The 139064-nt window shown below is 39.4% G+C and overlaps 3 protein-coding genes across 6 annotated transcripts; all 3 read left to right on the top strand.

Moving 5' to 3' along the window:
- Positions 1-46035: 46035 nt before the first annotated feature.
- Positions 46036-54406, top strand: LOC134002120 (serine/threonine-protein kinase H1-like). The gene is made up of 4 exons (XM_062441401.1): positions 46036-46316; positions 47147-47592; positions 47641-47867; positions 54014-54406. The coding sequence occupies exons 1-4, from the start codon at positions 46036-46038 to the stop codon at positions 54404-54406; spliced, it is 1347 nt and encodes a 448-aa protein (XP_062297385.1).
- A 4513-nt stretch (positions 54407-58919) lies between these two features.
- Positions 58920-67362, top strand: LOC134002121 (integrin beta-1-A-like). The gene is made up of 14 exons (XM_062441402.1): positions 58920-58970; positions 59743-59965; positions 60522-60692; positions 61020-61264; positions 61670-61825; positions 63475-63570; positions 64362-64451; positions 64555-64695; positions 64854-65059; positions 65159-65400; positions 65512-65734; positions 66048-66283; positions 66725-66891; positions 67297-67362. The coding sequence occupies exons 3-14, from the start codon at positions 60590-60592 to the stop codon at positions 67360-67362; spliced, it is 1971 nt and encodes a 656-aa protein (XP_062297386.1). The 5' UTR covers positions 58920-58970; positions 59743-59965; positions 60522-60589.
- A 1614-nt stretch (positions 67363-68976) lies between these two features.
- Positions 68977-102908, top strand: LOC134002187 (enhancer of polycomb homolog 1-like). 4 transcript variants are annotated; one of them, XM_062441481.1, is made up of 15 exons: positions 68977-69258; positions 70003-70123; positions 82063-82222; positions 84608-84753; positions 84925-85131; positions 85361-85509; positions 87202-87355; positions 88688-88846; positions 89077-89166; positions 89388-89536; positions 91380-91801; positions 98258-98394; positions 98872-99013; positions 99817-100234; positions 101301-102908. In XM_062441481.1, the coding sequence occupies exons 3-15, from the start codon at positions 82123-82125 to the stop codon at positions 101371-101373; spliced, it is 2346 nt and encodes a 781-aa protein (XP_062297465.1). In that variant the 5' UTR covers positions 68977-69258; positions 70003-70123; positions 82063-82122; the 3' UTR covers positions 101374-102908. The 4 variants fall into 4 exon arrangements, with proteins under 4 accessions (XP_062297465.1, XP_062297463.1, XP_062297464.1 ...); XM_062441479.1 differs by lacking the exons at positions 68977-69258; positions 70003-70123 and adding an exon at positions 73636-74040; XM_062441480.1 differs by lacking the exons at positions 68977-69258; positions 70003-70123 and adding an exon at positions 73636-74040 and having other exon boundaries at positions 98258-98379.
- The last annotated feature ends 36156 nt before the right edge of the window (positions 102909-139064 follow it).

The raw sequence follows: 139064 nt of genomic DNA on the forward strand, positions 1-139064 counted from the left end.
ATTTTATAGAGCAATGTATTCAGTAAGTTAAATCATTTTTAATGCATAATGTTAGATTTTCCTGTAATTGTGTAAAGCCACAATAAATAAAGAAGTATTTCATAGATACAAGCGTGTTACCATTATTTCTAATCTTTTGGCTCCCTTTAGCCAGTTTAGTGTGCCTGAAAATCATTTTCCACACTTGCAAAATAATTAACACCGTTATTAGAATACAGCATTCTAAAGCACTGCCAATCATCTCCCCTGTTTCACTGCAATCAGCTTGTGTGTTTTGATAAATGAAGTGCAACTCTCAAAATAATAACGTGTAATGACTGCTATGGTCACCGTGATCAAGGAACCCTCTGAAAGTTAATGACGTTTTTTTTTTTTTTTCTACATCCATTGACAAGTAATTTTAGCTCTTTTAAGAAAAAAAAGAAGTTTAAGACTATACACTGAAGTGGAATATTTTTGCAGTGGACAAGGTGCTGGTGCTGTGCTTAATGTTGCCCCTAAACACAAAGACATGTGACCCTTTCTACACAGTGGCTTTCTTTGCCAGAGGGGTAAGCCCACAACAAATGTCAGCGCAGACATGTCGCAGGTTGGCAAGTTGTTACAGGCGCTTGATTATGTTTGGGGATAACATCTCATTCTGCATTAGAACCTGAGGTCAGAGCAGGACCCAAACACAACAAAACACACCAAAAAAAATTCCATTACAGAACAGTGTATAAATCAATTCTGCGTAAAACAACATGCACATTACGTAACAGCACACTGTGCTGTGGTGATATGCGCTGAAATGGATAGTGACTGTCATAAACAAAAACCTCAGGAGGAAACATGACATCCATCACAGACTGAGTATGCGGTCTGAGATGCAAGACTGAATGTCTCCACGTTCCCACTGCAGGAAAAGACAAAAAAAAAACTATTCCCAAAAGAGGAACTTGTAAAGACCGCTGCCGGTGCTGCGACAAGAAAAAAACAGGGGACCCATTAGGGGCGTTGGAAAAGAGAATCATGTCTGTTTCTGAAGAGGGACAGGACTCCCAGGAACTGTGACACAAACACTATTCGGGAAATCAGAGGGGCCTGGCTCACACAGTGTGAGAAAACAGTTGTGACTGGAAGACGGCTATTGAATAAAAGCCCAATCACCAACACTGAGCCAGTAAATATCCGAGATAGCCACGGTCTTAATGAGTGGATAAACACAATGTTTGAACAAATACCCTATAATGTTACTGAATAACGCTTGCTGTCTCTCCGCTGTGATGTTTTTTCAAACACAACTGATACTTTAGGTTAGAGTATGTTTACACTGAAGCTAAAAGTGTCACGATGTTACTTTGTTTTATATTTCAGAAACACTGCATGTGATCCAAAGTTAGACCCACATTATGTGCTTCTAAATCCTCAAGTCAGCCTTTAATTGAAAAGACATTGATCAAAGGGTGGAACATTATAACATCATTTTGAGTAGTTGTACTTTACTTATTTCTACCTCACTACAAATTAGAGGGGAATATTGTACTTTGTCTTTATTAAACACATGTGGCAGCTATTACAAGTTCTAGTGTTTTGCAGATTATGATTTTACTTACAGTATTTAACATATAATCAGCTTGCAAAATTAACACATTTTTATGAGCATCATTTCCAATAGAACTACACTATCATACCATTTTGACCATGTTAGTCACTTAATCGATTATGTAACTGGCAAAGTTAACGTGATATCACCCTTAATGCCCAATTCATTTCACCGCATTCAGCAGTGAACTCAATATTTTTGATAAAAATGTAAATACGTAGATTGAATGTTGCATATTTAATATACACAGTACAGTACACAAAGTTGTGTGTAGTAATGAAGGAATGTGTGAGGAATGAATCAGAAATGAACTGATAATTGATGAATCACTATATTCTACTATAAGTACTACCTGAATAACTCAGAATCAAGGATTACATAGCAGATAATGAAACAGTACAAGAGAAAAGACTGTAAAATAATATATTGATGGTACCATTAAGTAATGATTAGTTCATGAATATCTTTGAACCAACATAATGACCACTTTCTTCAAAAGCTGTTTATGATTCATTTTGAATTGGCCACTGAGTGGAACAAAAATCAATAACTCTAGAAACGTATTAACTGCTAATAACTTAAACATTAGTTACTATTTCTGTGCACCTGCAGGTAAATGCATCACACTCAGAAGTTACTAAGTAATCTTCATACTTATCTTGCTATTACTGACCCTTTTGTGGCCCCTCAAGTAGTGCATCTTGCTGAGTAGTAACACTTCATGAATACCATACTATTAGTGCCCTTTTTTGTAATGCTGTAATGTCATGATCCATAAATGTTACAGTATGCTTTATCACTGCATAGGAGGTACATTACAGAATGTGTGCTCACGTTGCAGTAATAAACACAAATTTAACGTGCTATGTTTAGCACGTTGTGTTTCATGTCACAAAGAGGATGTTGCAGCTTTCCCTCCCATCCCAGTTTCTGAGGCTGCTTTGTGTGTATTTCTTTTGAAGAGCAAGCAGACGAATGAGAGCTGAACAGCCAGCATGTTTTGACAGAATAAGTTAAAGTGAAGTAGGAGTTAAGAATAGTGAAGAACTCTCCTTTTGAGCGATAAAGCAATCCACAACCTGCCAATTCTTATTGTCTAAAAATCATTGTCACATCATCACATGCTACATTTGACACATGGTGAAAATAACTCATGTATTATATCCTGTGTTAATACTGGCAGATAAAGTAACTTTCACTTAAATAGGTACTTATTTAAAGCTGGAGTGTGGGACTTTTATATCTCCCTTCTGGGAGTGAGAGTAATTACAAAAACACTGTCGACATGTGCATACGTCATAAGCTCCGCTGCAGCCTACTCTGTCACTACTGTTGCAGCTGCAAAATGGTGGATAAATTGTTTTAAGCATCTCCCAATCCCTGTGAAATGACTCGTTTAACTAGCGGAATTTGATCCATTTGGTGTGCTAACATTTGGAAAGTCTAGAGCTGCACGATTAAATGATTCTATACCAACTCAAATTAGCAGAGAAATAGCTGGAAGTTAGTTGGCTCAGCCAGCAAAAGTCTGGATACATGCATTTATCAAGCCAGTGCAGGAAAGTCAAACTCAACACCAGATTAAAAACTAGTATACTGTGATCTGGTGGTATAGCTTTATCACCATGGTGTGAACCCCTTAATGCAAGGGCTTTAATGTAACGGACGTTAATTTATATGTGAAAGTTCCACACTGCAGCTTTAAATCATTTTGAGGTGGAGGAGTTTTTTTTCATTTTACATTTAAAAAAAATCATTACTGCATTTATCTGACAGCTACTCTTACTTTGCAGATTAAAATTTCTTGTGTAACAGCAAGTGTGTTTTAATAATAGCCACATGTCCTGAATTTTTAATTGAAATGATACGAGCATCAACCACTAATACAAACACGCCTTTAGTGGCTACAAAAACTAGTGCAACAAAAGAAGAGCAGCTGTTGTATCTGTAATCCTAAACAAACCTTGAACTAACAGGATTCAACATTGCACACTGTTCTTATGAAGAGGACAAAAGAAGACAGTCAATAATGTCCAATTCAGTGCCTTCTGTATTACCTGACATGCATGTTTGCACTGACTTTTGAATTATATATTACATCCAGTTTATGCATATATCATTTCTGGTGATACCCTTTGAATTAAATCCTAAGCAAGAACGGTGGATACTGCCATTAACATTGAAAACTATTATATGAAGACTCAGTTGCAGGTGAAAAATGCCGGCCATAGATATAATCCGAAATGGGTTTTGATATAATGAAAATTTAAACTTTAAAACTTTAACTATAATTATATATGCAGCTTATTATATTTGTAATTGAGTACTTTTACACTATGGAATTGCTAATTTTACTTTGCACTCATAAGTAATGATTTGAATAGTACACCACTGATTGATCCGAGCAGCACCTTTAGTATGCAATGAGCATCTTCTCTTACTGTCCACATGCAAGTCTTGTGCAGCAGTGAAACCCAGCTTCCACAAACATGGAGTAAGACTTTCTGTAAAAGCTGTGAGGCTGAAGCACACTGCTCCTCTTTTAAAACTCAAAATGTCATGTCTGATGCAGGATAGTGCATGCATTGCAATCTCTCACTTAAAAGCAATCTGTCTGTGAACACGCAGTCTCACCCTGTCTCCTCTTCTCTTTTTCTTTCACCTTATCCTGGTGTGCTTCCCTCATCTCTCTTTCACCATCTCGCCTTCTCCTCTCTCTCTATCTCCCTCCTCCTGCCTTCTATTGCCTCGCCTCCCGTTTTCACCATCTCACCTCTCTCCTCCTCCTCCCCCTGCACACAGCGTCTCAGTCTCATCTCATTTGCTCCCCCCTCAGGCTTTCTGATACACAGCATCCACAGAGAGGCTGAAGGGAGGCGGCAGGGAGCTGATGAAACTCGCAGCTCTGTGTGAACACACCTCTCCTTTCTTGGAAGTCAGCTAACATCTGTGCTCATGAATCACTGAATTATTACAGTATGTGGGAGTGTATGTGAATCCATTTTGGTATGTGCTGTATATAAGAGCACTGAAGCATGTTTTTATCTGTTTCTATCTCACTTTCATATTAATCATTTGGACATACTGTATGATGTGAGGTGTTGTGAGAGCTTGATTCTTGCAGCAGGGGTCACAGGTTTCATTTCCGCATCGTAAAGTGAATCACGGCTGAATGATTCGAGCAACAAACCTTGCACTAATTGAATATGATATTTGATAATTGTTTTAACAAGGTAGGCCTTGGAGGAAAACACTTTCTGAGATACTTGTTAATTGAAAAAATTTCATAAAATGAAAATACTCATATACAACATTCCAAGGCACTCCCCACAGGAAAAATCACTGCACTGGTTGTTTGTTTAAATACTTAAAATGATGCTTTTTACCTCTCAGAGAAATCTTTGAGCCGATCTTGTGACTGTTATGTCAGAAACAAAGGCAGAAGATTGTGATGTTATTATGACAATGTAAATGATTAGTAAGGAAGTCTGATTCGTTAGGTCAACACATTAGACCATGCTGATGTGCATGTTCCCAAAAATTTAACTGCACATCAGGGCCAAAGCTGCCACGTGGAAACAATATAAACTCTTTTCAGCATGGGCTACCTACTGTCTGTTATCTTCAACAAGCTTCTGATGATGAATTTATCATATAATTTGCACATGGATATTCCAGCCACTCGAAACTTTCAAACCAAAATGAGCATCATATCAAATGCCTACTACCATTATTAGAAGACCTTCATGATGGAAAGTCCATAATACATTGGCAATTTCACGAATGAGGGTTGAAAATGGTAAGTAAAGTACTCAAAGTGACTGAATGAAAGTTCATAATTTGCTTGCAAAATCATTGCTGATATATGACCACAATATATGATTACACAAAATAATATTACACCTGGCACTGACATCTAAATCATTAAAATTCAGGGTTTATTACCTAGTTAAATATGTTTTGGCATCCAAAGTCCTAACAAAAATATCTGCCTCTAGCTGCTGCATGATTGACTTTCTTCGTTAGCTAGTTGCTAACCTTGACTGCTGTTTGGTGCTCGGCAGTAAGTGTACAGTAGGTTTATCACAGATTGATATCTGAAAAACTTTCCCTTGAAATATGGTCAACTTGAGCTTTGAGACTGAACCATTCAGGGAATACTGAAACTACTGAAAAACTAAAGTACTGAAACATTTGAAACAGTTAAGCAAAAAAGTTGACTTGATCTTGGTAACAAGTCTCTGTGGGTGCGACACTTAAGAGTGACCCCTTTTTGTGGTCATTTGATCACTTGTAACAAACATTGATCCCTTTAATTATTATTTTTACTATGGTACATGGTTATAACAAATGGAGTCATCACTTCTTTAATGATGCATAGCAGCAAAAGAACGGACACTTTTAAGCTCTAAGCTTTCCTCAGTGTCGCTGGTACATCGTGCCACCTACCATTAGTAAAAGACTTGAATACTTCTGCTACCACTGAAAAATGTTTCCTAGATGTTGTTCATTGTAAATCAAGGCATTTGCTTGACAAGAGGAGACTGATCCTTTTGCATACACACATATTGATTTTTTTGAAAGTCCTGTAACACAATCGATGTGCCAACAACAATGTCCAACAGTTTGCGCTCTATTTCTATATAGCAATAAACTCATGATATGCTATGGCCTGCAGCAATGTTCATTAACAACGCCTGAAAGCCAAAGAAATCTTACACTATTCAAATGACTTTTGAAGCACGACTGTTGTCCTTGAATACTAATGGCGATTTTCCAGAATGAGCAAACCAGGGAGGGTGAAATCAGTAAGTTGCTCACTCCTCCGAGGATCTCCTCAGGGCACAATATGTCTTAGTCCTGTCAGCCAGTGACCTTTGTGTATCCCTTCCTGATTTCTGAGTTTGTAGAGCTGTGCTGTGTGTCACACTCTGCTGAAAAAGGGCAATACTCTCCATGTTAAAGAGACACTGGTGACAGCGTGAATCACATGGGGATCGCTGGTGTATTTTTTATGGCATGAGAAAAACTGGAAGGCATGATTTAGAATGGGCACGTCCTTGTATGTTCATGAAATTCTGTCACGCAAGAGTTTTTTTTAGCACGCTGTGCTCAACTAACCCTACTATTTGATGAACAGTGGGGGCAAAGCGTTGCAAAGCTGCATGTTAACCTCTGCCATTTATGAAACTGTATGTCAGACTCCATAACAGCGTGGCTGTGACTGGTTTATTAAGGTGCATTAATCTTTCGCTCTGGCACATTCACAGTGGAGGTCAAATATCATGATCCTGACCTTGGCCAACCTGCCTCATCAATCACAATCTGATGAGACAGAAATGATGTCACATAGAGCTTGCTGGCCAATCTACATATCAATCATGGCACACACAAGGCTGAAGTGACCCCTGATAGCTGATGTCATTGATCACACTCAATAGTAATGCAACACACACTGAGATTCAGTTGAATATGGAAAACAAACCTGAAACAAACACGCTGTGAAACAGCCACGCCATGTAACTGTTCAGTAACACAAATTGTCACATCTTGGGAAACCACAGAGCATGGTGTAGATGATATTTTTTGCAAGCTGGTGTGAAAACTGTCATGCGAATATGAAGACAACAAGATGAATTCGGCACGAGCCCCGAAAACAATGATCAGGCCCCAGACTTGTCAGGACCCAGAGAAGTTGTGCTTGCTTTTCCAGCAGACTTTCTCTACGAAATCAATAGTTTCATGGCCATTGGAGTGTAACTTTCCTCTTCTCTCTGCTCTTTCTTTTTTTGTTGGATTGAGATCGCTATTGTATGAAATGGTGCACTCTCCTGTGACTTTGCCTGACATTCATAGCGGGGTTTTTTTCTCCTTCTTCTTTTCTTTTTTTTTCTCCGGAAGCTGTTTTGTTCTTTTCCCATCTGGCTTCATTTCATCATTCGTTTAGCCATGACTGGCGCACATCCACTGAAGCAGAGGCATGTCACACATTCCCAGACCTGTGCCCAGAGGATGATATGATAGAAATGATCAGCTGCAGCGTTTCCACACATCTGGCAGCCCTTCATTTTGTGCCTGTCTTGTCTTCAGGCATATATAAAGCAGAGAGCCTCCAAGCAGGAGCACTTTCCTGTGTGTGAATATCCACAAACACTGACACTTGCACACAAGCATATATGCCTTGAAGATATGCACAGTCATATACAAGCAGCACGCATTAGCACGTTCTGTATCAGTGTAAGCTTGTGCATACACATACATATTAACCAACAACAGCATGGGCGCAAGTGTCATGCCTTTAAATGCAAGGTATTACTCCCGGTGTGTGATATCAGCTAATGCCCTGCGGCTATGAGACAAGTAGGGTCTAAAAAACTAATATTTGAACGGGTAGTTATCTTTATAAGGTCTTCTGGCTTTATGAAGTTGTAAACTCTGGACTTCACTGAGCGAGGACAGTATGGAAGTCAAGATAAGAGGAAAAAGGCCCGACTCGACTTTAAGCGTCAAGCTGTTTATTCAAAGCACAAAAAGGCAGAACCAAGAAAAGGATGAGATTGTATCCGCTCACCCGAGAGCACTTCAAAGAGGTTATATGGTGTATGAGAGTATATGCTGCTGTGTATCACTTTGCTGATTTATAGCTCAGATCTGTAATGTTATTATAAGTCTATTGTTATTATGTTAATCTTTTAATTAAAGTTATTACATTTTTGATTATCATATATCCATGGAGTGTGGTGAAACAACAGTGCATTTATTGTGGCTGCAGATGTTTTTCATGCTTTGCTAAGAGAAAATCTGGTTTGGCAGCTCATGCCTGTCTGATTGACAATGACAGCACTGTCTGGCTTTGTCAAATAATATATTCATGTTCACATAACATGGTTACAGTTTCACAGCACGGCAACAACAGCGAGGTGAAATCTACACATACACAAATATTTATTTGAAATCAAGAAATCACCAGTGATGATTGATAATGATTTTAATTATGCAGCCCAGACATCAATGGAGAGAATAGACAGGAGTCCAGGATGTCTTGCATTGAAAAGGTTTATTTACTTGGCCAAGGAGAAATGAGCGAATGATCAGTACACGTTATGTTCTGATGCTCCCTTCATATTCTGAAGTTTCTGTCCTCCGGGGATAGACTTTAAACCACACAGATAATGCCCAAGGTTGAGCCATGCCCAAATATGGGCAGACCAACACATCTACAATATACAGAATGTAGTCTACTGGTCTAAAGACAAAACATTGCTTAGACCTCACTCAGGACCTTTGTCCTACATTTAACACTATATCAAACCTCTGACTCCAGTTACCTTTACCCCATTCAGGGAAAACAGTCAAAGACATATCTGACCTCGGCTGCTATAGCAACACTATCAGAATGCCTCCTGTTTTCCCCAAAAGGAGCAGACTCACTGCTCACCACTATCTCAAGGGTAGACAGTGTCTAAACCCAATATTTTGGTGTGGCCTTGCTATGACCGCAAAGCCTAGTTTGACCCAGTGCATATTAGTTATGGAAAATTCCCTAACAATGATAAACAGGACTGAAGGTAGCTTGGTTGTTTCTACTCTTTTTCTTCTCACAATTAAATTATTTTTGCATAACCTAAAACCTCTCTGCTTGCGTTTGAGTATCATAACACTTAAAAAAAAAAATGTTAAAAAAGGATTCTAAATGGTTGCACCATTGAAGTTATACCGACTGAGCTTTGATTGCCTTCAGCTTCAAAACAAAGAGGAAGAAAAACAAAATCACACAGTGAAGCCTCCTTCAGTCCAAGTGAACAAGTTTTTAATTCACCAAGTCTGGCAAACAGTCTGTCTTTTCAGTTGAGTTTCGATCGAAGGTTAATGAGGACAATAATCCTGCACATTTGATTTCTTCTTCCCCTCTGTTGTAGAGGAGAGCAAGTGAAAGAGAGCATTTGCTTAGGTGCAGAACAATAAGGGGATAAATGATTTGTGGAGAAGATGATTTACTGACAAGCATCACTCTTTGCAGGACATCCTACTGCTATATGACCCTTCCCCCTTCCCCTCACATACCAATACTTCTGCATCTTCTCAAAAATCCCAGTATCTGCAAGTTGTATCCTATCTGTGTGTCTACTTTTGGACAAATCACATGTCATCACCTTGATCCCTGTTCCTCATCCAAAAATGACAATGCACACGACAGCAAAACTGGTATGTTCACATTAAACAGAAATAACTGTTAGTATGAACAACATGGGTGAAGACAATCAGGACCACTTCGACCTAATCTGGGAGAGGTTTGTCTAAAAATGTTGGTGAAATTAATTCTGTCTCAACCAGAGTGTGGACCAAGACACCTTCAACCAAGTCCATGTAAACATTGTGGAGATTGACTGAGATTGGTTCCATTGGTACTGTGGCGTAGTTCAATAAGTAATACAATCTGCTTTCCAGCAGGAAGAAAATACAAGTTTTTTCATTCATGATAACATCATCAGTGACATTCTTGCTTTGAAGGCAAGAAAACAGGAGAAATAAAATGCTATCTTAATTGTGTGAGCAGTCTTTAAAGCTTGACTTGATGTCACTTTTTAAAAACTATAAAGGTAACGGATGTTTTTACTTATTGTTTTTAGTATGTACACATACAGGTGGTAATAGTCATTTCAATTCTTGGCAATTCATTTTTAAACATTGCAAATGCACAAAAAATAATTTCTTCTTGTGTCAGTATCAACAATTATTCACATGCCTGTAAAGGTCCAAAATTGTGAAAAACTGAAGAACTTTATTGGTGCTCACATATACCCAATGGAAATATTTACTTAAATAAATTGGGCACACTTGGAACATGGGATCCTGTTCTCTTCATACATCCATGATTTGAACAACAATAAGCACTCTGGTCTGGATAGAATAAATGAACCCAATTTAAAAATGGCTTCACAGAAGAAGTAAGAAAGTAATCACCGGGAAGTGTGTGGAATCACAATACTGCTGCGATGCCTTTCACCAAACATGTTGACAAAAAGGGGGGGGGGGGGGGGGGGGGCGCTATGATTGCCACTTGAGCTGTGTTTTTCTTGATAGCAACAATACCCTAGTAGATTGCTCTGATACATCTCCTACATTTCAATGTCTTGAGTTACTAACTGCACTTGCAAAGTTCTATTTGAAATGGATTAGGCTCAATTTTCTGTGGGAGCTGCCACTTCTGTTTATTGTCAGGAATTCTCACAGATTGTATAAATTTACAGTTGATAACAAGAACGTCTTTAGAATAAATGCAGAGACAATGTTATGTATTGTTGGCTGCTTAAATAAAGTCTTGTTTACCTTTACAGAGCTCTCATAATTATGCGGATGGAACATTTTTATTGTTTGCTTTCTTGCATGGCATTTACGAGACATTCGTTTTAAATGAAAACATGATACAGATCAGTAGATTCAGTACTGCTTATTCATTCCCTCTCTCTCCCTCTTGCATACAGTCATATACATTTGCAGCAGAAACTTCTTAAAAATACAAGAAACACTAATTTTGCATGCATGAAGCTGTGGTGGAAATGACTGTTGACCAAGAAAGAGATGTCACCATGCCCCATGATGCATAGAATATGGAGTTGGTGTTTGTTTGCTGTAAATGTCAGCGACTGGTATGTTTAGTTAATCCATCTCCCACACAGTAAAACTATCCCTGTAGCCTGTAACCATTCTTTTGGGGGGTTTAAGCAAATATTTTCAAAGTGAAATGGTGAGTTGTAACCAAAACAACATGGGGCATTACTGACTGCAGCTACTCTGGAAAAATTTGGACAGATGTTTCTTTGTTGTTTTGAATTTGTTTTAGCAAATCTAATTTATTTTTTCTGAATACTTGTTTTTGTTTTTATCTGCTCATACAAAGAACAGAACAGTTGATGACTGTATAAAACTTCTTTGTTTTGGGAAATATTCATAAATCAAGTACAACAAACAATGTTCAGTAAACTGACTTTTTTCATATGATTTTATTTTATTTTCCTTTCCAAAACAATTTTGGCAACAGAAGAGTACAAAAAACTGCTAATATATTATATATTATAAAAATATATATTTTTCTAATTAAATTATTGTTAAATATAAATATACTTTCATTACTACATGTTGAAATTCTAGAGTCATTGTTCAAATGCAGAAAGTTTTCATTTGGAAAACAATATTGCACAGGCCTTAAAATCTAGCTCAAATCTGACCTGGCAAGATTCATTTCAATTTTCTGTTTTCTCCAAAACTTGACTGCAAGCCTAAAACCAATATTTTAATGTCAAAACTTTTCATTATAATAAGTGTATCATTGTCATTTAAATGAAATGAGTACTTTTTTTATTACCCTAGTATTGTCAAGCATGTCAGATCCTATCATGCTGCTGTCAGGATACAGACTTCTACAAGATTATGAGCACAATGTTTTGTGTCCTTGTGTAGCCTAAGGAGCTACTGGGAGAAGCTTTAGGGCAGGACAGTTCAATACGGTTGTAGCACATTTATTCAAAAGTATTGAGTAAATGCAGCCTTCTTTTAAACTAATTTGAACACCAAAACTGGTATGTCGTGTACTGTCTTCTGTATCACATTGGTCTCATGTTTCTGCCATGGTTCCTAAAAAACTTTTGGGAGGAGGGAACACAATTCATACTACAAGTTTTCACCTCTTTGAATAACACAATTTCATCAGCAGTATCCTTTTAAAGAAGGACCATTCTTCCCAGACACACACTAATTGCCCAACTGCAGCACCTTTGTGTTGAACACTTTTAACCATCCGAGTAAAGATTAATTAATTATCAATTAAGAAGTTGCTGGAGTTGCTGTGCAGTTCATCAATGGTGCTGACTGAGAAAAAAATCCATTATAGAGCCAATAAGTGTTTGTGATGTTCAGTATTGCCTATATTAAAAATAAACACATTTCTACTGAGGTAATAACCTCAGTAGAAACCCACAGTGAAAAACCATTTATATTTATAATATAATTAGAATAAATGTTCTTACTAAAAAACTATTCTGTACATTCTTAGAAATCATCCACCCTGCAGCGACCAAATAGACATTTGGTATATCTCTGACTCATAAATACTGATATAAGTATCCTTGTCATAATGGAGAATATTATAGGACCGGATTATGAAGTGATTTGTTTAACACAGCATTGCAGCAAAAATAAATCACCACTCTTCACTCATTAACACTGACAGATCATTGTTGCAGCAGCGCACAAACGTGTCCCTTGGTGCCATGGGATGAAAGATGAGCCTTTGGCTTTGAACTTGAACTGTTCTTGCCCTTTTTCCTGGTCTCTCAGATCGTCATTTGAGAATACCGCTAAATTGCAGCGCTTTTTATTGAATTTAATGTGATGGATTTGAAGTGTGTTTAAGCAAGTCTGAGGGTGTGTGTGACCTTGTTCACATCGGCCGTACATCAGCTCAATCTCTCAGACTGGGTGTTATGTGTGTGGTAAAGATTATCGATTTGTGAAATCATTCTAGGCATGCATTATTGATATGGTGTTGAACTGCATATGAAGTCCATGGACATGACACTAACCTCTCCCTCACTGCTGAGATGCGTGGGGACAGTTACAGTCTGCCTGTGTTGTTATTTACGGCTGAGTCGAGCTTAAAAGAACACCTTGAACAACTTACTTGACTGTTCCTAATCTGATTTCCAGTCTGCCCAGGTTTTTTCACACTTTCCTTCTCAAGCAAATGGTGTAGAACAGACCTTTCTCACAGCAGACCTTTTGTGTTGTCATAGCAGTAAAAGCACAGGTGTTGCTAATTACATTAACGATGACTGCATTACACTTGTGTGTCTCAGTAAGTTATACAAAGGAGCCAGCAAGCACATTACCAGGGCCCTGAATCTGGTAGGTAATGCAGCTTTTATTAAAGTTATCAGTTAGTCCTGTATTATACATACCTCCCTTGACCCCAGTGTTACAGAGCCATGCAAACTGTTTTGGTATTATCTGCTGAGGCTTTGAGGTATCTGTCTCTCATATTTTGCCATCTGAATACAAATGAAGCGAATTCATTTTTCTTTTCAATACACAAAGTTCTAAAAATTGAAATGTCCTGAACAGTTTTCACTGGAACGTCTCTCTAGCAAAGAAATGTGTTAGTCCCATACTTGCTGCTACTGTAGGTATAAGTGAGAAATGTGTTTTTTTGTGATTTTTGATTCAGTTTTCATTATAGGGTAACTAATATTCTGAAAATGTATAAAAAAATTACAAAACAAAATGTTTTTTTATAATATAACAAACGTGGCTCCTTCACTGCCAGCCAGCTGCTAACATTGGCGCTGGCAGGTAGCTCACTATAGGCTCATCTGCTTTTTCTTTGCTGAAAACAGCTGCCTGCTGTTCTGGGAAACAGGTTTGATGGAGCAAAACAGTAACTGTAAACAACCAATCAAATATTCTAAAAAAGTCAGAGGAATGCACAACTTAAGATAAAAATTAAGCTCTCTCCTCAATATCTCTATCTTAATTTTTTTCCAACTACAATTTTTTTACGGTCTCTGAAGTCATGTCCATTTGTGCTCCGCAGTTGAAGACATAACGCAAGTTTGGAGTCAATGTCTTTCTTGTTCTGTGGATGTCACTGCCATCAGGTTTTCCTGAGGTTTGAGTTATTTTTTGAGTTCAGCAACAAATAAAAAGTGACCTTCCCTGCTTGCATGAAATGAATGCCAAGGTGCATTAATCATCCCAACGCATAGACAAAATGTCAATTGCAAGATGCAGAGTGATCAGAGGGAGACCACGGTGTTCTTCGGAAAGATAGCTCCCTCTGAAGAAAATCATCTGACGATGGCAATATTCCTTGATCAGTGACTCCCTACCAGCCTCACCAGGCGATCTCAGCTTCTTTAATTTATCTAATGGCGTCAGCGAGGTTTGTTTTTCATCAGATATACTGTGGTTTTATCCTCACATTGTCACGGAGTGCGGAGCAGGTGTACCCAAAAGCAGACACTGCAGGCAAAGTCTTGAAACTACAGGAACTTTAATAGCCAAAACAGGAGAAACTCAACAGAAAAACAAACGCCGAAAGAACACTGGCAAAATACAACGGGCGAATGAGCAGCAAAAACACACAGTGCAAAACAACACAGAGACTCAAGTTACAACAGGATGTGACACACATGTACTGTTGTTTCCCAAAAACTGTCAAATGTACATAGCCAGTAGGTAGGTATAGGTAGGTGATGGGTATATAGGGATTGCCAGGGTTAAGGTTAGGGTTCGTTTGAAAGGTCACAGGTTATATTTCATTAAAAAAAACTGTCTTGATTTGAGGATCCTTGAAACTTGAACCTTGATTTTCCTTATTTATGAATCATAAAGCTTCACACTATTATCATGCACTGTATGGAGCCCCAGAACAAACATGGAGAAAATAGACTAGATATACTAGAAAAAGAACCTTCTTTTTGAGAAAATAACCTTGCCTCAAGGTTCTACTTCCTACTTAGCTCTTTGCAAGGCTTTGGCTTGCATCTTATGGTATTTTCAAAAATGGTTTAAGTTTTCTTAGTTGTATTTGAAATGTCATCATACTGGATATAAATCCTCAGTCACAAGATTACTTCCACATTCTGTTGTAAATTGTAAAACTCTTAGTTTTCAAGGAATCACACCAAACTAAAACTGTTAACCTCAAAGTGGTCATTTGATCACCAAAGGTAGTAGCATCATCCTCTGAGGGCCATAAATGTCCAAAATTTGCAGAATTGTGTGTCTCCAACAGTTGCAGAGAAATGTCTGTGCCTCCCAAAGTGGTGGGCGATTTAACATACCAGACCAACATTGCCATAGAGCCATGCCAATAGGCCTTTTGGTTTTCTCCTTTCTATATTTTCCTCCATATCGCCATAGATGATGAGTTGCATTCCTAAAACTCAGCAGTACAATTATTTGTGTACCTTTTCCAAGGTAAAACCAAAACTTCAATATACTTCTGTGTCAAATTTTCGATTTTCTTTGCACTCTTTTAGGGAAAACTTCCCAAAGTTGGATTTTGGACCTGCTCATCCATAAGAGGCAATACTTAATGCAAGCTACAGGTACTTTCAGGAGGTGAATGGTGATAGAGATGGACAATAATACATGTTGTCAGTAACAATAATACTAAATTTCTACAACAGTAAAACCGCTGGAACATCCTTACTGGCCAATAATGTCATCTGTGCCCTGATAAGCATTTTGTTGAGAACATGAAGCAGGTGTTAAGAAATGAAAAGGTGCAACAGAGGATCAAATGTTTGATAGAGTTGGGAATATACAACACAGCAGAACAGTGCAGGGAAAGATTAAAATATATAAACAAGATGATAGCACACAGTAGAGCAGCCCATAAAACAACCAATTATCCAAACCACTAGATGCTATTTGTGGCCTTGTATTTTCTGAAGCGTCCAGTTTTAGAAAATACAATGGAAATACAAAGAAGAACCTACAATCAAAGCCTTACAAGGTCTTAAATGTTGTTACGTTTTTGTAAAAGCAAGCTGTTCATTTGATTTTGCATTTTCATTTAAAACTGCTGTCAGAAAAGTCCAATTTTGTTCTGCTCCCAGCTGTCCAGAGAATGATCTTCCACTGCAAAAGAAAGACTCCTTTTCCAACCACAGTGCACTAATTTAGTTGGACAGAGTAATATTGAAAAAGGAATTGTCCAAACTGTTTACTAATGCATCACAGCTGCAGGATAGGGACCCTCTTCTCGAGTTGTTCACTGCTGCCATTAAGCTCTGTGTAAATTACCATCTTAGTATATAATTGTTTAACCAAGATTGATGTCTAAATCTACCTGGCAGTGGCACGAAACACTCTCCCAAATGGAGTCGTTCTCACTCATCCATGTTCGACCTCGCCTTTTTCCACCCTAAAAAAACAAACCAAAAAAACAAAGCTTAAATGTAGCATCTGGACACAGAGACAGTTTGGCAGTTTTACTGTGAGGTGGTAAGTGGTGACTTTAATGAAGATGCATCACGCCTGTTGCAGATTTATCTCCTATCGTATGGCCTAGCAGATGCTAATGTAGTGTACAACCTACACAGCAGAAGCCCCTCATTTCTGCACACCGCTGCATCCTCATCAAGGCTAATACACTGTAGATCTAAGCAGCAGGTCTGTTAGTACCCCTCCAGGCCCTCACTGGGAGTTCACTGTAGACACAGGATTACAACCAAGAAAGACTGTGTGTGTGTGTGTGTGTGTGTGTGTGTGTGTGTGTGTGTGTGTGTGTGTGTGTGTGTGTGTGTGTGTGTGTGTGTGTGTGTGTGTGTGTGTGTGTGTGTGTGTGTGTGTGCGTGCGTGCGTGTGCGTGCGTGTGTGTGTGTGAGTGTGTGAGTGCATGCGTGCGTGCGTGCGTGCGTGTGTGTGTGTGGATGTGTGTGCATGTTGTCTTATCTGGCGGCGCTTCAACAGCAGATGGTTCATTTTTTATAAATATTAAAGTACTTCAATCACCTTATCATGCTCAGTGTTTTTCAGAATTAATCGACAGAATGTTTTCACCAGTGACTAAAAGCAGAGAGGAGTGTTTCCTGGGAACATATAGATGTTAGGTTGACGTGCCTACAAGGACACTTTAAACAATAAAATCGATCTAGTCATACATTAAATCTGATCGTTTAACCTCCAACAACGGTTTCACCTCATGTATGTAGTCATTGAGACATACGCATTGCTCTCAGCAGTGGACCAGTGAGCTGATGTTGCAGTATTTATTCCAATTTTAATTGAGTTTTAAGAAAACACAAGGGGCTTATCATTTTTAAAAAATAGTTAAAATGTTGGCATACATGCAGTATCCTGGCATAATATGACATTGACACACTCTGAAACAGTATGAATATTATATAAAACAATGTGGATGCAAAATATGACTATATAGAGCCACCATTGTTTTAAAACCTTACTGTGGATTTTTACATTGCTGGAAATACATATTATTGCAGCTACCAGTTTTGTAAAGTACTGTGTATACAATTTTGATGTATTTGTACTTAAGTGAAGTGCCATTTTGCTTTGGTAAACTCCCATAGCACCACAGTAAAATGTGCTTCATTTCTAACTGAGAGAAGCGAGTGACATCCGTCCTCATAGGATAACATGCATTAAACACATGGCCCATGTTCAATTCATTCCTGAGTCAGTCAGCAATCAGCAATTCCAACAAGTTTACAGGAGCTCCAAGACCCTCAAAAGCCTGATTGTATCCCACGCCTGATTTCAGTGCTAATTCAAGCCTCACACCCAATATCATTTGCCAGTAATGCGAAGGTAAAGCAGTGGCAATCTCAAAGGGATCCTTCAGTCCTCACTTCCATATGCTCTGCTTTGAGCCAATTTATATTTAGTGTTCTCTTTAACCTCTGTGTTATCTGAAATTCACAGGCATGAAGGACAGAGGATGAAACGAAATGTTTATTGAGTTGTAAATATTGTAAATGGAATCATGATGTTGCGCCCCCTCCTTGCGAGGTGTTTCCAATTATGGAAGGGTAATAAGACTCCTTTGTCAGGTCAAATCCAGCACGTCTAGCTGTATGATTGCTGCAGTGCAAAGTAAAAGACTGGAGTAAGTGCTGTGCTCAGGAGATGCGGTGCAGTCGCTGCGAGGAATTGTCCAGCTATCTGTTCTCCTGAGTATGCCAACAAAGCCAGTCCTTTTGAGAAAATATGCTTGTTACAGCCAAAACAGGTCATTAAGTCTTTATTAGAAGTATCCTTGTGATGTCCTCATTTGTCTCACTGGTCATTATAGTTGATTTCAGACTCAATGTAATTGCTTTCCATCCTGTTAAGTACTGTTAATATTTACAATGAGACTGTGTTTTGCACACACTTGAGTAGCTTTATGACAAGGACAGAATGCACAGGTAAATACCAGAGATCATGCACTGATATGCATTTAATTACTGATGCATGTTTGCTTGTGCATGTGTGTGGAAGTTCACATGTTGACTGACTGATGTGCGTGTGTGTTTGAGCCTGTGTACTGATGCAAGGAGAGTGGGGATGTTTGCGCGAGCGAATACACATGCAAACATTTATGAGTTTGTGTAAGAATGAGTTAGACCAGATATAACACGCTGCTCTGCAGAGGTGAATGGAGCACATCTGTTGAAACAAAACGCTTGAATTAAAGGATGCACCCACATTACTTCATAAACATGCCACTTTTAATCTCAAGAAAAAAAAGGGGATGCATGATCCTTTTAAAATTCATTCATTAACATTTTGCCTCAGTGTAATCAATGTTATAAATGTACCATTTTATAAGCAAGTTAAATCAATACTGAGAGAAGAAAAAAAATGTTTACAAAGCACCACAATGATTTTAGATTTTTCTAATTAAGCACTCATCTCTGGGATACACACAAGCAGACTTTCTACCGGTCCCTTACTGGAATTGAACCAGGTGCGCCACCATTATGAGGCATGTGCGGTATCAATTACCAAGGTTTTATGATGTATTATTATTGAAGATGTATTATTATTGCATTGAATGGTTTCTTTTACTTTTGTATGTATGAATACTCCTTGTGCAAAAAGAAAATATATTTAAAAACTCAAGGAACAACTTGTAATTTTTCGTGCCACTGGTACTCCATACTACATGAACTCACCAAGGTTGGATGAAGCAAGTCACCAGCAGATAGAATAGGATAAATGATCAACATTGATATAACACCATACACCATACTGTGTGATTTGTCAAAAATATGTGTCTGTCATTGTAAAATCTTGTCTGTCAGCATTAAAAACACGCTGCATTTTTGGCATCTGATAAACCTTTTAACAAGCTGCAACTCAACTTGATGTATGGTGTTTCATTGTCTCACTTGTACCAACATGCCCCCACTAATGCAGCCCCTTTGTGTTTTAACATAGGGCTGATTTTGGTCTGAATGTAGTATTTAGGCCGAACGGATATGTCATTCACTGCTGATTGGTTAGTAAAAATATACTCATAAGTACTGTAATATTTAGAGCTGTCTAACATAACAAACTAACAAATGGGACTACGTTTGTAACATTATCCAGAATCTCATGATTTGTTATTAAGTAACACTGAATTTTGAAATGGGATTACAGAAATGGAAAAAAGACATATTTCCTGGAACAACTGGCCTTTGATTTAATAATTAGACTTTCACACAAATTGTGTTTTTTTGTGAAAGTGTTTGGAATTTAACCGTGCCTTCACGAATCAAAATCGATTCATAAAATCATTTGTAGGTACCTGTAATGCTCAGGGGGAAAAAAGGGAAATTTATATCATCTCACCAAAGAGTTCAGCTAAGATAAAACCTTTTATATAATGTGCCACACAGTTCAAGTTCTGCCAGCTGAAACCTTGTGAAGCGCACAACTGCTGCAGTTGTATGATTGAAACTGCTGACAAAAAGAAATGTTCACAAAAAGCGTCTGTGTGTGAAATAAAGGCCTATAGCTGTGCCTAATGGCTGGATCAGGAACGTAAAGATAATATTGTGTAGGAGTAACACTACTTTAGAAATTAAATCTGTCACTCACTGATTAGAAATTAAATCTGTCACTCATTGATAAGGGCAGAACCTCCCTTAGAAGAAAAACAAATACGGCTAATTAGTCTTATAACTGTAAGTTCTCACTTATAAATGCAGAGATGTATTTATAGCTAAGCGTATAAAGAATACATGATGAAGAAAACAACCAAGCAAATGAAAAAAGAGATTTAAATGATGATAAATGAGTAACTGTGTTGGCGATAGTGATAGAAGCCATCAACTTCTATAAGACAATAAATTTGACACAATCATGTCGGGTTTTCACCTATTTTTTCTGTGGTTCTCAGCAAAAATTGACAGTGAATATTATCTGTTAATAGTCATATTTACAAATTACCTGCCACATTATATCTTTCCCTACAGTTTCAATGTCTATATCTGTGAGATATGTCACAGACAGTAAATGTCACCACTGTGGATCAGCCGGTGTGATGCAGGGCAGGGCAGGGAGCCTCTCTGGTGGGGAACTCCAGCACTGAGACTCAGTGACACACAGAGCTTTTTTTTTTGTACTCCTTGCTTTCGGGAACGGAAACGGGACTCCTGCCTGTTGTTTTACCTGCTTCCAGATGGAGATTTGATGCTGTTTTCTGTGTGTTGGGCTCGTTTGAGGAACGGGGTTTCGTCTGGAGAGATTTTATTCACTTCAAGCAGTGACAGCAAGGGTTTAACTCATCGAATAATCAATATAACCAATAAAAAACCTGTCTTGTGCGAGGATTGTATGTGGCTGACACAAAGTAGCCCGAACCAGCCCCATATCTGTCAGAAAAAGAAAGTCTTTATTTTTCACAATTGACCACATGCTGTTTAACCTTATTCTGTCTAAACTAAATATAAATGAAATGTATAATGAAATGATGAATTCTATGTAGAAAGATAGAGCTGGGAGCAGCAGCATCACAGCTTCAACACTACCTATACTGCAAGCATGTGAGCCGCAGCAGTTCAGACACACACACACATACACACACACACACACACACACACACACTGAGGCAGAAGTATCCAGTGTGGACCAAGCGTTAGATTTATGACAGCAAAACCCAGAGTGAGTGTCTCTCCATGTTACTGTGTATTTCTCTAGACTTGTATTCTTCAGTTCATATGACCCAAGGGTCATTAGTTGTTTTCACATCCTGTTGTGAGTTTTACTTATCATGTCAGCAATGTTCTCTCAGGAGATTGAAAACACCAGTGTTTAGTCTGGCTAGCCTCAATTCTGTCACCCCACTGGGAGAGATGAGAGGGATTGTGTGGAAAAACACTCTTTCTTAGGAATTAAAGAAAGGTTGTGCTCAGAAAAATTCTGCTGTCATCCCACAGCTAACTGGCAGAGTGTCAAGAAACGGCCCCATACGTGAATAGCTGGGGGCATGGGTCAACTGGATGGCAGCATCTAGCAGCCATCAGTAGCATTTCACTTTAAGGTACTTCTGCTGTGGCTTCAGATTCAAGCCATGGTATTTGCTGCTTGGTTGTGCCATTGATTTTGAATAGTACATTCCCTGATGTAGCTATAGCACCACAGACCCCACAAAACACAGCTGTAAACTGTGTTGTATTGTGTCGGGTTGACCTCCAAACCATCTGCAATGAGCTGGGAGGAAATTTGAGGATTTATTGGCCACAGAGTTGATCTCAAGAGTTCTGCTATTCTGTACAAGATTCAAATATGGGAACAATCCACTGAGCATGAGCCCTGCATATACAATATGTGTAATTTAATACAAGGGAATGACTCACCATCTTTTGATATTCCTGTTTTTTTAGATAGAAAAAGAAGCATGACTCTGCATCATCATGGCCTATTTCTCTCCTCAGATCTGTTTGTGACTCTATTTTTTGATTTTGAGTCACACCTAATACTTATTAGTAATCCATCAAATAGCTATTATGTGAAAGGCAACATCAGGACCCATAATATGGGAATCTGTTGATATACATCAACCCTTGTGCCCCACATTTTACTCACTAGTTATATTTACATTAATGTTTTGTCCTCTCACTGACAATAAATATTCTTTTCTCTGAGGGAAAATCCCCCTGGGTGTTCACAGCACCAAACTCATCCACAGCAAAAAGGTCCCAGACAGTATGAGATCATCAGTTGAAAGACACTGTCTTCTATTTTTGTCAGAGAAAAGTAGACATTTTAACTCTCTCTGCCTTGCAGTGAGTGAGGGGGGTCAGGAGACACTGAGCTATACTTAGTGAAAGATGTATGAGCATTGCTCAGCAGACAAGAGCCTCAGGGAAAGAAATGTAAAGTGGGAGGAAAATCATTAGCTTTGTTTGCATGTTCTCTCTCAATTACGTGTCTCCCAAGTCTGGCAGAGCAGTGAGGAAAGGAGAAGATCCGCAGCATGGATAACAATTTATCACTTGCTTTTGGATCACGGATGCGGCTTCAAAATGTGGCTTCAAAAAGCCTTCTCGGCTGTAGCTGCCTAAATTACAACTCTCTGCTCAGTCCCTGCCCGGGCCCAATCACAAAGCCACATTTCATGGTGAGGGGGATGTGGATGCCTCCGCATTGTGACAAAACTATTGCTCATTCCACCTCTCAATATTTATCATAGTACAATTTCCCCCCACCGCTTCGCTCTCGAGGGCAAGATTTATGACACGCTCACCCTCAGCCTCATCAGAACGACGACGCGTTCATCACAGGGACTTTTCACAGGCATCGGTTTTGTTTAATCCAAAAGCGGGAGAGGAAGAAGAAGAAGAAGGGTGGCAGACAGAGAGGTGGAGATAGATGGAAACGGGGAGAACTAACTGGAGAGAGTGAAGCGGACTAACGGAAAGAGAGAAAGAAGCCGGCATCCACTTATCTATACATCAAAGAGGTGACACTGCCTTGCAAATTTGCTAAAGCTCATTTGTAATGTTTTCCGCTTGTCACTGGCCTTAATGCGCACAGCTCATGGGAGTCGCAGCCTGCCACATGATCAATGGGAAGAGAGGGAAGTTACATCTCACCATTAAACGCTTTTGACTCGCAATATGCAAAGCGCGGCCGCTATGACTGATGCTTTTTTGCACAGGCTGGGGAGAAGTTGTCAGACAGATTATAAATTGCACTTTTGGTGCACAACCGAAGGCGCGCTCCCCTGCATGTAAAGGCAAAGGCTTTGTTGAGCACTCTTTCAAAGTCACCCTCGGCCTCTAAAGCCTGTGAAGCAGTCTGTGCATGAGGGCCCGCTGCTGGGACTCAGGCCAGCCATAATGGGAGAGGAATCAGAGCTTGTTATCTATCTACTTTGCTTCACACACCCATTAATGATTTTGCCGTGATTATGAACTGTCTTAAGGGTCAAGAAGTTCCTCCTTTAAATCATTGCCTAATTGGCTGTGCTTGTCGCTTATGGATTAAGAATAAAGACATCATTTTGTACTTCCAGGAGTCCTAAAGTACTTTTTTTTATCTAACTTTTTCTTTCATTCAGTTCTTTGTCATTGTATACAAACTCTTGTAAACTCCACTGAGGTTAGCTTGCCTCCTCCTGAGGGTGGCCAAATCAAGTCAAACAGAGTTAACATGCCATTCATCATAATTATTGTACACTTATTGAATCTTTCTGGGAATTCTCTTGAAAGACACGCCATACTGGGACATTATTAAAAACAGTTCAATCCACAAGGTAATTAAAGCATATCAAAGCATCATCAGTTACATATGTGTCGCAATATACTCTTGGCTTCTAACTGAACACCATTAAAAAATCCTCGAACATCTTCTGCTAGCCTATGAGACGTATTCGACAGCCAGTTGAATTTAGCAGACTCTCGTGAAAAGAAAAGGTCTTTAATTTGTGGCGTGCGGGGGTTTAGGGATAAGTTTGAAATAACCAGATTATCGGTGGGCTGTCAAGGCGAGAAAGAGAACCAGATCTCATTAAAGGTACATTTAGACACGGAGGATTCCAACAAGTGTCATGACAGAAGCTTAGTCTTCCTACTCCTCCACAAGTTTGTTATAAGTATCTCCAAAAAAGAGGAATCATCATTTGAAATACCTGAGGACACTCAGCCGGGAAGAGGAATCCAGTCATCAGTCAGTGAGAGAAAATTGCAAACTGGCACTCTGCTTCACCATTAGCAGTGCATTAAGAGCACCTGTCAGCTCTTGGGTCTAATTCACTCATCCAAATTATAACCTGCCAGAATAAAACAAACCTGTGAAAAGCTGTGTTTTTGCTGAGCTGTGTGGTTCAGCTCTGACTTGTGCTGCTGGATTAGCAGAAGTAGGTGTCATATAAACGTAACACAGATAATACTTTTGGGGTTGGCTTCATTATAGGTAAAATATATTCATTGTTATAAAACTTTCTCCCTAGCACAACAAATCCAAACACAACAGAGCCCTGGAGAAAATTTTAGCTCAATTTAGCCCGATATTTCCTCCTGTCTCAAACATTTCACAGAATATATCCATTCAATTTCCTCGAGCCTGTGAAATCCATTTACTTTGGAGCAACCGCCTCACCCTCACCCGCACTGGAATGGCAATAATGACATAAATGACCCCACAAATGAATGGAAATCTCACCGCTGTATATCAATTCTGCTACTTAAGAGGAAGTTTGGGGATTTTAAAGCGGGTCTGGTTCCTGCAGTGGTGGATTTACGAATGCGTATGGTTGCCGAGACTCCCCCAGGAGCACACTGAGAAATACTTGGTTAAGCTTTTCATTGATCTTAGAAGAAAGGTATTCCCAGTCTTGTACTTCTTCCTGTGCAGGCGAGCCTTTTAGAGGAAGACCTCTCAGCATACACAGTCACTACGGATACACATCACATATCCATTCACCCACGCAGTCAACGGCAGATACAAGCACTAAAGCACCCACACATACACACTTCCACAAGGACGTGCAGACATATAGCACACCCCATAGATTCACACACGTTCGTGGTGATGGTACAGAACATGAACATTTAAGTCCATTCCATTCAACCAGTACTTGGCAGTGACTTTTCAGACCTGCTCAGTGTCAGATCAGCCTTTGTAAAGCAGAGAGAAATGTCATAAAGATAAATTCATAAATCCATACCGGGACATTTTCAAACAGAATGAAGTCGTTCTGTGTGCATTTAATGTATTCAATTGTCTGTGATATCTCTCCACCAAGATCTTGCTACACTGTCTGTTCCTTAATTTCCTTCCAATGTCTTTTTCTGACATAGATCTAGAGAAGTCATGGCTTCAAAAGAGCAACATATAATAGATTTTCACATATTGTTTGTTTACATACTTACAGTTGACCTTCTTACACTGTATAATTTATGATAAAATAGAAGATAAACAACAAATGATGCTGTTGTTTATCAGCTCAAAGAATGTATGACTATAATAAGCTAGCCCTGCCTGTATTTACTGATGCCTCTCAAGCTTTCCATTCTCAGTCACCTACTGTATGCAGCTTACAATGATAACTATGGTAAATTGACTCATCAGATTTTTTTGTAATTAAAGAAACTGGTTCTCAATTTCAGTTTCTAGACAGCGAGTTGATTGGCTTTTTAAGTTTTTCAGCTGAATCATTTAAAAATGACTATTCTGTAAATGGGGCTTTACATAAAAAATGATGGCTACATACTGTACATAATACTGTGCTAAAAACCTACAGCTAAAGCTGCATGTCAGAGGCAAACAGTCAGCATCCTTATCATAGTATTTTAAGGAAATGTGTAAAAATCTGATTATCTTGGTGTGGCTTGGCTTGCATGCTTTATATATTCAGTTTGTTTTCACTTCCAACTAAAAACAAAAGGAGAAGGTATTGAGGATGAGTTTTGCAAATGTAATGCTGTCTCAGGTTATGTTGGCTAGTGTTGCTGCAGGCTAAACTATATTAAGCTACACACTTACATGTTTGTGCTTGTGTTTTTGGTGTTGGAAAAACGAGATGAAACAAAAAAACCTCCAAGCTCTGTAAATACTGAGTATCAATCTTATTGTCGTGCCTCGTTAGAGTTGTTAATGCCACATTCATGTCTGGGTTATCATAATTATAAGTTTCTACATAAATAATGTTCAGGTTAACCTCAAAATCATAATTACAACTGTAATAACGTCCTTTTTTGTTTGTGGTAAACTCTGCTATGTCTGGGCATAATAATGCAGAAGTAACTGAAAATCAAGCAAACATTGATGCTTCATATCAGCCAAAGTTCATCATTCATTGTAATTAACCACATTTCATGGCTATAATGTAATATCCTTCCCATACATCCAACATAGCATGAATGTGGCATAAGCATTGATTGGACAATTGCTGTTTGGGGGAGGGGTTGGGTTAACAGTCAATTACATGTCTTTTAAACTAAACTTGTTTGTGTGGTGATACATGCAAAACAGACTTATACACACAGAATCACTAATGCAGGCTCCCCACACCATACTGCAGCCCAGACAGATTGGACTGTTTATACAGTTCTAAGGGGTAAGAATTGTATTTTCAGCTGTTCCAAGCTGTGGCTGAATCATTGGGTTATTACTCCATACAGAGAATACTGTTATCTCACCATGTAACCATTAATTAATTGATGATAATCAGTAAAGAGAATTAGCGTAGCCTTCCCTTTGACTTAATTAATTACCTGACCTTTGAGCCCTGGGGGAAACACCCAAGCTGTAGTCAAAGCTTTACATAAATAAACGTTGTCCTCAGCTGAAGTGCTGCCATCAAACTATGGCTGTGTAGAAATTCTGTGTTTTGACAGAGAGAGGAAGGGCATGAGAGAGAGCTGGTGCGTAGAAGCAGTAATCACCATCTCCCATTAGAACGCGTTGCTTGTTAAGCCATACAGCGAACATGTACAGTATGCGAATTGAAGTCATCAGAGCTGTGGTAAGTAATTGTACTAATTATAAAGTGCAGATGGGACATGTTGTTGCAGATCCACAGATTAAGGATACATTGAGGATTGAGGGCAAGATATTAGCTGCAAATTTCCATTCATTTGCAGTTACAACCACATGTTTCAGCAACTTTTAACGAATGAGAAATACATTAATCAACACTTAGAATGCCCTTATAGATGTTAACAACTACATCATAGTGTGTTGTAACCATTTACACATGTTAATATACTGCTTATGAATGCTAAATGCTGTCATTACCAGTGGCGGCCGGTCAATGCGGGGCGCTGGGGCGCCGCCCCCATCAAATATCTGGCCAAAATCTACTTAAACATATTAAACATAAATGAATTAGAAAATGCTAAATAATTATGAAATAAATAGTATTTGTTAGCAAGATGGCCCTGTTAGCCTCTAAGCACCTGTCATCATTCATTATAAATCGATTCCAAATGGTATTTTATTAATTTCTATATGTACTTCCTGTATGTGGGGCGCCGGACTAATGGAAGTCAATGCAAGCCCTCAAACTTTTGACAAGCACATGACCTGAGGCTGCTCTCTCATTGGCCTGCGTCACGTTTCCCACGGGGCGCAGCTCAGTGCGCCCCGGACACGCCCACTTTTATTGGCAGCGAATTGTTGTTGTTTCATGTTTTTTAATCTACTGTGATTGGACAGTTCCGGCTGTCATTCACGCCTTCCCGTCAGCTGCTGTCACCCAAACTCCTGCTGACGGTAGGTTCAGGAGATGACGTTAAAGTGGAGCCGCGGAAATTAAAGAAGATTATTTTGTAATTTCTCTACAAAAACCTAATTTCACAAGACTTTAACTAGAAGAGAGAAAGAGGATAAAGCAGCAGCAGGTGATGGAGGAGCTGAGAGTTTCTCCTGCTGCTGTAATGATAAACGGAGCTGGCTAGCTGGATGCAGTGTGAGTTATTCCTTTTATTGCTTAATCTGTTTGCTGTTTCAAAGTGTCAGCACCGAAGCGTTGTGGACAATGACAGGGGAACGAGACCTAAAACATCTCTCTGAAAAAAATCAAACAGAAAGCTGCAGCCATCGAGACAATAGCATGGAGCTAAGTTGTTTTTAGCAGACTTAGCATTGCTGAGCTCTTTCTGCAGCTGTTTCACCACATCTGGCCAAATGTAGACCTCCGCTATGCCAAGCTCCAGAAGAGGAACATAGATTCAGTCAGTGGCTGCATCCAGCAGCTCCAACAGGACATATAAAAGATCAGGTAGTAGCTGCATTGCTGTTATTAATATTGTAAAGTGTTAAAAAAAATACTTTATAAAAGACATATCTATGAAGTGTAAAAAACTAAAATGCATAAATGCAGGATAAGAAATGATGAAAGTAATTTTGACTATTACAGTTGATTTGGGTACATTTCATTATTAAAATAAGTTAAATAAATTATGCCTAATCACAGCAGTGTATAGTGCTTAATGCGCCATCTATTGTCATCTTTAGGTATTGCAACAACTAACAGATTACAGTGAAATCAGGACTGAAGACACAATAACTAAAATATAGGTGGTGTCTCTTTTTAAGCATATTACGTTATTCGTAACTCTGCTTTAACTGATGGTATCTTTAGGTGATGTGAGTGAAATGGGCATTTTATCATGTCTGGTTATAATTTTTTATTCCTCTCTCTGTGGGTCTGAGATACTATACTGGGACAAACCAGGGGACATTATAGTGTGTTGTGTTGTTTTTAGATTAGTTTTTCTTTCTTATTTATATTTTTTTGCTGCGGTATGAAGTGGTGCTACGGCTTATTTGACACTAACCCTAGGACCACCAACCATCAAACTGCGCCCCCCCAAACATTTTTGTCACCAGCCGCCACTGGTCATTACCCAAATTAACATTTATTTTGGTTTTGTTACCGAGGTAAAATTCAAGTTTTTCCAGAAGAAAAATTTAAGATAAGCCCAGCAAGTAGTATGTTGGTCTGGTCAAGTACAGAAAAGTACATTTGATCAGTGGCTGATCCAATTGCCTTCAACAATCGTAATTTGGGTATTTTGTCCTACTAATGGAAAATATGAAGCCTTAATTGCCAGACCACAATGGGAAATGTCTGGGCTAGAAATACCAAACAAAACAAATGTAAGCTTGCACCACTGTTTTGGGTTTTTTGGGTCATGTACTGCTTAGATTTTTAGATCGTTTTGCTAATAAACCCCCCGCCAACAACCATACATGCCCCTCATCAGCACAACCTTCTATCTCTCTTATGTGTCTCAGCTCTGTGGCGTTCCTCAGCCTTCTATTAGTGTCATCACGCTCTATTGAGCTGCACTTGTCATACTGATACCAACCTAATCAAGACTAATGAATTCATTTAACTGATGATAATAATGTTATTAAAATGCAAATTGTTAATTTCTTTTAATTGCTCTACATCACATGTAATCAATCACAACAACTCATAGTGTAGCCGCAAATCTTTTTGCTTCTTCCCCACTCTGCTCACAACATTTCTAAAAGATTTCCATTTCCCCTTTTCTTATGAAGAGTTAGGTCGTGTTGGTTAGTTCTGTCATGGTCTGGTTAAAGATGTGATTGTGTGTCATATCATTTATTCTATATCTTCTTGTTTGTTTCTGCTCTGGTGATTGTGAATCGGCTGCTGACTGTAAGGCTGTAATTGGAAAATGCATGACTGATTTGCTAAGATGGAGCAAACACTAAGGATAGCATTTTTTATCAGCATTCACTCTTGTTTCCAGCTTCATACTGCCAAAAAGAACTAATTACTAATTACTAACACTACTAATGTTACATGGTACATAAGGGAGCACACTAAATCCAGCCAGGTCTGGAGTTCACACAGAAACCAGTAAAGCAGTTCATGGGAATTATCACCAATGCTTGTTAAGCACGACTTAATTAATCATGTTAATCAGTCTGCATGTGAACTGTTTGGTAAGTACTGATTTTTGAATATAAATGTTTCTACAAAGCAGAGCTGCTCTAAAGGCAAAATATAAACTCAATGAATAAAATATCCAAATAGGAAACACCTGCATTTCACAATGATTGACAATATTGTTTTTCTCCACAGAGCTGCTCTTAATTTATGGTGTACTGCTTTCTTTGCATGTGAGCATAGGTACACAATTCAGCAGTAAGCCAAACTCCATTATATAGCATCTGAGCTCCTGGTGGTTTATTATGTGGCATCCATATATACAGTATGAATAGGAGAGAAACTGAAAACGTAAATAGTAAAACAATAAGCAAGATGCATAATCAAATTATATGCTACTGTATGAACTCCACATTGCTACTATGCATCCGTAGTATAATGCTTCAAGTGTGCACTATAGAAGCTATAGGATATGCTACTGCTAGGGCAGAGAAATACAGAGCTAGAACCTATTAACAACCTTAAAAGCTTCTCTGACTATATGATATATAATAATAGTCCATAAGAACAATAAATGACAATGACATATTAGCATTTTGTAGATACTTATTACAGGCTATCCTATGGTTCAGGTGCAGTAGACATGGCATAAACTAACACGTTGCTATGATACAGAAATTAGGCTTTATAAAATGTACTTCATAAAATACTGTTCAGATATTGTTCTATGTTCTGTGCTAAACTGATTCTTACAGACGATGCTTTTGAAGGCATAAACAAAAGGACTGATTGCCACAGATGGTTATTGACACCATTCAGCAAAAATTAGGCTGACTACTGAAAACTAAAATGGCCAATTTCCTGTTCTGGGTACTAAAGTAAAACAACTAAAAGAAAAGAAAAGGCCCAGGACTAGGCACTAATTCACCAAACTTGAAGCCAGAACAAAACAAAAACAAAACATAACATAAGGTGTATTTTTAAATAGCAGATAATCTGCTTTAAGTGAGTCTATGTGACTTTTGCGACACCATGACCACAATTGACAAAATCTACCTAAATCAAGCTATACATTAGCCACTATGCACCACTGGTCATATCAGAAGAAGTAAAATTGGAACAGCAAAACCCCTGAGTGTTTTGAAATGACCAAGACTGTGTTTTATTGCTTACAGGCTCCATTGTTTTAATCATAGGGGGAAAAGAGAGGCTCACTTTAATTAAGCAAGGTAAAAATACTCTGTTGGAACTTCTGTCTTCATAAATGTGTTTAACTAAAAGTACAGAAATGTATGTAACATAACATTTAAGCTATTCTAAACAATGAATACTTATGAATATATTTCTAATCATTTGTATCATTATTATTGATGTATTCTGATGTTTAATAATGTTAAATGTTTGATTTTTAATATTGCGGGTGGTAGCAGTGTCACTTTAACTGCTCAATACAGTTTTATCAGTAACACTGCATATTTTATGGGTGGCTCTGAAATGTAGTGGAATAGCAATGTAAACTAGTGTCACAGCCGGCTCTAGACTGTGGCAATGAAAAGGGGAGTCACACGGGTAATAAATGAAAAAGTAAATTTAATCAAATACAAAGTAATCAAAGTTAACGAAAATTGACAGATGAGTAGGATGTGTCTATAAAATCAGTCATGTAGGGAGTGGATGAGTGTAGGTGTAGTGTGTGGGTGTTGTATGGTGGACCAAAGTAAAACAACCAAAAAGACAGTGCAGGAGCGTGCCAGGGAGAAGAGAGAGATCTGAACTGGTAGCTTCTGGTTTTATAGATGGAGCACACCAGGCCCAGGTGTGTCCCATCATTATCATTATCAAAATTGCGAGCAGACAAAGCAGCAAAGAATAAAATAATTACAGTTTTTGAGCATTAACTATAGGGACTTCATATATTGATAATATGTAACATATCTTGTAAATATCCTCAAAAACATCATTAATCTATGTATACTTTTGCCCTAGGGTTCATAATCTTACTCTCCAGAGTATGACTGCATCTGAAAACTATTTTCACTTTTCAACACTGTTCAGTGTACCATTTCCTTTAGGTCTTTGTGTTTTTAATGCACAGTATGTCAGTGCTCTCAAAAGAAAAATGGCCACAACCAAAAAATCAATCAACAAACACAATGTGGTGTGTGTTTAATCCCGTGGGTTTATGACCTTCACACCCTGGAATTTCAATTTATCTCTAAAATATTTTTTGCACTCCATCTTCCAGTGTTATTTTACTATTTTCTAAGTGTCAATCCCTGGAAATTCATCCAATTTTTACAATAGATATTAGTTTGGGTCTTATAAGACCCAAAATATATACATAAATAAATTGTATTATATCACTAGTAACACTCAAATCACATGTGAAATTTAGGTTTAAAATGAAAAAAGTGTGACTTGTGAAGATTCCCATGTTTGTCATATGTACAGTTATCGCATCTGCTGTATGTATTGTCTGTAATAAAGGTATGGCTTTGGGTCACTTTGGTAAGTTTGTGAGATATTTGTTATGTAAGTATAAGCATTGATTTGTTGATTTGAAAGTCAGTGGACATCTATGTTGGTAAAATCTGTTTTAAATGTATGTTACGCAGCCAAACACGTTCGCAGAAATATATTTAATACACTAGTGAAGATGTAAAAGTTCTACAAATGAAACAACAAAATATGTAATTTATCTCAAAAATGACACATTAATCGATCTAACACCACTATCTATAGGATCATTTGTCAGTGACTTGCAAAACCATTAAAAAAAACATTTTTCAGTCTCACATTGCTATGGTTAGGGTTTGGTTAAATTTAGACGCAAAAAGAATGTTGTTAGGGTTAGGGAAAGACTGTGGCTTGGGTCATACATACATCCACGAATATAATCCTCAACATCAGATCATCATCATCATCTTAGTCGGTACAAAAGACTCCCTGAATTTCTCTGTGGATTACCTGCCCATCAAAAGCCTGTCATTAAAACAGCTCTTAAGCTTGCTAAAACATTGGATGACTGTTATTTTGCATACTATTCTTCAGCTTCCTACCTATTCTTTGTTCCATGATTATCTCTAGTGAGTCAAGGGTCAAGCCATTTCATCACTTCAAGATCTATTATATATTTAAACATTGGATAACGCTCGTCTGCTAATTACTTGCCATTCTGTATGCTAAAGTGATTTCAGAGTGGTTTTTTTTTCATGAGACACCAAGATTGACTTGGTGATTATTCTTGTATCAGTTCTTCAGTTTGTGATGTAAGCTGAACTTCATAAAGTCAATGTACAGTAGCTGTTTAAGGGAGAAAATTACATAGTAAGAATACAGTCATTTAAAGCCATTTGCTTCTGATCAATTGTAGAAAATGAGAACCTTTACATTGACATCTTCCACTTGATACATTTTGACAAACTATCACAACAATACTCAGGGTATAAAAATACTTAATTTCAATATGAAAAACTGCCCTTGGGTTGAAATCATTTTAACCATTTTCTGTTCTTTTTTTTCTTCTTTGAATGAAGCAGAACACTTATAATATTGCAACAATGGAATATCTGTAACACCTCACTTATCTTTGTATTCAGGCAATGTTTTCACTCGTTTAAAAGAAAAATAAGACCACAGTATTGGTCAGACTGAGATAGAGTGAGGATTGCTCTGCCATTGTTTTGTGTCTTTAACCTGGAGCTGTAGCAGAAGATGATCCTCCGTCTATGTCATGATTTCCCCCATGGTCCTGTCACTGTGAAAGGTTAGTGTGCAGCCTTTGACTCATGGAACCGTGGATCAAATGAATTGTGCAATGGGTTTGGAAAGGTTATGGCCTAGGCAGCAGATGAACGGTTGGATCTGTGTGTATACTGTATGTGTGGGTGATTGTGTTAATGTGTGTTAGTGTTTTATGCCTCAGTCTACTTTTTGAGGTTTCAGTTTACTCTATGCATGTGTGAATGTGTATAACTCATGTTGTGGAGATATCTCTAGATGTGGGTATTACTGACAATGATTGACTGAAAAAGGCTGGCACTGGACATTAAACTTTAATTTAATCATGGTGTCTGGGGGTTTGTAGAATCACCCAATAGCAATTGATCTTTTTAATCCCCATTATACACAACTTTAAGATCTTTTAGGGTGGTTGGTTTTTTAGAGACTGAGCATGTGTGTACACGTGTGTTTTTGCCTCCACACATCACATCCAGTGAAATTGGCTTGACTCCATTCATCTGTCTGTCTGTCAATCAAACCTGCCACACATCCTAATGATCAGAGTCTGAAGGAAAAATGGACAAAGGCAACTGCTAATTCCTCTGGTAACTCCAGAAGCTCCCAATTAGGGCTTCTTTGCACGTCAATCAAAATAATTATCAATCAGTGGACCAGAATTATGGCTAAACCAGATTAAATTCTCTTTATTTCTGACAATTAAAACTGTCTTGCACAGGACAAATAGTCAAGGATGTGACAGCTGCATTCTGGAAGCATTTAAGGCTACATTATATGAAAGGTAGATGTTTGCTGGCTGATATTTGCCATCATTTATATATTGTTGACTGTAACTATAATAAAGGCAATTAAAAGCTTTTACTTTTTAGTATATATTTTGTCATTCCTTCCCAACATTTTATCTTTAAACTTTAAACTTTTAGTTACTTCTTCAGCAGACTTCACTTCCTACTAAATCAACCAGAATAAATACAGACTGCCATTGCAACCCACATCATGGATGGTGGAGGGATTATACAATGCTTTCAAATGCTCCTGGTATACTTCAGGTTTATTCAGATTCTGTATTTTTGAAGGTATTGAAAATCATACCTTCAGGATTTCTATACCCTGGTACATCTAAAATCTGTCACACCACCCAAGCCTAGGTGATAGGTGTGAAAAGTCATGGCTAATTCATGGCTATGGCAACAGATCACTTGCTGATGTAGTTACACTTGGGATGAATACAGATTATTATTACATGTGTGTTTTGCAGAGTCAGATGCATTTACACAATTTCAAGATTATGGCCTTCTAGCAATAAGGCATGTTGGATCAGCTTTCTATCCCAGATTACTTCTTCGCTGAATTTACAATTAACCAAAAAAGTGGTTAAGTGTAAATGAAATCTTTCACATTGTTTCACCTGCAAATCCCCAAATCAGTGCTTGCTTAAAGGGATGGGGGTATACCTTTTAACTCTATAGGCAACAGTTCACCCCTAGCAGTACCGAGCTGTAATATCTCTCTTCAGCCTTCAGTCCACTCCAGCACTCCCTAACCTAAAAAAAGTGTGTCTTGATTGCAAAATACCTACTTTGGCCGCTATGAGGATCTCATTCCCTGTTGGAGCAGTTGAGTGGCTGTCCATAAAATGATGAATCCTAACATTAGGTGGAACTGTACTCACACTCTTATTACTTTTCTTCACATTAGACACACACACACACATGAATCCAAGCAGCTTGCATGCAGTGTCACTCCATCAAGATAGATGTTTCCTCTAGACTCCATATTGACAACTCATGCTCACCGAGTGGGCGGAAATGATTTCACTTGATAATAACTCGCCTTACTGCATTAGTCCATTTTTTTCCCCCAGAGGCTTATATTCCACGGTAGAGTTGCTGGGAAATGATAAGACCGTGGAGCGATAACGGCTTTCAGTACGGCGTGTTATAGCACCTGGGAGGGCGTTCGTTACTGTGATTATGGGTTTGACAGTAATGCTGAGGGGTGAGAGGGACAGCAAAGTATTGTCAGTAATACCAAAGTCCCATTATCACAGTTAACGTTTCTGCATGCTTCAGCTAAATCACTGTGCATCATCACATGGCAAAGTTGTTCATACCTTGTTCTGAGGAAGTCAAACTTGAAAGAAAGAGGAGGAAACAGGAGGCTTGTACAAGCTCCTGTAAAACATAGCAGTTGTTGTTGTCTTGTTTTTTTTTCTTTCAGTTTCCCTTCTTCACAATTTATGAGACTGATGAAGTGACAAATAAAGTCCACCAACAAGTCCAAATTTAGATTTAGACCTACTTTTGTTGTTTGACAAGTTAGTCCTCAGTGGCAAAACTCCTGCAGCTGCTTTGTTTGAATCCCAGTCGTGTTTTTGTTCCATTTCTTCCTGATGTATAACCTTGAAATGTGATGCACTGGATTATACAGTACTGCCTAACCAAGCGCTTGATTTTTTGCTTCAGATTTGATTAAAATCTCTCAATAGCTGTCAGCTTTTAAACAAAATTCCCATGGTTTTGGCCATCATTACTATCAATTTTGATAATATTATACACAACAACTGTTATTTTTGATCCTTGCATCATTGGTTTAAACAGTTTTAAACTGGAGACCATCAGGGCAAGTGACATGCATGTGTGTTTGTGTATGTTTGTGATCCTTTATAGCCAGATAATGCCAACTCACAACCCCTCAACACAAGCTGCAAGTGTCTATGAGCAATTTGACCAAAGACTAATGTTATCTTCTTAAAGTAGTTTTTAGAAGCCTAAAGATGTAAAACTCCCTGGAGCGTGAAGTGAAAAATTCTATAAACTCTTTTTCTTCTTTCTGCTCTTATTAATCGTGTCATGACCCCTCAAGTTTATCTGTCAACTCCTTGACAGATAAACTTTCATCTTATAGTAATTATAATAACTGAATTACTCAATTTGTGGGCTAAAGAAATAGTATTAGTTAAATGATCCCGATTAAGACTATACTAAGTTATAAAGCTTATTTAACAGTGTGTCAATTTCCTTACTGCTAAAATTCATCTTCTTGCTGCCTGTTTCTGCTTCCTAGAATCTCTCCATTTCCTAGACATGTGCCAGAGTACTTGCACACAGTACAACACCTGCCCATATAGTGTTTAGGGTGCGTTACCTAAGCTAATAACAAACTATCAGCCACGCGCCTCCAATGTGAGATCAAGTGGGATTCATCATTCAGCACACATGGGTAAGAGCAGATGTGGTTGGTTAAGGACATTTGGTGTATCTGGAGTTGACTTATCTTATTTTTTTCTCTTAACAGAAATGTTTTCTACTTTTTTTTCACTAGATGAGCAACCATACAGAAACTCCAGCCCATCCCATTACACCAAAAACTCATAGGCACTACATCTTGGGGGTACTTTACAGAGTACTATCACATTTTCCTCTACTGAAAGAGCACCTATGAGTGCACGTCATTCCAGACTGTCACATATAGAGGAACTCTATAGGGCACTTCATCCTGATTTACCCATAACTACGACAGCGATTACAGAACTTTGGTATGTTTTCTCTTTTGTGTGGACACATCAGAGGGCATTTTATCATGTTTGCTCTACTCTAGGGGAATGTCAAATTAAGACAGCAAACATTTCTGCAAAATATAATGAACAAATATTTTTCACTGGTGTTCATTTTTTGTGTTTAAACATGTCTGAGAAAATGTACCAACAATGGGGATGGGTAAAATATGAAAATAAAGAGTTTAAAAAGAAAAGGAACATCCTGAGGGGTTTCATGACTTTTGTACAGATCTTGAAATGTAGTTGTACTGTCTGAAAAGTTTTCCTCTAAGTAATAAAATAGAATAAAACAAGTGAAAACACGAACAATTACTGAATAGCTCCCCTGTTGAGGTTGGCATAGCAACAATAAAGCACAGCACTCTGTGCTCTTTACAGGAGTCATCAGCACAGCTGGGATGCATCTTTGATCAATCTGACAGTGTGCCTTAAAGGAAAGTTGCTGGCGAGTGTGTTTGTGATGAGCAATCCTAGCTTTTCTGACAATGCACCTATAAATGAGACACATGTGCACACACTCTCACATGTATTCACCACGTCATTGCTGCTGCTCGAAATTTGTTATAAAAGCAACAGATTTTCAGCCTTATAGTGACCTGAATCCTGTTTGTGTTATTCTGAGGCATTTATATGAAAATTAATGCCTGGTTGATTAAACTAGAATGCAGTGTCCAATAACAGTGTCTAAAAACCACAGCCAGTACAATAAAGGGACGAGAAAACCTTTCTGCACTCGCAATATAATTATAGCCACTTGCATATTTCTGTCTGTCATTTAAAAATGAGTGTCTGGGAGTAGGATAATGGGAATAATCCTGCTGCCCATTTTCAAATTAAATTTTGGTGTTCGTGGTGAGAGGAGTGTGTGTGCTCATCTCTTGGAAGCAAATCCTCTGTTTGAATAACTTCCCTCAAGGCCTGATGGATGTGATACAGATATTAGATTTCCATCACTTCAAACTCAGAAGTTTCCGCCAGTGGGTGACTAAATAATTGAAAACTTCTCCCATAAAATGCAATATATCTGCTTGAGAAAAATGTTTCCTCCGCAAATGTATCAGTCAATATTTCAAAAGTGAAGATGAGTCTATCCCCAGCAGCATAACTAGTCTGTAGGCAAAAAGCCTTAAAATGACTCACTTTTGCAACAGCATTTATTTTCTGAATGGGCTTGTCAGATTTCTTGAAATATCTGCCACATTTGTACACATGATAATAACGTTTTTATATCATCATTATAATTTAAAAATGGATTGGTTAACTTCATATGCTAAATATTCTTTTGTAAAATGTCATTAATCAAACAGAATTTCATAAAATATAATGTTGAAAATATCTATATATATATATATATATATATATTTATACCTTTTTACAGCCATGTTACCTACAAAGAGGGAACATATGAATTCATCACATGTTCAACAGCTTTTCAAATGTGATGAGCTGCTTACAAAACGATCTCATAACAAGGCCCTTAGCTGTTCTGGGGCTTTTGATCAAATCACATGATCTTCAACAGTTCAAGTTTTCCCAAAAGTTGTGAAATTGTTAAAAAATAAATCTGAGTGTTTGAAAGACTTACACTCCATGTTGTCCATGATAAGAGTGTGTGATATGATTGATTGAAATGATTGAAAGCTTCAGAATAGCTCCTAAATGGATCTCACAGTGAGATTGTTTTCTCAACTGAAATCTGGCTTTTGGCTGTTTAATGTGTGAAACATCATCTTTCACTAATGAAATTCGCTATTTACAGTATAAATTGATATAGCTTAACAAATGGACACTTATTGTATTGGATGGTTTTTGTCTGTTGAAGGGTTTTGACATTTGGTCCTTGGAACCAGGTAATTTTAAAGGTCAAGTCTGATGGTTAGAAATTGTAGCTGAGAGGAAACACCAGCTGTTCACCTGTGAGCTTTTGGGGGTACATTTTCTTTCAGAGGTGAGGTCATACATTTGGGAGGATATGTCTAAAATGTCAAATAGCTTGTGTTTTACTACTCCCATGCAGAGAAATGTGGGGTTGTGTGTCTATTTGGTCTTCCAGATGATGGCAAAGTTTAGCAAAACATTTTTGCAAGAATATTAGTTTAAAGCACAATTACCCACAGAATTAATTATCTCAGTTATTCATATTTTTAATTTAAGGGGTGAATGAAGCATCATGTCCTGAGCGATTACTCAGGACATGGCTTGCTAAATGTGTTTCCAAGGCACAGCACAGTGGCTCCTCTTCAGAAGCAGAGTTATTAAACGACCCTCCCTCAGTTGTTTTCTTTCTGCTGAAGAGTAATTAGCAGAGCTGTTCATTAATTACACATGTGAGTCCACGGCTAGACATCAGAGTGCTGCTCGGGCAGGTGACTATATCTGTCAGCTAAATCCAATTTTGCCAACTTGCGCAACGTTCATGATTTGTTCAATCAAGACGTCACAGACAATTTGTCTGCCATGCCTCGTCCCTCGGCCACCTCAGAGCTCTTCACAGAAAAGAAAATTAGAGTATCCGTCAGCCGTCCCTAAGGGTCCTGCCTTCGGGAGATGTAACATCCTCCCCCTCTGTTGACAGACCTGGCGCCTGCCTCACTTGTCACTGTAATTAGTTTTGTTTTCGCTACCATTGTGCTCAGCAGCTCTGCTTTATTGCTGCATAACTATGTGCAGTCGGGGCTCATTCCACAGCGTTGTATTAAAGGAGGCTTGGTTTGCCCTGACATGAAAAAAAAAAAAGTATTCTCTTCAAGCATTGATTTCTCCTGCTCTCAACAGCTTGTAATAAGCAAACATACTTCTTGTGTCCAGATCCCCACTTATTTGTCTGCACAACAACAATTACAGGCCAGTGTTCCATTGATGGATGGTGGATTGCTTTAATTAATCAGCAGGATAATGCTACGTGTGGGATCAGTGCGGATGAAAGAGGTCATGAGGGGGCTTGGCCCATCATGGATGGGAGAGTAAATCTCAGTGATTGATCAACAGCAACAGTATTATTTTATCAGCATGCATGGTCACTCTGGAAGTACTTATCTGGTGTGCACAGGAGTTTGGAGCGTGGATCAAGACCAAAAACAGGGTCATTAAAATTTCTAATTATACCTGCTACACAGGTGTGTTTGAAAGATATCAAGACAATCATCTGCATGCTGTCATACTTCCAGGTAATGTTACATTAAAGTTTATGCAGTCATCTTGATATATAATGTGACTGAGCTACTTTAGGTTTTGCGTTGAAGGTGTGAAAATATTTGACAGAACTTTCTTGAAAAATTTAAGGCCAGTTCAAGATGAACAACGAGCCAGCTCTTTTTAGAGTGACAAATAATTTATTGTTGTCATTAAAGTGCATTCAGACTGAACGCTAAGTGAATTTTGGAGGCATTTAAAGTAATAGCATATAAAGTCAGTGCAAATGGATGCAAACAGATGTGTATTCACCCTGGGTGGTGTGAAATGAGGCAGAGACTCTGATTTTTGGGATCAGTCTAAATAAACACACACACACACACACACACACACACAGACACACACACACACACACACACACACACACACACACACACACACACAGGCACTCTATACACACGATTGGTGCAGTTGCAAATAAAAAAGACAGCAGACCCAGAGCAGCAATAAAATTCACACATATAATGTAAGACAAAATCTGCTTGTGCACAGTCTGAAAACACTTTGACAAAATTGATATTTTGGAAATCATGATCAGTAACTCTGCTGCCTATGTGGATGGTTGTTGTCTTTGGCATTCATAATAATATTTTGCAGTGATTTACCACTTAGACATGTTAGTTTCAGTTAGGTTAGTGAGATGATTTTTCTTCTACATCACATCTTCTATTGGATACCACAAGGCTCTATTTAAGGTCCTATTGCAGTCTCTCTAGTCTCTCTCTCTCTCTCTCTGCACATTAGGGGTATAATAAGAAAACCAGAAGGCTGGTGGTTCAATCTTCGGCTCCTCCAAGATACCAAACCCTAAAATGCTCCAAATTGTGAGTGTGAACGGGTGAGCATAGAAACACTGTGGGGCACCAGTGTATGAATGTGTGTGTGAATAGGTGAATGTTGGCATTGATTGTAAAGCACTTGAGTGCTAGTTAAATATAGGAAAGTACTATACATTCAGTCCATTTGCCATTTACCATATGCTATGCTGATTGAAAATCCCCCTGAGGCAGATTTGTGATTGATGATATTGGACTATATAATTAAAAATTGAAATTAACATTAGACCATTTTCATTCAAGGAAAATAATATATCATAATATCATAATATATAAAAATAGATTTAACGTTTCCTTAGCAATATTATAATTCTTCCAAAACCTCTAAAGTTCATCATAATACAACAGAACACATATTACTGTTCTTTTAATCTTTCATTTGCACTGTATGTTATTTTAATAATTTTAATGTAAATCATTATTCTATGCTGCATTTCCATATTTGATGCTCTATTTTAGCCTAGCTTTTTGTTTTCTTTTTCTTGTTCTATTTTTCTGTACTTTCTTTAATTGTTCATTATAATTAGGTTCTCTTTTTTTTTTTTTTTTTTTTTAACTGTTCAATTGTACTTTTTTTCTTTTAATTAGGGCCCGAGCAATTCACAAGGCCCTATTGTATCTGTGGGAAAAGCTCGCCCTCCATCCTCACCTGCATACCCACACTCAAGCACTCCTTCCTGTTATACACTCCCTGCCACATACCCCCCAAACCTTTCACGCCCCTGGGACCCTATCCTCCGCCTCTGCCTTTTCTCTTTCATGCTACTGGTACAATGGAGCCTCCGTTATACCTGACGTGGCATTACGGAGAATTTTGGTGATTCGGGGCGGGGTAGCAAGGGCCCGGTCATCTTTGCTTGCAGCTTTAATTATAATTGGGGGGGGGGGGGTTTTATTGTATGTTTTTATGCTTCCAATTCGTACTGTTAAATCATCTGATATTGTGTTTTATGTAAAGCACATTGAATTGCCCCTGTGTATGAAATGCGATATATAAATAAAGCTGCCTTGCCTTGACTTAAAGGTTCAGCACATATACTCATGGCTAAAACAAGTGGACACCCAAGCATTACACCCATATTTAATTGTCACTTCATTCCAAAAGCATGGGGATTAATACACTGTTATAACAGGCCACACTCTTCTGGGGAGATTTGATTTTAGGACCTGACTGCAGGTACTTACAGCCATTCAGCCACAAGAGCATTAGTGAGGGTGGCCACTGATGTTGGAAGATAAAGTCAGGCTGGCAGTTGGTGTTCTAGTCCATCCCAAAGCTGTTGGATGGGGTTAAGTTTAGAGCTGAATGGAAGCCAATCAACTTGTTCCACTCCTAAATGAGAAAACCATTTGTTTATGGGCCTGGTTCTGTGCACATGTGCATCATCATGTTTAAACAGGGCCTTTCCCAAACTGTGGCCATCAAAGTTGCTGAGGCTGATCCATTGAAACAGTCCCAGACCAAGTGCACAAGGAATGTAAAGGACAAGAGCATCCACATACTTTGTGTATTTAATGAATATTAGTCTAGGCTGCAGTAAGAAAGCAAGTAAGTAATTCTTGATGAATTATGTATCCTCTTTGCGGTACAGCTTTTTTATTTGAATTATGCTGCTCCCAATCATCCCTGCTCGTTGTGATGTTAATGTTAAGTGCACACCAGAAATAGACTCCATTCTGTCTCGCCTACCTGAAGCTTACATTTTCAAAGTTCAAGTGTTCATTGAAACGTTTTTCTTTTTTTAAGCCCAACTCTTTTTTTGTTCTTTTTTTTTAACTTTCAACCTAGAAACAACACCTCTTTTGCAGCCTTTCACACTGCAGTGCTTGTGAGTCACTTCAATCCACAGCTTTTAGTTTGCTCTAGCGTCAGTCCACTCCTCTCACACACAGGTATCACATCCTCTGACTACAATAACAACAGTAATGAACTGGCTGGCAAGTGGCAGCTGCGCTCTGACCGCTACTCTGGCCTAAACTGATTCACAGCAGCCCATAATGGCTTTACTCCCAAGGCCCCAGCCTTACCAATAGCACACACATGTTGCAGGTTCATTTATAACTGAGGACAGCCTTTTAGTAATCAGATAGTGGTTCGATAAACGCTGAACTGCTGACTCCCTTGAGGAAGGCTTCTGAAGGGCGATTTACCACCTCAGTGCTGATGTGACGTCTATCCTCTGTTGGCTCTGTGTGTCTGTGTATGGAAGGGATGTGGGGGTTCTCTGTCTCGCTCTTTCTGTGTATATGTGGGGGAGTGTGTGTGCGCAGTCCTTTGAGAGGAGATAGACAGTGTGTGACAGCAGAACAGAATGATAGGCCCAGCATCCCCATTGGCTCCTCTAGAAAAAGAAGGAAAAAAATGCAGCAGACAAGCAACTGATGATGCAGCCTGCTTCTCTGCTCAGTGACAACACAATTTACACCTTTGAAAAGACTCAGAAATGTATAATAGAATCTATGACATTTTCATATAAATAAACATTTACAACAATGGCTATAACACAATAGCGATTAAACCCCTGCTCATTTCATGAAAGCTTTTCCATTTGCTGCTTCTAAGTGTCTGGTGGGCCCTTTGTGTAAATAATCGTGCTGGCAAAACAGGAAATGGTGCATTTTTCTCACGTGTCAACACCTGCACAAGAAAATAAGAAAATAAGTAAGCATGAGCAGAATGCTACCACTTTAAAAGCACCACCTACAGAAATGTCAAACTTAAAAACAGAACATTAAGAAACAATAGGTTTGATTGACAAGTGTGATGCATTAACAAAACAACAACAACAAGATCTTGGATTAAAAGATGTCACCAAAATAAATAAAATAAATAAACATACAAACTGTTATCCTTTAAAAACATCCTAAATTATGTTTCCTATAGATAACATTTGTCAAATAGTATACCTGGTTTTGGAAGTGGGCTCTGCAAATTTTCCTAGATATAAAAACATGCAGCACAATTTATTCATAAACATGAACTCATTATACAAAACTCATATAACCACATTATTTCAGTACTTCTCAAGTGAAAAAGAATAATTTAAACTCAGTGTACAGCCCAGCACTTGTTGTAAAAAGGTGCTTCTTCCCTCTTTTTGATCCCTTCCTTCCTCTGTGTAGCCTGGTATGAATAAATATGTACATGTTTTCACCGGCGCCTTCAGTTTCTGCAAGGTTTAGCTCTTTTAAACAATGTACGGGGCTGTGGCAGGCAGGGGAAGCAGGTTGTATGTCGTTTTTTTTACCTTCCCATTTCTATTCTCTGAAGATTATGGATACATGATGACAGCAGCATAACATAGGGCAGAAAATAGAAAAGGTAGCTTAGCTGTAGTCACAGGCTTTTTACAGGCACACTGTATGACATATTGTGCTCAACAACACAATGAATATACTCTCAGCATTAGTTCTTGACCATTTTATGCTGTTATTGAGATACAATCTGCTGTCTGTAAATACAACATAGAAAAAAGCCTAACATTTCACAATATGGTATTCACCATTTCATCTTCATGTACATAAATCTATTATAATCTGTATTATAACTAGTGCATATGTGAACTGAGGTTTTTATAAGGATCACTTCTTCCTGCTAACAGTGTCAGTTTGAATGGATGGATTTCTTGCTTTGTTTGTACTTAAAAAGAAAAACAATGTGGGGTGTTTGGAGCTCCAAGATCATTTGGTCTCGCTTAGGGGGGTAAATCAGTTAAAAATGTAATACCAATCGATTTGACTTGAAGAGACATCGAGTTATTTTGTGCTATGTGCTGTTCTGTTGATATTGGTGAAAGAAATATTAAAATCACAGTAAATATAGCAATTCCACAATGTAAAAACATACTGTAATACTACAACAACACTGTAAAGCTTAAACCTGCAATAACTGAATCTTTGGGCACTTGGGAGCAGCAGAAACAAGGGGTATATATATAAACATCTATTTCTACCACATTTGGAGTTGTGTTCGGGTCCACCTGATCAATGTAAGTCAATTTTCCCATCCTAAATTTGCTGCAACTGAAAACAAGTTGTTGAGAGCGACGAGAGAGAGAGAGAATGAATCAAATCTGTGAAATATGTAACATTGTGGGCCAGAAAACATTTAAACAGCTCCTATAGAGCAAAGGGGAACTTGGGTTGGTTAATAATTATCTGTCGGTTTGTAAGTAGTCATGTGATCTGTTGTTGATATAAAAATGTTGATACAGCCACTTTAATCTCCAAAGCAACAATTAACTGTCTAATCCATGTAGCTCAGTTATATGAGTATAATATTTCCATACAAATTAAGTGGCAGATCAGTATCTCACCCTGTAGTCTGAAGTGTATGAAAATGTTTGTACTACCATCTTTACAGAATGTAGAGCCTCCAAACATTGAGGTTGGTTTTTACCAATTAAATTAATGTATCCCCTATAATAAAAAAAAAAAACTAATCATTCTGTTATATGTGGTTTTATATATTTAACAATTTTATCTGTGATTTCCTTTTGGAAACCCCCGGTTTGCAATCACTGTGATCGACTGTATGAGGAGGGACAATAGCTTCAAACCACTTTCTGTTTACGCGACACTTTTATCACATGAGTGAGTGAGAGGGTGAACTCACACACCTGCCACCTCCAACTTGCTGGCTGGGTGGAGCTTACTATTACTGTTAACACACCGAAAGCAACACCTGCCATCTGTGCTTACCTGCATGCTCCAGCAGAAACAAGCTATTGCCACTGGCTGGTTACACTGAGTGATGGGCTGCGGGACCAGCAAGGTGCAGCCTAAGGCATCCAAGAAGGGCTATGTAAGTGTGGTGCAATCTCTTGTGGCTTTCAGCAGAGCACGTGATGATGATGGTGGTGATAATGGTAAGCCGAAGAAGCGTATGGAGAAGCAGAGGGGTCAGTGGTTTTCCACAAGCAGTAAAAATCTTCCACCAACGTCAAACGGCCAACAGCAGATGCTCAGAGATGGACGACAGAGGGATAAAGTTGCCAAGTATAAGGACAAGTTTGACCCACGGGTGACAGCAAGGTAAATATTAACAGTAAAGATTCAAAGGCAATGTCAATACACTTTTTTGCACAGCCCTTTTCTGAAATAATCTAGTGATATTACATTTCTGCATCTGACTGCATGGCTTATATCTTAACACCAATATTTACCTACCACCTGCCACCATGTTGATCAAATCATACTTCATATCAGCGAAGCAGCATACCTGCCTGTCTTTCCAATTTCAAGTAATTTACTGTGTTAAAAAAGAGAGCAAAAGAAATCTGACCAATTTGACCTCATGTGGTGAGCAGCCTTTTTTTTGCACTTATTCACACAACAAGGTGAAATGGCTTATTAAGAGTCTTCACTGTGTTCATGGGAGCCTTTTAATGTAACAAGCTTTCTCCTTCTACTCAGCCCACCACCACCAACCTTCATGTGATACAATTTATTAGTGCATAGCAGTAACACACTCATTTAAGAGGAGTAGGACTTGTAATACCTGAGAACTCTCTTCCTGTACTTGTCAGATGAAAGCTTATAAACAATTAAAGAAAGAAAGGTGACATCACCCCTCCACATGTGATTAGTCATAGCATACATGAAGTATTGTCTTGTTTAAATGGTTTGCTTATTTTGAACTTGAAACTTCAACATCATTAGTGATCTACATCAGAATCATTTTATTCAGCAACTGCTTCATACAAAGAAAAGATGAATTTCCTTGATCAGCTTTGCTGCAGCGTACAGATCTCATTCCATACATCACTGCTGCAGCTGCAGTAAGAGACACTGAGTGCTTTGCAACAGTGTATCATGAGATAGTTATGTTGTAATGAGTCATCATTCCCCTTCTGTCCTGTCAGATATGACATCAAGGCTCTGATCGGTCGTGGAAGCTTCAGTCGTGTTGTACGTGTGGAGCACAGGGCGTCTCGCCAGCCCTTCGCCATAAAAATGATGGAGGTAGAGGCCCCAGAGGGCCATGAGGTGTGCGCCTCTGAGCTGGCGGTGCTGCCGCGGGTGAGCCATGCGAATGTGATTCAGTTAATCGAGGTGTTTCAGTTTCCACAGCGGGTCTACATGGTGCTGGAGCTGGCTACAGGAGGGGAACTGTTGGAACGTGTCGTTAGCAAAGGACACTTCACAGAGCGGGATGCCACCCAGGCCCTCCGGATGGTGCTGGCTGGGGTGGGATACCTCCACATGCTGGGTATCACCCACAGAGACTTGAAGCCTGAGAATCTTCTCTACTACCACCCTGGGGCTGACTCCAGGCTGCTGGTGACTGACTTTGGACTGGCAACCTTTGGTGTCACAGGGTCAGAGGTTTCAGGCGCTGACAGAAGTAATGGAGGAGATGGGACTGGGGCAGACCATACATGGTCCTTGAGAACAACCTGTGGAACCCCTGAGTACATGGCCCCTGAAATGTTGCTGATGAGACCCTATTCCTGTGCAGTAGACATGTGGGCGCTGGGGGTGATCGCCTACATCATGCTGAGTGGATCTATGCCCTTTGAGGACGACAGTCGAGTGCGGCTCTACAGATCCATTCTTAGAGGAAAATACAGCTTCCATGGAGATGTAAGTTTTCTTAGCTTTTCATTGTAGATTTGAGTTTAGTTAAGTACATCAAGTATTTATTTGAAGCATATATAGTAGTGGACAGTGCAAGTGTGCTAACTTGCAACCTTTTTGCTGGGAGGAAACACAAAAAGTCAAGTGAAAAAGTTATAAATTGTCCCTTTCTTATTGCTCTCAAATTTAGCCCAAAAACATGCAATTCTTTAACTGACTGTTGGTTAACTCAATGGATGAGCGCATTCCAGAGTATCTCTGCCTACAAAAAAACAGTTTCAATTAAAAGTTCAGTTTTGACACATGGCTCTTTTCCAACAACACATTATGGTTTGGTTTGGTTTTGTTAAGTATGATGTGCAGGCTTTGCAATTATCCAACCCTGACAAAATATTTGTAAACAATGCCCCAGAATAATTCACATCTTACTGATTAAACTATTAGAACTACTAGAAATATCAGCGTTTAAGTGTAAATAGAAAAATCTCAACTGAGCATGTTCCAGCGCAGGTGTTTTAACAAAATGATTTTTTCCTTGTTTTCTTCCTATGCAACATTGTAATGAACATGAATGGATATGCAAAAGTTTGTTTTGGTGCCTGGAGTTTCTGCCTGCTTTAGCTCTATGAGGATACATAAAATACAGATGCATGTTTTTTTTCCCACTTTCCTCATTCATACGACTGAAGTGGGTATTTTTAACAGCCTATTCTATCGAGCTCAGTGGTGAGTTAGAGCTTGTTCTTTCACGCTGATTACACCCAAGGCTGGATTATTCACTGGGCTTTAAGCCTGGCCTGATTCTCAGGGATGCAGTCTGACATTTTAGTCTGGCATACAAGAGGCTCCCTTACATAGGCCCTGGACTATTATCCCTGTGTTTACCGCTGCACTGACCACCAACTGAACAATAGTGCAAAATCCTTCTAGAGTTTATGCAAGGGCTTATTTCACGTTTTCATGGTGGCTTTTGACACAGCTCATATGTAGGACACAGTGGTGGAGGAAAATCCTCAGGAAAATCATATTTTATAGGACCGTATGTTATTCCAGTGAGATGCAGTAAAAACTTCAATCCGTAAGTTCATACAAGGATAATATGAAGACATCATACATGGCTGAGTGGCAGTCCAGGGCTTGATGGATCGGTCATCAATTACATTTCTAAGTTGACAAGATGTTTACACACATACACACACTCACTGTGATTATACTGCTGTTATGTGTGATGAAGATTCACGAGTACAGCCTGAGTAATTCCCTTCATATTAAATCTGTCTTGAAGAGTTTCGTGAAATGAGCTGTCCACCAATTGAACAGAGGGACAAGTAGACCAGCGAAAAGTAGACCCACATCTTGAAGCACTCAAGATGTCTAGTAATGGAGTAATAGATAATCAATGTCATTACAAATGGGCAAGATATGATTTCATCAGAAGATTATGGTCATGTGCCATGTCAGCCTTTCAAATTATTAAGAACATAATAATCAAATGGATAATAAAAGACTGCTGTAATAATACTAATAATTTTTATTCATTATTTCATATATTTTTTTATTTTTTGTGATTATTGTAGCCATTATCTAAACTGTTCAGAGTCACTGAGTTTCCATTTTTCTTGTACCTTGTTCTAAGTTAAAGGCTTACTGAGTAATCTGGATAACTTAACCGAGCCGCCTCAAGTCTGGAACAAGGACTGATGTAAAAAAAGATTTAGCCTGAAAAGTTATCAGTATAACTCAGTAAATCTTTCTTTTGAAAAATACAAAGTCCTTGCAGAAGAGTCTAGCCAGCTGCTCGATTCAAACCAAGGACCCTTTTGCTTTAAGATAACAGTGCTAACCACTAAGCCACTCTGCCGCCAAACATAAGCACAAAATATAACTTGAATTTAGTGACACTTCACACTCTGTGCCTTCAAAAAGGCAGAAATGCAGGAAATGAATGCAGTTTGGCACAACAAGGGCCTATAAATGATAATAGCTTTGGTAAATGGAATAGTAAGTGGGAAAGCAATTGGTAAATCAGGATGCAAATTGAAAAAAGTAATACCCCTCGTAATTTCCTTTTGAAAAACTGTAAAGCTGGATTGTTAAATTCCTTTAAAAAAGCTGCTATTTATTTTGGTTAACTATCAATCTGCTAATCCCTTTTCTAATTACATCCATGTATTAACAAGTGTAATTTATTCATTTAAAGTCTAACACTAACCTGTTATGTGCTAACAAATTGCTTTTTAAACATATGACTCTAGGTTCTTCTATAGGTTGTACAGAAATGTATAATGTATTATTCATTAATAGCAGAATCAGGATATTGTCGCTAGATTATTTGGAATAAGTATTCAACAAAGCAGGATTCACTTTAAGTATTGACATGTTTATAGATGGACATATAAAAATTTAAAAAATTACTGTGCTTCTCTACAGTGCAAATTAATACACAAGGGCTGCAATTACAGACATTCTTCTTTCAAAAACAGTAACCCTTTGTATTTATTGAAGCTGAATAGGGACATGTAGTAAATGTGAGTGTGTGTGTGTGCTTGTGTGTGTGTGTGGGCTAACACGGAGGTGAGACTCACTCACTAATGCAAATGGCCCCCGGCACCTGCCCATAAACTTGGTCTCTCTGTCTCCCACCTGCATCCCCCAGCCCCCACAGCACCACACACACAGAAACACACACACACACACACACACACACACACACACACACACACATTTCCCCCACTGGAGCAACAGCCACTGGCCTTAAGACCTGTAGTGCAGGCTCACACTGATGCGTTGGCTCAACAGTGGGAGGGAGAAGTGGAGCAGAGGGGGTTGCAGAGGAGGGAGGGAGGGAAAAACAGGAGGGGACAGAGGACAAGCAGGGCAGAGGAAGAATAGGTGTAGCCTCCGGGGGGGTTTGCACCTTATCACCCAATCCATTTACCGCACATCGGACAAAATCTGGGTATCTCATCTGAAGTGTGTGTGTGTGTGTGTGTGTGTGTGTGTGTGTGTGTGTGTGTGTGTGTGTGTGTGTGTGTGTGTGTGTGTGTGTGTGTGTGTGTGTGTGTGTACATGAATGTGTGCTTATGTCATGGCAGGCTTTTGTATGTAAAGCATAAAGCTTTGCATTAGCCTTGTAACCTCCTCTGCATTCTGCAGCTGTGTTATTGAAGCCACAGTTTTCTGACCCAACCCAAACATCTGCATCTCTCAGCAGAAGCAGGGCAGTCTGGGTAACGGTTAGCCCAGTCTGCCCCCTAGTGAGCACCAATGTGAACAAACCCAGACTCCACTTGGCCACAGTGTATTGTACATGACAGGCCAATCTCTCTTGCATCCGGGTATTGATATTTTGATTACTGTGGTTAGCTGCAACGTTTACTTGAATTAACAACAAGCCACCTTTCCCATTTGGACTCATTATGATGAGGCATATTTTAAATGTGGCTTTGCTACTGAGGAAATGCCGGCAGGTGAATCAGATTTGAGTGAATTGTAAAGCAGGGGATTCTCATGTGGAGTTGATCATTACTCAAAAGTGTATTATCCTCGTGATCACATTAGTTTAATCCAACCTTCTAGCGTTTTCTTCATTTGTTGCAATCATGGATTTGTCAGGTAAAGATGTAGCACACACCGCAAACACTGTCAGAGGAGATCCTCATTCACTCTAACAAGATGTTGCTCAATAAGCCAAGCCCTGTAGGTTTCTTCACTGCTTATGCCATATCCACACTCCACTCGCACCCCCTCCCACCCCCCACCACTTCTCTTCGGCTCTGCTCAACAGTGATGTATAACACCAGCTCTCGCCCCTTTCCAGCAAACACAATAAAGCCTTTGTGTATTTTGACGTGAAAAATGGTCAAAGTAAGGGGGAGAGATAAACTTCCTGCAGGTGGCTCGGTTCCAAGAAGACAACACAGTTACGTCTTTTCTTCTTTAGGTGAACCGTTTTGATAGCCAGACCAGTCTCTTTAACCTTCGTACAAATAACACCATCATAAACTTTCAAATTGTGTGCAGTGTGTACACCAAAGTCCAATTAGGTGTGCAAGTGATATGCCAATCCTTTCTAGAGAAGTCATGATAATATAATGCAACTTTATTAATATTAACTTCATTTTATATGGCTTATTAGGAGGAGGCTGGTCGCATCAGGCATTTTAAACAGAGATTTTTAGTGTCACGTTTTAGTGTCACCAAACCCTGATCTTTCCCTAACCTCAACCAGGGTTAGGGTTCTGCCTAAATCGAAGCAAAAGCCTTCAATGACACATGAAAAAGTTAAAAAATGACACATTGTCATATCACCTGCAATGCAAAATCTTTGGGGTGTGCAGTGCATGCAGTTTGAAAGCGTAAAGTATTTGTACACAGATTGTGAGACCATGTTGTGATAGCAAGAGGGAGGCAAACTTTTGCTCCCTCTCAGCTGGGGCTTCAGATTTATTTTTTTTCTGCATCTTTCCTAGCTAGTATAGACTTCACTGTGTATCCTGCATAACAAGCATGCTCTAAGCTTATGTGTTCCCCTCATTCCAGATCAAGGATACAAGGCATCTGATAGCCATGACTGCTATCAAATGTGTATTTCATGGTGCTGCAATAGAGAGCCTCATTGAATCACCACTAGTGCTATAGATGAAGAAGAAAGTTGTGGAAGCTCAATCAAACACTTTCTCTCTTTCCCAGGGAAACCAAGTGTCACTCTGCCTGCCTCTCAGGTGTGAAATAACACAGTGAGAAGAAAGTTTGAATGAGAAGCATTTTTGTGACTAGTACGGCGGTGGCAACGGCTCTGCACTCTGCGCTGTGCTCATACACACACACACACACACACACACACACACTTGTCTCCACTCAGTGCACTGTGAGAATAAGCGAGTCCTTGCTTCTTTGAATTCCTCTCACCGGCAACAGTCTCACGATTGTCAATTTCATGCTTGATTAATTGTCATTACTCGGCGAGAGACAAAAAAGGAGAGAGAAATGCATTTCGGGATTAAAATGGAGAGCGAGACCTCCCTAAAGAGCGAGATCTGTGCGAGGTTGAGCGGAGAATGAGAGAATTTTGCACACACAGATTTTACTGTATTTAGCTTCTATTCTCCCCAGCCAGACATGGTTGAGAAATATTTTAGCTAATTGGTGAGTGACTGTGGAAATGTTTTTTGCATCTTAAAGATGAGATGAGAGAGATAGAGATGATTAAGGACGCAGTTTTCTGAATTATGTTTATTGTTAACTGACTTCATTTAAACAATCCCAACTAAACACTGGAGGACATGTTTACTTTTTGACACTGTTAAAGGTTATTGTGTTATTGTCACAATATCCATACTAGCCCGTGTTTCATAAGGAATTATCACAACATGCATCATAGCTCAACCAGTTGTCTTGGTCATCTTTTTAATCCGATGCCATATCAATCTAATTCAATGTCTGTATTAGTAATATTTTAATTAAGATTAAGCCCAAAGGTCATCCATTTCCTGAGGCAGGTCTCCACAGTGTTGTCTGCATAACGGAGAACCAAAGCCATGATGAATTATTTAATGATTCTGGATTATGATAATGATTCAGATGTTTTCTCTCTCACTGGAAATATGGCATGATTGTGCAGGATTTCAAAGTACTCTTGAATGTCAGCTTGGGTCATGACAAGAGGAATGATTTGCTATTTGAATTAACAAAAAGCAACAAATCCCAATGAGGCTCATCTGTGATGCTTTTTTTGTGAAGCTAATGCAAGCTAAGAATAAACATGCACCCAAATCCCACACATACGGCAGGGCCGTCCTACCTCCCAGGCTTTATATTCATTCAGCCAAGAATGCTGCCTTCCTTTGCCCAGTGACATTTAGCTTTCCTTTGAGTTTAGTTCTGCTTGTTAGGCCTGCAGAGCACAGGGATCATAGTTTTATTGCTTTGTTAGAATGAAATCTTGCATCCTGCTTTGAAAAGGCTTTGAATCTGTGCAGGCGGCTCTTCTAGATACCCAGCTGGTGCTTTTAGAGGAATTTTGGTTCAACAGTGTCTGTGTGTGTGTGTGTCATGAAGGTGTGAGTAGGCTGAATTGAAAACCTCTGGAGTGAGTGCTTTTATATTCTCATTGATAGCAGTTACCTTGCTCTGCTTCTTCTTTTTCACAGCCATGGCCTTCTGTGTCCAACCTGGCCAAGGACTTCATTCAGCGCCTGCTGGCATTAGACCCGGCCATCCGTCTGACCGCTGACCAAGCCATCCATCACCCCTGGGTGGTCACCATGGCAGCCAGCTCTTCGATGAGGAACCTCCATCGATCCATCTCCCAGAACCTCAGGCAGCGGGCATCACGCAGCTCCTCCCGGTGCCCAAGCAGCACAGCAAGCTCCAGTGATGCCAACGGCCTGGGAAGGCTAATGTCACTGGAAAAAAACCAAGAGCAACAGAAGCAGCCACAGAGCACAACATCTGGACTGACTCAGCCACAGAGAGCAATACAACATCCAGCCAAAGGGCTCCTGGATCATCAACACCATCCAGCTAGAGCATCAGATTCATGAGAAGGCTAATGAAGGGATGGAACCATCTGCCTGAACTCAATCAGCTTTGCAGTCATAAACCTCAGAGCTGAAAACAGGGATCCAAAGTGTCTGAGACAGGTGTTGTGACAAAAAAAGTTTCCTCCACTGTGGACTTCAGTCAGGTTTCTCTACTAGACTAATCACCCCAGCTTTCCTGAAGGCTGACTTCCATCCTCCATTAGTGTCTTGTGGTCAGGTTAAGTTAGTGAATATCCTTCAGTTTTTAGGTCCAGGCCTATATTGAGACAGAGTTGTCCACCAGCGCAAGGTCTCGGGCCCCTGGTTATTCACACAGCTCTGACTAATGGGTTCAGTGTTTCAGATCATTATGAGTCACCACATTACCTGCCTGTGAGGAGGTTCATTCCAAAAAAGAGAAATTCATCATTTGAAAAATGGGAATTCATCTTAGCAGGGTATGTAAAGTAGAAGAAAACTCGCTCCTTCCACTCTGATCTTTTTCATTTTTAAAAATAGAATTTGAACTCCCCTCCACCAAACAGCAAAAGATTTACATTTTTTTTACATTTTGAGGCAGAAAGAGGCAATAACGCTCCAGTCTTTCCTTTTGTTGTCACTCCTCCTACATGCCAGCACCCACAGTCCTGTGGAGCCACTGAAAGAAGAATCCAGATATTTGTTGACAGGCCTCTATCAAGTTAAAATGAAGCTCACAATTTAAGGAGCTCTCTGCTCTCCCCCAAACATTATATAAGCCGTAAACAACAGCAAACAACATTTCGAAATATCCTGTTTTTCCAGTGAGAAGATTTAAATTAAAATGGTAATAGAAGTGTGCGACGGGAGGGGTATAAAAGTTCTGAGAGTGCATTAAAAAGCAAGTCAGATGTTAAACATAATTATCAATGAAGCTCATTCTTGTTTAGCAATACCATACATACTATATTGCTGATTGTATCCCTCTTTGTTTTAATAATCAATGATTCATGATTGTTGTTGCAGATGACAAGTCTTGTATTGTTTTTACATACACAGAATCTGGATGCAAGATATTATATTTCATCAAGAAGACACACGGTATATAAAAAGCCCATCTTATGGAAAAAATGACTTGGAGCAGTGTTCTTTTGTTACATAAGACCATTATAAACTACCTTCTTTTCTAGGAGGACCAATAATGTATACATATTTTGTGTGTGATCACATATCTAATAAGAGAAGGCACTAGTTGTATGTTTTTAAAAAAGTGAGATGAAAAACAATTTTGTGCAATTTTGGGCCTCATGCTTCAACAACAGTCTTTCAAGCCAAAGATATAACCAAGTTTTTTAGATTTATTACTCTTTTCTTGGTGATTTTTTTTCCCCCAAGAGGCTATCTTCATTATTCTTTTGTGTTTTTATCAAATGAAATGTAGGACAGATGCTGTAATTAAAATGGGTTAACAGACTGTCAAAGTGTATGCTTGATTTTGGAAGCTCAAGGTCCACTTTGTAGCTTTTCTTAAGCTTTCAATCACCATCTCTTCGTGTTCATCTGTGGACAACCGCAACATTCAGTTCAAAATTCAGGAAAAGGTTATGGACATGTTTGATCTTGGAAATAGCAGACAGGCAAAAGTATCTGAACTCAAGATCTACATACAATTTTGCTGCCCCAGGGAATGTCAACACCTTGTCATAGTCTTCATCAATTTAATGTAGTTAATAAACTGTAAAATGCTTGACTTTGGAAACTCTACTTGCTTTCAACCTTTTCTCACAGTCTTAATCTGCAGATGATTGCAAAATGATATTAAAAATTAAGGGAATGCTTGCTTGCTGGTAAAATAAATCAGATTCTGTTTAGAGTTTAGCTGGTTACCATTACACCACTAAAACTTTAATTCATAGACACAGTCAGGCTCTATGTGGTGCATTAGTGAATTGTGAATATGGATGATATCATTTGGAGGTGGCTCAAACATTTGTTCTCCAGCAGGGAGCATTGGGGAGTTGATAATGCCTCTTAATGGTTGTTCATCCTCAGTGTCCTGAGATCAATGTCTCTTTGGGAGGGAGACTAAAACTGCTAGTGTTTTTTTGAATATAATGTGTCAGCAAGTAAGTACAGAGCACAACATACTGACAGTAGGATGTTTGTGCATGGGCATTGAGGTAATCTCCTTAAATTGCTGGAGCAAACAGTGCGTGGTCTTCTTTCTTTATGCACTGATGAAAGCTCCTTATTCTGCTGTAAAATGAGTCACAGTAACTTGTTTTTGGATGTGCCTATGAGAAAACTTTTCCTATTGTTATTGAATTGTGTGCATTGTGTTGTGCAATTGAGTCTATATCTGGTCTTATCAAATTATGTTTGACTGTACGGTTGAGGGAGACGTGATTTGTTATGCATTTTTATTTTAAACTCTGTCTGCAAACAAAATTCCACCCGCAGACTGATAAAGAATTGAATTAAATCAAATAGAAGTCAGCAATAATGGAAAGTGTTCCCTTTTTTTCTTCCCTTAACTATTATGATTCAGTTCTCATCGCCATTATCTCTCAAACTGGAATAACAAACCAACTGTCGCTCCGATGTATTGTCCATCTCATTTCTGCACACTAACTAATTCCATTGTCTTTTTGCTGTTACATTGGGTTTGGAGAAGGCAGTGAAAGCTGCTTGATGTTGAGGAAATTCACTGCATATTTACTTCCACTCTTTATTAGAGTGCTGCTGATAATCCTCCTATTATTTTAGTGTGTGATGCTATGTGATCATTCTGTAGTTTCTGTCCACACAGCCATGGGAGCCGACTCCTCTGTGGGATAAAACTTCAATCCCACCAGTTGGATGCAAATAAATCTGCCATTAGCAGTGGATCAGCTTTCATATTATTTATTTGACTCCTCTGCCTAGAGCAGGAGGACATTGGCTCGGACCACGGAGGTTTAAAGGCTCTGTTCTTGCTAGAGGGGGAGACTCCAAAGCCTCTGCATAGCTTGGGTGGATTTTGAGCAAGGAACATGTTCTCAAAACTCATTTAGCTTGTGTGGCAGTCAGGTCAATATCTCTCTGTATGGGCTTTAGTCTCATATAGTGGTCTGCAAGGCCAAACAATTGAGAAAGCAGAGCATAGCAAAGAATATAGGCGATAGCATTTGCTCTCTAACACCAGCTGTGTGCTATATGGGGAAAAGTATGTCAGAAACTGTCTTTTTCTTTTCATCAGCTGCTCTCAGCAGAAAACCAAGGATTTATTCTCTTTTTCTTTGGCCTTACTTGAAGAGATCATTTGCTGCTCAGGACCCTGGAACATAAGCTGGCAGATCCACTTGTGGCTGCTATAAGAAGGAGGATAACAGAGGGAGGGAGCGCAGGAGAAGAGTACCCCAGCTCATGTCCTGCACAGGGTGGGTGTAGGAAACCATCTGGTCCCTCCCTCAGAGGGAAGACACCCGTTTCCCCCTTTATGTTTACTTCACATGGTGGAATCGTTCAAGGTAAGTGCCTCTTCATTTATTTTTTTAGATTATTTTTATGGCATTTTGCTTTTATTTGACAGCCAATGGAGAGACACAGTGAGGTAAAGATAGGGGTATGACATGCAACAAGGGTGCCTCAACCAGGAGGCGAGCCGTGGATGTTATTTGGGTATGCGCCTTAACCATTAGACCACCAGGGCACCCAGTAAGTGCCTCTTATTTCTATTGTATAAACCAAATACCCAGTAGATCAAATATTGGGGTCTTCTGTGAGTAGCTCGGTGTAGAGATTATTTTCCTCAAACAACAATTACACCTCCACTCCACCTTAATGATTTGAGAGGAAAGAATGGTCTACATTTTTAGTCGGTAAATTGCTTTCCTACGTCCTTTTTTTCCAGATGAGCCTGCTATTTGCTGTTGTCCTCTTATTGTGCTGCAGATACTGCGCCACAGGAACACAAGGTGGGTCAATACAACTCTCATTGAGGATGCAATGAAAGTAAACTGTCTCATTATTCTTTCTACTCAGAAATTCTCATTTAGATTGTGGCCTGGATCCCACCAGTTGTTTGCCTCACAAAATTTGCACCTGTCATATCCTGGGGGTGCAGCAGGTCCGTTTTAAATGCGATGTACAATCAGGCACAATGCGACATTTAGTCACTTCTGTGAGGCATTTTTAGCAGACTGCCATGTAGATAGCGTGAAACAGGGTGAATTTAAATTATAATCTAAAGGAATAGTGTGACATTTTGGGATGTGATTTGACATTTTCGTATATGTGCTTAATTGCTGAGATTCAGAATCTTTCATTCAGTATCTGTTAAATGTGAAGCTATACAGGCAGAGTAGCTTAGGAAAAAGACATAATTGACATAACACATAAGTGGCCAACGGAACCTTTACAGACCAAACCAGAATGTGAAGAAAGTGAAGAAAAGCACATGAACAAATATGGTATGGTGCATTTAAACAGTGGAAAAGTATATATTTTTTTGTTGGTTTTTGTTCCATCTACAGCCTATTCAGATCACGAATGCCAAAGTCAGGGGGTCAGGAGCTGTGGAGAGTGTCTGGCAGCAGGGCCACACTGTGCTTGGTGTATTGAGGAGGTGAGTGGCCTTCGAAACACTCTCATGTAACCCGATGTACTGTTTGCGACAATGAAGAGTTCACTTCTCAGTGCATGGTTCAGTTTTTTATTAGAATGAACTAAATGCTGTTTTGGAGGTTTCTCTACTATAACAACAATAACATTGTGGACATTTTCAAGTATACTATATAAAGGCATTAAGCATCCCGTAATCATCAGTACTCTATTTTATCATATCATAAGAAATGACTGACAATTCCAAACTAAGAGTGGTGCCATTTAGTTAGGAAAAAAATACCTAAAACCTGGAAAACCTCATCCTTGTTTTGCGAGTAACATATGTTCAAGTCCATAATTATGTTGCTATTTACATGCTGAGTTTGAACAGCAATATGACTCCAATGTTGTCCCAACACAAATACCATCAAAGAATGTGTTGAAATGGGCTATTATATATAAGAATGTTGAATGTTTGTGTCATTTTTAATTACATTTATTTGCATAATGAAAGATGTAGCCGTGTTTTCAACACATGGTGAGAGCAAACCTACACACAAATACACACACAAGCTGCTTTTCATTATCACATTCACACACTCTCTACATCACTGTCATTAACTGCATCACTGATATTTCTTCATGCAAATTACTGTTTTTTACTGTAGCGGAATATATAGGAGGTGTCATTTAGCCTTAGCTGTCCTAGTATATTAGATTATTTTAGAATTTGAGATATTCAAGGCAAAGAGTTTATTTGTAAGGGTGTGAACTAAACCTTAACCGGTGTCAAGAATTTTCTAGAAGTGGGTCAGCACGTTTGGGAGCGCTGCGACACAGCCAGGGCACTGCTGAAGAGGGGTTGTCCTCTTCATCGCCTGGAGGACCCCAGAGGTTCCACTGTCCTTCTGAAAAACCAAAAGATCACCTTCCACCCTAATGAACAAAGACACCAACAGCAGTACCAACATGTCACCCAACTCCAGCCTCAGACTGTCCTGCTGCACCTCAGGCCAGGTGGGTGTCTATGTATACTATCACTGTTACCAAAAGACATAAGTAAAACATAAGTCACCTTGTTTTGACCCAAGGAGATGTCCTCCATATTCAGATCTGTCAGTAGATAAGAACATTTGGATTTGAAAACCAATGACTGTAGTTATCCTTCAAACTAATTCACAATACTCACAATACTTTTCAGAAATGGTCATTTCCAAGCACTCAGATTGTTCTTCCCCAGGAATTCCAACGTTTTGTTATCACCATTTTTTGACAAGATTACCTCCAGACCCCTGTGAGGTGGATGACGCTTTTCTTCCAGTTAAAACAGACAAAGTTTGTAGAGTTGTTCTCAATGGCTCGAGGAGAAAAAGCTTAGGCAGCAGGCTTAGTGGGAAACAGGGTCTTGATTTAGATTATAAAGTAGCCCTACTTGTGTATAGAACATACACAGTCATCATAAAATGGATTTTATTTCAATGTGGCCTCTGTAGTTGGAGCTGTCAAATGTGGAAAAATAAGCTACATCTGGACCCTAATTTTAATAACTGGTATTGTAATATTGTCTTTGTAGGAGAACACCAGACCTTTGAGGTTAAGTTCAAACGTGTAGAGGATTACCCCATAGACCTGTACTACCTGATGGACCTCTCCTTCTCCATGGAGGATGACCTACCCAACGTCAAGAAGTTGGGGGCAGACCTCATGGAAGAGATGAGGAATACAACCAGTGACTTCAGAATGGGTCTGTGGGCCTATGTTTCCATTTTCTCCTCACCTGACATGTAGGCTTACATTATTTCTCTTAAATGTTTACACCTGTACACTCCTCTTATGGAATGCCCTTGTGTCACATTCACACAGTAACACACCTAGGAGTTGCCCGGTACAATCATAATCTTATCAGTGGCCACTGAGCAGCACCATTGGAGCGACTGGGGATTAAGTGCTTTACTCAAGGACAATGCTGTGCATTAGTTATTCACATTCCACCCTTCCACCCAGTCACAAATTTCTCACAAAATCCCCTCTCAAAACACTACTTCTTACTCATTCCAATTCACTCCAAAAGGCTTTGGTGCATTTGTGGACAAGACAGTGATGCCGTACATCAGCACTGCGGAGGACATGCTCAGGAATCCCTGTAAGAGGACTGAGCCCTGGCCCTGTGCTCCTCCCTTCAACTACCACCACATCCTGAGCCTCACCACCAACGGATCCCTGTTCACAGAGCTGGTCGGGGAGCAGCGGATCTCTGGCAACCTGGACTCACCAGAGGGGGGTCTGGATGCCCTGATGCAGGCTGCGATGTGTGAGGTAATGTGTGGATGCCCAGCAGGGAGCAGGACTGCATTACAGAGATTGTTGTTTTCGTTTAGGTGGGCGTAGTGTGGAGGACGTGGAAAGACTGAAGACAATAGATGAAGGGGGTATTTCAGAATACTAAACATCCTTGGGGAAACTGCACGTCTGTTTACGGTGTAGTTTACCCTCATTATGAATCCTCAAATATGAGAATTTTACTTTAATAATTTCATAATGACAAGTATTAGATTTAAGCCCTAAAGAGCATGAAGGCTTGAAGTATTACTCATCCACATTCATTTGATTACATACAAAGGCAGAAAGGTAATTTTTTCTCCAAAGCCTGTCAGAAACATTTATGTCAGTCACGGTGTTTTATTTGCTGCCAATTGAGTGTTTCATGTTCTTCACTTCCAGGAAGAGATCGGCTGGAGGAATGTGACGCGTCTGCTGGTGTTCTCCACAGATGCTGGCTTCCACTTTGCTGGGGATGGCAAACTGGGTGGCATTGTACTTCCAAATGATGGAAAGTGTCACTTGTATAAAAATGTGTACACCGGAGGAAATTCACAGGTTTAGTATAAAACTTGATTTTCTTTTTAAACCTCCTTTCAGCAATATTTTTTCATATTAACACTGAATTAAAAGGTTACATGTAAAGTGGAAAAAAAACACAGAGCCATTTATATATAAATGTATTCCTTCTTTTATCCATTTAACAAAATAAGTCAAAGCTCTAAAAAGCTACATACTGTCAGAAAACAGTCAAATAAGGCTGTAGTAAGAACATAGAAAAGATACAGACTAACAGTCAAAATTATTATTTAAATCAGGCAATATCTACTTAAAGGATGAATTCGCAAAGCTAGACAGGCATTTGATACCAACTTTTAACAATTTTGGTAGCAGAATTAGGTTTTCAGTGTAGTACTAAATACCACGTATTGAGGTTTGAGATTCAATATCTTGGTCTGTTTAGCTTCTTGTTCTGGTTTTATGGCAGATTTATTGTGTGGTTCAGTGTCTCAGCACTCTTATCGACCCTATTTCGAGCCACAGCAGGCAACTGTTATCAACACAAAAGCGGTTAACAGCTAACTTGAGAAGTTTAAGACCACGATATTTGTGCCAGAGATAAAAGGAGCTTTATCTAAATAAATATTGGGATTGCATTCACCAGGTGGAGAGAAACACAATTCACACAGGATGCTAATGTTGCTCTGTGTGTACTGGCTTTGTGAGCATGTCATTCTTTGATATAACAACATCATGAGGTCATCAGCTGTTGTTTTTCAGCTTCTTTTGGAATTATCTTCCCCCAAGGGGCCAAAAATTGATTAATGCAGCTTTAAGAAAAGGGGTATCATGTACTTATAGTTGCAGAGAAAGACCAAAGCATGAGCTCAGCTGAACAAGCCATCACAACTATATGTGTATTTTCACTCTTTTTATAGTATGCTTTTGTGGTCCAGAGGAGCATACAATGTTTATCCTATGGACCAGATATTGCAGCGCGTGCTAAATTGATTCCAGTCTGCAATCCTAGCAGTGAAATAGAGGTCCAGGCTGCTGCAGACAGAAGTCAAAGACAGTGATTTAAAGGTCAGAATCAACAGCACAGTTCCCTGGGTAAAGAAGATGCTGACAGGCACACCCTGATGGGAAACAGCTGGAGTGTTTGTGGAGTAATCCAAACCAAAGCTTTCATCTCTTAATCTCACTGTGTTTGTGTATAGATGGCTGGGAAGGTGTGTTGTTGTGTGGGTGCTTGGATGTATTCGCGCCTATTGGTCTGCTTGTGAGTGTATACCTTTGCCCCTGTGTATTAAACATCCATATAGATCTCCCATTAGGTTCATGAGAATGCTGTGTTTCTTGACCTCATTCCAGTCCAGGCAGTTGACAGGTGAAGTGAATATTGATACATTATTAATCTTTTTTCTGTCCGGATAAATGGCCACCCAAGGCAGAAAATGGATGTGCAAGATGCGGGTGTCGCTCCTCTCTGAATGGTACTTATTTATCTATTTGGAGGAAATGGAAAGTCTGTCAGGGAGAGTGAATATAATGAGCGATAGAAAGAGTTGTTAGATGGGAGGTAAAGGGGGAGGACAGCGATAAAGGGAAGAGGGAGAGCGTGCTTAACTACTGATTACACATATATATTCTGGCCTGAGTGTTATGCATTGCATTTTGCATCTGCCCTGACTCCCTTCTGCCAGGATTATCCCTCTGTGTCTCACGTCGCCGAAACACTAAGACAGAAGAACATCCAGATCATCTTTGCTGTCACTGAAGACGTCGCACACTTGTACGAGGTATAGAAGAGGCATCTACATTCATGCAATTATTTATCAACTTTCTTGTATAAATGCACACTTTGTTGCTGTGAAGAACTACTCCGGGTAAGTGGGTGGAGGTATGTCATTACCGCCGTGAGCAGGCACAATTATGCCTTTTAACCACTTTCCGTCATCCTGTCCCCCCTGATTATATGTGAGATAATAATGTGTAAAACCTTTCATTCAAAAACTTTTCATGGATTTCCCGCTATATAATGCTCTGAGAGAAAATACAGTTCCAAAAAACTCATAATGGCTGGGCCACATGTTAAAGGATAAAGCTGGTGATATTCTATACTTTTGTGATTGTCAACAATAAACAACCTAAATGTTTGTTTCTCAATTCTTTCCGACACCCCCAGATCCAAAAAATGTTTTCAACATTACCGTTACTGGTTTTGTAATATAACAGCCCTCGAGCTGAACAATGCAACAATGTGCATAATTCAGTCATATAGATGTCCGATCAGCCCACAAAATCTGGTTTTGGCTGCACAGTTTTTTTAATGATTAATTCAATGTAGTTTTTTGTTGTCGAAGGAAAAATAGAGAATATTAACAGATTGATCCATTTACATCTATCCAGTCAAGGTAAAAACAAGTGGTAATATCCAAGGTATTTTAGTCTCCCAAAGCTGATAAGATAACAAAACTTATCTGGCCTTGAAATTGTGTTCAGTTTGTAGAGTAGCAAAGCTCATCAGTTGGTGGATTGTCAATGAGCATATTCATTCATTTATGTTGAGGATGTTGTTGCTTTGCTGCAGGGCCTAAGAAGCATCTTCCCAAAATGTGCAGTTGGAACACTTTCCAACAACTCCCACAACATCCTGCAGATAATAGTCGAAGCGTATAATGTAAGTAAAGCAGAAACTCCCTTCATACAAAGTTCATTAGCCTCTTGTGTAGCCAACTGACACCTCCTCATCTTTAAGAGGTTAACTGGTATATTGACTGCAGGCACTGACCTCTGAGGTTGTTATGGAGAACAGCAAGCTGCCGCCGGGCTATCACATTTCTTACACTTCACACTGTAAGGACCACAAGCAGAGGCGAGGGGAGCAGGGGAGGAGGTGCTCCAACATCCTCGTCGGAGATGAGGTGTGTAGCCATGTGTCTGGCTCTGTGTGTGGTAAATTGTGTAAGTACTGCTGTTAGCATGTGGCCATTCGCAGTTGAAGCGACAGTAATGCTAATTATGATTACCTCATTAGTGAAGCATTATAATCGTGCTCAAGGAATTCTCCCCTCCCCTCTAGGTGAGCTTTGATGTAAGCATTACAGCACCTCTGTGCGTGACTGCTTCACAAAGACCATCCCGTGTTATTATTAAGCCCCAAGGCTATAGTGAAGAAGTTGAGGTCCTGCTGAGCCCCATATGTAACTGCTCATGTCAAAAGGATGTAGTCCCACACAGTGCTTCATGTAGCCATGGAAACGGCACTCTGGAGTGTGGCGCGTGCAGGTAGGTGAAGTACAGCTTGATAGCATCAATTTTGCTAACAAGTCTAATTTCAGGTGATTCAGGAAGGAATAAAGCTACAAATATTTGTTTCTATTACAGATGTAAAGAGGGGAGAGTTGGAACATGGTGCGAGTGTGATCAAGCAAAGTCGGGCAAGGTGCTTGACTCATACCATTGTCGACATGATAATGCATCAGAAGTGTGCAGCGGACAAGGAGAGTGTGTTTGTGGGAAGTGTGTTTGCCGTAAGAGCAGCAAAAAGCCCAACCATACCTACTATGGGCAGTTCTGTGAATGCAATGATTTCAGTTGTGATCAGTACCGAGGACGGCAGTGTGGAGGTATTGGAAACATACAGACTCTACCACTGTAGAGTAATATCTATCACATATTACAAGACTTTAATATTTCACCTCATAACAGAACACTTATTACTTGTTTTACCATTCCAGGGCAGGGCCGGTGTGTCTGCGGGGTGTGCAAATGTTTTCCAGGATTTAGTGGTCGAGCATGCGAGTGCCCTCTCAGCATGGAGTCTTGTCTGTCACAGAATGGAAAGGTTTGTGCGGGCAGAGGGGTCTGCCACTGTGGCACATGCAGTTGCCACGACAACCGCTTCCAAGGTCCGACTTGTGAGCTTTGCCCCTCTTGCCCCAGCATCTGCACCTTGCACAGGTACTATAACTTTTCTAGTTCAAATCATTTAATTAAACATTGAAATGAAATATGGAGTTTTTGGGGTATTTCACAGGTTTCTTCAAAAGCTAATATTATTCAAACTGAAGCAGACATATTGCAGGTGAAATAATGTGCTGAATTGAAATAGGACATAAAGCATACATATCTATACATGTATGTGGTGAATGTAACAACTGTTATCCAAGACCTACACCACTCTGATATAGCCACCATCACCTGGAAGCACTCTGTATTTCAGTTTTGGATGATACTGATGTTTTGACTCAGTTTTAATGATTGTTTTCCACAGACAATGCATCTTCTGCAGGGCCTTCTCACTGGGTTTAAATCCAAGGGAGTGTGAGATTAATTGCGCTGATCTAAACTTCACTCTGGTAAGGCAGGCTGGTGTCTTGTCAACAGAATCCCCCTCTCCAGGTCTTCACAGGTGTATGGAAATGGATCCAGAGGGCTGCAGAGTCCACTTCCTGCTGAGGACTGGACTAAAAGAAGACTCTGTCCACTTTCATGTAGCTGTTAAAAGAGGTAGACCAAATCTCTCTCTTTCTTTCTGCACCAGTATATTTCATGATAAATCAATTGAATACATTTAGTCTGTTAAAGTAGCAATATGAAACCTATTAAAACTACAACTGTGGTTTGCATAAGTAAATGTATGAAGTTAGATAAAGTGTGTGAGTGTGAGATCTTTTGCCTCTAAATTGTACATGTTTTTTGCAAGTGATTACTGACTGATTGGGTTGATAATGATGAGTGAATAATGTATAGTTCACCAAAAATCAGGGGATCCATTAATGTCACATTAGGCAAGTGTATCATAATCCATTCGTTTCCTAAAAGTTTTTTTCTGCTGCTTTGCACTAACCACCATGAGACTGAACAAATGTGTTAATAACACCTCAGATATTTTTGAATAACTATTGTGTTCTTTCTAATAAAGAACAATGGTCCTCTCTGTCTTTTAAGAATGCCCATCAGGTCCTAACGTGATCCTGATTACCGCAGTGCTATCAGCCTCTGTTGTGGTGCTGGGTGTGGCTCTGTTGCTGCTATGGAAACTACTCACCAGCATCCATGACCGCAGGGAGTTTGCCCGCTTCCAGAAGGAGCTGGAGCAGAGACGCTGGAACAGGGTGAGCCCGTACAAACCTGTCAGTGCCTGTCACTCAAAGGCTGAACAATAATAATCAACAATAATGCAGGAATTTGTCTTAGTGACATTGATGCAGGGGTAGTTTGACCAGCACAGTACAACAACAGCATTCTGGTTAATGTGGTACAGAGGCGACAAAAAAACTGTGAGAGGAAAATGTGTGCAACATACAGTGATCACATTTTTAATATTGCTCTCTAAAAACACACATGCACCATTGTTTACATATCATAACAATTGTTAAATGACAACATTGCAATAGAAATTGACAAGAAATCATGCGCTTGATCAGTAATGCCCACTCAGTTTACCAGAAGTAATGTAACACAAAATGAATGTCTAAGAATAACCATGTACGATGATGCTTGTTTCCACCCTGTTGCAGAGGGACAACCCCATCTACAGGAGTGCCATCACGACGACTGTCAACCCAAAATATAAAGAGCAGTGATAGCAGCTACGGAAAGAGATCTACTTTTCAATCAGGATCCCTGTGGTGCAGCACAATGAAACAACATCCTTCATCTGAACTGTTGTCAGCAGTTGGTCCAACCTGTTTGGTAGCGGAGGGAAACAGATGTTGATGTCTGACTTACTCTCCTTTGATCTCAATATGCAACTCCGGACTGCCAGTCTCCAACCCTTCCCTTCACTGCATGCTCTGCACGCACACAAATTCAAACAGCATCAACCACTTAAACTGCTTCTTACTCAGGGTTAGTTGTCTGTGGGATACTTGCAAAGTTAATGGCTTCTCATTAATAAAATCCTAAAAAGATAATTACATATAGTGTAATATTTTGTATGGCATAAGGAAAATCTCATATATATATATATATATGGTGATGGTTGGCTCAGCTGTGTAACTTGGGTCCCAGTGGGCAAGAGATAGTGAGATGAGCATTCTGCATCCTGCATTGTAATGCCATCGGAAACACGTCTTTACATGGGTCTCCACTGCCCTCTAGATGAGAAAAGAAGAAAGTGTCATCCTGCTGGAAATGATGAGGCAATCTCACACTCATTTACAGTTCACCCTAGTCATAAAATGTGCTATTTTTGACACAAGAAACACACACTCTTGATGCTTTTGTATTCTTGTAGGCACCTGTGAATTCATCACACAGAACACTGCAGATGTGACACTGCACAACTTTTAAAAGAGTAGCAAGTGTACGTGCCAGACACTTTGCCAGTGCACTGGGCTGAATCATGTAAGCGGAGGAAAACAATGGGATGTTCATATCTAAATGGATATTAGAGGGTTTTTTTCCCCTGCCTACAGATGGCTGCTGATGACCTTGCTGGGAGAGTTGAGCAAAGTAATATTAATCATAGTGATGCCTCCTCCACTCCCAGAGTCACTAGACAGGCGTGCATGCAGCTTTAACAGCCAGTGGGAGGTGGTGGTGGATTATCAGAGAAAATGACTCCATATGCTTCCACTATGCAGCATTCTCTTTCATCTGTGTCTGATCACCAAAAAAAAAAAAATGCGGTGCAAATATTACAGCATCAGAGGAAGCAGCAGAGGCAGCCCTGCCCTGCGACAAGACTCATATGAAGGGGCAGGGAGGGATAGGCGGTGGAAGGAGGTGACCAGCCCTGGAGACAGTTACATAACAAATACTGCAACCATTTTTTTGGGGAAAACAAAAAAACAAAACAAACAAAAAAAAGCTAAAAAACCCTGTAGCAATATTTTGAAATAAATAAAAAAACATATTTGAAATAAATGAGTGACACTTTCTGTGTGGCTGCTTTTTTAAAATGTGTATTTAAAGATTTAAATGTGAAGTCTTACCTCTTTTAATTATTTAAATGGATACATTGCTATAAAGGTGATGTTGTTGCTATTATTATTATTATTATTAGTATTATTATTATTATTATTTTTATTATTATTGTTGTTAGTATGGGGTGGGAGGGGGGACCAATGAGCTCATCCTCCCCGAGCTCGCCACAGGTGATTGGTGGCATTCACCCTCCAATCACAATTCGCCTGCAAAGTGGCTCGGTGGTCAGTTTGGATCTTTTTCTTTTTTTCTTTTCTTTTTCTTGTCGAAGTAACCTTAACGAACTATATATGGGGAAGTTTACCATGAGAGAGAGAAAGACAGAGAGAGGAAATCACTTTCTTGACACACATAGCTTTTTTTTCTATTCCAGCGATCTTAGTTAACCACACTTTCATAAAAAAACTAAAACACTGAAAATCATTTTTTCCCCCTCTGAGGCGTCCTGAAGGGAGCTAGCCGCCGTTAGCATTTAGGGCTAGCATGACAACCAGAACAACCACCACCATCATCATCTTCATCATCCTCCCCTGTGGCTTGGCTAGCAGCAGGTAAGTTACAACTCAAGCTCCAGCTAGTTTTATCCGTGTTGTCAACGTGGCAGTCGAAATAGACGACTTATCTAGTCAAGACAAGTTAGTTGCCAGTGGAAATTAAAGTGTTGGCAGTCTTGTTAGCAGGCTGGTAAATGGCGCAGGGTCAGGGTAACTGAGCTAAGCTAGCGTTAGCAGCCTTTTTCCAGCTAGCCTCGGTGTCGCTGAACACACAGCTGTCTCTTATAAAAATACCCGTTAAAAGCCGCTTTGCAATGCATGCTTCGTGGCGGTGCATGCATGTCGTCCACATTTGCTAAGACGATTTATGACACTGCTTTTTTTTTTTTCTTGTCGTGTCTTTCTCTCTATTTTACCCCCTTCTTACTCTTAACACATATGGGGGGTTTCACTAATGTGCAACACAACTTGCTCTACATTATTAAAACCCAATCCGCTGCTGATATAAAGCCATGCTGTCATTGAAGTAGAAAAAAAAAGAGAGAGCCATTGTGAACTTAAGAAATGCTAGTGTGGGTGTGTTGTCAAGTCCTGCTCCAAATCTTCTCCCTGGTGATAACACCAATGTAAGATTGTTACTGTAATTAATCCCCAGTAGAGAATAAAAACACTGTGACAGTAATGCTGAGTTATGGCGCATCTCTGGGACTAATAAATAATATTAACTGTGTATTTTTGAATAGATTAGACCTCATTAGTAATGTGTTTTATATTTGTCTGTCTTGCCACTCTGTTTCACAGGCCTCCAGTATGGTCTACAGATGTGAGCTTATTGCTCCCAAATGGATGATGATTATCATGTCAGCCTCCTACATCTGGATCATTCCCTCATGCCCACAAGGATTTACACCCACCCCTACAGGTGATTTGCATTTCTTATCATTCTATTTAAGATAAGATATGACTTTATTGATCCTAAGAGAGAAAATGTGCATGTCACAGCAGTGCAGGAGGCAAGGTAAGGGATGAGATATAGGAGTAATAAACATGACAAAATAAAAAAGTCAAGTAAATAGAAATCAAACTATATATATTATAAACATTACAATATTTAGGTTATATACATGACCTGACTTTTGGATTGTAAAGAAAGAAAAGGTTGGGCAAAATATGCACAAAATTAATGGTTGTAGCTGTAGCTATAGATATATATGTATATGTTACATAGGTGAAGTAGTGGAGACAAAATAAATGAAATATGTGATATACAATATATATGAATGTTGCCTACAGAAGTTTAGACACACTCCCCCATTCAGTTGAATGAGAACGTGTGTCCAAACCTCCTATTGATATCATACATATATACATATACATACATACACATATAGATATGTGTATACATGTTTACATATGGAGGTGTTTGGGGTGAGATAGAGATGGTGCTTGTGGACCTTAACAGCTGTTTTATCCTGTTGTCACAGTTGTTGTTGTACAGTTAGATATGACCTGAATATATATATTATTGTTTGCATATGTTGTGGCCCTTTTACATCACAGTGTAAAAGAAAAAGTATCGAAGATCCGGGTTGTTGAAACTACCTACTCTCAGAAAAATGTCTGCACACCCATTTCTTATTTCTTAACATTGCATATGCTGATAATTGGTATTCACACAATTCATGTGATGTTAAACATTTGTTTTGTAATGCCAACATGTACACACAGATGTGTTGTAATGAGGATTATATCTGATGAGTTTGTCTGTCCAGACATAAGTGCCTGAGCTCTTTTAAATCATGCACAAAATATTATGTGTAGTGTGTATTTCAAACAGTTGAAAGTGGATGATTAGTGGTAAAGCTTGAGAAAGCAGAATTTATACTTGAAACATCTATAATGAGTCCTGCTCTTATTCTGCAGAAGATGAAGTTTGTCTTGATTGAGGCTTTATAGAGGTCCAATATTGATTTGTGTGCAGTATTCATAACAAGTCCTATCTATTGTGCTTTAAACTTTTACAGTCAAACCAATGAGCATGTAACTGTAATATTCAAGTAACAATTATTGCAATTGTGCAGTGTGTACATCTCCATGTGTGGGGGCCTGTGCTGATGTCAGGGTTACTGCATGTACCATATGATGAATTACCAAAGTATCGGGCACATCTCTTTATGCAGACTACTTATTTGTCAAATCAAACATAAAAAATCAAGTATGATTAAGATGTCCTGCAGGTGTTGACCTAAATATTAAGAATGGACAAACTTTTAATTTTAGTTAAATCCAAATGTGATCTGATCATTTGTGCTGAACATACCGCTTCCAGCTTTTTCGATATAGAAAACCTTGAAAATTGGTGACTACAGGGTTTGAAGGTAAATAAAAATGGTCTGATTCAAATAATCAGCCAGATAGTGACAATTTTGGGGGGGGAAATATGCCACAATTATGACAGACGACAAAAGGAGAAAAGCAAGATATGCTCCATATGAAAGAGGATGAATACAGATAACAGCTCAGTAAACAGTGACGTGAAGAAGGACCTCCCAAGATGCACAGTTTGCCGACCTTTTAAAGCTTTTGGGCAACAGTCATAAAACTCTGCGCTTACAAGAAGACAAAGCCTTACCTGAACTACCAAAATGACACTTGACAAATTAAAAAATGTTGCCTGTTTCAGTTATTATTGATTATTGTCTATTGTAATATGTTGATAGCAGGACTAGATATTGGCAAGGCACGATGAATCCATGGATGTGACAGGCTTGTTGTGTTAGAGACACTATATAATGACCCTTAATTGCAGTTATTACATTATAGCATTATATACATATACTCCTCTGTAGTAGAATTGGGTCAAGGTGTACCCAAAATATGAATCTTTCCTTGGCATTGGCATTTACTGCACACTCCCAGTTCATTATATTAGCAAGGTGTTTCTGCTATTGTGTCCACCACTGACTGAATGTTAGTGTTTAAACATTTATATAGTTTCATCTGTCTCTGTTATCTGATTTGAGCTTAGCTTCAGCAGCACTTGTAGTATAGAACATCTTTATTAATAGACCAACATTTTTCAGGGGTTTTGGTCTATTAATAAAGTTGTGCTATACTATAAGTGCTGCTACAGCTTTGACTGTTTTTGCACTTTTTATTTTCTTCTCCATGCACCTTGGAAGTAAGTGAACCTCCCCCCTGTGTCCTTAAACAATAGTCAGGTGCCCAAATGAACACTGAAATAGGTTTTTCTTGTCATAATTATTCTACTTGTTCATATTGGCTATTAGAAGATCCCTTCATAATGCAATATAACTAATGGTGGACAAAATCATCCACAAGCCTCCCTCTGTGCAAAAATGTATTTAAAAGTTAACCTGAAGCTTGTATGAAGCTTCACTGTCCAAATGAGTCAAATCAAGTAGATTTCTTTAAACATTACAGTCTTTTCACTACCGAAGTCTCTCTTTTTATTACTGTTCCTCCACTACAACTCAACAGGGGAAAAGTTTCTGCTAAAACAAAAAAAAAAAGACTGGAAATGTTGAAACCTCATTTAAACTTCAGATAAACTTTTAAATGCACTGTTTGTCATGCAAAATGAATGTGTGGACACACTGGATTTAGGCTCTCATTGCTTACATTTAGTCAGTTTGCAAAATGTTTCAATGCACTTTACAACAATAAAATAGTATTAAAAGAATTGAGGAGACACATTTTAATAGCCAGTATGAACAGGAATAATTACTACAGCAAAGAAAATTATGTGTGTTCATATGGACATCTGGCTGTTGTTTTAATATGTTTTTAAAAAACAAAACAAAAAACTCTGAACCTTTTCCTTTAACATAAAAAAAGCAAAAGCCGGTCACTTGTGATAAAAGTTGGGAATATTGGTGTGTGTGTGTCTTTGTACCACAGGGTGGCGACATTTACAAAACAATCGAGTTTAATTGGCAGAACCGGCCGTATTTGGTTTCTCATTAATTTTAATTCACGACATAAGTTTTGAAAAATGTGTGCTTTCTTGTTAAGTAAAAAAAAACAACACAACTCACGTAGTCTACGTATAAATGGTGATTTGTCGTAGTGCTTTATCCATAAATAAATATATTTTTTAAATAAATCTGTGGTGAGACACACGGGCGTTCAGATTTGGGTTTTCATTTCTCACTTCCAGCATAAATATATTTTTGCACGTCAGCATCAGCCCGGTGTATTACAGGACGAGAACATCCCAAACCTGGGAAGTTCACATCCCCTTCATCAGCATCCAGCATCTCGCCTCCTCCCTCCCTCCACCTCTCCCTCCTCCCCTCCCTCCTACCCCAAGGGTCTCGCGAGCGCGCACGCGTGCGAAACTGCGTGGGAATGGCTGTTTGTGTGATCGAGGGGGTTGGGCCGCGCGGAGAGAGCGGAGAGCTGCATGAGTTTGTAATGTCCGCCATGTTGGCCATGGCGTATTGAACCGGGGAGGAACAGCGGAGCCTAACAAAAAAGAGACCGACAGAGAGCGACTGAGACCCGGGCCTGCCCGGCTCTGTTCGCGCTGATACGGACCTAAGCCTGCACTCAACCGACCGGCTGACTCTCAGAGACCGTCACAGATTTATCCATGAGAACTAGAGGCAGACCTGCTGTTATTCCGAGCAGATAGATTTATGCTGCATCTTTTCATATTAAAAAATGAGTAAATTGTCGTTTCGGGCACGGGCGCTGGATGCTAGTAAGCCTCTACCCGTCTTCCGCTGCGAGGATTTGCCTGACCTGCATGAATATGCCTCTATCAACCGGGCAGTGCCGCAGATGCCAACTGGGATGGAAAAAGAGGAGGAATCGGTATGTTTTTTTAATTTCTTGCCGACCTGTGGTGGATCACTTTGGCTGTGTTTTCGTATCGACGGGCGCCACTATGTTGCCTGCGCAAGCTTGTGCAAAATGGCCGCCATATCTACTCCTTCGTGCACACGACGGATCTCGATGAATACTACATTTAACAACCCAACTCTAACGCGAGTGTTATTATAAGGGGGTTAGGGTTTGATATTTGATTCGTTAGCCGTGTTGTGTCCATTTGTTTCACTTGAAATTGCACCCGAAAGCACAAAGAAGTCACGTGACTGCTATCTGCTCCACCATTTTGTTGACTTTCTCTTTGGAGAAGGCGAGCGGGGATAGGCCTTGGACGTGGTGCACTTTGCGTGAACAGATGCCAGGGGGAGACACTGAGCCTCAGCACGGTTTTGACAGCTAGGTGTTGCGTGTTGACAGCTCCGGCTCCTGCCATGTGTGCTGCAGACTGGCTGCACTTGTGTCTGGAAAATATCCTGCAGATCCTCCTGACCTCTATTTAGTAATACACATGATCGGCATTGCGATTATAATGTTCACTCAGAGCTGGCTTAATTCATGTTTAAAGCATGTTTCCTGGTTTTGTTCGACTGGATACACCATAATGAGATTTTAGGTTGTTGTAGCCTTACTTAAAGTGTGTGCATTTATTAATGGAAATTGACAAGAGCCAATAAATTGCCATAGTAATGTCTGAAGCAAAAATTGTGTGCATTTTTACAAATGTAGGTGTCCTGCTGTTGCAGTGTGGGTTGTGTAAAGAGTTGTGGTTTTAACAGTTCCCATTTAATAAAACCTTGAATAGTTGTAGTTTCACTGTAATGAGAAGTTTTTTAATATTTAGTGAGGTTGCTTTGTGGCTCAGGCTTCAGTTAACTCTCAATGCTTGTGTTGTCACGGTCAGCTGTTTTTGGGATAATGTTGATATTATATCCTCTACCGGGTGAGATTTGCTCTTATTTAAAAATTAATAGTATGTGGAATTTACGCTACTTACTCCCACTCGGTTTAGTCCTGTTTTATAATTGTATGACAGGGCAATTTTAATAACAATGGAATGATTTGCATTGCGTCTGTAGACTGATTATGCAAAGCCAAATTATAATGCAATTGAACCACAGCTTGTCAGGTTGGATATTTCTTAGATTGCTATAAATTCACAGCATAAGTCAAACAGGGTCACTCTCTTCAGTTCACTTTCTCCTGCTGACCACACTAGTAATTAGACTTTCCAACTAATCCTCCACATATATTCTTTTCATCTGAACTACTTGTAGATTTTCTAGATTGTTGTGAAATGTGTGTAATTATTGTCAGCGGATAGCTAGTTATTATGGCTAAGTTGAACTTAGCATGTGTATTTTTGGGGTTAATGGGTATTGTTTATTTCCCCTTCCTGGCCGCGCTCTGCTGAACTCATCACAGTCACCTCATCAGCAGGAGAGCCCCTCTGTGTTGCCGAGATGCCTCAGCAGACAAACACAAGGAAAGCACAGACAGGGGTCCCGCAAAGTCAGCAGAAACCCTACCCCTCTGTCTGACGGCCATCCCCCACCTACTGTACACATACACACAGCGGCATTACATAACAGAGTGACAGAAGAGATAAAGAGGACAGTTTCACTACAAGGCTGTGCATGGCTTAGCTCTCTGACCCACATCCTGTCCAGCAACAATGCACTATTGCAGTGCCAAGCTGACTGAGTGACCACATGCTGGCCTGAGAATGATGTCAATTAAAGAAGCGAGTGAGCACGCTCAGATCTTGATGAAGTGCCAGTATCGATGGATAGGAAGATGTGTTTTATTTGTAACACACCGTTTTAACAACCAGTTTTTCTGTCTTTGGTTGTAGGGTAGCTGAATCTAAAGCTTACAGACTTTCTCTTTTTGCTCATTTAAATCACCACAATAAGTGCTTTCATATGTTTGCTTCATCAGTATTCATGGTGTCAAACTTCACACATTATAAACCATCAGTAGTTGCAATGCAAGTGCAAATATGGTGCCTCATTCACTAATAGCCTGTGTCCCACACAGCATAAAACCATTAACCTGCTGTGCTTCACTGTGGCCTTTTAACAGAAATTACATGGATACACACTCTGGTTTTAAGGCTCTTTATTTCTTTGCTCTGAAGCAGTTTTATAGATGCAGTATGCTGTAGAGCAAGTACATTGTGTGCATTGTTGTGACAGTTTGTCAGTAGGAACATTTTGTTCTCTTTTAATGTCACATTTGTACTGATTGTTAAATATGTAAAGATTCAGCAAGACAGAATAAACATAGCAGGAATCACAGCAGTCTGTTAAACTGTGATACTTGACTTGAGTACACAAGGAGAAACAGTTGAGTTATCTTATGAATACTTCTTGTAAAAGTATTACAAATTCTGTAATTCAGAGAAGAGAGTCAGAAACAAATGATTCCTCAGATGAGATGCATACACACATTCAAGGCAATGTGAAAGTTTTGACTGGTACTGTACATAAAAGTCAAATTTGTTTTGCTAGAAGTAAAAAAAGGGCGTCTTGAAATTGTAAAATCATCTTCAAAAGAAATACGAACGTCCTCATAGTCAAATTCAAAGAACTTGTTACAATGACCACACCAGCTTTGAATTAAAGTAACACGTGTTTGTATCACTCTTAGTCACCAACAGCAGTGTGTGGTGTAAAGATGCCATTTAGGTTTTTTGTGGTTGTTTAATAAGGGCAACATTGACGCTCCTATCAGTTACAGATAGCGTAAACCATGAATCACATCCGCTGTCTGACTTTATTTATTTATTTAAAGAAGTAAAAGAATGTATTTGTAGCCCTGTCTTGTTTTTTTTTTTTTTTGGTTGCTTGTTTGTCTTGGTATGCATCTCAGTTTTTTTGTTGATTTTAAAAGAGGGCGTAAGCTTTGTTTCGCTGAGCAGATCGCCTTCCTCGAGACTTCCTCACCTTCCACCGGTCGGCATGAGCCGTGAACACGTGCTGGAGGCCACACTTCAGTTGCCATGGCAACTTTTATTGGAGTCATCTATTTTTCTCGGGAACATTTAATGGAAGGAACGCGTGGTGCTGTGAAAAATAGATTTTCATTTGTCTCTCCTTTTTATCTGCGTCTGTGGCCATGACACAAAGCAGCGCTGCCACTCTGAAGTATCTGCGTCCCCAGAACAGTGAGTGTGTAAAGACAACGAGGGGGTTGGAGGTTTATTGGTGGCGTCAGAGATACAGAAATGTGACGAATCGCTCTGTAACTGGGGGGTTTCAGCATCTAATCTCATTTAAAAAAAACAAATATTAGTTTATATCCTTTGCAAGAATGAGAATTAACAAAACTCAGTGTTTCAACATAGAAAAATTAAGCTTTTCTAACGACAGTCATACAATAAGTGACATTTCAACTTCAGCTTTGATTAAGACAGACATGTGAGAGAGGTCCTAGGTTAACCGAGTTCAGTCACTCCTGTGTGCCATTCACAGAAGCCCTTTATCCCCACTCGCCCAATTCCTCAGCAGAGGAAATCCCAGGCTGTGAATCGTGGTTGTGAGGATCACAGCTGCGAAAGATCAGGATATCTTTAGGTCAGATGCAGCTCATGGGTAGCCTGCTGCAATCTGCCAAGTTGATATCCTTTACAGAAGTGTGCAAAGGCAGGTCTGGGGCCAGGCTCAGGTTTAATTGGTTCTTTATGTCTGCTCTTTGCACAGGTTTCTTGACTCACAAAGCTCAGGGTTCACAAACATGTCAGACAGCGGGTTCACAGAGAGCCTGTATCGCAGGTTACACAAGAGGACAAACCCTTACATCTTGTTGGTTAAGCATCGGTTCATAGAGTTTAGATAAGGTCACGTCACATTGGCTGACCACTCTTTGATGAAGCAGATAACCTTGTTTGCCGGCCTCTGTCATCAGACTGCTGTAACACACGTTTACACCAAGCGGCTGATGCTGAGTAATGATGCCCACACACAACATTTATGAATGTTTGGAGGAAACATATTTGACAGTTGACTTCAAGAATATTCTGTCATGGGTTCTTGGTTTGGTTTCCAGTGGTCGTGCTAGGTTGACTGTTGTGGTCGGTATCCGGGGGGTCAGCAAGTTGGGGTGGGGGTGGGGAACTTGATTCTTAGATGCATCACGATGTGGATGTGGGCGATTCTGCATCAATTCAGACAAGTCAAAAACATTTATTTTCTAAGAGTGAGTTAATAAAATGATGTTGACAGAAAGAAACAAGGCAGAATTCAACTCTAGACACACTAGAGTTCATCTTAAAAGGCAGCATTTTATTTTTTTAATTTAATGTCTAAATAATTACCTTTTGTGAGTTGACTGCAAACCTTCTACACGGTTTCTCATATTTTAACATCAGTGGAGCGGTGCAGTGAACTCCAGCAGTAACAAATGAGACCAACTGACCAACACACTGCAGCGTTAAACAACTTTAACCAACTCTGAGGTGAAGCAAAATAAACTCAGTGCCTCAGTTTGTCTCACCTCAGCAATCCTGCACCAGCTCAGCGTGTTGGACAGTGATGGCTTTTGCCTGGAGCTAACGGTGCAGCAGAGAGGCTGCTCTCTCCACTGCTGGAGACATGACGTTAATAACGACACAGTGGAGCACTCTGCTTCCCCCTTAATTTGTTAGTCTCATACAGACAGGAGACTGTAGGATGCTCCCAAATTAATTCATTCAAATGCAGTTAACTTTTTAAGATTAAAAGGTTGTGGAGTATTTATCTTACATGCCAGTTATGAGTAATTGTGTATTTCAGTGGAGTGTGCGAGGGGAAATTATTAGTCGTCCATTGATATTAATGATCGTCACGACAGAAGGGAAAACACAGCTATGTACAGTAGTTTTTGCTTTTAATAATTGCTTAAGGCCGGCTTTGTGTGCCAAATAACTTAACTAATTTGGTATGTTCTCAAATAGCTGTCAAGCCGCTATTAAATAAAGAGCTGAGGGAAATACAACTATGCTTTGCAACTAAACAGGGTGTCCACATTTTATTTAATTATTTATTTGTAATAAAATATTTGGCGTGATCGCTTGAAGGAAATGACTCATGTTTGACTCAATATACTGTAGACACGTGTACCATATGTGTTTTTTAAGGATATCTAAACAGTGCTGCTAAACTGTAGGAGCAGCTAAAACTCTTCTAGGTTCGTGGTACCGTTTTTTGTAAATCTACCAGTCCTCTTGGTAGGTGAATGAACATTTTAATTTCAGATACTGTTAGTATGTAAACTGTAGGATCATATTTAACAGTTGTCTAAGTGCAGCTAGTAGGCAGTGAACAAGGCTTGAACAAGTTTGGCTGGACAGTCTGCACGCTGCAGCAGTCTTAGCCAAATGCACCACTTTGTTTTGTTCCTAAACCTGCGATTTGCCTGTGTGAACATGCCAAATTCATTTTTGTTGCGACTAAGATGCCAGCTTAAGTTCATGGCAAATTACTTGTGATTTAAGAATAAATGTCAATTTGTTTGTGGTACGTGTGCGTTTACATCCCAAACAAATTTAGGGCTTCAGTGGCAGTTGGAGAAACAGCACGTTGGCTGTGTCCTGAATCAATTTGGACGAACACTTTAACTTGTGTCTCATGACTAACGCTAGTTGTATTCACAATGGTCCAGTTGACAGAATAAGCTGTTTTTTCTTTTGAGTGTTGATTGTAGAGAAAGTGTACAATACTGGGCTTGTTGATAAGCTTTACAAGGGGCAGATGGTTCAGATCTGGACACATGCTGCGTCCTTTCATGCCAGCTCACAGCTCTGATATGCTTCTTTTGTTACTCAGCGCAAAACTCCCCTTGGCTTTCGATTGCACTTAAGGGCCCTAACTATTTAAAAAACTCCCACGCAAATGTTGAAGTGTGTAAAATGTAATCGTTTTCTTATAATGGAAGTGAGCTGTGCACAGATAGGGTTTCGGGGACGGTCATATTTGCCAACTACAATTAGTATGTCACTGAACGCTGTCCCATATCTCAAAATCCAGCAAAGAAAAAAAAAGTGTGAAGCCTTGTTAAATTACTTGTTAGAGCTAGATGGGCCTGTCAGTTTTGTCCATCTGTTGCATCAGTTGCTGAGAAAGGTCCTTTAAAGATTATACTACAGAGTGAGCATATTCTTTACAAGGCCTGAATAAAAGTAGGTGTATGCTTTAATTCTGTAGCCATTTAGTAATAAAGATGCTCCTGAAGTCTAATCAGTAATTTATTATTTAGGCCTGTTTTAACCCTTACTATACTGTTCATATTCTGACTCCTAATTAGTCTCTACGCCAATTCGCATTAATAAATTCCATCAGTCATTAAGAAATGTTTAATTAATCCTCCTGTTTGGTTAATCTTATGGGGAAAAAAAGAGATTCGTAATCACTATTTCATGATCCAGGAGAATATTTTATTGAATATGATGAATATATAACATGTTTGAATACTGATTTTTGATTTTTTTTTTTTAATAAACACAGGTCAAATTTTGTACATTTGCATATATCGAATGTTGTGTACTGTGGGTCACATTAGGAGAAGTGTATATAGGGTGTTTCTACAGCTCTCAAATGTAAAAATTTGTCAAATTAGACCCTGAACAGTACGTAAGGGTTAAACAATAGGTGTCTATTGTAGATAGAGATTCATGTTGATGTGGGCTTCTGCTCAGTTGCACAGTAGGAAAATGTTACTGTTCTTTTTTTTTTTTTTTAGGTGTCTGTTTCAGGTTACATAATGTAAAAACATTCTGTGCTTGCCGCTGAGTTCAAGAGTCAAACTGTCTGACTCATTTGCCAAACGTCCCTGCTTGCTTGTGCTGGCAGGTTAGTTGAAGCAACAGATTGGCTGCTGGAGAAACTCGCAGGTATTTTGTTTACGACTCCGCCGGCTCAAAATGTTACACAGCAATTTTTGTAAACTTTGGAAACTGGAACTTCTGACTAACTTGGTGACTTTCCTCTTACTGAGAATTGCAGCAGATGAAAACAATGAGTCACTGTTGGTGTGATAGTAGCGTTAGCTGCGCAGGGTTTAAAATAAATTGTGTTTTTGCCAGAAAGCTAACTGTGAATCTGACCTCCTTTTGTACTTGCAGAGGATTGACACACTAATACAGCCGCAGATAGTCTTTGTATCTTGAAGAAAGGACCTTATTCATCACCTTTTTTTAAAGCCCTACAACATCCTACTACTGATGACTCATTTCTCTCTGAGATATAGCGTTAGTAACTGTGATGGCACCTGTATATAGACATGTTCTGCCTCCTTACACAAGCTTAAAGAAGTGATTGGAGATCAGGTTGAATATCAGAGCGAAGGAGCGCTTAAATGACATGTAGAAAGATAATCAACAAAAGGAACTGAAACAGATTTAGGAAGATATTTGGCAGTGCTACCCTGTTTTGAAATACTTTGTTCTTGGACAGCTGCCATCACATTATGCACTCATTTGCATGGGCAGTCTATAATTCCCCCTTGCAAACTTTATGAATAATACTGAGTTGTTAAAAAACATATTTTATGTTTCTTAAACAACATTTTAAAAATGTGTGCCCCTTCTGTATCTCCTTGTGCTGATAATCTGCACAGTCATATAAGAGTTTGGTATTTGCAATCTGAGATGATGCCTCAACATCCTGTGATACAAACCACTAATTAACCCACAAGTCCTGTTAAATCCTGTACCCTAAAGCTGTTATCTGGGGTGGCTGGTAGATTTGGGGATGTGGTTCCTATGCAGAGTGAATCAGTGTTTTTTCACCAGCTAAAATGTATTGTGCATTTTTTATACACCAGTATATGCAAAATGATGTCATATACTGTTAAGAAGTAGTATTAGGTCTGTTTATTGCTCATTTTGCCCTGCCTAAGTATGTCTCTGTAAAGAATTCAATGAACCCAACACATTGTTTTCCTGAAAAAAAAGATGTGAATCTTTGCACTCATCCTTTAACACCAGATAGTCTGTTCTGAACAGCTGTTTCTTGTCTGTCTCTCTTCCAGGAGCACCATCTCCAGCGGGCCATCTCGGCGCAGCAGGTATATGGCGAGAAGCGGGACAACATGGTTATCCCCGTCCCCGAGGCAGAGTGCAACATCACGCACTACGAGTCCCTCTACCCCGGGGAGTTCAAGATGCCAAAGCAGCTTATTCACATACAGCGTGAGTAGCAACGCCGCTTGCAACAGGATTACCCTCTTAGCTTTGGTAGTGGTCTGTGAGCACGTGGTGATGTTGTTGCCATTTAGATTCACCAGATGTGTCTGATGGTTTCTGGCGTTACGTGTTTCAGTTCAGTTTTTAAAGGAGCATTTAGCTTTCATTGAATATGTTGAGTCAATCCACTTGCTCCTAATTAAGCATGTGTCATTTCTTCTAAAAAATTCAATAGATTTTTCATGTGAGAACACTATCACTATCCTGTGCAGCGGTACTGTTGTGCATGTGCAGAGCCCACGTTGCCAGCACACCAGCAGCGAAATAACTTAAAGGTACTTAAAACATTTTCCAGATAGCTTTCATCATGTCCGTTGAGCCGTGTGTGATAATTTACAAGAGCTTTTGACACCAGAAGGACTCTCGAGGCCCAGATAGCTGTAATTGTAATAAATGTCAAAGAATGAAGTGTCTCAGCACAGGTGGGGAGGTTTGAGAAGAATATCTGAAGTTATTTGACCAAAGACTATGCATTTTCACATTGTTTTAGACCTTACAGTATTTATTAACATAGGTTGCAGTTTTTCACAGCATACTCAGACATTAGCAAGATGAAAAGTGAAACAAATGTGCACGCTGATGAAGTAAACACTATTTCATAGTGTAATCCTAATTAAGATTAGAATCGATCTTTATTTTAAATTTAACTAAATATTGTTTCCAGCAGCAACAGTAATGTTTACGACTGCAAAGTCACTCCGCTCTCTGCTGCTGGTGTGTTTCACTGCCTGCAGATGCGGCTGGTAGAGGAAGGGAGGTGTTACCATCTCAGCCTGCAGCTAAGCTTACAAGAGTTTGCCAAATTTTAAGATAACAGAGGGCAGAGGCTGCAGCAGTGACACCAATTCCCATTAGCTCAGCAACTAGCTCCAGTCAGCTGCTTGAAGCGGAGAAAGTGTGTGTGTGGTTTGCATTTGTTGTGAATATGTACTATGTGAAAGTGCAGTTGTAGCGTTCACCATTTAGCAGTGGTGCTGGTGAAAGTATGTCGAGGAAACACTGCAGTAGTAGATGTAAAATTTCAAAGATGTCCGGAATGAAATCATTTGAGCAGTCTGAAAACAAACTGCATTGGTGTACACTGCATTTAATTCACTGTATTTGAATTAACAGCATGTAAACATGAAGGACCACTTATTAGATATTGTTCATATCTGACAGTTAAATGTGGAGCAGTCAAGTGAGAATGCTGCATAACTTCCCAAATGCTTCAGGTTTGACAGTTTAATGTGTTGATTACAGTGGGACTCTGACAGCGACAGGGCCAGTAAACATACTTTTCTTTTACCCACTGGTTGCAGTAGCTGATGGATTATAACAGACAGCAAGTGTTTAACAGACTAATACGTCGTCTGGAGCATCTCCAGGACATGGCTGGAGACTGTGGCCAGTTTGACTGTTTGTGCACAAATCTTAAATGGCTGGTAAAGTTCCCAGCCTGGATACTGGTGTTTGTCCTGAAACACTGTTTTTATTGAGTTGGTGAAGGCACCAAACCAAACACAAGCACAGTGCTTTGTCATGATGAACTCTTGTTGTCTGAATTAATAGACTGTTTTTTCTTTTAAAGGACTCAGTCACTGTGACGTCACCTGTTTTGTTTTTGCCGTTTTGAAGATGTAACATCACCCTTTTTTTTGGATTTGACCATCACAAGCTTTGGTTTTAGGTGCCAGAAGTGACCATATTTGGACGACAGTTGACCCTAGTGCTAGTTGCATTTAGTCAAAAGTTAACTATTATAATGCTAATTTCCACTAGTGAAAAACAGGCTTAAAGCAATTAAAACAAAATGTACAGATTGAAACAACTGAACAGCAGACTCTTAAGGATTCTCTAAGTACAACCCAACACTTAACAAGACTTATTTTTTCTTTTTAGGTGACCAAAATGTTACAATTAGCTTTCATGAACTGATGGTTATTTGACTTAGCTTATAATGTACTGCTGCTAAATTAAAATGACTGTATTTAGTAAAATGTTTATTTTAAATCATGACATGGCATTATTCTGCTTTGATAGATTACATTTACTTTCAATACACATTTTCATTTAAATGACCTATTCTGTCTGACATATCTAGTCAAACACACCTGACAGATTTTCAGAAAACTTGTGAAAATGTAGTTTTTTTTGTGTTTGAGTAATGAAAGATGTCTAATAAGCTGAAATATGTAATTATTTCTTGATAAGTCATCAAGTTCACACACAGCACAGCCTGCTTTAGTAGTGTTTACAGTCATCTTATCTGAAGCTCTGACAGTCCTCTTGCTTTTGAATTGCTGTAGACTGTGTCAGACACTCAGTAATCACCTCTTCTTCCTCTCATAGCTTTCAGTTTGGATACGGAGCAGCCAGACTACGACCTAGATTCAGGGGATGAGACGTTTGTGAATAAGCTGAAGAAGAAAATGGAAATTACCGCCCTGCAGTTTGAAGAAATGATTGACCGTCTGGAGAAAGGCAGTGGACAGCAGGTATTTGTCACCCTGCATGGGGGAAAGCACCGGTTTGCATGCTATTTACCCAAACACATCTCTGCCTTTGCCTTCCACAGAATAAATAAGCAGACTGAGTCAGTATTGTCCTTGTACTGAAAAGCTTCTTGCTGTATGATATGACTTGGTCCACCTGTGTTGTCTCTGCAGCTCGTCAGTCTTCAGGAGGCCAAACTGTTGCTGAAAGAGGATGATGAACTGATCAAGGAGGTGTTTGACTACTGGAGCCGCAAGAGAAAAACCTGCAAGGGTGGCTCCCTCATCCCCAACGTCAAGCAGGAGAAGAGGGACGGCTCCAGCACAAGTGACCCCTATGTGGCCTTCCGCAGACGGACGGAGAAGATGCAGACCAGAAAGGTAGAAGGATGCAGCAAATGAAAGCTAAAAGTATAGAAGAAGTCGAGCTATACAAGATATTTACATGTATTTACAACTACTTCTCAGCAGCCTGATTTGTTTGACAAGTATTAGTAGTATAAGAATTTACATAAATGCTTCAGTAACTTTATGTTTGGAAAAGTTTGGATACAAAGAGGGAACATCAACACCTTTTTGTATGACTGAATTATCACCAATTCATTCCCAGAACCGAAAGAATGATGAAGCGTCGTATGAGAAGATGCTGAAGCTACGCAGGGACCTGAGCCGAGCCGTCACCATCCTGGAGATGATCAAGAGGAGGGAGAAAAGCAAGCGTGAACTGCTGCACCTCACACTGGAGATTGTCGAGAAGCGGTGAGAAAGACCAGTGTGTGAAATTGGGCCCCAGACACCATTCAAAATCCCACAAAGAGTTTGGCAGCGGCTGTTAAGGTTGTCTGCACTGCATCAACTACCTTGTTAGGCAACTAGCTGCTATTAGGGAAGCTTTTTCATAGGGATTTAGGATGCAGATGTAAGATAAACGCAGGCTTCTCTTGTCTGTTAAGGTGACAATTATTTTTTTTGGGAGATAATATTTTGTTGCTGTGCCCTCGTTCTGTCTCTCTGGGAGTGTTTTGGGAATAGTTTCTGCTGAGGTTAGAAAACAGTAAACATTAAGCTCCTACAAGCTGTGGTGTCAGAGCTTCACTGCATGGATGACTTGTGTTGTTAACCTACATGTTCATTTAGGCCTTTGTTTCCTCATCAAGATAAAATCCCAAGTAAATATGACACTCGCCTGCAAGATTGATTGTACAAAAGAATCAACGACAGGTTTTCTGCAGTCAGGCTTTGCTGCTCGTGTTAATTGGGGTTACAGTTATGGACACTTGTTTTGCATGCATTATCAATTTAAAGTTTCATCCTATTTATTCAGTAGTGTCAAGAGCAAATTAGCTCACTGACTTCTCAGTGGCTGCTAGAGTCCTTTCCCCAGTCTTGGAGGTAGTACAGTAGACTGTATTTGTATTATTTAGTTTTTTTAATTTCTTTTCCAAGCTCCACTGAATTGTTATATTTGTTTTTTGACATCCGAACAGGATGAATTTCTTCTGAAAGTAGCTGTCAGTGTGAGCTTAAATTGGACCCTTCTGCTTGAAGTTCTTTTGTATTGTAGTGACATTTCAATTTCCTCTTGTTATCCTGGCCTGGTTTCTGCCTGTGCATCATTGCCAGTGTTTGCTCCCAGATTGGACCACTCTATTCTCAGCAGATAGCTGCTCCAGCCCACTTCATAATATTATGCTGCTGCAGAGTGACCCAGGTGTGCCACATGGTTTGTGTAGTCTGTCAGTAGTGTGGCTGTTCTGTTATGTGGTGGCCATGGCTGCATGGTATTGACCACATTGCTGAATATTAGATTGTATATCACAATACAGCATTCACAAGCATCTTTTTATGTCCCACTTCAGTGAATGTTATACTTGCGTGTTGCTTAAAAGAAGAAGAGATTTAGAAATGAAAGCTGCAGCTTTTTATGGATTAATCTCTTGGCTGCTTGTTTAATTAATCGGTTAATTGTTTAGTACTAAAGTGCCAGAAATAATGGCAAAAGACATCACAATTTACCAGTCCTAATTGTCTTTTTCATATTGTTCGTTTTATCTATTCAACTGTCGAAATTAAAGTAATCAGTTAACAATTACAGTCAATTAAGAAACACAATCAAATCTTCCTTTTGTACTTGATAAATAACTTCAGTAAACCTCATTAGCCAAGTTAGAAGTTTGGGATCAGCATCAAAACCCCAAACAGCCCCCCTGGATAAATCAATTAAAGCCTGTTGCGATTCAGATATTAGCATGTCACTGCAATTTTCACAGATTTTTGGGGGGCCGGGGGTGTTTTAGCACTATATAGCACTTGTTCCTATGGGTTTTTTTTCTTGTATTCAGCTTTAGTGACATTACTGGGGCCCATTGCAATTATTCTTTGCATTTGACCATAAAAGTATACTCCCTTCAATGGTCACTGACTCAACCTCTACCTTACACTCTCTCTCAGGAATGCAATGCCAGACTTTGGCAGTGAGGTGATGGCAGAGGCTCTGGCACAGAGGGCTCTGGCAAAGCCCGTCTACACCATCCCCATCATTCCCCTGTCGAGCACTAACCAGTACAGACATCAGGACCACTTGGACATGAAGGACTACAAGAAAGTAAGGCCATATACAGTGTGTGTGTGTGCTGGAACATAATGTCTGCAGAAATATGGGGAATATATTATTGAGGAGCTTTATAGACCTTAAGGCCTGTATATACTCGTAAGTGGACATGCACATGCTCAGCTTTTGCAACCATGGACACATAGTGGTTCTGTTCATATTATTTCTGGAGTCTGTTTGGAGGACGCGTGCCCAGTAGATTGGCATCAACAGGAAGACGTATAGATAGTATGTTGACCAGGAAAGCATAGTTTCACCTTTACATTGAATGCTCATAATCAAATAAGACTGTCATTTTCATAATTGAAAAGGTGCATCATTTTAAATGGCCACTAGCATTTAGATTCATTACCAAACAGGGACGACTTTATTGATTTTTGATAAGGAAGAAAATGTACAATGCATTTTTTTGCATCAAGGAAATCCTCCAAAATGGAAAGAAAAACATATTGCGTTCATACTGTGAAAGATATGAATAAACTTGCATCATAATAATTAATTTGTATTTTCCAATTAACACAAAGGTCTATCAGGCTCTTGTATAGCCCTCAGCTAAAAGACTGACAGTTGTGTATTAATATTCATGCTTGGTAATCAGTTATGTCTTTGAAGGAGGAAGGGTACATAGGTTATGTGCCTTTAAACCCAAAACATTTAATATAAAGCTGAGCTACCATATGCTTTGACAATAATGCACTTCATTACACAGCAGTATTGTGAACTCTGTGTCACCTCTTCCCATTATAACTCAATTATCTCCAGTGTCCAACAACTGTCCCCCCCTCCCCCCCCCCCTGCAGGGAGGCAACTATTCCCCCCTTCTTTTGCTCTTCCTTTTCACTTCACCAGCTGGTTGACTTCTCCCTTTTGTTATGCAGGCGCTCATTTTTGGTTTAACTGTGCCCTTTCGTCCCTCATTTCTTCCACTGATTTGATGCTTCACCGTAGAGTCCTCTGCCTCTCTGTTTGCTTTGTCCCCTGTGTCTAAGACCTGAATAGGATTTGACTAACCCTAGTAGAATTGGAGTCTGTTCAGTCAGGGAGGGGTCGTCCCACTGGGGAAGTTGGGGTGAACGGGCGCGGGGTGGATTTGGGGGGGTGGGTGGGCAGCCGCCATCTGGCTAGGCAGCGGCATCTGGCACGTGTTGCCATCTGCATATCAATGCCTCTTTTCCTCACTGTTGTTTCTGCACACACTCTACATCCGTGCACAGACCACCAACACTAGACTACCACAAACAGGACTGGGCATGTTTTTCATGTTGAAAATGCCTTGTTGATCACACAGACTGCTGTATAAACACTTTTGCCCTTCCCTCCTCTCAGCCGGAGAAGACGGAGGCCGTACGAACCAAAAGGAAATACGAAAAGAAACCCAAGATCCCTCCTCTGTCAGTGCCCCAACATTCAGGGCCCTCTGTGTTCAATCCCAAGGACCTCAACCAGTATGATTTCCCCAGCTCAGATGAAGAACCTTTCTCACAGGTAACATAATTTGGTTTCAGATGAATGTGAATTACATTTTTATTGTTTTGACATTTTTGGATCCAGTACAATTTTGATTTGAAGGCTACAATTAAAAATAGACAATTACTGAGTTTGAAAGCCAACCAGACAGATGGCTTGGCTAGTAACACTGATTACGGAAGGTGGATAAAGATATGTGGTGTCAATGACTAAGCTCTTAATTTACTAGGGTTGTTTTTACTGTATAGATCCATTCAGGTTCCTCAGACGCAGAAGAGGAGAATGACCCAGATGGCTGCTTTGCGTTCAGAAGGAAGGCCGGCTGTCAGTACTACGCTGTGAGTGCCCTCCTGTGACTCGTGTGTTTCTATTTTTAGTGCCAGCAGCAGGCTGGCCAATCTTGCCACCCTGGCTGTTAGTCTTCCACACTCTGCTGGACAGAACAATGCAATAAGGAAGACTTTCCTTTTCTTTTTCCAATGTCATTCTTTGCTCTAAATTTGAATATCTGTTCTCTGTCTCCATCTCTGATTCTTCATCTCCTCCTCATCTTCTCCAGCCTTGTCCAGACCAGAGTGGCAACTGGCCCTGGGTAAGCCCGTCGGAGGGTGGGCTCGGCAACCCACGCTTCCGCTACTGTCTGACCTCGCTGAACATACCACGGCGCTGCATAGGTTTGGCACGACGTCGTGTGGGCAGAGGGGGCAGGTGAGTTCAATATCACTCTTTGGGTATTTCGCTTTAATTGTGGCTCAGATTTGATAAGTGATGCTCGGTTTCCTCTGTAGGTACAAAGGCAAAATGAATTGTTTCCAGTTGTTGAAAATGTTTACTTTTGTCTGACTTCATAAATGACTACATTTGTCCTTGCTTCTGATATTTGATATAAAGATTAAGTGTGGCGTGTCCAATATTTTGTCCAGCTACTAGACTCACAGGTCAGTCTCTAAATACTTTGCTCATTGAGACTGAGGACAATCTCCCAGGTTTCGTTGTTAAAACTAGGTGGAAACAATTAGAGAGTTTTAAAGAACCTGCTTTGCAGAACCAATCCAAAGCCTTTAGGGCGGACCTTCATATTAGGGCGATGACATTCAGTTCACTGCAGGAGCATCAGGGGGGGTATCATTTCTGATAAGACATGTCCCTGCCAAAAATCAATGAGCATCTGTTTGTTATTGGCTGTTCTTGCCACCGTTCAAACAATACCATGCATTTAGAAATCCTCAGACTCGGTAGGCGGAGATCTCTGATTCTCTGGTATCACAAGACTACCCAGCTACTATCTGTATGTATCATATTCAAGATATAACAACATGTATGAATTCAGTCAAGAAAATTAAGTTGGGGAAAATGTACGTATTTGAAGTTAAATGTGTGTAGGAATGCTGCCAGTACCAATACTGAGCAGGGGAAATTCAGCCAAGTGTTAGCTGGAGCTGCTGAGGTTGTTTACCGTACCAGCTCTTTGGCAGGTTACCAAGCCATCATTTGGCGGGCACATTCTACCATCAATATCACGCTGGCTGGTAAAAATGTTGAACATGACAATCTCATTTTGGGATTCACCTGCCACAGTAGCCTGCAGACAAATCAGAAAACTTTGCCTCCGCTGAGTTTTAGAACTGCAACATGTCCTGCAGCTTTGTCTGATATCTCCTCAGTAATTACACAGACGATTGAGTAAAGCATGCTGACTCGAGGGGTTAGCCAGCAGCTACCTCACTGCCAAGTATTGTTGAGGACAACAACTTGGTCAGGCAGCATCTCTTTCACAGACACACATGAGATAAGCAATGTTCTCTTTCTGTGTCTGCAATCAACCTTATCAGCTGCCCTGAGGGAGACTGAAGGGGAGCAGTTGATGTCTGTATTAAAATGTCAACTTCATAAAATGATATTTACTTAAGATAGCAGTACATAATCATGTTAGAAAACATGGAGCTTTGTGTGTTTGTTTAGGCGCACTAGCAATGTACCTCCAGGTCTGTATATGTGTCTTTCTGTGTAACCCTCTAAGTGAAGTTGAGGATTGCATTGCTTTCAAAGTTTGTACAGACATACATGGGTGTAGTCTATTGACATCTCAGCCAGTGTCACCTAAAACTGTTGCTGTACAGAAGACAACACCTCACTCATTTACATACCAGCATGGCACAAGCATGAGGCCACACTTAAATTCTTTGCCCCCACTAGTTGTAAGATGTGTAGAGGAGCAAAAATGTAAAAATTGTCTCATTATAGCTTCACGAGGCTGCAGCGTGGCTATAAACTTTGAATCTTGTTCCATTACATAAGTATTCTGTCGTGTACTCATGGTGGAATTACATTTTGGTACTGGCAAGTTGGACGTTGTAATTACATGAATGGTATGCAAGGAAAAAGCCACACTAGTGCAACACTCTAGCGATACATAAAGAAATGCTGATCTTGTAATGTCTTGGTGATGGCAGGAGCATGTCTTTTTGAGTTGTGCTTCTTTTCTTTCTTTTTTTGACAGCTCAGTGTTTGGGGATTTATTTGTAATGATGTTTTTTTGGTTGTATTTCAGGATCTTGTTGGATAGAGCGCACACAGACCTAGACAGCATGTGCCAGAGCCTGGACTCTGACCCGGAGCCCGAACCACTCGCCGAACCACTTCCAAGCTCTCCGCTCCGCAACTCCAACGCCAGTACCTCAGAAACCAATACCTCGGACCCGACCAGCTCCTCCCACTTCCCTTCCTCTTCATCACCCCTGTCGTCATCATCGCCAACACCCATGGACCTCAGCCAGATTCTTTTGAACATTAAAACTAGCCGTTGGAGGCACTTCAGACCACGGACGCTATCCCATCACCCCTTGGGTGGAGGAGATTTGTCTCGCAGAGGATTTAAGGATTTTAGCCGGACAGTGTCAGGACTAACCCGGACCCTGTCTGGAGGAGCCAGCTCCCAGAACCGCACCGGTCCAGCCCCTGCCCCTGTCAATGGTAAGTCAAAGCTTTCCTCAGCCAATGTTTTCTTTGGAATATTCAGAAATGTTGTTCAGCTAAATGCATGTAGTCTGAACACTAAGTGGATCAGTTTATTTTGTTGCCTTCTCATGTTGCAAGCGAAGGTTTCTCAGACTCCTACGGGGCCCATTTTCTACAGTTTTGATAAGCTGTCATTATGTAAGGTTAGTGATTCTGGCAGTAATTTCTTGGAATAAATATAGCAAAGCCTGATGGCCCTGTCTGCACGCTGTGCTGTAATTAAGGAAGTCACTGCATTCAGCCTGAGCATCAGTCAGAAATACAGTTTGCCCTCAGTACACTTCTTTTAGCATCTGCTGCTGAGATTTCAACACCCATCCTCTAGAAACCTGGGGACTTTTTTGTGTGCAAGTGTCTTGGCCACTGAATATGACTCTGGAACCAGTTGATCTCATTAATTTCTTGTTTGATATAATTGAGATATTGGTGCTTTCAGAGTTTGCACGGTAGGGCTACACGAGATTGGAAAAAAATTGATATCTGATTTGATGAAAAAATACAGGACATTTCACCACATACATGCTTTGTGTTGTTCGTGTACAGATATACAATTAACAATCATAATTTTAATCATTTGGGTATTTTAAAAGTCTTGTAATAAAACAAAACCGACTTCCTTCTTCTAAAGCACTTGGTTTAGCCCTCCAAAACTCAAAACTGAACTTGGACTCCTTCACTCTCGGTTTTAACTTATGTGACTCTGATGGACAAGTAGTGAGAGAAACGGTGGAAAAACAACACACATTTCTTATTAAACTTTAGAATTGGACTTGTGTGTTGCAATTGTGTTGAATACATGTAATCTACCATTGTTAAGAGATGTTCAAATGTATGCTTAATATGCGTAGCAGAGGATAAAGAGGCCTCCAGGTGCGGCCGAGGATGGTGAAACTCTCAAACTCAAGCAATAAACACATTTATCTATATGCTGGCAAAATGTAAATACGGATAGATGTGGAATTTTGTGAAGTTTTTGTGAAGTGTTTTGTGTGTGTGTGTGTTAAGTGTATCTTACATCAGGGCACTGTCCAGCCCTCTGACAGCAACTGTTTAACGTTTAACCAGCACTGGGGAAGAGGTGACAGTTATCAGGGAATACACACACTCAATAGCCGCCTCGTGTAACTGAACGCCTGCCTCTCACTAGCATCCATGCAACTTTATCTGTGACTGTAGCTGCGTAGCGTGTGTGTTTACAGACAGGTGATCTGCCGACTCTGCATGATGAGCAATCAGCTCGTTATGAGCTTTTGAAGAAGAAGCTGCACCGATTCAGTTTATCAAGCAACCCAAACAGGCAGCACTCATTTTTTAGGTTGTAGTAGGCAACTGGTTGGGCCTGATTTGGATTTTTGCATCCCAGTAGTACATTGAAAACTGATCAAGCTCTGTGCATCCAAGAAACTTTAAATCTGACTAAATTGTGTAATATCAAGCTGGACTTTCCTTGTAGATTAGTCATGGAAAGTGAAAACCTTTTAGTTTCAAGCACCAAAAAAAAGTGGTTGCATGACTCATTTGAGTTCACACATCCTTTAATATGATTATTGCACATGCACCCTTGACAATACCAGTGTTTAAACAATATATTGAGCAGCCCTCACACACGGGTCATCTTTGTAGCATGTGATGTATTTTTTAAATTATTTAATTGGCACTGTATTCATACTTTTGTCATCTTATACCCTTTAACTCAGTTATTGCTGCTAATATTGGCTGAGGTTAGGATTAGGAAACTAAAGCATCCTGACCAATAACTCTGAGGCTCTAATGGTTAAAACTAAGATTTGGGATGTGTGCATATGCATAAAATCTTCTTTCCTTGTGTGTGTATATATGTACACTTTATGGACATTCAATTGTGATTCAGTTTAGTTAGAATAACCAGACCAGAATGTCCAATATTGTTCAATTTTAGTGTATAAAAATCAAATACTTGATCCTGCTCACTGATGTGCATCATAATCCACCAGAGCCTAATATAACCATTAATAGTAAAGGGATAATTAACTCTATTAAAATGCTAAAGCAGAATCTTTACTACTTTTCTGTTGTCACATGATATATATATATATATATGGGTCAATGACGTGATGCAACCCAGTGTCAATTGATGTAACCAGTATTTTTTAATAAAAATCTAATTATATACAGGAAAATAAATGTAACCTAAAATGTGGAATAAATATAATCCACTTAAGCAACGCAACACTATTGTTTGTTAAAGAAATCGGTGGTTACGCTGTTTGACATTTTCAGGCGCATTCAGTAGTTCACTTATTTTAAATACTTTTTATACTCTATACTTTTAATACTTTTTAAATAGAAAAAAACCCCAAAAGTACACTTTAGCAAACCTGATGCTGCTTCTAAAACTATTCTTTAAGATATTTTTGAATTGCTCATCTTGATAACCCTCACTGACATATGTGCATCCCAATAAAGGTAAAATAATTACAGGCAGCCTTTGACATTGAAAATGTCATCATGTAGTTACTTTAGAGCTCGGACAGATGGTCTTACAGGGAAGGCTGCCTAGTTTGACCATTAGGGGATCCTCTCTGTCAGATTTAAGTCTTTTATCTCAGTACAACAAACAAACTGGAGACTTACCCTTGTGTTATGCATAGGAAACCGGTAGGAGGGGGGAGTGAAATTGAAAAATGTCTCCATGCATCAAATTATATGTGGTGCTATTGTTTCATTGATTATATATATTTTTTGTGCACTGTGAATATTCAGTAGTGAGAAAAAGGTGGTGGAGGCTCACTGCTGCACATTTTGATGAGGCACCTCCAAAAACGGTAGATTGCTGCTGCTCCCATGCAACCGGTAAATCGCATGAACTCTGTGCTTTCAAGACCCTCTTTCCATATCGCACATTGATTTGTGCTCCCCTGGCTCAGAGTCAATTAGAAATGGTCGGGGTATAAATAGATCTGAAGGATGCGTGAGTGTCTGGTGACTGTGTAGACGGGAACTTGGGGTGAATATTTGAACCACATTTCGTTGAGCTCAGGGAAAAACGGGAACATCAATCAAACTACATGAGATAGGATTTGAAGAGAAACTAAGCAAGTTTAGGGAAACTGTTTTTTTATTATGTTGTGGTTTCTTTAGTTGTCCTGTAGTCAGCAAATCTGTATTTCCCACATAGGCAGAGGGACGCCCAGTGTGACAAAAATGAATTTGATCATATCCTGAATTAAAAAAATACATTTATACAAGCTGTTTTTTTGGCTCTTGTTTTTAAATACACATGAAGGGATATTTTTTTGTTTCATATTGTGGTAGTTTCTGTTAACTGCTGTGAAAAACCCATTTTATTCAACACTGGTAAATCTTTAAAAAAGCAATTGTGGCTGGAAGAAATCATACAGTTTAGAAATTGGTGTTTGTGTGTGTGTGGGGAGGAAGTGGAAAATTATGTGTATTTTCTAATCTTTTTTGATCAATGCCCTTTTTTATTTAGAGAAATAATAGTTACCGCCCCGAGGGTTCTTTCAGTAATTAAAGTAAAATGAGTTTGGAAAATATATATAATTTGATGTAGGAAAGAAATGCCCACAGCGGAGAGTCGTGAGTAGGTGTTGCTTTGGTTTTTAAGAGGTTGCTTTGTTTTGTTTCCACTTAATCATGTTGAGATTTAGGATTGCAGCATCTTCCGCTCTTTCCCCCTGTGTAACATTAGTGATGTTACAGCAGGTGGATTCGAGATAACATTGAAGAATTGCATCAGCTCTTGAATATATACTTTTTTTTAAACAATACAGAATTTATTCTTTTATCAAGTAATCTGAAGAGATACTGATTATACCAGCTTGAATAAAATAATGAACCAAGCAGCATTAGCTAATACACTTTTAATGAGATAAATAAAAAATGACAGCTAACTAGAAATGCATTGCCTTAGCACAGTAATATATGGAGATATGAATCTGTAATAATTTAATTATTATGGCCGAAGCTGTAACTGGCTTTCTATTTAAGATGTAATGAAACTAGATGGAGCTTTTTTTGGGTTATGTCAATTTTGGCTTCTTTTCATGACTTCTTGCACAGAGGATTAGAAATGGTGGAGGGGAAAAATTAACCACTTGTTATAATAAAATCACATCCATGTGACGATATTGGATATGTTCCTTTCTTTGTTGTTCGGTTCTGGCTCTGCTCTCGACCCATCATACAGTCTCCCCACAAACTGGAACCTGGTGCTGGTTCACAGTTAGCAAATCTTCTAAGAACCATCTTGCTTTTCCATGAACTAAAGAGCCAAGTCGTCGTTACCTAACTTTACACGCCTTTAGTTTCCTAGCAACGCTTAAGTCAAGGACTTCACGCTCTAACAATGTAGGTGGCGGTAATGCGCCGTATTGCTGGTCGTCAAAAAAGAACTTCAAGCACAAAGACTACAAACAATCATAAGTGACAATAAAGGTTGTTTATTTGTTATTTATGTAATCTATGTACACTCATTTTTTTTAACTCAGTGTGAGAGTCTATAATGTATTTTGCTGTCATTAATGTTTGCGCTACTTCTCTCCTCTGCTCCATGTTTCACCACAGCTCCTCCAGCTCCACACATAGAGCGCACCAGAGGAGCGATAGACAGAAACAACTACACTTGCTAAATTAAAGCAAGTGCAATAAAAGATTTACTAGCAAAATTCCAGTAAAGAGTAACTTATTAACGTAATCCACGATAAAGATGGACTGGCTGCCGTCTTGGGCAGCTCTTCGAATCACTGAAAATGTAGCTAGCAGATTTCCTAACAGGCGCTATAAATTGCCATTGGAAAAAGCACAACGAAATTGAAGTGCAGAAAACAATAATAAATAAATAATTGCATGTAAAAAAATCATTAATTAGTGCAGTTTAGTGTAGTTATGGCTTTAAACTGAAACACTTTCAACTTAATGAAGTTACATATTAACATCTTTTAACCTGGCTCAAAGTTTCTGTCACAATGGCGTTGATTTAGTTTTGGTTGGTCACAATAAACCCGTCCCCTGTGCCTGACTTAAGAGTTCCTGCCACTCTAGAACCAGTTTTCCAGGCCGAGAGCCGATTCTTTGAACTGCCTCTGTCAAAAATATGGGCATATATCAGATATGTGCTTGGTCACACACTATTAAAAAAATATTAGTAAATTGTTGCCTCTGTAATGTAACTGTACTTTCCCCTGTTGTACAGTTAGAGCTAAACAGGAGTATAAATCACTGTGCATTGAAAAGCATTCAGACTGGTTTATTGGTTTATTTGCACATGTAATATAAAAGTCAGAGAAAAATAGTAAAATAAAAATAAAACGTGAGGGTGAGGTAGAAACCCACGCTGGGCTTATCTGAAAACCTCACCTATAAGAGATAATACACAAAAACAATACAAAGTGAAAAACTTTCTGCTCTTACTTTACGCCTACACCAACCAAACCCTTGTATTGTGTTGTTTCCACAGAGCTGTTGATGTCTTTATGTTCCCTAAGGCTTTGTGTTTGTACACGCTTACAGAAAATCAGTTTGTCAATGGCTGATGCCGTCCTCCCATTGACAAGCATCCTGGAAGCTCATTGATTAGGAACGCTATTTGTATAATCATTATTTTAATCATTATTTTCATTTAAATGCAAAATGATCCCATATTGATTTCTCTGTGTAACAGGCTTTAAAATAACTCTTAATGTAATTTATGTTTCAGAAGTTTCCCTTTTTTAATTAATAAAGCCAACACACACTCAGGCTAACATGCTCACAGGCTCAGAAAGCTGTGCAGTTTTGGACTTGTTCGGTTGTTGTGACTCTGTCCCCTTTTATTCACCCTTGCCTCAAATTGTTACATCCTTCCTATGATGATGGGAAGTCACTCTTGCCCTACATGCTTGCTAACAACTTATTTGAAGAGTTGGGTCTCTGAATTCGTGTGAAGAACATAGAGTGACTGATCAGAGTTAACTTTGGACAGACTTTGTAGAGGGAAATTCCAACAACCATATATACCGTTCCTTTTCTTCGGTTTTACTGGCAGGCTACAAAATAATGTTAAAAGGTCCAAGCTGCCACCTACTGTGCTGTGTGTAACATCATGCTATTCACAGACCAATCTGTTGTCATGTATTTGAAGGAGAGAGAGAGTGAGTGAGGGACAGTTCAAAAACAGAAAATCAATATGTTCAATCAATATATTGGGGAAACCCTGAGTTTTAAACCTTGTAAAATGGGAAGTTGATCAATACCGTGCCACATTTTAAGCCACTGGTATCTTCAATATAAAGAGAGTTCTTGTATTGGTCTCATAACATTTATACAAACCAAAAGAAGAGTCTCAAGCTGAATTCCTTCTAAAGAAAACTGCAGCAAACAATCATCCAAATCCTGGTTTTTTGACTGGTGTGTCTTGTCCTCTCTCCATAGTGTTCACAGCAGAGCAGTACCAGCAACACCAAGAGCAGCTGGCCCTCATGCAGAAACAGCAGCTGGAGCAGAGCCAACAGCAGCAACAAGCCAACAACTCTGCAGCACCCACCAACGCACAGGTCAGGAAGGACGGAGTAAGTTTTTTTATAACACCAAACAAATAAGATTGAAATAGAGCAAAATGGGGATGTAATTATTACTGTTGGAGATATAATCCACAGGTGTTGATGTCCTATTATGGACAGAATCAGATGTATCTACTTTACATGCTTAAACTGGACAGACGAGACCCGTTTTTCTCAGCATGAGTCATTTTTGTAGTTTTGTTTTGACCAAAACAGACGTAAATGGAGGCTCGGTTAAAACTAAATTAGCCAGAGTTCTCCCAATATGGAAATCATTTACAGTTGAAGGTCAGTTCACCCATCCTTAGGAAATGGGACACATCCTCATTCCCACAAGCAGTATTAATGCCACTGGCTCAGTTCCGGTTTGGCAGCCAAAGTGCCGAGCTCAGTCGTTTTCTGCACTTTCATACATTTTAACAGAGCGGTCAAGTCTTTGGCCCAGACCCACATGTTCTCACTCCCATCTCCCTTGTTTCCATCCAGGCACTGGTGTCCAAGACGCTGGACCAGGCCAGCGCCCAGTTTGCTGCGTCGGCCCTCGTCACCACTGACCAGCTGCTGGCCATCAAGTCCAAAGAAGAGCTGGTGCTGGCGAGTGGAGTCAATGGAGTCCTGGCAGGTGCCGGTGAGTGTCACTTGTTTAATTAATTACTCATTTAGACCCCAAAATTGAGGGAGAATTGGTTTTGATCACTTCTGTCCTGATTCTTGAGGAAAGGAAGACCTGTCCTTATCTGTCAAACCCCCTCAGAGTCCTAAGATCTGTCTGAGGTGTCGTCAATTGATGAGGAATTAGAAAAACTGCTGGAAACCACATATCCATAATAAAGCCATAATGTTAAAAAGAATGGGGTATTTCTATCACTACAGATTTGTGGTATGCTGTTTTTATACTTTTTATACTACTTTTATACTTTACAACAAATAAAACAAAAACAGACTTTATGAAAATGTCTCAAAGTTGGAACCTTAAAGCCACATAAGGGGGAAGCTGTAAATGAAAGGATTAATATTTGGAAATACTATATTTGAACATTAAACTACAAACATTTTACTGCACTTCCCTCTCCTTTTGAGCATAAATGGATGGATGGGGGAAAAAACCCTTTAAACCAGGTCGCAATACAATGCAGTCGATTACAACAACATCACTAACAGCCTCACAAATTACCGTAGAGTTGCATCAACACCTCCCTGACGGCGTCAACATGAACTGCACATTACAGGCTTCACAAAGATAAGATTTATTGCATGACTGTTGTGTCAGATTGCATTAGATTCTGCAGGTGCATCTCATAAACTGGTGAATTGTCACTGAATACGCCAAAGAAAAATGTGGGTTAGTACATTCAGCGTTCACTGGTTGACTTGTTGCAGTCCGTCTGTTTTTTTTTTGTGCACTAACGAGAGGTTTTGTCTGCTCACCAGGTGTGTTCAAAGGCTTGCACCTCTCCAGCACCACCGCAGCCCTTCACCAGACCAACCAGTCGACACACACTACCACCTCTGCGGCCACGACTTTCCTCCAGCCCTCTTCCAACTCAGCCACCCCTGCGCCCGCCTCAACCAATGCCGTCCCCACCTCCCTCACCTCCACCCCCAGCGCCCACGCAGCATCAGCGCTGGGGCTCCTGGGATGCAGCGCTGCCAGCGCCACCCCCGCCACCACTCAGGTCCTCATCGGGAACAACATCTGTCTGAGCGTGCCTTCGGCCGCCAGCCTGGCCGGACGCCACATCCCCCGGACCCTCGGCAACGTGCCACCCTCTGCCTTAAAGCTGTCCGCCACCACCAACCTGCAGATGCCCAAAGTCTCTGGAGCATCATCCATGGACATGGGCTCAAGGTGAGACTCTGTTCCACTGGGATGGCTTATTAAGCCAAAATCTGTGAACACACAACTGATGTTTATGCCGTTAACTCGATATTTATTAATATGAATTATATCTTTAAGAATCAGTGCCCTTTCTGTATCCATTAGTTAATTATAGGACTACCTACTACAGGTTTGGACCAAATCCAAAACAGACCTATCGAACACTTTCCCAAACCCAGTGTGCTGTAACTGATTTTCCCCCCCAAAAAAGGAGACCAAATCAGAAAGGGGCCAAAGGATAAAGGAAACAAAAATTGCATATATTGTACCTCTTTTCAACCCAGACTGCTGGTTTTAATGAAACGTTTCCGTCTACTATTGGAAAAACACATTTTTGTCCTGTGAATATTATGATGAACCACAAGATCTGAGCTCATATGTCTAATTGGGTTATAGAAGTGGTCTGGAGTCACATTTTGCAGTAGACCCATGATCACCTCTACAACACTCACCATAGATGAGAAAACAATGTTTTGCAGCAAGTCCTTTAGCTGCAGGCTTTAAATTGGTTTACAGTAGAACCTTAACAATAGAAACTCTAGACCTCCACACAGGTGTAGGCGATCAGACAGAAGTTGTACTCCTTGTGGCAGTGTCTCAAACAACGCCTCCACACTCCAGACACAACAGAAAAAGACACTTTTAAAAAATGTTTACATGCATATACAATACTTCTACAGTACGTCTTGCAGCAGCTGTGTCAGATGAGTTACCTTGTAGAATAAAGCCTTTCCATCAGCAGATACAATCCTTGGTTTAGGTATTCAGCTGAAACGGGGAAATATCTTCTTAATATTGCCGACGCAGTCTGTCTGCCTGCCCGACAGAGATAATGCAGCTGCGATTGCCACAGAAAAGACAATCCACATAAATTAGCCTGAAAGAAGAGCTGAGATAATGTGACGTCAGAGCTCCACACACGCACGTATGAGATCTGTCGACAGAGATTTGGGACAGTTAAAGATGCATTCATGACAAAAGAGATAAAAACTTGGAAGAACAGCAGCGTTAATCTGTCTTTTCTGCTTTCCCACAGGGATAATCATGACGAAGACAAGCCAGCACTGAACAGTATAGCAGACAACACAGTGGCCATGGAGGTGACGTAGTAGCGGTGCATTGAAGAGTCCACTCTTTAGGTGCTGTGCATCGTAGCATTGGGAATGCAAAAGGGACAGCAGGACTCTGACGCAGACTGACAGAATGACGAGAGGCCGCGGCCACTCGCTTGCAATTCTCATCTCTCATACTTTTTAAACTTTTTGTTTTTGTTCTTTTTGTTACTGTTAAAAGTAAAAGATTGACATCTGTAAATTATGAATATGGCAAAATTAATATCTGTACAGTAACTACATATTTGTAATATCCCCCTTGTATATATTACTTGAATACAGAACTGTCCATTTGTGATGTTTTGCACTTGGGAGTCAAACTTAAAGGAGAAAAAAAGTAAGCCAAGTAACTTGTGGCGAGTGTGAGAGATGTGGGAGTTGTATAGAGAAGAGTTTTATCACATCATGTGCATGGTGCGGAGCCTGCTGTTATCTATTTATTGTGCTGTGTTTACAGTTTATTTTTTTGTTTGTTTTTGTTTTGGTTTTGTTTTTTTATTTGTACACTGTACCTTTGTTGGTTCCTGTGCTGTAGTAAATGTTAGGTAGCTACGGACTCCTGGGTATTTTTGTATATTGTGAACACAAAGCAGGTTCCCCCCTCCCCCCCCACGTTTATTTTGGGTCCCTGTGCTTCTCTCTGTGGATCATGTGAAAATCAATGGTGACATACATACAGACCAGGAGGCCAGGAGGATGAAGAGGAGAGGCGGTGTGTTGGCGGGTGACTGTGGTTCCCTTGACGAGAGGCGCTCCTCTCTGCCTGGGAGCTTCCATTAACATTGTCCCAAACACAAGTAACAAAACAGGGATGAAGTCTCTTCCCAGAAGCCTTCGCTGCTTCTGATTAAAGCACTATTTTTTTGTGATGTTTTTGGGTTTTTTTGTTCATGGTTTTGATAAATATCAATGCTGCTTTTGTATTTTTTTTTTTTTTTTGTAAAGGGGTTGTCCTTCATTTTCATGCAAGCGGAGTCCCCTTTATATTTGTTTTATCCCACACACATTTTTGTAAAACAAAAATTCAGTTATTTTTGTAATTCGTTCTTGTTCTTGTGGTAAACTTGATTGTAAGCTTTTCGTTTATTGAAAGACTTCATTCTTTTGTTCATTTACTTGTTCATGCATAGGTGATAAGGGAGGTGAATGGGCAGTAATTGCTGTACGTGTTTCATCATTCCAATTTTTAATAACAAAAAAATGCTATTGAGGGGATGAAGGGGAAAACTTCTCCTCTCTTCCCCTTTTTCTTTGTTCTTTTTTTCTTTGAAAAAAGAATCTCCAGACGGCTGCAAGGCCAAAAACCACAAGTATTGGGTGCCTTCCTTTGGGGAATTTTATGTAATCTCTTCTGTGAAGAGTTAGGCACAAAGGCAGCATTACTTAGTAGTGCTTATCGTCTTTGTCAGAATCTGAATGCCCAGTCCAATGGCAGGATATATCCTTGAGGTTTACTTGTCCCACCTGGAGGCTGAAAAGACTAAAAAAAAATGTGACAGAACTCTCACTAAAATAAGACAATAAAGCCCAGGGCATTAAATGTGAATTGTTTTGACTTGGGTGTCTTTTTGTGTGTGTGTGTGTGTGTGTGTGTGTGTGTGTGTGTGTGTGTGTGTGTGTGTGTGTGTGTGTGTGTGTGTGTGTGTGTGTGTGTGTGTGTGTGTGTGTGTGTGTGTGTGTGTGTGTGTGTGTGTGTGTGTGTGTGTGTGTGTGTGTATAAAGTGAAGACATTGAGGTTACCGTTATTACAGTTATGTCAGCCAAAGAGTACTTACTATTACAAATATTGGATTTTATTGATACACCAATGATGGTTGTATTACACAAAGTTAGAAATCAATATGTTCTAACTTAAGTACATTAGAATTTGGGAGTATTTTGGTGCAAGTCCAGTTTAAAGTCAGTCTCCATAAGCTAATTGCAACTTGTGCAGAAATGATTATTTTCAACATTTTAAAGTTTTTTAGCTGGTAAGTCTTTAATGCTCAGACCTAATAATTAAATATTTAAGCTCTGGCTATACAAGACCTGCCTGGTATATATATTTTATTGCTCAATGATTTTACCAAGTCAAAATTGAAGTCTCAAGGTTACCCAAATAACACAAAACATATGTTCTTATTAATCAGGTAGTATCTAGCCAGGCACGTAGTTGTGGTTTTGACATTTCTCTTAAGACTTTTCATCAGATACAATGGAAGTCAATGGAAAACAGTACATTTAAAGTCTTCAACTGCAATCTTTCTTCCTGGATATAGTGTCCCTGTTGAACTGGATCACCCACAGACCTCAGTAGCTGTGTGAGGTGGATTCGGAAGCTGCACACCTCCCGTACTTTCCAGTTTATTCAGCATCACCGTTTCAGGACAGTTAAAAACAACAACGCAGCTTCCCTGCATCAACTCAGCTGTATAGATATCTCTTACTCATCAGGGGTCAAATTACTCTAAAAGTTTTTCAATTTAGCCCTGCTGGAGCGCTGCCAGCATTATTCAACCACAGATTATTTATGTTGCAGAAGAGAAATCAGTCAGCAGTAAGACATCCGGCCTACCTCACAATCTGCAGGGTGGGCGTTAAGTCTGCCACACGCTTTCTCATTACTACAGTGACCAATTTTTGCTGCAGTCCTGGAATAAAATTGTTTTTCTCATCAGCTTTTCTGGGTGTTAACACCATCTTTGTGGCCAAAATAAATCACCTGTGTTTTCTGGGGGAAAGATAGCTGAAACTGTAGCTCATATCTTTGAATTTTTTCCATTAAACTCACTGCGCATTTTCCCCCCCCAAACGGCTTAGGTACGTGCAAACCGGAGCATGCATGGCTCTTTCTTTTGCTCTCAGCTATAATTTAGTCTGTAGAAGGAGCGAAGCGTGGCGTGAGAGTTAACGTCCACTCTTGCAGGCCAGGCAAGCCAGGTTTTGTTTTTTTCCACTGGTGAGTAATTTGTCTGCGGTGGCCAGTTTCTCACTAGAAAAGTTTATTCAATCTTGCATTTAAAAAAAAAAAAAACTGCATCCACAACACATTCAGGACAAGCAGGGAGGCATAAAGGCGTGGCAGTGTTGAAAACACAGTGCAGCTGTTGGCCTCTGCTAGATCAGATGTCCATTTCAGGGTTGTGATTGGAGGGGCGCAGGGCCAGGCCTGTTCACACTGCTCACACTTTGGTCGCCTCTGCGGTCTCAGACAACAGGTGTGAGGCTGGAGGCAGCAGTTCTGACGCCTGGTTCCGTGTAAGATGTGTAAGGTGAATCCACTTTCCAAGTAAATCGAGTAACGAGCAAATGACACGCACACTTACAAGCACAATTAAGTCAGAACAAAAAGGCGACAGAGTTGAATTACCGGCTTAACAACCAAGCGTGTTAAATTTGAGATTGTTTCCAGTGACGTGTGTTTTGGTCGTGGCCCTTCTTCATCTACTGAGCTCAGACCCTCTGCAGAGGAAATGAGTCACACAGACTTGTGGACGGCGAGGTGCAATGCAGCAGCAGCCAAACACAAGTATGAGCCCTCCATGTGATAGAAATTCAGAGAAACAAGAAGGTGAGGCACTTGTGGTGAAGGCATAACCACAGGTTAGATGTGTACTGACAGAGATAACGTACTGCTGTGATACTGTGACAATACTTTTTCATGACAGCCAAGTAAAGCCAAGTGAACCTCATTATTGTCTAGATGTTTTTAGCCTCATTATTTCATTGTTTATGGCTTTAAACAGCTGTCTAGTTGATTTTAAGGTGCTGTTTTTGTTTGTTTCTAGGATGGGATTTTTTATCTTTTGTATGAGCTTAGCACAAAGACAAACAACTAGCTCTATCTCTGACCAAAAAGCACCAGCACCTCTATAAGCTTACTGATGAACATGTTATATCTTGTTGGGTTTAACCAATTAAAACAAAGAGATGAGATATAAAGGCATGTTGTACAAAGTCAAGAGGTTGTGATATGTAGCACAACAAGCTAGCCATGTTTTTAATAGTTTTTGGACAACAGTGCAGGTCTACGGCACAGAGGAATAAGATACGCACTATATTTTCAAGTAGGCTCTACGCTGGAGAATTGTTGATGATGAGGAAAGTATCCTTTAACAGGCAAAGTGGTATCGATCATCTTCTAATCTAACTCTTGGAAACAATTCCTCATTTGGGGAAATGCAGCTCTTTAACATCTCACCCTGAGCCAGACTTCACAAATTGACTGAACAAGATGCAACATGTGAATGAGACAAATGAGTTGTTGAAGAGGTGTTTTTCTACTTTCAGTGATGCTCCTTTTTAAATGGTTTCTTCCAGTCTTTGTGCTAAGCAAATCTAAACACTCCCCAGACTGGTTTCTGTGTTCAGAGTGCAAAGATTAAATGAATATCCATCTTCATCTCACCCTGATGTCCCAAATGTCATTGTTCTTCTAACTTTTTGACTGCCTGAGCTTGCAGTTTCCAGCTTGTGCAGGTTGAAATTCTTCGTGGATGCTCTGAGGAATACAGGCCTGATAAATCAGGGTTTGTTTAAATGGAACTGGGATTAAAGAGACTTGTTTCAGTGCTCTCCTTGAATCAGAGAAAGGAGCCCACTCTTTTATGCTCACACACTCACACTCACTCACACACACTCACACATTTTAAATGCATCCACAGCCTGTGCTGCAATCTCTATTTCATGCCAGTGGCACAAAGGTCCACAATCACTGCACCATTCAGCCTCAGAGTCAATAAAGTCTTGTCTGAATTGGTTCTCGTATCAAACCACAGAGGCAGTATGCTAATATTATCCTTCAGACAGACTTCTTGTTCCAGTGTTTGGCTGGGGTTTAGTATTTCGCTGTGCCAGAAATGAGCTGCCACTTTGATGACACATTAAAATATTCTGACACGAGAACAGAGAAATACATCTCCCTGCTGAGTGCTGCCACTCGCAGTCAGGCAAAATGTATTGTTGAAGGTGACTGGAGGGAATGTTAATGAGAGATGGGCTCTTTAGTTCTTTTCCATTATGCATCCTGTAGCTTTGAGGGTTGTGTATAGCTTTGTGTGTCGTGCTCTTCGTGCAATGATAATGTGAAATGGTCGTGATCAGATCTCCAGATAGAGGGAAACACTGACAAAAGTGGCTTGAATTAAAATTGAATGTTATGGATGCTCGGTTTGTAATTAAAATATGAAAAATAGGTTTTTAGGAAAAAGAAAAAACAAATGATAAAATGTTCTTGACCTCTATTACATTGTATCCTATTTATTGTAGATGATAAAGCTCCTCATCTCTGCTTGAGGCACCTGAACGTCAAACCAAACTGGTGCTGGTCGTGTTGGATTGTGGGTAATGTAGGCACTAGTTTCCTTTTTTGTTTTTTAAACTGTCCAAATGTGAATCTTATAATGTTATAGGAGTTCAATTCTAAATCTAAATTCTTACTATCTGTCTATTCACAAACCTTATAGCCCTGTCTGACAGCTGATAATCTCCTACGTTACTGCCCATGTTACAAATAGTGACACACAGAATTAGTTCTTCATCCATTATTCATCATTTCACTTAGCAATCTGGGCAGCTGTTATCTCATTGGTTGCGTATTGAAAGGTCACTTACAACTTGAGGTCAAAGGTGAAACAGATTGAATTTACACGCACAATCTGTGTAGTATTTTAGGCCTGGTGCTGTGAGGTCTCACCCTATTAGATCTGATCATGTGTAAAGGGCTTAATTTGCTTTGTACCATGTGTGTTTAATGATATACAGTGTGTTGTACCTAAATAAAACCCACAAAAATACCCTCATAACACATCAAAGTTATTTTGAGAGTACAGAACAGTGTAGATTCTATATTTGCTCTAAAACCTGCCTGAACTCTCATGTGGGTTGCCTGGTGAGCTCCATTGTAAAGCTGTTTCAAAGGGGAACCCGCTTGTTCCCCACATCTCAGCATGTAGTGTTCCCCTGTTATCTCTGATCTGAAAGATAGCCAAAAATACAATACTATGACCCACTTCTGAACAAAAAAAAAGGAAAAAGACACAGACTTTTCCTTCAATACCACTCCAGAGGGCCTCTGACCTCTCCAAGAATAATAATGGAGCAATCCGATGGGGGGTCACATTCAGCCTGTGTTGAGGAAAGTGTGGCATCATCGATCTGGTAGCAAACCACCCCTTCACCGCTTCGATCACCAGGGTCTATGGAGAGCAAACTGCTGCCACTCTGCCCACTCACCCCCCCCTCCATCTACCACCCTTAACATACACACACTTCTGAGTTTTCAGAAAAGACAATCTGTGTGCTGTCAGACAAGGCGAGGAGTGAAGTGACCTTTCAATCATTCCTCCAGGGACGGAAAGGGGCGGAGCTTTTTCCTGATAGAAGATTGGAAAAACGTCTGGCCGGATTTTGTTGCTAGGCAGCAAGGCCCCACAATGACAGTGTGTCAACAATGAGAAGAGAATGAGAAATAGATTGCGCCTGGTCGCTGGAGATGAGAGGGCATTTGATTCATGGCTGCCGTGGCCACGCACGAGCTCGGCTGCTGGCAGCAACGTTCACGGACGTGCTCTTTCTGTATGTCACGCCTGTAATTGTCATTTCTCTTCAATGGCAGACAACCTTCAAATTACTTTAGGATGAGTCATCTCAAGTGTTGGCCATGTAAAAACACAATCAAGACAGTTTTGCATTGGGCTGGCAGGGAATGGAAAGGGTCTTAATTGTACATCCTGCATGACTGATGAGACAATAATTAGTGGTTTGCCATGAGGCTTGAATTTTAAAGTTGTGGGTGGTACTGGTGTAGTTTTCTCCTTTTTTCTTTAAATGAGATGGAAATGCAGTCAACTTCTTTTTTTTCAATCATCTTCTTAATTAATATCTTAATAATAAAACTAGGAATATGCAGTTTGGGAAGACATTGATTGCTGAAAGCTGAAATTGATTGCGCTGCATTGCTGGAAGCTGAATAATGTTATAATTCTACATAGACTGATGTTGCCTGCATGTGGGATTACAATACACATTATATTGTATGTGAATGTTTTTAAGATATAAACAGTCCTTATATACACTTTCTATTATAAATTGTATTACTTTAAAAAATGTATGTAAAATCACAGGAATATGCTATAAAAAATGTAATTATAGTACATATCATGGAAACATGCTAAATATGATAGAATTGGTACCGTGATTCTAGCTGTAAGCGTGTGAGACCAGTTAGTTACCGAAAAACAACAATGGAATCAAAAAAACAAAGAATAGTGTGAGAGCAGGTGCAGCAACCACAAAATAATGGTTTTGCTCACAAAGACATTTCTGTGTTTGTGTTTGTGTCTGTTCTCGTCTCACTGGGTTGAAGTAGACACAGCTTAGTTGGAAAAAGGTGATGTCCCATTCTTCTGTTCGCTGATCAGCTTCTAGCAACACAGTATTTGAATGAAAGTGTGGGATGTTGTCAGGGCTGTTTATTCAGATACACCCACACAGTCCCGATGAGGCACAATTCATTTTTAAATGTTAAACCCTTATAGAAAAGAATGGATGTTTAGTCCAAACTTTAAATTATGATATCTGATTTAACTCAATCAACAATATTTAATGTTATCAAGAACATCTTAATATTTGAAGGTTTATGTCCATATTTCTTCTTTTTTTCCACATTTGATTACTAATCTATATCCTTTTTTTAAGTGTATTTTTATTATCCTTGTTCTACTGGCTTATTAGATTGTTAGAGGGCTAACCTTTGGCAGCTTCTGGGCAGTCTTCCTAATTTTAAACAAACTATTTTTGATTCCTACACTGTTGTGATGAATTTGAACATAATGACTGCTTTGAAGCTACAGTATAGGGAATTTGTCAGGTTACATTTGTACTTCTGTATACCATAGTTCAGTTATTTTTAAAACAGGCCAATCTTTTTTTTTTTTTAGAATTAACCACAATGATCGAAAAGACAAGAATTGGATGTACTGATTCATATAGTAAATTCCACTGTATACACTTGTCATGGCACTAGCAGTCTGTAAAAGCTCTATATTGTGGTAGCATTCTAGCAGTAGGCCATAAAAGGTTAACCGCTCAAATATTAGCATAGTAAATATATAAAGATTGTTCTCCAGCCTTCCTGACTCATCTAGTAGAAACAGCCTGGACACAAGTTAACCTTAGATTGTAGGTGGTGTACAATATAATTTATGGATGTGATATTGATTTGCTGATGTTAAAATGTCATGCCGCACAATGGGAAAAAAACTAAACATTTTTTAAAAACTTCATATACTGGTTGAAATCTGGTTTTGTTTTTGCAGAGTCACCTATCTGTGCTGAGACAAGCACAGAAAAATGAGCTGTACTGATGGCCTAAATGGGAGTTGGATCACTTTTTAATAGTTCATCACCCCTTTCAGAGCCCATTACCCTTGAGAGAATTGTCACGGCAGAGAGAGACTCATCTGCAGAACAGATGTTGTGCACATTAATGGTGACAGAAGTAAAATAAATCATAAAAAATACTTATGTTTATACAAAAACTATCTCTTATATTTTAAAGATGTTTTGGCTTTCTTTCCTTTGTTGTGTCACATCTTTCCAGCTTACACACAGCTAAGCAGCAGCGGGCAAAAACTATTCACAACAGGTTGGATAAATAAACAGATGCTGATTCACACACACCGCAGGACATGACATAGTCAGTGGGGCTTTTTGAAACAATAAACAAATTTGAATACTAAGAATTTGAATACTTTCAGGCACAGACATACTAAATACAAAATGATGAAGAGGAGTGGGTGAATTGACAGGCAGGAGGCAAGGAATCACACTCACACCTGTTTCTGATGATGGTGGGAGTGAAACAGTGTGAGATGAAGTGAACGTTGGTGGTGGTGGTGATGGTGGTGGGGGTAGAGAGATAGAGAGAGGAGTGTGGAGAGACACTCAAAGGAGCTACAAGTGGCCCACTGTTCCCCAGTAGCAGCACCTGCCTTGCCGCTTCCCTCCTCTTCATTACCCGGCAACAAAATTCCTCTTAAGGCCGGTGAATGGAGAATCCTAAGGGTGGGGGGATGGTTGTATGGGTGTGTGTGTGCATACCGTACGAAAGAGCATGCATGTGTGTGTTACATCACAAAGAAGGTCTTTTACTGTCCACTTAGACAAACTCTGCCAGGTACTTCCTTCCCCCACTGGACCTAAACTAGGAGAAATCCCATTCACAAAATACTAGCTCGTCTCCAAATGATGTTCACTGAATAATTATGAAGAGTTAATTGACTGTTCTCTAAGCTCAGTCCCACTTATTGTTGCTTAGCCTGTCAAGCGTCTTACACTGTGCGTAATGCAATTTAAAATTACAACTATGGCAGATTTACCACGCTAAATTCTTTGAATCAATGAGTCTTTGATTTCAGACAGAGGCCGACAAAAGCAGGGTTCTCATTTCTAGCTGGCAACTGTCAATTTTGCTAGCAGAAATGATAACAGTCACTAGTAGCTCTGTATTTTAATGTTTAGAGCTGAGTCATTTTAAAACAGGAACCATGTAAAATGGTCTGATGAAATGATATCATGCAAAAAGATGGGGCAAAGGTATGAGTATTTTCAACATGTTACATTTTACAACATAAAATTATTTTAGGATGAGGACTGAATAATAAGTTGGCAATGGAACATTGTCTTTGGTAATGTTGGCTGGCATTACTGGAGTGATAAACACAATAAAGAGCACCAAGAGATATCATTACCCATCACCATTAAGATTCCTTTTTATGTAACATATAAACCTGAAGTCTAGTATGACTATATAAACCAACCAAATGTAAGCACATTTATGTTAACTATGTGCTTGGTTTGAGAGCCCAGTTACTGTCGGATGTAAGCTAGTTAGATTAGAGCAGATTGTTTGATCCTTTCTTTTTACTTTTGTTCTGTGGTTTTAAAAAGAAAAAAGAAAAGACACCGCCCTACTCTTTAATGCAGAGTACTTCTCTTATACTCTTCAACATGGAGAGAAATTCAATGCTTGACAGTCCTGCTGTGCCTAGTTACGGTTGCTAAGCTATGATTGGACAACTGCTGTTTGGGGGAGGTGCATAGCGCACAATCAATTATGACATTTAAATTGTGACACAATTGTACTGAACATCCCTGACACTTTACAAAATTGGCTCACAAAACCAGCCCACAAATATTTATTTCTACTAAAATGAATGTTGATAACCCCACTTTGCAGCTGCATTGATCCCAGCCTCTTCAAGCTCATCCATTGTCTTAAAACTACAGCCCTGCTGCTGTTCGTTGTCTGTATAAACCAACACACTCTGCTGATTGGTCTTACTTTCAGCTGCCAGCCTCAATCGATTCTCAACAGAAGCCCTCAAAGCCTAATATTCTTTAACAAAAACTGACCTTGTGAGATTTTGGTTCGCTTGTGCAAGGTTAGACTGAAACACTCCTTTATGTGCCTCAGCATCAGTTTAAATCAGTGGTGTTAAAACCTTAGATTTGTTATTGACTTCCCCCATTGTCCCTTGAAGATCAATGCTAGGAGGCAGAAGAATTTTTGAAAAGCAATTTGCCACAAGGGCGAATCCTGCCAGTCAATGGTCAATCAATGACAAGCTGAGTCTTTTCATACCGCCTGTTGCAAATAATTATGCTGAAGATAATTGGCTTGTTGGTTTGGATGCATTAGGGAACGCTACTGCTGTCCATGCATGACTAGTAAACATTCTCTGTATTTTAATTGTAACTGCAGCTTTAAAAGGGCCTTTGGAGCAGTGCTACTGTGATTCTGAGAAATATGTGTTTGTGTGTGTTGTGTGTGTGTGCATATGCCTGCGTGTGTGTGTGTGTGTGTGTGTGTGTGTGTGTGTGTGTGTGTGTGCGTGCATGTGCATGTGCCTGCGTGTGTGTGTGTGTGTTTGTTTTCCTGTATGTTCAGGCCAGAGCATGCTGGCTGTAAGACCTCATCATGATCAGTGGTGCATCAAAGCATAGCTAGGGAAAATGAAAAATGGGAAAATAATGACTAAAATCTTTGTAATAAATATAAAAATGTTATGTACAAAGGAGGCTCTGGCTGTATCTTTGCATTCAGTGCTGTTGCACATATCAGAGAAACAACTTTCTCAGTTTTGCATGAATAACAATTAATCTGAAAAGTTGGAGACAACCTTTTCGATGTGGCTGGAAAAGCCATGTTGAAAGCCACTGTGATGAAATGTCTGTAAAGTGGCCACATCCACTGACCAAAATAAACTTCCCAATTGATGCATTTGTCTGAGCATCACACTTTCTTGTGTCAACACTATATATCACAATCTGAGTCATATGTCTGTATGTAGCCATATGCACCTGGTGAGCAACCTCCATACATGGGATGCATACTATTAACTCAGGCCTGTCATGTTTTGGATTTCTGCACCATGTGGGACTCAGATAAGAGCAATTCTTGGCTTCTGTTAAAGTTTGGAGGATGGTTTATGTGTGTTTTTTTGTTTAGTCTTTAAAAAAAGTGTGGGGATTTATTTAACAATGTGTTGTTAGCATGTTTAGTATGTTTTATAGTACGTTTCATTAGTGCCACCGGGTGCACATTTTAGACCCTTTTCCATGATTCTCATATTTTAAAACAGCTGTAGACTTAGATTGTTTTCAACCATATCAAAACTAATGTTAGTTTTGTTAGCTAGCTAGCTACAATTGATCTGCAACTAATAAAATGTGCTTGTGATGGTCGATGTTTCAGCTGGCAAAATCTTAAGTCACCAGCTAGAAATGAAAAGCTTGCTTTTGTCTTTTTCTGTCTGAAATCAAGGACTAATTGTTTCAAAAATGACTAAGAATTTTAGTGGAACATCTGCCACTGTTATCATTGTAAATATCCAAATGTGCCGTGTGAGAATAGAAAGCTTGACAGACATAGCAACAGTGAGAAAGGGGCAGCTTAATGAACTGTCAATTGTAATCTGTATATTGTGAAATAATTAGAGGGCTACAGATCTTTCTCATAATCAGACATCTTGACTTGTCAGAGCAGGAAAGAACAGGCGGAACTAACAACACTAATTTAAATGTCCCGGTAAGCCATACAAACGAGCCACATGGTCCCAGAACTGGCAAATCTAAATGGGAAGCAGCCTTCATTAATGGTATTAGCTACACCTGTGCTTATGTCAAAGAGTCTGCTGTGAAATAGGTGTGACACATCATGCTCTTTCTTTGGATTTAGCAGCAGCAAAGTCTGTTAATTCATGTATCACCACCTAAATTCTAAAAACACGATTTACAGGGTGTAAATCTATTTGTGGAGGCAGAAAGTTCTCTTAGCTCACTTGCGCCCACATCATTTGGCACTGCAGCCTAAACAACATGCATGTTCCAACCATGACAGCATCCACTCTTTGTTTTTTTGGGGCATCTACTGGGAATAGCAACTACTCGCAGCTAGAAAAAAAACTTAATCCGATACGATCTTGTTCCGATTCTTAAAATCCATTAAAAGAAAATATATTCATAAAAATTAAAAAAGAATGTTCCTTTGCATGATGAATCATAATGCATGATTTTAAGGTATTTGAATTAAACATTTTCCATTTCTGAAATAATCCTAGCTGAATACAAAATTGAAATTCATATAGTTGAAAACTTGTGCCAAGAAAATCATAATGGCAGCTATTTTTTCTGATTATTATGCAGTGAAGGTGGCTGACATTGGTAGAATATGTGAAATACCATCTTAAACTTTATTACTTTGCCAGTGGAAATTTAGTTGGAAGTCAGACATTAAACACATAGATCACAGGAATCAATCAAAAAATCAATTTAAAGTATAAAGACATACTAATATTAGGCATACATGTACTTTTTAATATGAAAAATCAATACTGCACATTCTTTATAAGAAACTATAGTATCAGTAACTATATACTAACTTCTGAAACATGCATATGTTTGTGGGGGATCATTCAAATCGTGTTTAGGCGTACGTGATTCTGTGTTTCAGCACAAACAGATGAGGCACATGCCTCACACACACATACATTTACACACGCCTCCTCAGTTAATGGGAAAGAGGACTCAGCCAGCTGGTGTAGCTTCCACACACAAACACCCATGCTCATGTGTACACACACACGCGCACGCACACACACACACACACACACACACACACACACACACACACACACACACACGTAATCCCTCGTTCGATTTGTCACCCCTCCAAATCCTATTCATCCAACTTCCTATTCACTGCTGTAGAGCCTCTCCAGTGGCGTCTTCATCAGCCACTCATCTTTGTTCTACATCTCAATAGTTTGAGCCACACAGTCAGCGTGACATACAATCCAGCTGAGTGTTTTCCCTGCACTGCAAAAAAATTCAGGTTTAGTCAGTGAGTCTGGTATTGAGTCTAAAAATAGTGTTTTCTTGAAATATATGTATTTTTTATAACAATATGACCTCATCTTGTGGCTGATGAAATGACGTACAGCAGTGGTTTGACCTTTTTAGAAAATACATGTATTTGCTTTCTTGCTCAGAGTTACAGGGAAATAAGATCAATACCACTTTCATATCCGTCTGTTTAATACAATACCAGTTATCTTTGCATGAATGAAAAGAAGGGGAAACAGCTAACACTGCTCTTTCCAAAGGTAACAAAATCTGTCTATCCCCATATTTGGTTTGCCTAATTTAAATAACCAAAATGTAAAAATGTCAAATTGTGGTTTTTACAGGGGGATTGTATCCACACTAATGTATCATTATCTAGCAGCATAATGAGGTCAGATTTTTCTATTCTTCCAATACTTTGGTTTATGACCAAATACCTAATGAATGACATTCACAGCAACCTCATCTGCACTTTGTTCTTTGGGCTGTTTGGCACATGTTAACAATAAGATACAATGGTGAAAATGGTTGATGTAACCTGGTAAACAGAAAAGCAATTGTTTTGTTAGCTTTCCCACTGTGAACATGTTAGCATGGTGACTTGTATGTCAAAGCACTGCTGTGCCCAAATAAAACCCCCACAGAGCTGCTACACTGGCTGCAGACTGATCCTTGTTTATCAATTCATAACATCTGCATTTATGATTTTGTAGCATTCCTATTTTTTGGAAGGTGATCACAGATTAGCCTTCACTGTCACCTCTGGTTTTAACTCACCTTAACTTCATTTAGGTTCAAGATGGTTTATCTCCACCTCTAACTAAACCTAACCAATGAGATTATTTCTGCCAAGACAGCAACTCTGCCTCTTAGATATGTTAAACTCCAATCTGTTCCAATGTGAATGCTATCTTCACAAACTACTTAACACTAATCTTGGGCCACCTTATGCCCAATGCACTAAGACAGTCCCAGCCTAAAGGCTAATCTTATGCTGGCACAAACTACAGGCCAATGGCAAGGCTGTAAGGAGATTGAGAATGAACTGTGGTGACCTCTTAATATCACAACAGGTTGCCCAGTAAATGCTTAACTGGGCGTTATTACCAGACTGGGTTGAGACATGATGAGGAGCGCTGAGACACACACACACACGCACGCACGCACGCACACACACACACAGACACACACACACACACACACACACACACACACACATAAACACACTAAGCATGAAACCCATTCATATTCTTCAGTGATTGACAAACATAACACATTGTTATTTTCACTTGTGTACTACAATATACAAATCAAACGCAATTATGCATGACCTGAATATAATTATTTAAAATAGTGTGCAAGTGTCCTTATTATATAATATTATAATTTTTTTATGGTGAGAATACTATAAAATAGTCCCAGTCATGTCCCAGTTTTCATAAACAAATACAAGATTATTCACAAGTCTACAATTTGGAGGAGAAATATCTTTGGCACATTCAAATCCCTTGGTATTTTATTCCATTCACAAAGTATCAGTCTGTACTAGCACAGATTTGTAGCTCCACCATGTGGATAAATTTGGCATTGCACTCTAACATACGATATTAAACAACAGAAAAGCCCATACGTTTTAATATCAGACAGTATTTGTTATACATAATTATCCATGCAATGTTATAACACATAGTGTACATGGTGCACCCTGCCAAAAATGTGTTTTTCTCCCAGGACCAAATGGAAAGGCAGGACTTCCTGTATTATCAAAATTAGTCATCATAAAGGATTTGATACTTTTCTTCAACAATTAAAGTTAGATTTAGTTAATGCAGAAATACAAATAAGTCACATAATGCAAAACCCCATCATTGTGCAAATATACTACCATCAAAATATGTTAACTTAGCTCGTGAAATGACATCAGCAGTATCACACTTACCTTTTTTAAAGATTTGTAAGGTCAGTGAAGTGATTTTGTAATGTCTGTTACTGTATGTGTGTATTCTGCGGCGAGAAGTTAGTTTCAGCTGAACATTCCGTTGCTAGTAGCAACCGAGTTCCATAGTTCCGTACTTCCATGGTTCCATAGTTCCTTTTTTACAGTCTTTTTGTCAGATCTGTGACCAAGCATTGACATTACAGGGACCATCTTCCCCACTAATGTCCATGCTGTGGCATCTTCAGGTACTATTTAATTGTTATAATTTTGCTATTGTTGATTTGTTATCTGTTGATTTAATTTTCTTATTGTAAATCAGTTTCTTGTTAACCAAGCTAAATCATTGTATCACTGTAGCATTAGTTGATTCAGGCTGTGTCCAATAGTACGTTCTAAAGAAACTGTTACTTTACTTTAGACTTTTTTGTGAACATTCTAGTTAAAATGTACTTCATCTACTAACGTTGCTGTGTCCTGAGTCAGATACTTTAAAAAAAAAAAAAAACTAAAATTCTGGTAAAAATGTACTTCCACCACTAACCTCACTGTACCCTGATTCAGATGCTTTGTTTTCGTTAACATTCTATTCATTTACAACTATTATAGAATAGCTAATACTATTATACACTTCCTATGCTGATTTAATTGACTATTTATCACTGATGATAGGCCTACTGTGTTTCCTCCAGTCATCAGAGACACTGAAATTAATCTGGCAGCAAGTTTTGTGCTAATTCATCTTTACAATAGCTTTGACTTTTGTTATGGTATCTCATCTTTTTCTCACTAATCTCTTCGACCCTTTTTTGGACGTGTGTTTAGCTTGGTGTATAGTGGTGCTCATACACACTTTATGCTCTCTGAAGAGTGTGTGTTTTCTAGGCAGCAGAGGGAGATGCTGTTTCACATTTAGAAACATGAACTACTTGTTCCATCCTACAATGTCCCTGTTATATCATATAAGTGCAAATGCAAATACAAGTGCAAATGTGTGTGTACTTTGAAAAGTTGGTACGCTTAAATGAAAGCTTTATACAGATAAGTTCCTTCCTGGCAAACACATAATTGGCAAACACACACAAACAACAGGACACATGTTTCCAGTCAACCTATAACAGTCAACCTCTGTATTTTTCTGGATACTATATGCTTTCTAGAGGTCATTACAGACCTTCCCACAATACAAAATCACAGTGATTGACAGCTGCCAATTAACCAATCAGCAGACATGTCCTCTTAAATGTCCTCACCTAATCTCCACACATTAATTCCTAAGTGTATGTCTCGTTTCAACTCCCACTCTGCCTCATCCTTTTATCCTCCCCAACCTATTCAGATCACAACCTCTTCTCTCTGTCCCCTTTGTCTTCATTTCCATTCTCATTAACTTTCCATCTATTTGTTTATCCAGGTTTATTTATTTCTACGCACCGACCACCTAATTATCTTCTTTCTTCTCACTTTGCTCACAAAAACTCATCTTATTTGTTTCTCTTCCCTCATTTTCTCCTTAATTCCCCTTATCTCCTTTTTTTTTTTAACTCTCACTTCTCACTTACTCTGTTCCCTTCCTCACCCCTTTCTTTCTCGCCAACACTCTGACTCATCGCCCTTATTTTTTTTTATCTCCTGGGCTGGCTCTTGGACTCATCTTCTTCTTTCATCTCTCCCCTTTTCATCCGATAATGAATATGGCTCATCAATACAAGTGTTCTCCATCAACCTTTCAGTTTCTCCAGATGTCTTTCTTCCCTTTTATCCCTTTTCTATGTTGGTTATTCCTTGTTCAAACACTACTGATGCCTTTCCTCTCTCCTCATCTTCCCTTCTTTCTCACCAGGCTATGACTCATCCTCAAATCTCCTGTGTTATTTTTTCCTCATCATGCAAAGATGTTAGTGTTGGGCGGTTTTATCAGCACATCTGTATCCAATGTGGAAATTGCTAATATTGTGCAAATCATCCAGATGCTATACCTCACAGCCACGTGAACAGAAGTAGCCAAGTCACCTGAAAATCACAACATTTACATATGTGAACGATCAGCAATTTAAAGCATAAGTCATGGTTGTGTTTTGTCAGTTGTGACTAGATTGCATAAAACTGCTGAAAGGCGCATCCACAATGAACAGCTTCCAGGCAATTTACTGAATGAACTCACACCCCCAATCAGACCAATCAGATTGAACAAAATACCTATCTTGAACACATGATGTACCAAGATACCCTGTATGAGTTTGTGGATCAGCCCATTTCTCTCCAACTGAACCATCATAGACTGCAAGATTCATTTAAAAATGTTGATTCTGGCATTAACAGTACATTACCTTACATCACAACTGTGCAAATATTGATTTAGGAGCCTTTCTCTTGCATTGTGGCTCCCTCTAGTGGTTTCAAAGTGACACTATCCCATCTAGGTTTGGTATGTTGTATTAATGCTGCCATGTAATCTAATATGTTGAACTATTGTTTCTGTATAAATATTGAAATGATTCTGCTTGTAACCACATTTTCACACACAAACAGTGAGATGGCTGCTTTGTGAGCCTGGGTTGAGACTTTTACTTTAATGCCTCTACAAAAAAAACACAAAATTAGCAAACTGATTTTAGAATGCTGTGCTGCAGATTCAATTATTTTTCACCACAAAAAGGTTGAAGTCTCCCTCCACTCAAAAAATAGTGTTTCTTCAGCAGACTCATTCTAACACTGTTAAGTTAAAGTGTTGCCCAATTGCTCCAATTTTATTACCTTCAAACATTAACCTTTACGACTGATTTTAAATGACCTGTAATTGCTTAATGTTGCATTGTTGTTCATTCAGTTTTATTCTCACTTGTTTTTTCCTTATCTGCAACACTACACATTTCTGTCTCCAGTTTTGTTGCCCCTGCTCCATTTGGAAATGTTTTGTGTTGTCTGCAGACAGCCAGAGAATCTAGTATGACGCTAAGTGTTCACAGAGCATTGAATGCCACCCAAGAATATAAAGACCCCCGCTCCCCCCTCTTTGCCAGCAAGCTGTTTGTCTGGTTTCATTTAAACTGCCAACCTGAATCGTGCTTTTTTACCACTGTTGACACAGATATGGTGTCTCTTGTCAGTGATCATATTGAAGGGTAAGAGAACATTCTGTTTTCTAGCTGAATGAGGTATTTTGGCCAAAGTCTAAAGAGAAATGTGAAATTGTGTGTAATAATCCACAAAAGTATGCTTTTGTTTCTCTCTCCCACAGATTTAACACAAGATTCAGCCCACACCCATCTCTTGAAAGCATTTGCAGCTGTAAACCATCAATATTGGGCAAGTATTTTCCAGGTAAACATGTTTCTGGTAAGTAAGTGAACAGAAAGAACAACAGGAAAAGAAAAAGACCTGTTGTTCAGTGACAGGAACTCACACCCTGGTTGCACATTTTAAATGAAGGGGTGAAAAACAATTACTTAAATAGTTAAAGCACACTTAAACACATTTTTTGAGCTGTATACTAAATTAAACACATCAGTGCTGATGTTATATTGACACTGACACTAAATTATTAAAAAAAAAAAAAATTTCATTGGTTAAGAGTTGTGTTTTAAATAGGCACTGAACTTTCCTATGCTGACTTATCTACATCATGAAATACCTCCCATGTCACACACTACATTGCCACAAGATCATGCCACTGTTCAGTTGTTGCCCTGCAGTCCTCTGCTGTTTTGTTTAAATATGCTGGAAGGGAGGGAGCTAGCAGAATTTGGGCGTGTAGTTACTCTTTAAATAATGACACATGGGAAGACATAGTGAGAGCAGTGAAATGAGAGTTAGTCTCCTCTGCACCATTGCTGCAACATGGCCAGGCTGGGACTTCCCACATGAGGTTTCACTCCCAGCTTGTTCCTCTGACAGGACACTCTTATCATGTGGCTTGGCGAGCTGCTGGCCCCTCGTTCTGTGGCGGCTCACAGTTTCCACAAATAAACGATGCAGGCAAGACACAGAGAGAGATGACGGCATTGTGTCAGCATGTTTGGAGGTTTTTACTAGGACTTCTGGTGGTGGCGGACGTCTTATGATGTATTTTGTGCATGTGTCTACTCTTTTATACCGTAATACATTTTTATCTCGCATTTCCCATCCAGCGAGTTTGTGAGCAGATGATCTTTATGCTTGACATGCTTCAGCTGGCATTTAAACCTCAGTTGATGTCCCTTGCATTGCCATTAAAACATGTGTGAAGAGCTGGCTCAGTATGACGTGAGAGTTTAGATTAGTAAGTGGATTCATATGGTCAATAAAAATTGCTGTGCTGTGTTTTGAGGCTTTTCAGTTTTTGTTTTTAGCCACACTAACAGCTGTATTATTGGTAATGTCAGTTGGTTGATCTGCAACTTAAGTCCAGACTTACTATTGGATGGATTGTCATGAAATTTGGTACAGACATTCACGGTCTCCAGAGGATGAATCCTAATGACGTTGGTAATCCACTGACCTTTCCTCTAGTACTATTAACATGTAAAGATGTATCAAGCACTTTGGTTTCTGTACATTGTTTTCATCAGTCTCAGCTTAGTGCTGCTTTGCATATTATCGAACTTTAATATGCTAAACAGAAATGCTGAGTTTAATAATAAATATTTCATAAACAATCAAAGACAATATAAATGTATCATGTCATACCAGGAAGTATATCATAATTCACTATATACTGAAGTAAGTAGAGTTTATGTATAGAAGCACATGACCTGAAGAATGTCTAAGGGCAGCAAAACCATCCTCAATTATTACACTGATTTCACCACAACTGTTAAAGATCAAATTTTGGACCGTAAATTGTATCATTTAATACAGTTTGGTTTGCTTTTGACTCACAGACCTGCTGACATGGCTGTAGACTCCCCTTCGTTCTCAGATCTTAGTTATTCTCATCCTGTGACTGGGTCCCACATTAGATTTTTTGACCTTGTGAGAACCTTGTGAGACATGAACAGAGCCGTGTTAACCTCACATTTGACCACTAAATGAACATAAAAGCCAATTATGTGGGGGAAGGAAGTGGCGGGTGCTGGGAGTGAGCTGGGAAAGGCAAGTTGGCTTTGATATCTTTAGTGGGAATTTGTCTTGTTTAAAATGTTGATATCTTCAAAAAAAAAGTTTCTCTTTTATGTGAGGTTCTGCTTGTTCATACAACTTGAAAACATTAGTTTTGGATCAACAAATCTTCCATGTTTAATTGTCGAATTGAACATTTCAGCTCAGATTTGATTCTGACCTCAAAACTGAGAAAAACTGTCTTGATGGTGTGATTATTGGTCATGTTGAAAACTCATAAACTTGAATTTCTCTCTGTAGACCAGGAATAAAAAAATAATAAAAAATTGATATGGGCAGACCCCCAAACTGTTGCTTCATTTCACAGGGGGATAAACACTGATTCACTAATGCAGCTGTGTTAGGAGGACAAAGCTACATATGCAAGCCAGCGACAAAGACAATTGTGCACGTATAGAACATAAAATAAACACACACAAATACAGCATATACAGAGACAGCAGAAACTGTTGCCAAAATCCAAAGATGTTTTACTTGCCAGTAAGTAATTATGGACACCAGTCACATTTGAAGTCCAATTTCCTCCATTACACACACAAACACACGCTCACTTCTCTGGGGTCAAAGTATATTTGTGGTCATTAGTGTCATAGCAACACTGGAAAGCCCCATTACCAAACGTTGTGGATTTCCTGTGTGTGGCTCTGCTGCTTCACTCAATGCACGAAAAACCAACTATAAAAAAAAAAAAAAACGACATGCAGTTGACCGTTATCTTCCGTTGACCTTATCTGACACATAATTAGCCATTAGAGAGGCCCTTTTTTCATGCTCGCTTAACAGCAGTTACTTTGATGTCCCACCCTGCAGAGGAACTGACTGGACTGTATTGCACTAAAAGCATTAAAGTGATTAACGATGTCAAATCTCAGCAAGGAAAATATATATTCAGATTTTTTGATGCTTTAAAGTGTTTTTGGAAATATGGTGATTTAGAAATGTTACATAGAATTCAAGCATGTTATAAATTTAACAACATTTAGATCTTCATACTACTTATCACAATCCACCCATTTCAGTGGTTTAAGATACATTTGTCACTATGAATCACAGTCAAGTCCACTGCAGAAATAGCTTCTTCACTCACCCAGTGGAGTGCAATTGAGAAAACATGGTGCAGTGCTGCCAGAAGCTTCTGTTGATTGTTTGTCCATAAAATGAAGCAAGCTACGTTTTAAAATGACTGCATCCACATAAATATCACAATATATTTAATTTCTGCAGTTAACCTGGACTCAACCTTTACAGTAAGATGTTACAAACACCACGTAAACTGAGATACTTTGTACAGATTCAATGACTTGCTCAAACATTGTCCAGCAATGAAGCTGTCCTACTGGAATATAAGTCTTCCTGCACCACTCAGCTGCCATTAAATGTCAAGATCGAAATTACAAATAAGATATTGGTGTCAGACCTATATCCTCTTCATTGGTCTTTTTTTTCTTCTTGTCATAACATATTTATGATCCTCTGTAATGTAAATGTGGTGCCAACCTACAGTATGTAACTATGTGATTAAGTGATTAAATCCATGAAGTGCTTGGGTTAATTTCAGGTTTAGTGTTACACCTGGTACAGAATCAAATATCACACTGATTAGGATAGTAACTTCCTGCCAACAGTGAGCTGTTTCTGGAAGAGTTTACGCAGACTTTGCATAGCTCCAACTTAATATTTACTCTGTAGATCTTAACAGGAAAACACACTCCACAATGATATATGTCTCAACAGTTTGAGTAGATATGTTTAAGTTTATTATTCAAAAAAAGAAAAAAAGACTCTAAAAATAAGAGGAATACAACATGACAACATAGACAATGAGCCGTGGTGCACTCGTCATTTTAAACATGTTGTGGAACCAGGCATTGTGATGTGGTGCAGTATTTAGGGGGATTTCACTGTAATTCTTTCCTATTAAAATCCCTCCAATCTGCAATTTTACTGCCATGACTGTATTGTTGTCTGTGTTGCCATGGCAGCGCTCCACAGGATGCAGCTTTCCGCATTGTATAGTCCACGGGAGGACTGTGTCACTCCATCTAAATTCCATTGTTCTTACATTTGTTCCCCCATGCAGCACAGCTCAGACTCCTTAAGGATATGGACATGTTCAACAAGAGGGTGAATCATGTGTGAAAAACTGACCAGTGCTGGGAAATACCCCCCTTTTTGAATGCATAATCCTGTAAAGTCAGAGATGTCTCACTCAGGGGCTGAAAATACCTTTTTTGGCAAAAAAGATGCTTAATTTATTTTATTTTTATTTATTTAATTCTGAAAGCCACACAATATGATAATAACCAAATTCAAAGCAGAGGCCATTTGGAAATCAGTGTTGGAGCGCAGGATGGGTTGTAATGAAAAACTTCACATCAGAATTTGCTCATCATGGTTGTTTCCCCTGAGAGGGGATGCAGGGAGGTGGGGGGGGAAAAGATGGAGAGAAAAGCTCAAGAGGAGAGAGAGAAAGACAAACAAAGAAGGTAAAGGAGGGATAGAGAAGAAAGATGAAGTGCATAACAACTTGTTTGATGCAACTTTCTTTAATCAAGCTCAGACTCCAGATTGGAACAGTTTGATCTTGTGATGTCCACAATTTGCATCATTTCCTGCTCTGAGGGGGTTTATTTTCTTTGACCTCCTATTATAAGGCCAAAGCACAGATTTGATGTTACAAAATACCAACAAAATACTTATAGCATAGCATCTGATGTTCACTGAGCCTTAGTGATTAGAGGAAAGACTTCACAAGCATGTGCACCACAGCTGGTGGTATACTACATTAATTGTTAACCAGGTAATGTTTCTGTGGCTCCGGAAGGGTCATTATATAAATATCAGGGGTCATTAGATGGCCATGTGATGATTAACATGATAGAACAGGAGTAGTAGGAAAGAACATTTCTTAAGTAATTATTGACTAAATTTTGACTATTTTTCTGTAGCTGGCAGTAAATAAGGTGGACAGAGATGAGGGATGACAAAACAGAGACTTTACATGAGAGGGCTACGACCTATTCAATTGGTAAACAACAATATGACACATTTAGTCCAATTTTTGTTTGAAAAAAGTTCCTTTTTGATAACATCCATCAAATTTTGGCAAAATGCAGGGATTTAATCAGTATGAGGCTGCAGGATAAGACCAACGTCAGATGAACTGCTTATTCCCTGCTTCGTGTTTATGAATAAATGAAGAGAAAAGGAAAATAAAGTGTTGCTTAAATGAAAACAACATTTTTATTTAATTGCAAACAACAACCAACCAATAAAACTATTTTTTGTTGTTTTAAATGTCACAATTTTATTTCATATTGGTTACAGATACTTTTGAGTATGAAAAAACTGAGAAAACAAATGTTCTGAACCAGAGTCTGTTACCAGCAGAAATGAACTGGACTGATTTTGATCTTGCATTTGATGTTCACTCTTACACAATATCACCCCTCTGGAATTCAAAGGATTCAGTGTTGGTATGTGCAGGACCTTGAAATGTCTGACAGGCTGACAGTAAGGTCACTGCACTGCAGGTTGAATGTAGGAGGAACAGTGTCATTCCTAAAATAAACCACTGTTAACCAAAGAAGTTTTAAATGGCGAAGTTGTGCTATTAACAGTATTGCCATTTTTTTTTTTTTTTACAACTCATGCACATCCATTCATTTGTAAGAGGTAGAGGTATTTCTAATATTTTGTCCACCTCATAATGTTGAATGATCCTCTGATGTTCTCATATTAAAGTATTTTACTTGATTTTACACAAATAAGCTGTTGAGCCACTGTACCTAAAGATGACACACACATGTTGCAACTTAATGTGTTTAGTTATGTGGCTTCAGTAGAGGATTTCATTGTCATAAGGGCAAAAATGCTATTCAAAGGTCTCTCCAGATCCCAAAGAGCAACATTTAGAGGAAACACTACTATATCAGGATATTGGCCTGGAGGGCAGGGAGGATATTCCTCAGCCTTGCGTCCCTCTGAGGATCATTTTAAATGGGAGGTTTGTCCTCTCCAGAGTTTCTACAGAACTGACCTCTGGAAGGAAGTAGCTTTCTAAAGCATATCCATAGTGCTGGGTTGCTGCAAATCCTAAAATATCAGATTTCTTGGTGGTTCATGATCTTCATTAGAGATTAGAAACTTTTGAAGGTTCGTTGAGCAGTGTAAACGATGCATCATCTCGATATCCTGAACAATATTTAGCTGTTTTTGTGTAGCAATTACAAAATAATCTTCTAAAATCAAATGTTTAAAAAATCTAAACAAACCGAAATAGAGGATTTATTTGATTACACTGAATAATCTGTGTCCTGCTTAAATTTCCTCTCTATTTTCTTTCTAATTCACAGACACTGTCCTTTTTTTTGAGCCACCTTGACATCAAACATATTGCACAATTACACACACGTCACATCTGGCAGTAATAATACGCAACAATTCAACAAATCCAGAAAACAATCTTCCAGTGTGCCTTTAAGCAATGCATTGAATGAATTACTCCACTCTAGCTGACCATTCCCATGAAATGAAATTTGCATGTAAAGATATGAGAAGCTCAGAGGCCTCTTTTTAAAGATTACTTCCCAGTATTCGATATGGACCAGACTTGAATGACTGAAGAGCAAAAACAGCGGATTGTGTAAACAGTTGATATTGGGGAATATCTGAAACTTGAGAGCAGTGAGTCATGAGGATGTCCTTCAACACTGTTCACAATCAACCTTCGTGGTGAAAACAACAGGAAAAGTAAGAACATTTATGCATTCAGCAGAAATGGTTATTTGGATTTGTGGCACAAGCTATTATTGGACATATAAACCATCAAAACGATCCAGATCATATAACTCACATCAGGCACCAGTCTCATAGTGACGCAGTGAGCTTGTTGGACATGGTCACAGATTTCCTCTGCAGATTTGAGCCACTTTAAGCCACTGCATCAACTGGACGTTTTGTGGGCCAAACATTGAATTTCCAGGTTGGAACCTGAGTAGAGTTACACAAGTGGGCCACTCCCTGCCCATGTCATCAGCTGCTGGCGAGGACGTCCGTTTTACGTCTGATGGTGTGCGAGCACCCACGCGTCCTTGTAACCAGAGACCATCGGAAGCAGGAGTGAGCCCCCGCAGGCATCTTGACACAGTTGAATTGCATTTACAATGTGAATAGTGTGTGACTGCGTGTGTGCTCAGGTTGCTGTTTCTTTGGATCATAGTTGCGCTCTCTTAGCGTGGGTGCTTACATGTTGATATCATTCTCAGAGTGATATTCTGTGTGTGTGTATATTAACTTGCCAAGGTCAACCTGATTGAGAAAACATGTGGAAGAAGAGACAAAGAGAGACTGTGGCTGTTCACCTCTGCAAAAGGAGGTTTAGTAAAGTCTAGAATCAAAGAGCAACCTTATTTTCATCATAATATCCAAATACCTCAGTAGCACACTAGAAAAAGAGAGGAATACTTGAAGGCACTGACATAAATTCATTTTCTCATTCAACTCACCAAGGAAGCAAATAAGTGTCAGTCTCAAAATGTCAAACTACTCCTAAATGAATATTTAGATTTGTTCTGACATTTAATTTAAGGTTAGAGGAATTTGTCTTTGGCACAAACAACCTGTACTAAAAAACACAAAAACAGCTTCATCAGGTAAATTAGGCGTGCAACTTCCAGACATGATTACCAGATACTTTCCTTGCAAATAACCTGACATTACCTAAACACATCACAAAAATCAACCATATCTACTGTTAAACTACTGAAACTGCTGCATGTTTAAAATACAATCAGCGGTTTCCTGCAACTGCTGGATGAGAGCTAAAAACTATGATTTTTGAAATGTGTGCCACTTCGCCTAAATGTATTACAGGGCTGTTATTTTCAAAATGCCAAATCTAAAGTTTCAAGTACAGAGAAGCAGCTGTGAGTTAGCGGGATGATGATTCAGTTTAGATATTATAAATTCAGTTTTTCTGCTACAGTAACTGTGAAAATGGACAACATTTGTGTGCTGAGAACATGTTTTTTGTTCCCTTAGGGCTGCTTGCAGAATATATTGTATATACATATAAAATCTCTTTACAATTATTCAATATAAAAGACAGAAAAAAGTTTATTTATTAATGACTGATGGGGAATTTATGAATGTGAATTGGAGAGACTAATTATGTGAGGATAAAGTAAGAAATCTCAGTTTAAAGGAACTGTTTAAAATAATATCATACACAGTTGCAACAAAATCAGTTTTGCAGCAAATCAAACATAAACACATGTCAAACGGCACATAAAGAATTGAATGTTTCACTTGGCTCACTCTCATTTTCTCTGCATAAAGATGAATGTGAGGGAACGCTACATCTGTCAGCTGCCACACATCATTCACCTCATAGCTAGGATGGTTTTCCACCAGTCCTTCACTGTTACCTTGGAGATAACTCTGCTGTGGTGTTCGCCATATAGCCAACGGATACACACATGGATCCACTTACTCTCTCTCTCACACACATACACGCATACAGGACACAAGCAAAAAAAAAAAAAAAGCACAATCATGGACACATACAGATATAGTAATCCCTGTGGGAACGGCGGTAGGGGTTTGTCTGGAGGTTTTGGGAGATAGGGGGGAGCATTCATTACATGTAAGTGATATCCTCTAAACCTGAGCAGAGCAGCCACACAGGCACTTTGTAAAGTCTGCTGGTAACCGCACGTCATCTCAGAACGAGGAAGGTGATTATCATAAAGGTACCAGAAACTTTCTCTGATCTGAAACATTCAATTTCTCATCAACAAACAAGATTGATCCTTTTCTTAAAAAAACCTGCTTAAAACGTGTGAACAATCTTCTAAACCCAAGGGGAAAATTCCGATTTTAAAACTCAAGTGCATTAAAATCAAGACGTGATAAGAGAAAGGATAAGAAGGACCTCCACCCCAAACTTCCAAGGTTTCATAAACTGGATCACAGCCAGTGGCTTCATTAGACTCTCCTCTGAAAAACCTCTGCCAGCTCTGGAAACGGTTTCTCTTGAAGGATTCCTTCCCTTGTGCTGCTTGCATGCTTTCAACTTGATTCATTTGAAGTAGGAGCTTATGTAAGTGCGCTCCAAGCTTGGCAAGCGTTTCAACGAGGTGAGCAGGGCAGCCTGTCCTGATGTCCTCTATGTGACAGCACATGCTGGTGATAAAGGCAAAAAAAGTGAGATGCAAAAAAAAGTGACAAAGCCTTTCTTTTGAGAAAGTTTTAAGGGAACTTTAATGATCCCAGTATGGAAATGAGGTTAGGCAGTACCCTTTTGAAAAAGTCAAACGTTAAACAAGGAAGTAGGTCAACTGATACAAAGACCAGCAGGATGTCAATGGCTCCAACACTCCAGAGATAATACATTTCCTGGCTTTTTCCTGCTCTGTCACTGTATGAGTAAAACAATCTCTAATGGGCTTCCTGATTCCATTCATTAGAGCTCACTGTGTATTTAATTGCAAATGCACCCAAACCCCCATGTGATCTGGTTTTTAATGTACGCCAGTGGCTGTTGCAGGAAAAAGAAGGTTTGAATGTAAGCTCTCAGAAAGTTACTGCAGAGTTTTACATATTTAGCAGCAGCAGCCACAGTTTGTTTTGAATAAATACAGGAACTACTGTGTTTTTTAATAAATACCAGAATGATTATGTTTGTTTAAAAGTTGGTTAAAACCCTCTGGTGTAGTTAAACCACCATGTGTTTAACTGTGATGGTTTAAAGAGAAGAAACTATCCAAGAAACTAAATATTTCAGCACCGGATAGTGTTGGATTAGTAAGCGACCTCTTGAAAATGCAGGGAAAACAGAGAAAAGTCCACATAGACTAAAATTGAAAAATCATGTTGACAGCCACTGTGTCCTGTTTCAGACCAGCACTGCTTGATAATGCTGCTGCTGCTGCTGTTTCCTTAAAAGGTATCAGAGTGCTGAGATACATTTGGGAAATGAGACTGTTCTCAATAAGAAAACGGTTTCTTTTGGACAGGAAGATGGCCGTTTTTAATCTGTCTTCCTGAGTTTTGTAATGATGTTTGCAACAATTCTGCCAGCCTTTAATGGTCCTCACTTTGGAGCTGCTCTGAGAGTAAACAGGAACAAACAAAATGAATTAAAGAAAGAAAGCCACAGGCTTATCATACTGACAGTTACACACACAAACACACACACACACACACACACACACACACACACACACACACACACACACACACACACACACACACACACACACACACACACACCCACACACACACACACACACACACACACACTGAAACACATACATTTCCTCCTGCACGTTTTAATGCATGCATACGAACACACCCAATTCCATGCTTGCAAACATCTTATGCAAATGGCATAAACAAATGTGCACACACACTGTGGAAATTGTGAAACCGAAGGACCCAGACACATAAAAGTTGAGCACTGTTAACGGTTATCTAATCAAATGCTCCGTGTCACCTCATGTCCCCTGCTAAAAGTTGTGCTTGAACACAACTCAAAGATTAAAGCCAACAACCAGCTGACCACCATCATGCACATTTGTTGTGTGGCTGTGTGGGAGTAAAAAATAGTTAACAGAAGAGTTCTAATACCCCTGCCAGCTCAGACTTTAAGCTTTACTCAACCTAAAACCAATACTGTGTGGGGACCTCTTCAGGACAAATTCAATTATTTATTTTTTAAATGGTATGTTTTAATACATGTTGTCTCTCTGACTGTACTTTTTATCTGCATCCATACATGTCATGTAGATATGTTATGCCCAGTAAGTGGAGGGAAAGAGACAGTGTAGTAAATGTATAACCTTTAGTCTTAAATTTGGTCAAGTTCAGTCTCAATTTTGTCAGTACTAGGTGGGTTAAGCCAGGTCAGGTCTTGAGTATGGATCAGTATTCATGACCCAAGCAGTTTTCATGAGAATATGTCATTAAGAAGTTCCAACTGCCATTGATTCAATCATCCTGGTCTGCAAAACAGCCACACACATGCAGCACAGACAACAACCAACAGATGCACAATGGTTGCCCAACACTCCCTTACAGTGAGTTTTCCTCCAGGGAAAAGCTGGGAGTCGTTAAAATTAGCATCTTTTTATTTTTAAAAATATCTCCTCACCTTGTTTGCCACATAAAAGTGAATTTGTAGTTCAGCAACAAAACCCTTTCACCTATTTTATTGAATTTCTTTAAATGAGTGAAACAGCGCCCCTCTGGTTTGCAATGGGTAATACATGTCAGTGTGCTGAGGACAGGCCAGGTGAAGCTAATAGCCTATCACATGTTGACAATGTCATGCTACTGCAAGACTGTGAAGTCAGGCACACTTCAGCCTCACACCAAACAAATAACAGGAAGTAAGCAATGTCATTCATGAGAAATAACCAGGGGAGTGGGCTTAGTTCGTTTTTGTAACACTAATTAGCTAGCAACACTAATTGGTGGAGACTGGGTTTTGGTGGAAAAAACTCTACAAGCAACAAGTGAAGAGGGAAGTATGATATGGATATTGACTACACCATAATGGACCCGGAAATGGCCTTCATCTTGAAATAATGTGAGTTACATATCTTCTTGTTTTCTGTCTGCGTCCCTGTGTTTGTGGCTATCGATGTGTTTCTCTTGCTGTACAGTTAGTTGTTAAGTTTATTGAGGTTGTATCTCTTTGTATGCATGGACACTGAGGTTGGACGCTGTTGCTATGTTAAATTGCTTGCTGTCTACATTGACAATACATTCATGATTCCCCCTTGGTTTTGTATTTGTTATCAGCCAGTTTAGCTGTGTGGGATTTGTGATTACAGTCTGTGCAGAAGGTCTGGTAGCTGCTTGTAGGCTTTGTAGGTGTCAAATTTGGAGATGAAAAGTGTGTAAGTCATGTTTTAATATAAATATAGTTGTGTGTTTTTGGTATTCCTCGGCATCTATTGAGTATAAGCTTTGCAGTACTTTATATAGTTTTGTAGTTTAACAAGGTATACGGTGAATGTGTGTAAGTCATATATTTGCAATGCTGTTTGTTTTTGGTAGTAGTTGATCAGTCAACAAGTGATTGGCTTATTCAATTACTACTTTAAGTTATTTAGAAAACATTCCAAACATTCACTTTTTCCACACTCTGAAACATAAAGATTAGCAGGTTTTTTTGGTTTTATCATTACTGATAGGTTATCTTTGTGTTGTGAGCTGTTGATTTGACTAAACATGCTATTGAAAGGCTCTGATATTAATTTTTCACCATTTTCTTGCATTTTTTAATAGATGTAGTTGCATTCCTTGCTTAAATGTTATCTTGAGGTTTACTCATTGAATACCTTGTGGTTTAGCCTATGTTCCCCCAAAAATGTGTGCAACTTTTGTACAATAGTTTATCCCACTCCTAAAATGATTATTTAGGTTGACGTTTAGCCACTACTACACACTACTTTTATGTTATGGAAAAAGTTGTATTAATAATTAGTAATAGTCTGTCTTACCTGTGTGCCTGTATAACGCTAAGGATATGATACAAGTTTACAATCATGATTGGGTTCAGGCTGAGAGACACAGGAATGAATGTTGTCAGCACAATAACAAAAGCATTTATTCTACATGTGCTTTTGTGCGTTGTTTCCACCCCCAGTCAAATGGAAGGACCACCTGTGTCGTCCCACTCTGTCCCCATCAGCTGCAGGGCCTGCTTTTCCTGCTGCTGTTTCCTCTCAGAGGTGGACTGGAAAAACGAACCCAGAAAAAAACACATGCTGATAATGAAGCAAGTGGTCATTGGCTTCCTATTAGTACAGATTGCACTTATTTTGATAGTCCAGATTCTAAGTCTAACCAGCTGCAGTAGTTTTTTCTACTTTTTAAGCTCACATCTGAGAAGATTTACACTCTAAAACTACGTGAAGATGATTAGATACTGCACTGATGTTTGTTTATAAATGAACAAACAATTCTGTGCTGGGAAGTTCTGTTTAGGATTGTTTTAAGGACCCACAAATGAAAAAAAATCAGCTCATAAGCACATTAGTTTCCAGGATCTCTCTCACTTGAGTAGCATTTCAGAATGAACAAAGTTTCCCCACAATCACAACCCTCCAACCACATTACTGGTCCTGGCCCACCAGGAATCGTTTTAAGGGCAGATTGTGGCTTTGACTTGCAGTTTAAAACACAATAATCCACAAAATCAAGACAGATCTGGTTTACATAGAGCCAAATAGAAGTGTCAGTGTTTTTTGACATGTGCAGTTCATTTCATTATTATCATTACTGCCAAACAATTATCAACGTCTGTGTGAATTTCCATGAACGGTGGATTAATGGCACATAAAAGTGTCAGGATTTCCATCTTCGTCTTAGTGAAACAAAGCAGTAGACCTCAAGAATCTCCCCTCAATATACCTCTTAGAATCATTAGCTGGCACATGTTATTTCCACTAAGGGTTTTTTCAGTCCTTGGATCTGACAGGACTGTGTACACATTGTGAATCAGTTTCAGTGTCATTCATGTGGGACAAAAAAGGGTGACTGTAAGCTTCTGTGCTGTGTTACCAATTATGTCCCCCTTTTTTATCCATTAAAGTCTGCAGAGATTGTGAGGAAAGTGGGACCGAGCACAAAAATGGTGCATAAATGTCCTTTGGCATTTTTAGAATGGATTCAGATGGTATTTGCTGTGTTTCTCATCAAATAGACCTTTGTACACTGATTTAGAACAATGTATATGTTTTAAAATGTTTCTGTTATACAATTTTAATAATCTAAAAAAAGAGATTTTGTGATAGAATGTAAAAGCCCTTCTAACAACAATTACAAATGTTAAAAATGTATGCTCATAGCATTGTCAAGCTCAAAGAGTCTGGATTCAAATGCACCTTAATAGTGACTGTGTTAGATCCTCCCTGCTAGTAAATTCCATGCCATTTAAACTCCTTGTCGCAAGTTGGTAATGCAAGCTTTCCTGATAAAAATCGCTAAGCCCAAACAGAGATAACCCCCTTTTAAGATATCATCAGTTATTTTCTCAGCCTTGACAAAGCTCCTCCAGAGCCTCAGAAGACTTTATACGAGTGTTTTCACAGGCTGACTCCTTGCGACATGTGAACTGATCGTGATGAGTAAAATTGGTAGAGGGCCCAATTCAGATTATTTATACATGATGAAAGGAAAACGAGTGTCATCTTGATAGCAGGGCAAAGAAGGGCAAGAGAATTAGTTCAAATTTTAAATAGCTGTGTTTGGTGAGTGACTGCCAAAAAAGGTTTTAATCTAAAGGCCCCCCAAAACCCGTACGACTGACTGCTCCTTAATCACAACTTTCTTAATCGCCAGTCTCATTCCCATTTTCTCTTTGCCTCATCAGCACTCTACATCAAAGCAGAGTAAAACACACATTTAGCTCATGTTTTCATTTGCCGGAAAAGCGTTCCTCCCCCCTGCCTCCTTGCTGACGTCTGGTTTACATCTGTGTGCCACTACCATTGCAGGCCTTACACAAAGGTGTGTGTGTGTGTATGTGTATGCACAATCCCCAGTGTTCTCAACAGTGGGGAGTGTGTTTATTCATGGTAGCAGCTTCCCCAAATCCTTAACACCCCCACAAAAGAGACCAAGGCCACTTAGTTCTGTTGATATGGTGTCCCCACACACACACACACACACACACACTTACACACACACACTTACACACACACACACACACACACACACACACACACACACACACACACACACACACACACACACACACACACACACACACACACACACACACACACACGTAAGCATAGATTTAATCCTACATAAATATCTTGTTAAACACAGTTGTTTAAAAATGCTTTCCATTGCAGCTATATCAATGCAGTGATATTCATACCTTTTTTTTTAAGATAGATAGTAAAGATGAAAACGTATGCAGTGTTCAGTCCAGAGGAATGCTTTCAGTCTGGAAAAGCTCAAGGTTTTCAGTTGACAGTTGGCACCAGCGGCGTCTTACATATGACTGTATGTGGAGGAATTTACTGTGCCTGTAAAGCTTGCATTCCTGTGCGACCAGGAGTGTTTGTGTGTATGTGCAAGAAAAGATCTTTTAGGGTGACTGATGATGAGTTAATTTACTCACATAATCATAGTGTGTTTACATGAGAATGCTTGTTGTGTAAACACTTTGATAGGACATATGCACAGTTCCAGGTCTATATTTATGTTCTGGGGGTCAACTGGAATATGTTTGCATCATTTACAAATTAAAAAACCTCGCTATTTATCTTATACTGGCTGTTTATGCAGCCCCTCAGTTCAGCCTCTGTCTGAAACGGGTCGTTTTAGCTCATGTCTCTTCTTCCGATGAGTCCACTCTGTTCTGATTGGTTTGCAAAATATGTGAATAACCTTAGCAACAACCATAGCAACAAAGACTACAGAACGGCAGGGGCGGAGCCAACACGGTGGCCGGGGGTGGCACCGGCCCCCTCTGGAATCTGAATGGCCACCCCCAGGTGCCCCCACCACCACTATTGGAATGTACTTGGTTGATATTCATTTTCTACTGGCAGAACTGTTGTCTCATCCAAAATGAACATTTTACTGTTATTTGATATTTGCCAAATTATTTAATTGTTTAATTGCATGAGGCATTATCTTCACTTCATTCAGTCTGGCCCCCATCAAACATTTTCTAGACCCACCCCTGTCCCTCTGAGTGTTCATTCAAGCACTGTGTCAGAGTGAACGAGCTCACTGAAACTAGGAAGGTGGGTGGACGGTATCAATACTGTATTATTATTTACAGTCTAGATCTGTATTTGATTCATTTATTTTATTTTATTTACTTTTTTCTACTTCCTTCACGTTCCTTATATATGCCTCCCTTCCTGAGGCTGTGCCCAAGCTTGGCCCCCCATCAAAAATGTTTTAGATCCGCCCCTGCAGAACAGACAGCCATTTATGGGCATGTTCAAACAATAGGACGTCAGTTTGGTGGGAAGTAGAGGTAACTTTCACAGCTTGCCAAAGCTCTGGTTTTTGACTTTCGGGGAGTATTTTTACATATGCTCAACTTTTGGAGCTTTGACAAAGACATTATAACAGCATATAAATGACAGAAAATCTCAAAAAGCATGATGTGTCCCCTTCAAGAAAGCACAAAGAACTTTTCTGATTCAGCTGTGAAGAGATTTACAATACAGAGCCTTTACTCATCCTTTACATCACACTTAAAACCTCTAAGAGAAAAAGTGGGGGCATTTTGGAAAATCAAAGCTTAAATAAAAAGTATGTTGACTCATGACATCACATCCCAATGTCATCCCATAAGTGTCCCCTCTCCCCTCAGTGTACCATAGATGTTCAGTTAAAAGGAAATTCTAGTTTATTAAAACCTCTTATATTTGTAATGTGGCCAATGTTGTTGTTGTTAGCAATAGTAATATTGTATTCACTAAGCCAATAGCTGAAGTCCCAACATCTCCTCCCATTTAACCAAATTTATTGGGAAGAGGTATAAAGGTGAACAGTAAATGTTTACCCAGACTCAGTTTATCACATTAGTGTCAGACCAATTTCATGGTTTAACTTTGACCTACCATACTTGCGCTAGTTGTGCACTTGCAGTTTTCCAGTGTAATGGGAGATGTTATCATAATTTCAGATCTGCTTTCTTCCAGCTTTATCCTCAAATAAAGTGCTGTACATCATCTGGCTCGTCACTTGACCTGACAATTTTCCTTTTAACCCTTTTAAGAGATGAACATGCAACAAAGAAGTGCAGGGAAATAAAGTAAATATGGAAAAAAATATGGAACACGTTTTTGTATTTTCAAGGAAAGAGTTTTATTTGGAAAGGAAGATTCATAGGGGTAGGATGAACTGGAGGTGCCTCCTGATGTGATGAAGTGTCCTGCTACAGATGTAGGGGGAGTGACATGATGAACAGCAAGTAATAATATTTTATATATTTGATTAATCAATGGACAATGACTATATGATTCAAATTAAATTAAGGCTCTGACTCAAAAGCCCTCCACAGCTTCTTAGTGAGTCCCAGATTGTGAACTATTGACCTGACAGCCTAACTCCTTTTTAAAAAAAATATGGGATCATTTGGAAATTATTCATCTTGAACTCACATGCCATATTTAATGTAGCTTTTATAGCTATGTTGTATTAGTATGTTATAGTGTCTGTGGCCCTAAATTAGTGCTACAACGCAATGATAAACTTACACTGACAATGATTTGATGTTTTTGGCTCTCAACTTTAATAAACCCAGGAGGATTTGAAGTGCAGCACAGAGTAGGTAAAAGTCTCCAAGGAGAGGATTTGGGGTCTCTTTAAATATTAATCCGTGCCTGGAGTACAGTAGGTAGGATCCCTGGAGGAATGTATACGCTGGGGAGGTAGAGAATTATGGGTAATCTTGCCATTAGAGGAGCAAATGTTGTTCTCAGTGTGGGATGAACTGTAACTGACTGTCGTGGGAACATAGAAACACATGATTTTTGTCACTTGTTGTCCACAGGTTTACCCCATTCCTATTTGTTCTTCCTCTACCTGTCTCTTTTTCCTTAAGTTCACTTAGTTCTTTATTATTTTTTCTTCCATGCATTTTGTGGATAGCAGACAAACAATTTCAGCAAGTAGCTCTGCAGAATTTTAAGGGACAGCTGTCAGATGGGGATTGCATCAAAAAATCACAGATATAAATCTTGGCAAGTCTTGACATAACTGCTTGCCGCTTCTCTTATTCACAAGTGACAAAACTACGAGATGGAATGATTTTGAATATGGTTTATTGCTGCCACAGAGCTGTGCGATGGACCTTATATAAACTTCATGACATTTTCGGTGCCATTTTATTGATGGCTGTCGCTGTGGCAGCATCATAACTTAAACCAGCTACAATGCTGAGACTTTTTTACTTTCTATTTGGTCCAAAGTGCGTATCTTAAAATATTATAAACAATTTGGAAGACATCACCCAGTGGATGGTGCTGCAGTTATGCTCTGAAGCAATAGGATGTCTTGCCATAATTTAGTTAAGTAATAGTTTACAAAATATTCATCTGTTCATACTTCTTCAACACATTTCAACGTTCATGCTTTGAGCTGCAGCTGCCTGCATTTGCACTGCATTTCCTACAGAAAATACACTTTTTTTTGTTTTACACATCTGAGGAGCACACCAGAAAGCAGCAGCAGCTGTGCGTATTGTCCTAAAATACGCACAGTAGGTTATGTGCACAGAAGGACATGTTAAACATCTGTCTCAACATGAAAATAAAACTGATACTATAATTCCTGCCAAATGTAGATGAATAGGCTGCAGTTACAATAGCAGACACCCACTCTACTCCATCTTTCCCTTCCCACACACACTCACCAGGATGTAGACAGTGACACATCCACTGTGGTATTAGCCTCTAGTCTCTGGTGATAGAGATAAGATGGGACAGAGAAAAGTAATGACTCTGTTATTGCTAAAGCATTGTAAAGTCTGGGTCACACCACAAACAATTTCTCTACTGTAGTGAATAAACATCTTTATCCCTGACTCAGCTAATGCCCTCCTTCAAATTTAATTCAGTTTTAAATATTTTTCCACTTATAGAGGATTATATGATCGAAATCATAGTGCACAATCTATGAGTTGCACTTGAATGGCTCACACACAAATCCGGCCTCTGTGCTGATTACAGGTAATTTTTTATCTCTTATTTTTATGAAAACTTATGGAACTGTGGAAATGTGTAAAAAGAAAAAGCAATGGTTTAGTCTACATTTGAACAAGTATAAGGTAGTTTAAGCTGTTGAACTGGCTGATTCTGCACTGTTAATAGCTAACATTGGCCACGCCTGCGTAGGATCACTGCTTTGGCACTCCAGAGCTGAGCACCTGGGCCTGGAGGAGGCATCAACACTTGGAGGAGAGTTAGGCCAGTTAGCTAGCACTTAAAAATATAATTGATGTTGTCTAACATTAACTGGTGGGGAGGCATACTACGAGCTATCTTTGCCAACACCGGCTTAGTTAACGACAGTTTACAAGCTAGTTGCAGCTACTTAGCATTTTCATTTTTTAAAGACACACATTAGTCTTATTTTGGTCTCCCTTAACTATGTTTAATGTGGGCTTATAACTATTTATCCTGCTGGTGTTAATGACATGTTGTTACAGGTTCAGTTCTAATTTTTTAGACCACCTTTCAGATTGTTCAAGCAACAACAGTGTATGATTATGTGGAAG

The sequence above is a fragment of the Scomber scombrus genome, chromosome 20 (assembly GCF_963691925.1).
Source record: "Scomber scombrus chromosome 20, fScoSco1.1, whole genome shotgun sequence".
NCBI classification, from domain to species: domain Eukaryota; kingdom Metazoa; phylum Chordata; class Actinopteri; order Scombriformes; family Scombridae; genus Scomber; species Scomber scombrus.

Coding starts and splice junctions, on each gene's coding strand:
- LOC134002121 (XM_062441402.1), top strand. CDS start 60,590: ATGGACCTCTCCTTCTCCATGGAGGATGACCTACCCAACGTCAAGAAG. Junction 60,693..61,019: donor AACCAGTGACTTCAGAATGG/GTCTGTGGGCCT, acceptor TCACTCCAAAAG/GCTTTGGTGCATTTGTGGAC. Junction 61,826..63,474: donor ACACCGGAGGAAATTCACAG/GTTTAGTATAAA, acceptor CCCTTCTGCCAG/GATTATCCCTCTGTGTCTCA.
- LOC134002187 (XM_062441479.1), top strand. CDS start 73,888: ATGAGTAAATTGTCGTTTCGGGCACGGGCGCTGGATGCTAGTAAGCCT. Junction 82,223..84,607: donor GCAGCTTATTCACATACAGC/GTGAGTAGCAAC, acceptor TTCCTCTCATAG/CTTTCAGTTTGGATACGGAG. Junction 88,847..89,076: donor ATGAAGAACCTTTCTCACAG/GTAACATAATTT, acceptor TTTACTGTATAG/ATCCATTCAGGTTCCTCAGA.
- LOC134002120 (XM_062441401.1), top strand. CDS start 46,036: ATGGGCTGCGGGACCAGCAAGGTGCAGCCTAAGGCATCCAAGAAGGGC. Junction 46,317..47,146: donor GACCCACGGGTGACAGCAAG/GTAAATATTAAC, acceptor CTGTCCTGTCAG/ATATGACATCAAGGCTCTGA. Junction 47,593..47,640: donor CTTTGGACTGGCAACCTTTG/GTGTCACAGGGT, acceptor GTAATGGAGGAG/ATGGGACTGGGGCAGACCAT.